Here is a 109,696-nt window from a genome sequence, read left to right as displayed (position 1 = left end):
AAGGATACATTTTGGAGGGAACAATATCAGGCAATCACAGTCCTGCCTTTTGGAGGAAACCAATAAGACAGAGGATCCAAATACAGCAGCTTAAATGAACCAATAGTAGCTGTACCCTCTGGAACCAAAAGGCAGTTACTTTACCCTAATGCAAATACAGACAACAATAATACAGATATAAAATCCTTTGACTCAATACACAACAGTTTGGTTGTCAGTTATTTCCTGTTCCAGTACTGCCACCATTGATGATGGCATTTGTAGTAAATATCACATCACCTGGTGCAATTGTCTTTTCTCTGTGATACTGGTGTAACATGGGAGCCTCCTGGCCATCAATCTATTGTGTTTGTTTGTTTTTTCTGGAAGTCATATTAACGGGACAATTTATCAGTTAGGTCAAAGAGCAAATTCTAGACCTGTTCCCATGATCTTCTCAGCCTGGGTCTCACATAATTTGAAATTAGCATGCAAAACATTCCAAGATATTTTATTGCCTGAGACTAAGCAGTGAGTGGTGCCCATCACATGTCCAAGTATTTACATTTTGGTACCTCAGACAGAAAATCCCACTTACAATAAATATCTTGCTGTCCTATCATTGCACACAAAATCAGTGGCCTGAGGTAAGTCGGAGGTAACTCTGTTAGGGTAATTCTAAGTCATAATAGTCAACTATCTTCCAGCTATATCAGCCTATAGCAAGAAGCTCCTGTGCATGTACAGGATTAATCTCAGATTGGCTTTTGGCATGTACTGCATCCACTCAACAGTGATGCAGGGGCTGAATCCTGCATGCACTTGCAGCGTGTACATAACTGCCTCACCATGCTCTGATGATGCAAAATGGCTGAAAACTGTGGCTAGAAGTGTTGCGACTCACCGACACCACTCCCTAATGTGCATTAATTTAGAGCCACTTGCAACTGTCAGCATATGCTAGGAGAAAAAATGGCTGTCGAATGAATGGCTTCAGTGTGCAATGAATTTATCAGGACCTATGCTGTAGTCAAATGGCAAGAATCCAATTTGTGAATCTGTAGTTATGGATGACTACAGCACATGGGGGGAAAGCAGGGAAGATACAGGCAACATGGACTGTCACCTTTCATTACAGTCTTTTGAAAGCTGACAGCAAGTGCAGAATTTCTGCACTAATCACAGGACACTGGTCACTTCGGCACATTTTATCTCATAATTTATTTAATAAAATGTATATACTCCTTGACTGTAAAACCACCTTTAAACATCACACTAGAAGTTGAGAATTGGGGTGGGTATTAAACAGCCATGGCTTTGAGACTAGCAAATGCAGTATGTGCCATTTTACCCAGCCATGTAGTTTATAACACAACATTCCTTCTCACAAAAGATTATCTGCCAGATCCAGTCCAGGAAACTCACACACTCTATCCTCATCTAATGCAAATTCTCCTTGTAGCTCCTATGTCATTTATTATTGACATTAGCATAGTGTTTTTATTGCCTAGCAACAGCAGATGGTTTACACAACACCAGCTTGCTATATATTTATAGATATGTAATGATGATACATACCATAACTGCTGCAGGTAGCTGTGCTAAATTAAGAGTTTCAATTTGCCTTGTTTCAATCTTATGCTGTGTAACCTTATTTATTGTCAGTGTTTGACTCACAATATGATCACTGGTTATCACCAACAAACTATATTACAGAGGAAGGGCCATCCATCTGAAGAACTTGGTATCTTGCTAGAATCCTGAGAATCTGAACTGGTAGTTTAAAAACGCTTTCAATACAATTTCGTTAAGAAACAGGCTGATGATATGAGTGGAATTCAGTTGATGCCTTGTACATATGGAGACCTTCACTTAACTGCAGAGGAGGTAGGGGTCCCCCAACTCCCTGGAGTTCATTTGGGAGTGAGCAACTGGGGATTTCATGTGGAATCAGCAACCTTCCCCTTCCCTCTTTACTGCTTCTGCTCTCAAATACCTTTGTCACATGACACCCTCAACCCCTTTTGTTAGAAGACACTTCTGCTGGATAAAAACCCCTTCAGTCAGTGCAAGGGCACAGACTGGATTCTACCCTAGGAACCCATAATGCTAAATAGGATGGTAACCACACAACCAATCACCTGATTTTCCACTGGCTGCTGCTGTGAGCTTGTGATCTCCATGGCGTGGGGCGGCGGGTTTTGAGAAAAAGCCTTGCCTGTGAATGTTGGATGGGTGCCTGCCTGCTGTAGAGCCAAGAGGCTGAAGTACAGCAATAATACTTTATAGCAGTTGCAACAGGCAGTTCTTCTGTCTAGTCTAGGTGCTCGGTAAGGGTTGCTGGGAGTGACTGAGAAAGAGTGCCACCACCTCAGTGTGGTTCTATTCCACATAACCTAGCTTCCCTTCCCCCTCCTTTGGTGGTCCCCTAATTGTCCACATATGAAGAGTTAATGGTTGGGAATAAAATATAATCACTCAAACAGTCTTTATCCATCTAGCAGCCTTGATTATTGTTTGTTCGGCTCCACATGCACTAGCTCTGATACAATGATGTTGACAAATGGGGTCAGCATTATTTGGCCACCAAGGACAGTAGGTGGCGTGGTGTGCTTGGCATTCACCAACAAAGCTGGCTGTGATCCATGGGTGTGGCCAGGATTTATTTTAGGGGGTGACAGGCTTTATTTGTGGGGGCAGAACTGAGTTACCTGTGACACAACTGGTCAGTTAGCTAAGTATTTTTATTTATTTACTTGATTTAGGGGACCATTTTTTTTGGCCAGTAGTAACCTCATTTTTCCTCTGTGCAGCAGACACTGCCAAAAACTGATGAATCAATGTCTTTGCTAAACCAGTACAGTTTCCCTTGTGTACCAAAGGGTACACAATTGGAACTGGAATTGGGTACACAATCTAGTAATTGGAATTCCACTTTGACTTGGATGGGAAGGTCTGCCACCTCTTCTGCTGGCATAACAATACAGCACCAAAGGGGGCAATAATGGTGTGTGTGCTGGATTCTTCCTAAACTCATGCCCTTTCCTATGACACCTTTATTCTGTCCACTCTTGTGCCATACAGAATTCAGTGGTATACAAGGATTGTGTCAGTGCTAAACTCTGTCCACACAAAGATAACTGGTTGAAATTATTCTCATTGTTTATTTGTTACATTTATAACCTACTTTTCCTCCAAGGAGCTTTGGGTGGTGTTTCTGGTTCTCCGGCCCATCATATAATCCTACAACAGCCCTGTGACGAATGTTAGGCTGAGAGACTGTGACTGGTCCAAGGTCACCCAGTGAGCTTCATGACCGAGTGGGGATTTGAACCCTGGTCTCCCATGGCCTAGTATAGCACTCTAACTCACACTTTCTCACTCTAGTGGTGAGAAACTTTCTGGGTTAGTTTGGAATTGGGTTCAGCTAACGAAAATGTTACTCCATAAAGTCAGAAAATAGATTGGTTATTTGCAAGCCCAGTTCCGTGCCCCTTTTAGACCTTGTTGTGGTTTCAATGAAGATTATTGGCTTCAAATACCTTTCCCAGCTTCCCATGAAATCCCTCCAACCTCTGTTGTCTTTCAGTGTAAAGGCAGGATATAAAGGTAACAGGTGGGATTGATCTTTTAGGGATATCCAAATGTCACCACTTTAACATGAAATATAATGTCACATATTTAAAGGTAAGGTACCCCTGACGTACCTGATGACTCCAGAAGCGGCTTAGTCATGCTGGCCACATGCCCCGGAAGCTGTACGCCGGCTCCCTCAGCCAATAAAGCGAGATGAGTGCCGCAAACCCAGAGTCGGTCACGACTGGACCTAATGGTCAGGGGTCCCTTTACCTTTACCCCTGACGTTAGCTCTAGTCGTGGACGACTCTGGGGTTGTGCGCTCATCTCGTTCTATAGGCCAAGGGAGCCGGTGTTTGTCTGCAGACAGCTTCCAGGTCATGTGGCCAGCATGACTAAGTTGCTTCTGGTGAACCAGAGCAGCGCACGGAAACACTGTTTACCTTCCCGCTGGAGCAGTACCTATTAATCTACTTGCACTTTGACGTGCTTTCGACCTGCTAGGTTGGCAGGAGCTGCGACCAAACAAAGGGAGCTCACGCCATCATGGGGATTCGAACTGCCAACCTTCCGATTGGCAAGCCATAGGCTCTGTGTTTTAGACCACAGTGCCACCCACGTCCTAATGTCATATATTTACTGTATGTTAACAGGGAAATACTGCTGAGTTGCTTATAAAAATCCATATTGACTTTCCCCAGAAATGTCTGTAAACATGAATACAGGTCTGTACACACAAATATTAATTAAATCAGCCTCTGAAAGTTTTACCACACACTTGAAGCAAAACAGCACACTGTTCATAAAGTGTTTGCTAAGTCTACTGTGCAAACAAGCAGAAGACATTTCTAATTCTTCCTGTGTCTCCAGGCCACAAATAATCTATGCTGGCCTTTTAAATGCATAAACAGAATTGATTTCTATTTTTTAATGTGCTTTCCTGGACACAACCATTGTGAAGTGCTGGTACTGGAAGTAACATAGCGGGAAGAAATCTTTTGAGTGTGGTGCTTTCAAATAATTGCCTATGCTGAGTTGTAAAATTAGGCCTGGAAGTGCTACCTAACACATTATAGCACCAACAAGACTCATCCTTTGGATTTACAAAGGCTCTTATTTACACATACATAAATTTGAGAATCTGCCCTATTCTCTAGGCCAGATCCATTGGCTAGGTTTCACTGAGTAACTGAGCACAAGTTATAATGACTTTTTCATCTCTCTCAGATGACTGAAATAATACATTAGAGGCCTACAGCTGAGTGGAGCCTGCAGGCTGTTTGCCCCCTTTCACACACCAACCCACCCACACCCTGGCACCCCTGTCATATATAAGCCAGGTCCTAGTTTCTGTCTTTTTATAAATTATAAATTATTATTATTATTATTATTATTATTATTATTAAACTTGCCAAATAATTGGTTGCAATTAAATGCCAGCAACTCCTTTTCTAAATAAACTTCTGCCTCACTTTATTTTTGTTTCAGTTGCCTCCTTGGTCTATGCCTACTGTACACTCTGGTTTTGTTGTACAAATATCTCCCTGAGGAAGAAAAAATATTTTGTTCTGCAAATACTGGCTTCATTGACTGCTAGTCCATGAATGAGTTCATTTCCAATGAGTTCATTTCTGAGAAATGGCTCCACCTTCCCTGCTAGTACTGCCAAGTACTTTAGTGCCACGTTCTTCATGTTTCTTACTCTCCCTATCCTCAAGCTGAATTATTTGCACTTATTCAGAGATTTGTCCATTTGTTATCCCACAAAAGAATTTAGAAGAGTTTGGATTTGATATCCCGCCTTTCACTCCTTTTAAGGAGTCTCAAAGCAGCTAACAATCTCCTTTCCCTTCCTCCCCCACAACAAACACTCTGTGAGGTGAGTGGGGCTGAGAGACTTCAGAGAAGTGTGACTAGCCTAAAGTCACCCAGCAGCTGCATGTGGAGGAGCGGAGATGCGAACCCGGTTCCCCAGATTACGAGACTACCGCTCTTAACCACTACACCACACTGGCTCTCTCTTACATAAATTTAAGTGTACTGAACAGAAAAGTGACTTCATAAAAAATGGCTCTTAATCTACGGCATTTATGTTCTCCACAGTCACTCACCCATGTACAGTGGTACCTCAGGTTAAGTACTTAATTCGTTCCGGAGGTCCGTTCTTAACCTGAAACTGTTCTTAATCTGAAGCACCACTTTAGCTAATGGGGCCTCCTGCTGCCGCCACGCCGCCAGAGCACAATTTTTGTTCTCATCCTGAAGCAAAGTTCTTAACCTGAAGCACTATTTCTGGGTTAGCGGAGTCTGTAACCTGAAGTGTATGTAACCTGAGGTACCACTGTAGTTTGCTGCAGAAACAACACCATTTCAACACCTCACACCAGGGGTGGGAAAATACAGCCTTTCAGTTTTTCTAATGCATCCCAGACCATGTCCCCTCTCCCTAGGGGATAGCCTGTTACCAAACTCACTGTCCTTGAGTGTCCTGTTGCAAACCCAGCTGCTGTGGTCACCTGTGCAACTTTAAAAGCACAGCTGTCACCTTCATGGCCCACATACACTGCTCTTGATGCTCTCTGTGGCTTCCTCTTCCTACTATGAGTTCACGGCCAACGCACATCTGGTATCAAAAGTGCTTGGCAATCATCACCAGCACCCACCAAGCACCAGAAGTGCCCAGGTGTTATTACCCAGCCGCTGTCAGATTTGAATGTTCTTCCTACTTCATCCTTCTGAAACTGTTTGAACTGGAAGAAAAATCACAGAATGGTGAGGATGCTATTCCGTAAATCAAACCCATGGATACAATAGGCAATCTTGTTGCCAGGGACTCCACACCTAGTCATTATCTTAGAGTTCCAGGATTATTGTATCTTAACAGAACCAGACTGTACATGTTTACTTTGAAACAGTGCTGAATAATGGAGGGAAATGCATGTGAACCCACATCCTCATGACTCCCAATTTTTGCTAATGGTGAATCCACATTTTTTTAAATAAAATGTCAGAGATTTTCTTACCTATCCTTCCCCCTAGAAGAAAATGAAAGTTTGCATTCCCTGCCACCATTATATTCTCTGCTATTTTTTGTGGGGGGTGACTATTATGCCACAGAACACTCGGTCTCATACATTGTGGAGGATGCAGAATGATGGCCAATGAAACCAAAAATGAAAACTTGTAGGGAAAAGAGAGCTGTGCCATTGCACTGAGCCCCATGCAAAACAAAGTTGCCAGTTTAACAAGAGTGCCTTCCAGATTTAGTCTGCTGCTACTGCTGAATATTTCAGGTTTGTTAACATACAAAAACCATGTTCAGCTGTGCTCAGAGACTCTGAAAGTCACGCTGCTTATTTTGATCCCTTTAATCCGATTTGGGGTTCTAATTAACTGTGCTAATGACTCCCTTGGGAATATAAAACTAGAGGAAATTCCTTTCAGTTGCTCTTGCCACTAGTGTTTATTTGCTTTTTGAAGGAGGTGACTATGAACCAGGAACTAATATGCAGTTTAGAAATGCATTTTACTTCCTGGAACCTGTTCTCATTTTGCAAATTCATGGCTTTAAAAGGAGAATTCTGATCTAATCTGATCAGAGACTGCTGTAGAGTAGCTTTAAGCAGCTTTAAGTGTGTGATAGAGAGAAAGTGCATTTCTAGTTAAAGAGAGCACAAACGGGTGTATTTTGCTGCCCCTTTCTTTGGAAAATGTCTAGTTTCACAGGGGAAAATGATACAAATGATACCTGAAGCCTCCTACTCTACTTTTGCCAATGATTGTCTTGGAGGAAAAGTTTTACTGTTTCTATGTACTATAGTACTATTGAAAACTGCCATAAAAGGCCCCGGGGAGGGGAGTTTTTAAGTATCAGAGGAATGCTGCTGTGCTGATTGACAATAGATGAATAAATGCTTAAACTGCCATGAGTATTTTTAGCATCCTCATTTTTTCTGCCTACTTTTGGTTCTCCCCCCCCCTCCACATTCCTAAAAACTTTGCATAAAAATGTATGTACGGTTAAGTATACAAATCTGACAATCTGAATCTCCCCCCACCCGGGCCTTTTTGGCTCCCTTCTGTTACATAGAAAATGTTGATGTTTTCTTTTCTATGTTCAACAATCTGTAATCATCTTCAGTAACTTTTCTTGACGGCCTTAAGAACTGATTCTCCACCCGCTTCATATTCTTTTCCACTTTGCATGGACTAGCTCATCTAAATAAATAAATAAATAAATAAACCCCACCCATCTGGCTAGGTTTCCCCAGCCAGTCTGGATGGCTTCCAACATCCCTAAACTGTTATATAGTTAGATAGTGGTGTTAGACAGAAACATGAGAGATCCCAATCAATTTCTACTTCAAACAACAGACAGTATGTATGAAGAAATAAAGGCTCATCTAGGAATGCTATTCCTGTTTATAGTTGTGGATACTTTTAGGTCAATTATTGGTGTAAAAATTGTGTTTCACTTAACTCAGCTGTCAGAGAGAAGGATTATAAAACAGAGCACAGAACCTTTATACACACATACACCCCCACACACATATATACATACACACGCAATACTTTTCCATCTCACAACTTGCACATTCAAATATGAAACCTTGAATAGCATTTGGCTTTCCTTTAATTATTAATCACCACGCTTTATGGTAAGGGTAATGGATTCTGGATCATTCAAGCAACCTGGATGTAAATGGTTAGCTGCTTGCGTCTGAGTGTTCCTTGACACTATTTTTAGTTTGCAAGAATGATGTTCTCAGAGATTCCTCAGAGAATAGCTCAGGAATATAAAATAAAATTTATGTACTGAGATGAAAGCCAATGCTTGTACTTTATATGAAGCTGTTAAATGTCAGAGAATTAAAGAACCTTTAAAAATACAAATAGTACAACACCACTGGCAACTTAACAGCACTAGGTTTAGTTCTGTAGTTCATAACTTTCTTACTTTTCAAGGCCTCCTGCTTGTCTCTCTCTCTCTCTCTGTGTGCACCTATTCTCACACCCATGCACCTCCTTAACACACTAAATTATACAAATCTTTCCTTGTCTTGATAGTTGGTGCCTGAAGCTAATGTGGTGGATTCCTCTTTTATTGAAGTTCCTCCAGATTCCTGGAGTTCCTTCTTTGGGGCTCTTAAACCATGTTAGGGTCCAATATGACCTTTGTAAACAATGCCTGAAAAGCTTTCTTTGTTTAGTTACGACTAATTCACATGACCTTTTCAAATACATTTATGCTAACCTATGCTGACTCTTCAGTAGATTTGCACATATCAATATAGTCGTGTATAATATTCACAGCATGTCCAGAGAGCAAGTCAACTGATTGGGGTGTGTGTGTGTGTTGAAAAGTGAATTCCCGCAGCATGTATTGAATCCCAAAGTGACTATGTATTGAATAAGATGTGTGCAAATCTACTGGGGAAAAGCGAATGTGTCTTCTGAAGAGAAGGTGATAAATTATAAGGGGATGTAGCCACATGGATACATTGAAAGCAACGATCTGTTTTATTTATCTTTTACCGTGTATTCATATAAGGATCTGTGTAGATTTAATTACAGAATTGGTGCTGGAATAAGGAAGAAAACATGAACAAGGTGTCAGACAAGTTTAGAGTGTAGAAATTTGTAGCTTTTAAATTTATGGTTTTTTGGCGGACTTCCCCTCCATGCAATAAATCTGCTATGAAAGGACTAACTGTGCCTAGAGAAGAAGGCAGAAGATGCCTCACTCACGTGCTTTCTAGATCTAATATTAAGGCAGGCTAGAATTTGAACTTGTCTACATTTTAACATTTATTTGTCACAAAACTTTATTTGTTATTCTCTTAATAAATATACTATATACCACTTGAGATTGCTGCAGCAAGGCAAAACAGATGCACACATAATGAATCTAGCTCTCTGGGAAATATAATTGCTAAGTAAACAGTGTAATGTTCTACTCCTCCCTTTAAAGCCTCCCTCAATGGAACTTCTTCTCTCATCAGGCAAGATCCCAAAATGATGTGATCAAGTAGACTGGCCAAAAGAACAGGCATAAACAATTTGTCATATGTCCATTCTCTGAATAGTTGTAAGGTTTTATAAGGGAGGAAATTAGAGGGCGTATTCACACAGTCCTAAATTACAGAATCAATACAGTGCACATGGGAATGGCTGCTTCAGGCTACAAGAGGTCACACATATGTGGAAAATATGGGTTTACAAACATGCTGCATCATTGTGACTTAATGAAACAGGCTTGGGGTTAATAGAAACATCTGCTACAACCCACTGTACTACAGTTTAGTGCAGGGATGAGGGAACCTGCAGCCCTCCAGGTATAGTTGGATTACAACTCCCATAATTCCTGATTACTGACCATGCTAATTGGGATGGGTGGGAAGGCCACAACTTCCCCCACCCCTGATACAGTGTCAAATAAGGAATCATAACCAGGTAGGCACATATGTTTTGCTGAAGCTTTGTAGATTAAATAATGCTGCCAGAATTTTCCAATGAGGGTTAAGACACAGGAATCACAGAAAGTTGAAGACAACCGAGCATTGATTGAAGAAGGAAATTTCTGGAGTGGAAAATTGGCCAGCTAGTCTCTAAAAGCCTGTCCTGAGTATCAGTCCAGAGCTTCACACCCTTTAGTGCCCTTTGGCATCACTCAAAGCTGACACACAAGACCACTAATCCCCCTGAACCTCAGCTACTGATGCTGGGCTTCAATATCAATTAGGTGTGACTTAGAACTTTATAGCCCTCATAGGTTTTTCTCATACGAGGCAGAGCTCTACATCCAAGGGGAGCCTACATGCATGGAAGAGACTCTTCTACAGATGTAACCAGTGTTTTTTCTTTTAAAAAATGTTTAGGGGTACTCTCATTTTGACTCAAGAAAATCATCATTTTATAGTTCAAATCGGGGAAAATAAATACAGTAAATGGGGAAAAAATACAAAGATGTTTAGGGGTATGTATCCCCCTGCTTCCGCCAAGGAAAAAAGCAGAGGATGTAATCACAACACATGGAGAACAGGGACACAATTGTGGGGATGAGGCAAGTGAGGGTGGCTCTGTTTTCCTGCTTGGTGCAATTATTAGTGTCATGAGAGCTACATGTCGGGAAAGGGCTGTTGTCCTGGGAAGAGAGTTACCTGGCCAAGGCTTAGATTTTAGGCTCTTCTGTCCAGCTTCTGCAGGGCTGGGGATCTGGTTTAGCTATCTGCCCTTGGAGATGGACTGAATGACTTTCCTGAATAGAATTTACCAGTTCATTTATTATAAGAAAGTTGGAATAGGAAAGAACCATCTCAGGGTAGCATTTAAATCACTACAAACAATCTAAACAATAAATAACAGAAAAAATAAAGCAGGGAAAAAACAGTAGAGGCAGAAAAACAGCACCACACACACACACACAGAGAGAGAGAGAGAGAGAGAGAGAGAGAGAGAGAGAGAGAGAGAGGGTTTTTTTTAAAAAAGACTTGGAGAAAATAAAAAGACCAGAAAGATCAGGTGCCAGGTAAGCCTCCCTGGGGAATGAGTTTCATAAACAGGACTTCATAGTGGAGTGAGCCCTCAACTCTTGCCATCTGTCTAAATTCAGTAGGTGGAGAGACCCAGAAAAGCCAGTCCTTTTGTGTACCAGACTACACAGCACTTTAAGATAAGCATCACTTGTCTGAATTGTGCTAGGAAACATACCAGTAAAACAGTTTCAGATGTTCTCTAAAGTTGGTTTCATTTAGCTGAAGTCTAAACCCCTGAGGCATCTTCAAAAGCAGGCCCATATTATTGTGGTCAGGCATTCTCTGTTCAGAAAGGATTGTAGCTGGTGCAATGGCCTTAGCTGATGGAAGGTGCTACATGCCGCAAAGGCCTCATGGACCACAATTACAAGCTGGATCCATCAGTAAACCCAGTGATTTTATAATTAATTGAAACATGAATTAATTGGTTTTAAATAATTGAAACATTTAATTTAATTTAATTGACACATTAAATATTAGTTTTAAACAAATAGGAATGCTGCCATTTAATTTGATCCTAAACCTTTAATGAAATTTTAAAATACTACAACATATCATTAAATATTAGCATTGGGACTGTTTTAAGAAACGGTCCATTTTTCTTAGTCACATATATAGAAAAAACAAGTAAGTTTACACCTCTTCTGAAGCATAGAATGAAGTGGGGGGCATGGCAAGAGGTTTAGAGATCTTTTAACTGCCATTGCAAAACCCAAAATATATTTTTTGAGTTTGCAGTAAGAGTTGTTGTCCAACACAAAGATTGCTGCAACATAGCACTGCCCAAAAACATCATAAATATATTGTGTGATAATATTATGAATAGCTTTTAGGTCTCATAAATAAGACATTCCAGCTATTTTAGTGAGTAGAGTAAGAAACAAGGAGAGTGGTTCTGGACTACGTCTTACTGCCAAAGAGAAAGGGGGAGAAAAGGCTTTCAGAAGAGACGAATCTTGCATAAGCACAACCTGGCTTGCAGACTTGTCCCTCGCTCTCATCCATTCCACTAATAGCAGCCCAGCTACATTAGGACACCTGCCAGGAAGCGGTAAAAAAACCTGTCGATAAACCTGTGCATAGAATTGCTACCTAAAAGCCTTACTCCAATATAAGTGTACTTTAGAGTTGCAACCTTAATTTTTTAAAATGTTGCTTTATTGTTTATGGTTCATTGCGTTACATCATCAATATGTGTATGACATTTAGCTCAGCTTCTCCTTTCTATCAGGGTCGCATGAAGCAATGTTGGATCAGTGTCTGGAGACTGTAATGGGCTGGATGATTTGAATTTTAAACGTTATTGTACTCTTTAAAGTGCAAGTAGATAAATAGGTACCGCTCCGGCGGGAAGGTAAACGGCGTTTCCGTGCGCTGCTCTGGTTCGCCAGAAGCGGCTTAGTCATGCTGGCCACATGACCCAGAAGCTGTACGCCGGCTCCCTCGGCCAGTAAAGCGAGATGAGCGCTGCGACCCCAGAGTCGGCCACGACTGGACCTAATGGTCAGGGGTCCCTTTACCTTTACTCTTTAAAGTATTGTTGTCTTGTCTTTTTGTAAACCGTTTTGAGGATTTAAAAAAAATAATCAAGTGGTCTATAAATTTTGTGAAACAAATAATAAACAATAATTTATTTGTTTCATAAAATTTATATACACAGCTTGACTGTAAAGCAAACAAAGCCTCCTCCAAGACAGGAGAATCAAGGCGCCTGTCTCGGAATAAAACCATTTTATCACGGCGGGCAGCCCCTCACACGCCCCGCCACGCGGGGGGAAAGCTTCGCCCCCGGACGCCGCGAAAGCCACGTCAGCCAAAGCCGAGCTCGCCGCCAAGAAGAAGCTCCGGGCTCCTGCAGCGAAGCCACGGCCGCCGAGCCGCCCGCCCTCCTGGCTTGGCCCGCTTTCTGATTGGCGGCGTCGCGCAGGCGGCGCTGCCCTTCAAGGCCTGCGGAGAGGGCGCTTCCGTTCGCGAGGGGCCGCGAGGCCGGGAAGGAGGCCGCGCCGCTGTTTTGCCTCAGCCGCTGCTGCTGCTGCTGCTGCTGCTGGCGCGGCCGCTCCTCGCCCTCCCCCTTCAGCCCCGAGCTGCCTCGGAAACACGCCGTTGAGATATACAGTATAGATAAATATATTTCCCCCACCACACGCAGTGCCTCCCCCCGCCCGCCCCCGGGAAATAGGTGAAACAAACTCGGAAAAGGGGCGGAAAGGAGGTAACGAGAATCTACTGGCTTCGAAAGAGCGGGGTCGGGGGGGGTCTCCGCCGCCATTGCCCCTCCCTCCGTGGATGGCGCCTCCCCGTCACGCAGCTCCCGTCTTCGGGGGAGGAGGCGGCTGCGGGCAGCGTGGGCGTGTGGTGCCCGCCATGGCGGGCTCTTCTGCGGCTACAAATACCGAGGCGGCCTTTGGGGGGTGGGATTTGGGGCGATGGGTCGGGAAGCAGCCTCGGGCGCCAAGGTTGCTCCCGCTTCTCCCTTCCGCCGCGGCTCTCCCTCCTTCTGATGGTGGCTGCGCCCGCCTGTGGGGAGCCCCGAGAAGCGGGCGCCAGAGGCATCTGTGTGTGGCGCTTGTCCTGCGTGTCCGCCTTGGCAGAGGCGGCCTTGAAGGTTCTGCCCCGGGGAGGGCGCCGCCAAGAACGGAGCTCTTCCTTCTCCAAGGAATTCTAGCGGGGGGGGGGGGTTGGTGTTCCGCAATGATGGCGCTGGGCACGTTCTGCTTGCCCGTGGGGAGGAAACGCGTGTCCCCCCCCCCCCGAAACGCACAGCAGCAGCCCCGCCACACATTCGTGCCGCCTTCTGCAGCTTCTTGAGTACAGATGGTTCAAGTGAGCCAAGGCTTACTGTCCGGGATGTGGGTGCCAGAGAAAATGGGCAGCATATCTGCGCCCTGCGCTGAGCCGGCGCGAGAAAGGACTTGCGCACCGCGTGGGAGGAAGCCGGCGGGTTCGCCTCCGCTCGGCAAAGTCCGCCCGTGGCAGTTTCGCAGGAGCCTTTCAGTCGATCCTTTTTTAAAATTCAGGACACGTGGCCTCACTGTAAAACAATGCCAACCTCTGCGGGGCTTGCTCCCAAGTAAATACAAGGGGACCCCCCCATGCTAAAATGTCCGTCCAACTCCTCTAGGATATACAGGGGAGAGGGGGGAGCTGGACGGACATTTTATCGTGCGTGTTTTCGTCTTGTCTTTTGCTCAGGCGCCCCCCCCCCGCAGATTCTAAAAGCGCAACTCCTATCCAGGGCAGCAGGGCTTTAAGGGGACAGGAGTAAACGCACCACATTTGGAAAAAGCAGGCTTGCTATTCGAAGATTTCCCTTGAAACGCGGGGCCAGGCAGGAGGAGTTGCCGGGCCCCCTGCCTAGTGCTGGCGCGCGGAGAAGAAGCGCTGAGCCTCCTAACTTCGCAGCAGCCCTTCCGAGCAGGAGAGGGGCGCTCCTGGCCCGAATCCGGAAGGGGAGATTCCCATCGGGGAGCCGCCTGCAGCGGGGAGGCTGGGAGGCGCCCGGCCCTCGGCGGGGAAAGGGGAGGGCGGAAGGGTGGTGAGACACAGTTTTAGGCCCGCCTCTTTCATTGAGGAAATTTAAATTCTTTGTGGTTTTCCCCTCTTAACCAGCTTGCCCTATTCATTTATTTCCGAGGGCAGATGTAGAGAAGGATCGGGGAAATCGGGCAAGACAGGAAATTTACGTGAAAATTCTTTTAGCGGTTTTTTGCGGGGGAGTGGGGGAGTTTATTTCGGTTTTTAATATATATATATATATATTTAACCTATTCTCGATGCTTTTAAACTGAGATATACACGAAGCAGGGCGGCAAGGACAAACAACAACAACAACCTCCCAAACCAACCTTCCTATTTTTCCGAGCGTTTCTTGTAATTTTTGTGGGGAGAAGCGTGTCTTAAATAATTTCTATATTTATAAAACGAGAGTATCCCCCCATAAAGCTCTAAAATGTCGTCATTTGCAAAAGGTAGGAATTGCTTAGTTTTCCTTTAAAGCTGCATGATGCCCGGGGTTGTGTGTGTTTTTAAATAAAACAGCTATTTTTCACAAGCAAAGGCTGCCGAAATGCAGTGGGGATGGGTGGTAAAAGGAGGGGGGCTTGAAAGGAGTATCATTGGGTTAATTAAGCATATCTTCTAGTTGTTGCTCGGGTGACAGCGGAGCACTGCCGCTTTCTCTCAGCTGATTCTTTTAGCTTGGGTGAGAGAGTATGTAGGCTTTCTTTTTCTCTTCTTTCAATACATAACACTGCAAAACCGGACTGAAGCGTCTTGTAGCCGCTGCCTCTGAATCTGGCAATTGCAGGTGGGGTCTGTAACTGGGTCCGTCCAGATTTGTTGCCTGGCCTTTCTGTCGACAGCAGTCAGTGGTCTTTAAACCTTTATCTACATGTCTTGTGGTTTGGTGTAATAGTTTCTGGTGAATTATAGCGTGAGATTTTTCTGGTAAGGTATGGCTGTCTCATTCCACGGGTTCTGTGTAAGTGGTTTGATTCTGGGAGACTTCTATTGCGAAATTTGGAAAAGTCCATAAGAAGACGTTTCAGGAAGCCTGATGACTGATACATTTATTTTCTTTGAAAAAAAGGATTATTGCAACAGTGTGAATTATTTTAAATTAAAAGTTTGTATGCCAGAAGAACTTTATAATTACCTACTTGGAGAAAACAGATCAGATTTTCAGTCCTTATGTGTAAATTGTGCAGAACATAGTACTTTGAACTGAGAGAATATATAAAAAGTCAAGTATTGATTTTTTTGGGGTGGATACTGTAGAATATATAGTATACGAGTGCAGTATGATTAGGTCTTGCTTGTAGGCAGACTAATAAGAGAGCTAAGAGCAAGGTTGATTGAACCTGAAAGTCATCTACCTACAGCCAGTCAACCCTGTGCAACAAGGGACGATGAAATGTTCTCCTTATGTGTGCTATTGCACTTTTAAGGCCCAATACTGGAGGAGGCCATTTTGGGTATAAAAGGGGGAGGTTGCTTATGTTTCTCAAAGTGTCAGTTTTATTAGGTTAAAGGTAAATTTAATTGCCTTATTGGAATCGAAACAGTTGTATTTTTAGCAGACATTTAAACACTTCAAAATGTCCCCTTCTATGCTTACAACCTGACATGGTATTTCCCAGCCTGCTGGAGATTTCTGTCACTATGAGTAGAAGCTAAGGAGTTTACGCACAACAGCTTCCTATTTTCTTTTGCTCAAATGGTTTGTAACTGTATGCTTGTGTGAAATTGCTTCATGGAACGTCAGATTTTATTACCTTAAATGCAGAATGGGTGTAGTAGAATACATAAAATGCTGTGAGCTAATTTTAAGAAGGCTAAAATGTAGACTAAATAGACTAAGTGTTGGCAAAAGAAAATGAGCTTGATCTGTAGGGAACAGTGTGCACTGTTCTCCCATTATATTTGATATTTTAAAAAGATAATTGCTATTTAACATTAAATTACTACAGCATATTGTTTACAGATGAGGTAACAGGCAATGGCCTACACATGACACTTGTGCTGTGTGGCTTAATTCTTTAGCCAGTAAAGTATTCTTAAAACCTGTGTGTTACTGGCTGCATAAATATATCTTGTATGACATGTATTAAAAATCCCTCCTTGGGGCTACTTTGCTCTATGGTAATACCTGTTAACATTTCTGTAAACTAGTTTTTAAAAAGAAACTGTAACCAAGACTTCTTTCTGTGCTGTGAGTTTGTATAGCGTATTCTATTCAGGCAAGCCAGGTTTGGTCCAAACCTTTGCTGAAACTATACTTAAGGTATTAAATATCCATCTATGATAACATACTATTTTTCTTGTTTTTTGTTTTGTTTTTAGGACTACTGTTTTATTTCAAGTTTCATACTTACGGATTATTTTAAGCATTTAGGCCAAGTAATTTGATGGACCGTTAGCTATTAAAACTCAGCTGCACACTTGGATTTAATATTTATTCAGGCAGATAATTGGTAGATGGGTGGAAAAGAATTTAGGATTTTACCCTTATTTGTATGATAAAATACCATCAATTCCAAGGGAGAAAGAATGACTGAACTAAATAGCATAGCAAACACTACATGATGCCAGAACTGTTGTCCTAAATCCTAAGAAGTGTGCAGGTATGGTTTTCATTGCAACATATAAAACATTTGGTATGGTGCTTTAAAAGATCAGTCTCCATAAAACACGGAGCGAATATCCAATGCATACCTTGTCCCAAAGAGGTCCCATTGAATTCAGTGGAAATTGTCTTGAAATAAAAATCAATAGGAATGGAATACCTTTTTGATTTCAGTGAAGTAGAGCTAAGTGCATGTTTAACCCGCCCACTGAAATGAGAGAGACTTGGGCTGGATCTTGCCTAGTTTTCCTCTAAATTCAATATTCACAGCCAGATGATAACACTTAATTTTTACATGAGCAATTTATTTGGACAGATTATTGGGCCTTAGCTCACATAAGCATGATTTCCAACTGTTTAACCAAACCCTTCTTACTGAATGTGACCCTAATATAAATTTGGGACATGTGTTAATAAGAGTATTGCTAGAAAAAGAGAGAGACCACCTTTCTTCTTGCACTTAACATTTAAATGGCACTTGCCTAACGATCACACTCATCACATTGTTAGTCAACAACTGTCTCTGAATTGTTTAAGAAGGCATGTAATTCCTTCTTAAACAATTCAGTTTCCTGCTTGGCAGGGGGTTGGACTCGATGGCCCTTGTGGTCTCTTCCAACTCTATGATTCTATTCTATGATACTATGATTAATTGGTGATGTGTTAGCCCGGGCATTTGGGTGTCCCCTAGTTTGTCTTTTATTTCTTGTGTTAATATGGGTTTGTTATTTTTGTAGAAGTCTGTTAGGTGGTATAAGCCTTTGATTTGCCAGGTTTCGAGTAGTAAAATCAGCTGCAACTGGGCACTTGACAACCTTCGAATACCTCCTAACAACAAAGGGACACAACAAAGGGATGGTATCCGCAGTATACAAAATACTACTCCAAAATCCCACAAACCCCCTATATGTAATACAAAAACAATGGGAGAATGACATAGGCTATGAGATTAACCCCACCTAATGGACCAGAATGTGGTCTAAACCTTTCAAATCCATATCAGCGAAAAGAAAAGAACTCAATCTGAAACTCACAGGTGGTACCTAACACCACGGAAACTAATGCTAATACAGTGGTACCTCAGATTACATACACTTCAGGTTACAGACTCCGCTAACCCAGAAATAGTGCTTCAGGTTAAGAACTTTGCTTCAGGATGAGAACAGGAATCGTGTTCCGGCGGCGCAGCAGCAGCAGGAGGCCCCATTAGCTAAAGTGGTGCTTCAGGTTAAGAACAGTTTCAGGTTAAGAATGGACCTCCAGAAGGAATTAAGTACTTAACCTGAGGTACCACTGTAAGCTCAGGAACCTCACCAAAATGCTGGAGAGGATGCACCTCCACAGGCACGTACCTCCACATGTGGTGGGAATGTCCATAAATCCAACTCTTCTGGACATCAATCATACAAGAAATATGCAAAATAACTAAGCAAATATTAGAAGTCACTCCAGAACTGGCCCAACTAAACATCTTCCAAAACAATTATGCTCACTCAACACAAAAACTACTTTGGAAAATCCTGGTGAATGATTTCACCAAGAGATGGATGGTGGAGTGCAACCCTGTTACTGTTTCTGGACTCTCAGCAGCTTTTGATTCCATCAGCCATGCTTTGACAAAATGGGACTTTGACTTCCTGTTTCTGCAAATGGCAAAAAGGAGTGCTAGTCCGATCATCTGACGGACTCGAGCCCCGTGGAGATACAGGGGGAAGCACCAAGGCGAGGTGCACCCCCTTAAAAGTCTTGAGAGGGTTCTCAAGGTGTTGAGGGGTCCAGCAGTCTGCAAAAGGGTTCTCCTGCGACCCTCAAACCCCTGTTCTGAGAGGAACGGGGGGGACGGACACCGGTGATTGAACCTGCGGACATGGCAGTATTGCAACTCTGTGGGAGCGAAGCCTCAAACCCCCCTGCAGCAGAGATCTTCCGAAAACTACATTTAAGCTGACGGAAACATAAAGAAGATTAATTATTGGATCTAACTAGGCTGAATTTGGCACTAGATAGAGGAATAAAAAGAAAGTCAGATTTCCAGCCTGTCATCTACACTTTTTTACATTCCAGTGAAACTGGTAGGAAAGGTCATTTGGGGGCTAGAGCAGAGGACAGCTGCATATTCCTGCATTGTACGGGGTTGGACTAGATCTTCGGGGTCTCTTCCAACTCTGATTCTATGAAATCACATTTTGTATACAGAAAACACAATATATTTTGTTTTATCTGCTTATCCCAGGGAGGCAGTAGATACCTTAACCAGGTATTTGGAGGCAGTTGTAGGATAAGGGCAAACGACTTGGAGTTAGTGGGAAACCTCTGATGTGATGAAGGTTTGCAGTCAGTTTTGGACCAGGCTTCCTTCAACACTGCCCCCCGGTATGAAGTTTGGGGTATTCTTTGGTCTATTGTCACCTATGGAAGCACAGGTGACCTCTATATAGGAGGTCTGCCTTTGACAACAGTTTGGTAACTGGTGCAGAATTAACCCCCACCCCAAATACTTGTGGGGGCCTGGTGGTTTGATCAGATCACACCAATTTTGCATTAGCTGCATTGTTTTCCCATTTATTTCCAAGTTCAATTTGGTATTGATTCTGACATGTAAACCTCAGAATGGTATATAATCTGATGATATGAAGGACTGTGTGTATGTATGCCCAAGAATGTGACCAAATGCTACGATTGGCCTTTAAAGCCCTGGTCAAGGTCTGTTAAGGTTGATCTGGTTGGTGGGCTTTTGCAATGATGATGCCATGCTTGTTTAATTTCCGCCCCGGGAACTAATACCTAGTTCTCTCGCTTGCAGCCTTTAAATTAACACTTTCTATGTTCATTTAATTTTTCATGATAATTTTTCAAATATGATTATTTACACTCCAAACTATGTGCACATAATTGTATTGTACCAAAAAATTTTGGAATGTCAGTCTCTCTCCTTGTCTTCTGCTATAGTACATTACAGTGGTACCTCAGGTTAAGTACTTAATTCGTTCCGGAGGTCCGTTCTTAACCTGAAAGTGTTCTTAACCTGAAGCGCCAGTTTAGCTAATGGGGCCTCCCGCTGCCGCCGCGCCGCCAGAGCACGATTTCTGTTCTTATCCTGAAGCAAAGTTCTTAACCTGAAGCACTATTTCTGGGTTAGCGGAGTCTGTAACCTGAAGCGTATGTAACCTGAGGTACCACTGTAATTGCAACACTTTCCTCCCTGAAAAACAAAAGTGGCTATTGTATGCTTAACAGAGGAATTAGAAAGTGCCACATACCTTCTGATATAATGAAAGCCATTAAGCATGTTAGAGCTATTTCTACATAAAACAAAAGTGCTCTGGGCAATTATTGCAACACCTAGAAATGCCTTTCTGTTGAGTCAGGAGTGTTGTAAAATGAAAAGCAAAGTTTACATGTTGAAACAGACATTTTCATCTGGATGATTTTGAACTTTGTTCACAATTTCTATTACAAAAGAAGATGTGTGTTTCAGAATCTCACTTATATTTGTCACTTCAATTTTTTCCCCTAGAGCTACATTCCCAAATTAATCTTGTGTTTTTTCCTGAGACTACCAATATGTTCAAGGCATTTATGCATTAAAAAGGGGAGTTTGTTCTAAAAATTACCAAAGCAATATAAGGCGAATCAGCACTCTAAGGCTTCATACTAGATGCTGACTTTGTTCTCTGCATGTGTGAAATAAGTGGCTTTAAGAAACAAAGTAAATACAGATGAGAGGGATAGAGCAATTCACTTTTTGTGTTGCTTAGTAATGGCTGAATACCTGGATAAGGGGATGTTTTTAAGGGAGGGAGATAATAACAGACACATTACGGGAGGCTAACTGTCATGGAGCATGACAGTTCATGAGCAGGTTTCTATTTTTATATGACATATTTTGTATTGCTAGGCAAATCTGCAATGCTTGGGTATTGAACAGCCTGATGCCCTTGCTTGCAAGATTGCTATTAGTTCTTAGATTTTTATTGATGGCCACATTGTCTGTTATTTCAGTACATACACAAATGGAAGTGCATCCTCTTCCTTTGGTCCATTGATTAATAAAATGGAAGCATGGTGTGACTTTTAATTCTGTAGAAAAGAAATCTGAAACAATACAAAACTGCTTTCTAATGCATTCTTAGTTACCTACACTTTACCACACAAGCGTTTTGTTCCCATCTCTCTACCTCTCTCTGTTTTTTATAAAGATTTTAGCAAAGCGATGTCTCAGGCCGGTACTTCCCAATTCCAGGAAGCGATTAGACAAGAACTGGAATATTCCATGAAAGTGGAACTGGACAAGATACTTGGTACTGCACCACAGAATGAACTAGAGGTAGGGACTTCAATTATTTAAATGTGCATGAGGGAAGTGCTTTTGGTATGACTTCTAAAAATTTAGAAGAATATTTGAAATATGGGCAGATGAACATTTTCATGTTAAATTGGTTTAAGTTGCTTTGGGTTGCCTTAGGCAAGATAAAATGACTAACAAATTGAATAAATAATAAATAAATGAAAGAAGTTATAGACCGACATCTTTGGACCTGCTAATCATGTAAAATTCAGGCCTGTTGAGAAACTCTCTTGTTCTTTGGTATGTAGGTCCACAGGACTGTAGTAAAGTACAGTTTTATTTAGAATACAGTCTCTAGTATATTGCTTTTCATTTTGTTGAAACTAATGGTGTCTTAAGACCGGATCAGCTGATACATTTGCCCAAACTGTGTGATGACAGAGTGTGCTTTTCCTGCCCAGCCACTTGGGACATTTCCCTCACTCTGACATTGCAGACATCTGTGCTTGGATATTATGAGACATCAGTAGGACATTGTTGGATGTTACACAGTGGAAAATCCCAAGATGACTACAAGCTCTACATGTATAACTTGCATAACTGGGTGGATGGGCAACAAGTAGCAGATGAGAACCAGTGTAAGTGCAGACCGATGCCTTTGGGGACAAATTTCCCAGCTTCACATGCACAGGATCTAATTAGCTGTAACTACCCTGTGAAGCTCACTGAAGTGAAAACAAAGCAAATTCCAGATTTGAAATTAGATAAGGGACTGGAAATTAAAACAGCAAGTATTAGAATATTAAACAAATCAGAGATGCAGTTAATTTAGTATATTATGTGTAGTTCAGGTAGTTGGTTGTATTTTCAAAAAGGATGATGTACAGCTAGTAAAGGCCATCTAAAATAAATATGGAATTAGAGAGCTTTTCTTGCCAGGAAAGGCTAAGGTGGCTGGGACTTAATAGTTTAGAGAAAATACTCCTAAGAGAAGTTACATCTTTGAACTTAGTAAAAAAACACTTTTTAAAAAAAAAAATTAAGAAATCTTTGCAACACCTTTGTAACATAACCTAGAAGTGCATTCAAACCATAATACAGTGAACAAATTTGCCCTTGCTTTTATTTAAAAATTATAAACTGCTTGACTCTTAAGAAAAAAACACAAAGTGGTTTGATGTCTTGTGAGCTGCCTCCCTCCTGCCATGAGGTGGTGAAAGTGACTTTTTCTCCCTTGAAAACTACCCAGAGCTAAAGGGGAAAGTTGGAAGAGTGACACTCATTTCCTCTTTTAAATTACATGTGCTTTTCAGGGCTCAGAATTATTCTGCTGGATCCAACTTTACCCAGTTATATTGGGAAAACAAAGTATTTGTGCGCTTTCTGTCTCTCTTGGGGAGGGGAGAGAAGTAACCAGATGTGGCGATGCCCATGGCACTTGCTCAAAAATGCATGTCTGTTCATGGGTGTATAAAGATTGTTGACCACTCTCATAACTAAGTAAAATTAAAAAACATTAACAAAAAGTGAAATGGAACAAAAACCCCTTGACCACCAACCTAAAAGGAAAACTGAGTTGGGTCTGCTATAACCATCATTGGGGGGAGGGTCCCACAATTAAGGCACTCCCATCAAAAAGGAGTGGTGTGACATTTATGAAAGATTAGAAGTGAGAATGAAGCATTTGTTTCTTGACAAAACTAATAGTTGGCATGGAATTCCCTAAAAGATGTGGCGGGTACTAGGTGAGATAGCTTTAAAGAAGTAATAGACAAGTATATTAATGTTAGGTTTATCAACAGCTATTGGAATCTGGTTATACCTCTGAGTCTCAAAGTTTCTTGAAAGTTTGATGGAAGAGAACCCACCAGTCTCTTTTCCATTATAGGGTCTGTTTAATTTAATGGGAATTGTAAAGAAACTCGGATTCACTGTGGCTTGCATTGGAGTTAATAGACACTTGTGCTCTTGGCCAATACTACTTTAAAAAAACTTGCCCTCTCATGTCTTCTTTCAGCACACCAAGAAAGATCTAGAAGGGTTTAAAAAGCTCTTTCACAGATTCTTACAAGAAAAGGGACCTTCTGTGGACTGGGGAAAGATCCAGAGGCCTCCAGAAGATTCTGTAAGTTGCAGCATTATGTGAATAACCCCACTGCAGTGGATTTTGTTTGTTTTGTGACTCCACACCCTTTGCTTGCTGAATGGGCTGTAAAACCTTCCAGTAACCAAGTTTCCACCAACCAGTGTTCTTCCTCTACATGCTACATTGAAGTCAATAAATCGCAAGACACACCAGCAGCTCACTATCTTCAAGATGTGAGGTGGTCTCCATCACTTAAGAGATCTTAGCCAATATTGGCAACTGACCCCTGGGTGGTGGAGATTGTTTCCAAAGCTTTCCTCCTCCTCCGCTGACAGCGCCTCTCCCAACTGCGGCTCCTGTGCCTGCCCTTGCGAGAGGCGGGCGGCGGCGGTGGGACCAGCAGCGAGAAAGGGCTCCTTTCGGGCCGCTCGTCCCGCCACCGCTGCCCGCGGGGGCTTTTTCAGCATTAAAAATGTGCTGAAAAAGTTGGCTTATACTCGAGTATATACGGTAATTATCTTTGCATTGCTTCTTTATGTTCTTAGCATCATTGCAGTCTGTGTTTTTAGTTGCCTTCGTCTTCTTATGAGCATGATGAAAGTATTAATAGATTATTACAATGGTTATGTATGACCTTTCAAATCCATGAAAACACTTTTCACTGTGTAGCATTGCTTCCAAAGATTCCCTTTACTTTCTTCCTCTAATACAGTATAGCAAAAATGAAATTTTATGGGTGTCTCTTTGGGACACAAAATATTTTAAAGTCTTCAGTTTCTGCAGTCATCTGTTTGCAGTGAATTTTCTATCTTTAACTTGGTTGGTGGCGCTGTGGGTTAAACCACAGAGCCTAGGACTTGCCGATCAGAAGGTCGGCGGTTCGAATCCCCGCGACGGGGTGAGCTCCCATTGCTCGGTCCCAGCTCCTGCCAACCTAGCAGTTCGAAAGCACGTCAAAGTGCAAGTAGATAAATAGGTACCGCTCCAGCGGGAAGGTAAACGGCGTTTCTGTGTGCTGCTCTGGTTCGCTAGAAACGGCTTAGTCATGATGGTCACATGACCCGGAAGCTGCACGCCGGCTCCCCCAGAGTCGTCCATGACTGGACCTAACGGTCAGGGGTCTCTTTACCTTTATGTTGTACGTCAAAGGTACTGTTATAATGAAATTTTGTGCCTTAGATGTGACTTTAAATAAAAACAAACATGTGCAATTGAATAATGTCTGCATATCTCTAATCTCAATGTTAACTTTTTAAAAAACAACAACTTTGTTTTGAATCTTTATTCTGGCAGTGGGAAAGATAGATCTCAACCTCATTCGAATAGTATGGACCATGAAGTCATATGCAACTATGGCTTATTTTCAGCCTGAAACTACTTTATCAGACATGTAATTTTAAAAGCTGTGATCTGCTTCACTGAGCTTTACCAGTTATAATTCATTTTGAGATAGTCACAATCATGTGCATTACAAGCCAAAATGGTGTGTCACTTGAAACCTAGAGAGTATTTGAAACGCGGTTTGGTTCTTGTGTTGCTCTGAATGCTTCATAGTGACCTTATTTATCTGTTTGGATTCATAGCCTCCCCTTCACCATAATTCAGTAAAATGATTTTAATAAAAATTAAAAGAACAGTTAAAGCCAGCAATGCTACTACAAACCCAAAATTTAAAAAAAGAAACATAGGTGTTAAAAGATTAGAAAAGGGAAGGTCACACAAATGGAAAAACATGAAAGTTTGCAGTGAAAAATCAAGCTATACTTAACAAGAAATGGTTATTGGTTGCTTTTATTGAAGCCTGGGGCCAGGAAAGGTACTTTGTGATTGAATTGCTATGGGGTAGGGTGAAAATTTCATCTAGTATCGAACGTTATTGTTAACAAACTCTTTAAAGCTTGTCTTTAAAGTTCTACTATAAAGTTTTCAATAACAGAATTGGCTAATCTGAAGTAGCTACAGTGAGTAAAATTATGAAACCCTAAAAAATTAACATGCTTATGATACAGACAGGCAACACTCTTACACGTCTGTTAGTGTATCTGAATAATAATTAACACACATAGTAGCCAAGAAACTAGTAGAAATTGAAAATGACACACTTGAAAAACAACTTATCTTTGTGGAGTGGAAGTTCCCAGCTTAAAATGCAATGGATTTTTAACTTTAACTAGGATGGCATACTGCTAGCAAAGCTAAAATGCGTTTAGAAGTATCTTTAGTTTAGAGCCTCCTCCTGATTTAATACTTCTAAAGAATTTCAGATCTGAACAGTAACTTAAAACTCTGTTGTATTATTTTTTAAACATACAAGACACTTCAACCATGTAAATAACATGAATAATTCTTAAAATCCATTGTTTTCATTTCAGATACAACCGTATGAGAAGATAAAAGCAAGGGGGTTGCCTGATATTGTTGCTTCAGTCTTAAACAAGCTGGTTGTAGTGAAACTGAATGGTGGTTTGGGCACCAGTATGGGGTGTAAAGGCCCCAAAAGTCTTATTGGTGTGCGAAATGAGAATACCTTCTTGGATCTCACAGTTCAGCAGATTGAGGTAACTTGTTTTTGTTTTCTCTTCGTTAATAAATCTTTATAGTAGGGGCCTTTAGGTTGCTGCTGAATTATCTCTGACTCCCATCATCCCAGACAGTTGACCATGCTGTCTGGGGCTGATGGGAGCTGGAGCTACCTCTGTTTTATAGAAAATGTGAGTTGTGCAGGCACTATAATTTTGCATTGTTCAGAAATATTTAATTGTTACTACAATCTCATAAGTAACTAAGATTGTCACTCTAAATCTTTATAAGAAAAGCCCGTGGGCAGAGCATGTGGAAGCTTCCATTAAAGTTTGAAGCAAAACTTACTCTCCTTTTTTAATATTGGTCTGCGTATAGTACAGTAAGCATGCTAGTTATATAGGGTTACTTCCCTGGGACAAATGGTTTATGAAATATTGGTACTCTATCTTGAAAATTTCCCTCCAAATGTCCAACCAAAATTGATAAGCCTGCTTTGAAAGTGAAAGGCTAGTTTTTTCTTTGTTTTGATGATACGCCTTTTCCAAAGCAATGGTCATTGTATTTTGTTAACTTTCTCGTTCATTGTTGATCAGGGAAAGCAACAAGGATTTATACTAGTGCTTAAGTTTAATCATCCCCTCTGAAGGAGGGTGGTGAGGAGGGCAGCTGCTGAAAATGATTTGTGGAATTTTGTGGAAATTTGAAGTTTCATATACTTATTTTTTTAAAATACTTTTCAGGTTTATACATTTCACTGATTTTACAATCATGTTGACGTTTCAAAACTTGACTTCCTTTCCCTTCTTTCTGTGGTTCCTTAAATTTATTTTTAATATCTTCTGCATATCCTAATCTACTTAATTTGCTCATTTATTCATCTTCTTTAAATATATACTCTTTTGAAACTGCAGGTTATTACAATAATCCTGTCAATGTTCTTATCTGTTTACAATTTATCTGTAAATATTCAATAAACCATTTCCATTCTTTTATAAAAAGTTTCTTATCTTGAATTCTTATTTTTCTGGTAAGTTTCGCCATTTCTGCATATTCCGTAAGTTTTTGTATTTATTCTTCCTTTGCTGGGACTTCTGCTTCTTTCCATTTTAGGGCAAGTAACATTCTTGCCACTGTAGTCGCCTGCATGAATAAGTTTCTATACAATTTAGATAGTTCCGTCCCTATTATTCCCAAGAGAAAAGCTTCTTTTTTTTTACGAACATTTTAAACACCCTTTTCATTTCATTATATATCATTTCTCAGTAAGCCTTAACCTTACTACAAAACCACCACAAATGATAAAAAGAACCTTCTTTCTATTTACATTTCCAACACTTATTTGATTTAGATTTGTACATTTAAATCAGTTTACTCGGTGTTAGATACCATAGATACATCATTTTCATATAATTTTCTCTTAAACCATAACATGCTGTAATTTTTATATCCGTATTCCACAATCGTTCCCATGCTTCCATGTCTATATTATGACCAATATCTATTGCCCAATGTATCATTGAAGATTTTACTTGCTCGTCCTTTGTCTCCTATTCCAATAATATTTTACACATTATAGACAGCACTTTTATATTATATTCCAACAGATCTCTCTCCAGTTGGGATATTTGTTCCCCAAATCCTCGTATCCTGTTTTTCTTAAATACTTCATTCAAATGATGATATTGTATCCATGTTGTTAATTCCTTAAGTTATTCCTTAAATTATTTTAATTGATACCCTCTTGTTTTAATAAATTTCTATAAGTTGTCCAGGGATGTGGGTGGCGCTGTGGGTTAAACTACAGAGCCTAGGACTTGCTGATCAGAAGGTCAGCGGTTCGAATCCCCGTGATGGGGTGAGCTCCCATTGCTCGGTCCCTGCTCCTGCCAACCTAGCAGTTTGAAAGCACGTCCAAGTGCAAGTAGATAAATAGGTACCACTCCGGCGGGAAGGTAAACGGTGTTTCCGTGCGCTGCTTCTGGTTCGCCAGAAACGGCTTAGTCCTGCTGGCCACATGATCCGGAAGCTGTACGCCGGCTCCCTTGGCCAATAAAGCAAGATGAGCACCGCAACCCCAGAGTTGGCCACGACTGGATCTAATGGTCAGGGGTCCCTTTACCTTTATAAGTTGTCCACCCTTCTATCATATTTTTTTTCTTTGCCTCTATAGCTTCCAACAGTGAGAGTCAAAGTGGTGTTTTAACTCTAATAAATTATTATATTTTTCCCATACTCTATACATATTTTCCCCATACTCTATACACATTTTTCCTAATTATATGATTTGTAAATCCTTTATGAACTTTCACCTCTTCATACCATAAATAAGCGTGCCAACCAAAAATATTGTCATGACCTAAGTCTAGAATATGTGAATTCTCTAATGTCATCCATTCCTTCAGTCAACAAAGACAGGATTCCTCATAGTATAGTCTCATATCCGGCAGGGAAAACCTCTTTCTTTTGCATCTATCAATATTTTATATTTTATTATAGGTTTTTTCTCCCTTGCCAAATATATTCAGAAATATCCTTTGGCCATGTGTTTCAATCTGTCTTGCCAATCACCAGAATCGACTGAAACAGAAATAGCATTCTTGGTAATACATTCATCTTTATAGTCGACAGTCTTCTTAATAGTGAAAGATTAATTCTATTCCAAATTTGAAAAAAGTATTTTAATATCTTCCCAGGTTTTTAAATAATTATCTTTATACAAATTTATATTATTTGCTGTTAATCATACACCTAAATACTTTACCTTTTTTCAGTCTTTAAACCAGATACATCTTGTAATTTGTTTTTACTCTCATCATTCATATTTTTAACCCAAGAGTTTGTTTTTATCTTTATGAAGGATTTCATATCATGATGAGGTTTTGGGTTTGTATTGATTATGTCATGTATGACATTAGTCTAAAAAAACTTTTGGAGTAGAGATATTCTCCTGCCATTATTCATCACTTAGCAGATGCATTTTTTCAAAAGGCATTTGAGATGTTTTGCTATTGACTCTATATGTACTCTGTTCTCTGTTAATTTCAGACTTGGAACATGTTCAGAAATAGGTGGGACACTTGATGTTAGCAAAAAGGAAACGAAGCATATTTTCAATAAGATAATATCAAAGAGCGCAGCTGTTGTACTTGGTGGCCACTGTAAATGAAACTGCAAGTTTTTTGTGACAAACAAGTTTCATGAAGGCTTAGAAAGCTTCAGTATGTGAATGAGAATTCTGGCACACAGTTTTGCCACTTGTGGTCACAGCAGCTACATGAAGTTGTGTAGCTTATACTTTCAAAATATTTTTGTTTCAAACTATACCAGTAATGAAAGGACTAAAACAGTGTAAAGATTGGCAAAGGACCTTAGCGAGATTTATTTGGCAGGGAAAAAGATCACGAATAAAAATGAAAATACTGGTAGATAAAAAAGAAAGAGGGGGTTTTTCTTTACCAGATTTGAGTTTATATTACGAAGAGGCTTGTTTAACGTGGGTGAAAGACTGGATAAAGCTAGAGAATACTGATATCTTGGATTTAGAGGGCTTCGATAACAGGTGCGGGTGGCACTCGTACCTGTGGTACGAAAAGGTGAAAGTTCATAGAGGCTTCCTAAATCATATAATTAGAGGACCATTATTTCAAGTATGGGAAAGAAATAAGAACCTGCTGGAAAAGAAAACCTTATGGTGGATCTCACCCATAGATGTCTTAACTGTCAAAAAAACTAACATGGAGGGGAAAAAAGCTACCTATGAAGAACTTATCAATAAAACTGATCAGGGCATAAAACTCAAGCCCTATGAGGAGGTAAAGAATGTACTCACGGGGTGGCTGCATTATCAAGTGAATGATCTGTTAAAAGATGATAAAAAGAAACTGGGATTTGAAGATAAAAAATCTAAATTTAATGTGGAAGTCATAGAAGGTAAAAACAAAACATTATCTAGGATGTATGACCTCTTACTGGATTGGTATACAAAAGACGAAGAGGTGAAGGAGGCCATGATAAAATGGGCCATAGATATTGGTTACAACATTGACTTTGTAAAGTGGCAAGAACTGTGGAATGTAAATATGAAATTCACGGCGTGTACGGCACTAAGGGAGAACCTCTGGAAGATGATTTATAGGTGGTATCTTACACCAGTGAAATTGGCAAGATTTATAAACTGAAGATTAAGAAATGCTGGAAATGTGGAGAGGGGGATGGTGAGTTCTATCATATGTGGTGGACATGCAGTAAAGTAAAAGGCGTTTGGGAATTGACTTACAACGAACTTAAAAAAATATTTAAGTATACTTTTCCCAAAAAGCCTGAAGCTTTCCTGCTAGGAATAGTTGGCAAGGAAATCAAAAAAGAGGATAAAAATCTGTTTCTATATGCCACAACGGCCGCTAGAACTATGTTAGCCCAAAGCTGGAAAATGGAATTAATACCTACTATAAATGACTGGCAGACCAAGATGATAAATTATGCTGAACTAGCTAGAATAACAGGAAGACTAAGAGACCAGGATGACCAGAAGTTTCATGAAAATTGGAACAAATATCTGACGTATATAAGAGATAAGTATAGAACTTCGATGACTCTGGCAGGGTTAGAACAACTCTAACAGTGTTTGGTAAATATGTAAAGGAGATAAAACACGTAACTTTAGAAATTATCTGATACTTACCAATGAAGTGAAGGGAAGTCCGAGGCTCGGCGGAGCCCAAAATAACTGTGTACTATATATATGATTCTTGTAACAGCTATGTTATATGCAACTTATGTAATCTAGACTGTATATATGTATAATCAATGGAAAACCAATAAAAATTTATATGAAAAAAACAACAACAAAAAACAAAATATAAGCAAGCTTGCAGAAACTCATCCTTCTCTACAAATCAGTTCAAAATAGGTTTTGAGTTGAGCTTTCATGTATTATGTTGTAGAATGAGAACTGCTAAGAATTTTTTTTTTGGGGGGGGGACCACCAGATTAATTGAGAAGGCATAGTAGAGTGGCAGAAATGCAGGAAATAGTCTGGGTGCTATCGTGTCCTTTTTGTGGTATGTGACCTTCCGGGTGTCTTTTACTTGCTTTGTTTTTAAGAAACCCAATCATCATAACTTCTCGTGCCTAAAACTACTTACCCAAAAGGTATAAAAACAGCAACATTAATTAAAAGACAGTGAAACTGAGATTCCATTCTTCATTGCAATCACAATATGTTTCTGAGTAGTTACAGTGAAACATTTGAGGAGGGCAGCAGGGAGGGTCAGTGAAGTGCCCAATGGGGATCTAATTCAGAGCAAAATAGATAGTAGCTGACTGAGAAGGTCCTCAGAAGTAGATTGAAGTTGTTGGGCTCATTCACATTAGAGGAGGTGATTCCTGAGAAATCTTTGAGTCTAGGGCTTTTTTTTAGTCTAAAGTCATTGAAGATTATAAAGAACCAGCATGATACGGTCTGGTGTGCTGGCCTAAGCAGAAACCTGATCTCATTACAGTCATACCTCAGGATAAATATGCTTCAGGTTGAGCGCTTTTGGGTTGCGCTCCGTGGCGACCTGGAAGTAATGGAGTGCGTTACTTCTGGGTTTCGCCACTTGCGCATGCGCAGACGGTCAAAATGACGTCATGCGCGGAAGTGGCGAACCGTGCACATGCGCTGTCGCGTCTTACGTTCTGTTCAGGATGCAAACAGGGCTCCGGAACAGATCCCGTTCGCATCCCGAGGTACCACTGTATTTCAAATATTTATAACTTGCCCTTTAACAAAGCTCTTAGAGTTGACTAAAATACAAAATGCAAGTCCTAAAAAAAATGAAGCAATCTTAGTCTTTGGAGCAGCAATAAAAAACTAGAAACATATAAAACTGCTTTTTACCACGTCAGACCATTGGTCCATCTCATTCAATATTGTCTACACTGACTGGGTTTCAGATAAGCGACTCTCCTAGTCCTACCTAGAGATATTGGAACTTGAACCTGGCACCTTCTGCATGCATAGCAGAGGTTCTGTCACTGAGTTGTGGCCCAAACTGAACATACCGTGCCTTTTTTTCCTATGGGGACTCAAGGCATATAAAAATAAGAACTGCTAAAAACATAGAAAAAGCTCATAAAAAAAACTGTTAAACATGGATAGAAGTAAAACAGTAAACACATATAAAATCTACTGAAACTAAAACTATACCAGTAATTACAATAAAAACATCATGGCACCAGCCTGTTCAACAAAAACTGTCAGTTCCCCAAAGCAGTCTTCACCTGCCAGCAGAAGGCGAACCATGAGGGAGCCAATCTAGCTTCTCCAGGGAGGGAGTTCCAGAGTCTGGGAGCAGCCACTGAGAAGGACCTCTCCTGTGTGCCCACCAAGCATGCCTGTGCGGGTGCTGGGACCATCAGAAGGGCCTCTCCAAGATCTCAAAACCTGGACAGATTTGTATGAGGGAATACAGTATTTCAGATAGCCTGGCCCTAAGATAGATAATAACCAGCCCTTTGGATTGTGCTCAGAAACAGTCTAACCCCCCCCCCCATAACAATACAATACTGAAATCACACTAAAATATTGACATAGTTACTAGTTAGACAGATGCCTAGCAAAAATTAATAAGCAGCCCATCAAATACTACCAAATGTCTGGAAGAAGACTCTTAAATTGATGCTGAAAAGATGATACGGTCTGTGCCAGGTGGCCCTTATTATATTAATTTCTAGTATTTATGGAGGAGGGGACTAGGATATACCCAGGGCTGGAAGTCAAGGGAACTAAGTTCTGGTACCTCTCAGTTGGGCGCCATTGCCATTATAAGAGCAGAAGGGAGGCATTTATGGTGAGTTCCAGCATCTCTTTTTCTAGAAAAATAGCAATGGCTATACCTTCCCATGCGCTATAACTATTATATCTACTTTACTGCTTATGTAAATAATGAAACTGTGTGACACATAACTGCTTTTTAGATTGATTTCAGCTGTATTGAAATTGTGTGTGGCGGTGGATTGATGTGAAAGTATTTAGCTGGTTAGAGTTACAACATTCTCAATGCTAGCTTAAGCATTTTATAAGCTCCTGCAGAAACTTTGTTTTTATTTCTACCATTTGCATGGAAAGCTGGGGAGACTTTACATTTATTGAAAATAAGATTTAAAAGGTGGATATTTCAGTTTCCTTTGAAAGGTATTTATTTCTCTGTCTCAAGCTGGGCAACAAACTGTGGCTGTTATGTGTCACAGTTTTCCCTATAGTTATTCTCTTGGGTGGTGACATCGGCATTGTGTGTGTGTGTGTGTGTTTTAAGCAGTTCAGTAGGAATCTATTCTGCTAATTTCTTCTGACTTCTGTCCATTGGAACTAAGAATGTATTCTTTGATCATGGTCCTTGAGTAAAGGATGACACAGAGAGTTATTTTAAGATGGCAAAATTAATATAATAATGAGTAGTCCTTTCCAAATGTTTTTATTCATTTACAGCATCTAAATAAAACCTACAATACAGATGTTCCTCTGGTTCTAATGAACTCATTCAACACTGATGAAGACACAAAAAAAATATTGCAAAAGTACAGCCACAGCCGTGTGAAAATCTACACTTTCAATCAAAGCAGGTATTGACAGCACTTGGTTTTAGGTCATAAAAGCTACATGACTAGATGCAAGAAAGGCATATTCTGTATATCCATTATATCTTAACCCCTCCCAATTTACTTCCATTTGGGCTATTTGAAACAACTGTTTGAGGTCATTCTCTTCCCTTGCCTCTTCCCCTGTATTCTTGCAATGTTGTGGGAACTCGCATCACTTTTCACTATGTAGCTTGACCATCCCTCTACAGTGTTCGAGGCATTTTTAAGCAGCCCTTGCCCCTAGGTCACTACAAACATATCTCAGCCATTAGGCTTGCAATCTAAAAATGCAAAAAGAAAAAAAAAGAATTGGAAGAGAGGAGGAAATAAGCTAACTCAGATACAACTTCTTGGTTAAAAGTTCTTCTAATGACCAGCTGGGGTGAAAGAATTAGATGAGAGGAGGAGCAAAAAGAGTATTTTGGCATTTTGTTTTTTAGGGGTTTTTGTTGGTGGGGGATATTAATTTTGTATATTGATTTTATATGTTCATGTGGAAATTGTTTTAATTTGGTTGTGTGATTTTTTATTTATTGTTTATTCCTACTTTTGTCATGTTTGTAATTATATTTTCCTGCATATTGTAAGCTGCATTGAGCATGGTTTAAACTATGGAAAGGCGGCATACAAATGAAATTATGTATGTATGTCTACAGCTGTGCTGACAGAATTGGGGTTTAGACCCCGTTTTGGCACAGAAACCGCTTTGGTGACCTCTGTCGGGAGAGAGACAGAGGAAATGTGTCCCTGTTAATTCTCCTCAACCTCTCAGTGGCTTTTGATGCCATCGACTATGGTACCCTTCTGGAGCAACTGTATGAGTAAGAGGTGGGTGGTTTCTGGTGGTTCCAGTCCTACTTGGATTGTTGTTCCCAGAGGGTGTCACTTGGGGAGTGCTTTTCAGCCATGTGGAGTTCTGCAGGGCTCAATCCTATCCCCTATGCTGCTCAACATCTACATGAAATCGCTGGGTGGGGTTATCCAGAAGTTGGGAGTATGTTGTCAGCAATATGCTGATGACACTCAGCTCTACTTCTCCTTTACATCTGCAGGTGAGGCAATGGAAGTGCTGGACTGGTGTCTTGCCTTGATAATGGACTGGATGAGAGCCAACAAACTGAAGCTCAATCCAGATAAGACTGAGACCCTGTTAGTGGGTGGTTCCCTAGAACATCCTCTGAAGGAGCAGGTTCATAGCTTGGGGGTACTCCTGGATTCTTTGCTGTCACTTGGGGCTCAAGTGTTCTCAGTGGTGTGGAGTGCCTTCAATCAGCTTCCGCTGGTGACCCAGCTATGCCCCTGTCTGGACAGGGATAGCCTAACTACTGTTGTCTATGCTCTGGTAACCTCAGGGTAGGTTACTGTGATGTGTTATACATAGGGCTACCTCTGAAGTTTGCTGAATGTTTCAGAAGCTGAACGCCAAAAACCCAGAAGTGAATGCTTCTGTTTTTGAATGCGCCTTGGAAGTCGAACAACTTCCGAGGCGCATTTCTCAATTTTCCACATTGAGCTTGCTGACAGCCCTTTGATCCTCGGTTTTTGAATGTTTCGGAAGTCGAATGGACTTCTAGAACGGATTATGTTTGAAAACTGAGGTTCCACTGTGTGTGTGTGTGTGTGTGTGTGTGTGTGTGTGTGTGTGTGTGTAATTGCACTACATTCCTTCTTTCTTCTGCTGTAGCCTGACATAGTGGCTGCTGCAAAGTGGCTGCTGATGGAGATGCCTGGCTTCTCAGCAGAGCTGGCAGTGGCCCTTCTATCCTCTGCTACCCCAAGTTCCCTTGTAGGTCATAAATATTTTGTAAAACTGTCCATTATCTCCCTTCCATACTTCAACTGCTCTCCAGCCCATGTTGGTGTCTTAAAGGGTATTTTCTTTTACAGGTACCCACGGATTAATAAAGAGTCTTTACTACCAGTAGCAAAAGATGTGTCCTATTCAGGAGAGAATACAGAGGCATGGTATCCCCCAGGCCATGGGGACATCTATGCAAGTTTCTATAATTCTGGATTGCTAGATAATTTTATTGGTGAGGGAAAAGAGTATATTTTTGTGTCCAACATAGATAACCTTGGTGCCACTGTTGATCTCTACATCCTTAACCACCTCATGAATTCACCAAATGGAAAACGGTGTGAATTTGTTATGGAGGTCACCAATAAAACGAGGGCAGATGTTAAGGTAAATACAAATACTTATTTCAGAACTGTGTCTTTGTCATTGTAAATCATATACCAAGGCCTGAAATGATTGGAGAATGTAATAATTGATATAACAAACTGGACCCATAGAAGTGTTACTTCCCCACTAGCCGATGAAATCCTGAATCTGATCCCAAGATTTGTAGTGCGTTGCAGAATGAAAGCAGATAGTATTCTGACGGGGGATAGACTCTAACTTTTTTCTATTTATGACTTGCCTATTTTAATTTCTTTTTAGAATTTGTCTCCTTTGGCTGTGTCAAGACACTAACAATTTCAAAACAATTAAAATGCAAGCAAAATCAAGATCCATTATTTATACTTTGTTATAGGTTACCTTAAACTATGACTTCATTGAACCATCTTTCTGTAAACAAAGTCACAATAGAAAAACCACTATTAAATGGCTGTTTTAATAAACAAGTAGAAAACTCTTGGTATGTCCAACTGTGTAATAGGTGGCATGGAACTGGTGAAAACATTCTAGCTGAATGCTGCCAAGATCACTTGTCTAATTTAAGCTAGAAACCAAAGGCAAGCAGGTCACAGTTAGTTTTAGCAAGGTAAATTTGCTTTTTTATGTTTGCTTGTGCCCACATAAAATTCCATTTCACTTATATTTGCTCTGTTTTTCCAGGGTGGTACGCTCACACAATATGAGAACAAACTGCGACTAGTGGAAATAGCTCAGGTGCCAAAACCACATGTAGATGAATTCAAGTCTGTTTCAAAATTCAAAATATTCAACACAAACAACCTATGGATTTCACTCTCTGCAATTAAACGGCTACAGGAGCAGAATGCTATTGATATGGAAATTATTGTCAATCCAAAGGTAAGAATCTGAAAAGGTCAGAAACTGAAGGGACAAAATTGAAAAGAGAGGGTAAAAATGCCAATCTTGAAAACTTTGTGTCAAGTTTAGGAAATATTGGAAGCCTGATCCAAAATATATCCTTTTGGATTAAGTAGTGGGAGAAGTATTTCAGAAAGTATTTATACTTCTCTTTATCACTTCTTCAGAAGTTTTGGATATAAAAAGCTTTGGATATTACAGGAATATATCCAAATTAAATTGGAAAATGTAATGTAATTATTATGTATCAATTTTGGTTTTAAGGATCAAGAACTGGCAATTAATGTAAATAAATAAATGGACTAATATTTTTATTGTGACTTATTTGTATTGTATTGTTATGTGTAAACTTTGTTGTTTATTTTGTTGTTCCTTCAGCTTGTAAACCACCTTGTGCCCAGCAGTATAGAAAGACAGTACACAAATTAAAAGGGATTGTGATTTTTATTACCAGCCAAGTCCTTAAAGGTCCTCCCTTTCACGTCAGGCTACTTAGGGGACCAAATAAACCTTAACAAGAGGTATTAGGATGAAGTGCTAGGGATCTCTTCCTCCCCTTACTTATACTTCTTGTGGTTTGAAAATGTGGTGCACTCGGACAAAACGTACATCTTTGAGCTATAGTTTGGATGGAGCAACTATTATTTACATATCTTTAGGAGCCAGGTGAAAGCTTCTCCCAGGACTTTGGCTAATTAAACAGCCTGGCCTTTTAAACTGGGGGGTATTGTTTTTGTTTGTTGCTGTGGGGGGGGTATGTGTTTTTGTGTTTTATATTGTAAACCACTCTGTGATATTTAAAGAAATAACAGAAATTTAAATCATCATCATCATTGTTACCAATTCAGTTAACGTTCTTGAACAGTTACTTAACTGATGAAGCTTTTTCTTCCAGACATTAGACGGTGGTTTAAATGTTATTCAGCTGGAGACTGCTGTTGGTGCTGCCATTAAAAGTTTTGAGAATTCACTGGGAATAAATGTACCCCGTAGCAGGTTTCTGCCTGTCAAGACCACGTCTGATCTTCTACTTGTGATGTCCAATCTATATAGCCTTAATGCTGGATCTTTAACAATGAGTGAGAAAAGGGAATTCCCTACTGTGCCCCTGGTCAAACTGGGAAGCTCTTTCACCAAGGTAAGCACAGCTCTTAAATGAGAGGAACAAGAAAAATGTTAATTGCAGATGATGGGTAAACAGTTTTATCAAGCTCCTTCACATGGCTGACTAGAAGCCAATCTAGTTGCGTTCCTGAATGCTGCCCTAAGAATAAATTGAATGAACTGGAAATTTGGAGTGAGGTGCCGTCACGATGCTAATGACAATCAATTCTACTCTGTTTCACTGGAGTCAGGTTAACCAGTAGACTTACTGAATTAGTGTTTGGGTTCAGTAACGGATTGGATGAGACGCAGAAACCTGGAGTTCAGTCTAAATAAGACAGATTCCATTGGTAGGTGGGTCAGCAAGATGGTTTCTGGATAGGGCTTCAATCCCCCGCAAAGGACTAATTCTAGATCCGTCATCATCACTAGAAGTCCAAGTGGCATTGGTGGCATGCAGTGCCTTCCACCAGCTAAGAATGAAGCACAGCTGAGATTCCTCCCAGAGAGAGCCCGGGACAATTTTCCATGCTCTGATCACTTCTAGAATGGGTTGCTAGTATTTGTTTTATAGAGAACTGCCTTTTGAATATTTCCCAGCAATTCCAATTTATTGCAAAACACAGCTGCTAAGTTACTAATTGTGACCAGCTGTATAGAGTATATCTTATCAGTATTTAAATAGGCACAGTTTTGCATGTCTGTTTTCAGGTACAATTGAAAGTGTTAGGTATTACTTATAAAGCACTCAATGGCTTGGCGGGTGGCTACCCGAACAACTAGTATCTACCATTGCTTGCTTGAACCCTTCTATCTCCCCTGGTGAGCCCACTGCTACCAATAGGTCCTTTAATCTCAGATGAAGAGAGGACCTTCTTGATGGTGGTGACTTGCATTTGTGTGTGGCATATCCTCTTCACATACATGCTTATCTGATGCCTAATTGGATGGTTTTTTAGTGCCAGGAGAAGACTTTTTATTTGCCTAGGGCTAGGCATTCTAGCTTGTAGAATAGCTCCTTTTAATTGTTTATAGCTTGGCAGTAAAACATTGACCATCTTTGCATGTAATGGTGGACCAAGCTGTGTGGTTTTATTTTATTTTTAAATTATTTTCATTTTTCAATTTAACAATAATAATAATCAATTACATTCCTACCTGTTTTGACTTCCTTCTTCCCCTTCCTTGGTTTCTTGTAAAAACATTTTCAAAACTGCATCTCCTCCTCCTTAATTCCTTTTGTTTCTCTCTATATTTCTTCCAAAGTCACCTTTTAATTGCTTGATTTTAAATTAATCCTGCTGGTGTGCTTGTTTACAATATTTTTTAAGATGATCCACATATCTCCCTTATTCTTTCTTCTTGATTTCTTACTCTTCCCGTAAATTTTGCCATTCTTTATTTAACTTTGCTTGCCATTCTTCCTTTGTTGGGACAGTGTCCTCTTTCCATCTCTGTGCAAAGAGCATCCTAGTGGCTGTGGTTGCATACATAAGCCATTTTGTTTGGTCTTTCAGTATATCCTGCCCTAGTATCCCTAAAAGAAAGGCTTCTGGTTTTTTAATAGAAGTTACCTTCAACATTTTTTCCAATTCATTATAAATAATTTCCCAGAAGTCTTATGCTATCTTACAAGACCACCATCTATGATAGAATGTGCCCTTTTCCTATTTACATTTCCAGCATGTGTCTAATTTTGACTTCTACATTCTTGCTGATTTACTGGGTGTTAAGTACTATCTGTACATCATTTTCATATAATTTTCTTTCAATGTATAACATGCTGTAAATTTCAAATCCATATTTCATAACCTTTCCCATGCTTCCATTTCTGTATTATAACTAAAATCCCTTGCCCAGTGTATCATCACTGGTTTCACCTGTTCGTCTTTTGTTTCCCACCCCAAAAGAAGCTTATATATCTTAGATAATAGGAAACAAAGAAAATGTGTTAAGTCTCTTTCTAATTGAGAGGTTTGATTTAAAAAGCCATTCTTTTTATCTAAGCTGTGTGGTTTGTTTTAGCCAGATCTGCCTTCTCTAGATGGCGTGCCGTAGAGTAGCTCTGTGTTATCTGATGTCTTTACCACTGTTGCTGGCAGAGTAGCTCAAATTGGGAATACTAGGCTCAGTTTACTTCAGCAGAACTAGATGTACTTAAATGAAAGTGGCACAGTTCAATTGGTTTGTGGATTTGTTTGAAAATCTTGAAACTGGAATATCTCGACCCTTACTAGAAAATCCCTTGGGCAACAGGTGATATTCTTGACTTCCTTCACATCAGCATTTGACCAGAAAACCTACTATGGTAGGTATTCAAGGGCAAATTGAAGCAGGTTGATGTGCCTTGTTTTCACATTATTTTTAAACTGCTTTTGTTGTCAGAACTCTTATAAATATTCTCCTATGACAATGGCATATTTGATAGTGGATGCTTACACAATCTCATTTGTTCAGTTCAGTTTTCCATTGTTAACCCAGATCCAAGTCAGGTGTGTTGATCCATCAAATTGGCATGAGCAAGCTCCCATTTGCTCTATCCTGGGTGTGAACATTGCAACCCGAGGTCCTTCAAGTAATCATCTCTTAAAGCTATGAGTAGCCTACCTTTATTTCCAGAGGGATAACAATGATGCCTGCCAGAAACCTTTAAACTTAGATGAATTTAGAAAGGGACTGCTGCCCCCATGACTGCAATTCCCTGTCCATTAATCACTTGCATTTTGCATGAAACTATAGGAAAATAATAATTGTCTTTAGTTAAAGGGGTGAGGAAAAAAAGAAAGTTATAAAATTCCATGATAAACAACTAAATAAGCATAGTTCTAGGTAGGCCATGTAGTTGTTTATATTTCAAATAATTCCCAGACAAATCTTTCATGATGACACATATATGGGGACCTGGGGCATCATTCTTTAATGTCTGCTTTTTGAAAAGGTTCAAGATTACCTGAAGAGGTTTGAAAGTATACCAGATATGCTAGAACTGGATCATCTGACTGTTTCAGGCGATGTCACATTTGGCAAAAATGTTGCATTAAAGGTAGGTCATACAATTTTCTGTATACAAATTGCCTTTGTGTTTTGATAACATGTAGAAATCGTTGATCTGTCAACCTCCCTTAAGATTAAATATACAAATATTCATCTCTTCATTAGATGTAGAACATGTAATATGTGAAAGAAAGTATATATTTGCCTTCGAGAAATTTATTGAAAACCATTTGTTTCCCAGTGTGTGTACCCAAAATAAGAATCACACTACATCTGAAAATATAGTGATAAATCTCTGTAAGAGAAATGACATGTAGCATCTCTAATGGCCAAACTCAACCAGGGACCACTCATTTAATTAGAAATAGTGTGGATGGCTTTTTAAAAGTTGTAAAAGTGGCCTGATCTGGACTGGGACTCTGGCATGGGGGGCTTTGACCATATGCCCCAGCTGTGGTCTCATTTCAGATTGTGTCTCTCATGCCTGCTATTGGCACTGGAAGAAAAGCTCCCATTGGTGGTAACAGAAGCTTTTCTTCCTATGTACAGTGGTACCTCGGGTTAAGTACTTAATTTGTTCTGGAGGTCCGTACTTTACCTGAAACTGTTCTTAACCTGAAGCACCACTTTAGCTAATGGGGTCTCCTGCTACCGCACCGCTGGAGCCCGATTTCTGTTCTTATCCTGAAGCAAAGTTCTTAACCTGAAGCACTATTTCTAGGTTAGCGGAGTGTGTAACCTGAAGCGTATGTAACCTGAAGCGTATGTAACCCGAGGTACCACTGTAGATGGAGTGCCCTGTGCTTTCTATCTGGACTGGAACCACAGCTAGGGGCAAAAGTGTCCCATGCCAGGAACCGAATATTTAGTTTTTTAAAAGTTTTTGATTGCTAATTGCAAGGTGTCACATATACTGCCTTGAAACATGGACATTTCATTAGGTTGCCATTGCTTAATAGTCTTGATACCTTCTCAGTTTGACCTCAGGTGAACTGACCTGAGTTAACACTGTGAGCTTTTAATCAGTTTTGATTTCAAACATTAATTGTGCATTATTTGAAGCCTTTCCTTGTCAGTCCTGAACTTGCTGCCAACTTCCAAGTTCTAGCATATTTTACATCTCTGTTTATGTGTTTCTGTTTGTGATCTGCAGTCATTCATAATTGTTATCTCCCAAAGTCTTCTTCAAATAAAAAGGCACAAGTACTTTAGGCATTCCTCCAAGCCTTTGATTTTTGTTAACACTACCTATATCCACATAGTGGGAAGTAAAGTCCCATTGACTGAGACTTCTCAGTAAAAGGGATAGGTTTGAACTCGAAGTTTCCTTTCTGTACCTTTTTGAGGTGTGCCCAGAGCTGTACACAGGATTCTAAATATTGATATATCTCAGATTAATATGGTGGAAAGCGTCTCCTCCTCCCGGAGGGGAGGGGTTGTGAGCGGGAAACGATTCCCGCGTCATGCAGGGGGCGCTCTGCCCCCTGCTTCAACTCCAGGGGCTGGAGCGCCACGCCCTTCCCCGGTTGGGCACCCAATAGGGAAGCTCGGCAGGGGCGTGGCTTGCCGTTCAAATGCGGCCGCGCCAGTCATCCCCGCCATTGCACACACATTTTCTTTGAGTCACCCACCCTCCACTCCCTTTAGATTAGCTATGCGGGGATTGGGTCCTCGAATCGCAATTTATCCTTATTTGCTGTTTGGAGTGACAAAATAGAAATACCTTCGGTACCGCTTTCCTGGTCTTCAAAAGAAATGGGCCCTGAAATTATTTGTATGCAGTTATTAAATATGACTAAGTTGCATAATGTATGTAAACTAAGTTTTACAAATTTCTGTAGCTAAATATTTACGATGTATTTATTTTATACCAGCCATACAAGTTTGGCATGAATCACTGTATGAAATGTATTAGAATTAATTCAAAACAGTTACCCAAAGCTGAGTTAAGAAAATCTAATTAAAGAGTTCAAGTCCAAGCAGCACACTCTTCCTGAATAAAAAAAAAGTAAAGGAAGCCCATCTCCCGCTATACTGAACTTTAAGCAAAGAGCAGGAGGAGTGGAGACAAAAAGTTATGCGTTAACTAAATGCTGGCACCCTGTTAAAGCAGTTTTCTGAGTGAAAGACTTTGAGCTATTGACTTTTGCTGGTTATATTCGGGGTGCACTGATATTCTTCTTCTGTGGCACCAGTGGATTATAAAATAAATAAGAATCTCTGATGCTGGAGCTGCCTGGATGAGCACCAGTTTGCAACTTTGGATACATTGAATTCAGATTTTGAAACATTCTGAGTTGGAACTGGATACTTTGAAACTGTTGCAGTCAAGGCACTGTAAGAAACACTGTTTTGCTTTAAGTTTTACTCTGCTAAAAATAATACATGTGGAGGCGATAGACATGGATTTAAATTTATAAGTTTAACTTGGATTTGATCTTTTCCCTGAAGACGTATTAAGCTCCCTCTAGAGGATTTTGGACTTACAGCAGTGACTTTGTTTTACTTTCCCTTTCCCGGCCTCTGATTGACCATTGTATCTGGGACTCTGCTTTCTCATGGGAACAACTTGGATTGACCTTGGATTACAGATAACTTTGGAATGAGTGGCGCAAGGAGAAGAGGAAGGACTAAACAAACAACTCTAACTTTATCTGCAGCCTCACAGCGTAGATCTTCTGTGCCGGCCTTGCCTTCCACTTTGCCTCCAGACATAGAGGCGGCCTCCCTAATACAGGCAGGGGAGGGTGAGACAGAGGAGCTGCACCTGGGAGATATGGCTTCAGGGACAAGTAGCTCTGTCTTGGAGAAAATTTTGGAGAAACTGGAGGCTCTGGACAAGAAGGCTGATTTGCATACAGCTAAAATTGAACAGAACACAGAAAGCTTGAATAAGCTGACTGGACAAGTTGCACAGAATGCCCAGTCTATTGGAGAATTAAAGGAGGCTGTAGGTGAAAATCGTAAACTGGCTGAAGATACTAGTCAAAGATTGGAAGAACTTGAGAAAGAAGTAAGACCACTCAGCAAACAAGTTGGAGAACATCAGATTTACTTTTTGATGACAGAACTGCGAAACAGGGAGACCAACTTGAGGATACGGTCAATACCAGAGGTGGAAGAAGATAATTTTACTGAATTTCTAACTAAGGAATTTGCCAAGTTTTGGAAGTTAGAGGAAAAAGACTTTAAAATTGTATCTGCTTTCAGGCTTGGCAGAGTCAGAAGGACAGAGAAGCCCAGAGATTGTTTGATAACACTGAGATCAAAGGAGGAAAGGGACAAGATTTTGGGCCTGCACTACGAAAAGTCACTAGACATTTTGGGCAAGAGAATTGAAATCTACAAGGACATTCCTAAGCAGTTGCTGGACCTTAGATCTAACTACACGGAATTGGCAAGACTGTTGAGAAGCAACGCAATTATCTTCAGGTGGGAGTTTCCACAAGGATTATCCTTTACCTACAGAGGGAGAAAGATCAAAATCAAAACAGTGGAAGATAAAGACAAGTTTTTGGGAGCACACGGAGAAGACCTCCACAAAGGACTTGGATTGCCAACGCCAGAACTTCCAGGGGAGCCCGCCCCCTCGGATCCTCAAGGACCGGAGAACAAGGTACCACCCCAGAAAGAATAACCAGATCTATCCAGGATGTCTCTGCAGCTTTTGAGTTGGAACATAAATGGCTGTAACAGTCCCGAAAAAAGGTCTAAAATTTTTCATATTCTAAAAAAGGAACAATTGGACATTATATGCTTACAAGAAACACATGTGATTAGGCTCCATAGAAAGGTGTTAATAAATAAAAGGCTTGGTCAAGAATTTATATCATCGGATACAGTTAAAAAGAGAGGTGTAGTGATCTATGCAAAAGAAAGCCTTTCACCAAAATTTCTCTTTAAAGATGAAAGTGGAAGAATCCTCGCAATAGAAGTACAATATCAAGGAGAAAAAATTTTGATATTAGGAATTTATGCTCCAAATGAAGGAAAATCGGATTTTTATAAGAAGTTGCACGAGATCATGCTGGATTATCTGGATTACAACAACGTCATCATGATGGGGGACATGAACGGGGTCGTATCAACAAATATGGATAAGTCACAGAACCAGAACATTACTAAAGAGGGAAGACTACCTAAGACCTTTTTTGAAATGACTGACAATATGGACTGGGTTGACATCTGGAGAGTTAGAAACCCCCTGGGAAGAGAAGGAACATTCTTTTCTGAAGCTCAACTGACTTGGACACGAATCGACCAAATATGGATAACTAGAAGTCTGGCACCTAAGGTGAGGAAGGTGGAAATCTGCCCCAAAACATGCTCCGACCATAACGCCTTGAGAATGGATATGACATTGATCCCAATCGGCTCCTTTAGATGGAAGATGAATGATGGCCTGTTTAGAGATCAAAGAATTGTAAAGAAGGCCCAAAAAACCTTAAAGGACTATTTTGAGATTAATTTGAACACTACGGTGGAAAAAAGAACTATCTGGGATGCAAGTAAAGCTGTGATGAGAGGGTTCTTGATTCAACAGAATTCCTTAAAGAAAAGACTGCAAAATGAAAAGAAAGATAAAATTCTGGAAAGTATCAAAGAGTTGGAGAAGAAGTTAAGATCTAACCCGAAGTCCCAACCGATTCTGAGAGAAATTAAACTTTATCAGGCGCAATATTCCAAGCTGATAAATCAGGAAATAGAATGGAAGATTAAAATAATGAAACAAAAAACTTTTGAATCGGCAAATAAATGTGGGAAACTGCTAGCTTGGCAGTTGAAAAGGAGACAAAGATTAAATACAGTAACAAACTTAGAGGTTGAAGGAAGGAACATTCAGAACCCGGGAGAGATTAGAAAGTGCTTCCAGAGGTATTTTAAAAAGTTATATACTCAAGGGCCACAAGATGAAATAGAGATTACACAATTTTTGGAGAGAAATGGATTAGCAAAGCTGTCAGAAGAAAATAGAACAATTTTAAATGGCAAAATAACACGACAAGAGATTGAACAGGCCATCCTGAGTCTGAAACAGGGCAAATCACCAGGGCCAGATGGACTGACCTCTAACTACTACAAGACATTGAAGGATTATTTGATACAACCCTTGTTGGAGGTCAGTAATGAAATAATGGAGGGGAAGAAGGCGCCTGAATCGTGGAAAGAAGCATTTATCACATTGATTCCAAAGTCAGAAACTGAAAAGACACAACTCAAGAATTACCGTCCCATCTCCCTTTTAAATGTGGATTACAAAATATTTGCAGATGTTTTGGCACGAAGATTTAAGAAAGTTTTAAGTGAGATAATCCATAAAGACCAGGCAGGCTTTCTCCCGGGCAGACATATGTTTACTAACACAAGGAACATCATAGACATATTGGAACTTTTACAAACAAACATAAACACTAAAGCAGTTTTAATTTTTATAGACGCGGAGAAAGCCTTTGACAACATTTCTTGGAAATTTATGAAGGGGAATTTAAAAGAAATGGGAGTGGGACGGGGGTTTGAGAACGGGATTGAGGCAATATATTCAGAACAAAAGGCTAAACTGATAGTTAACAATGTGGTTACAGAAGAGTTTAAAATTGAAAAAGGTACACGACAAGGCTGCCCGATTTCCCCATTACTGTTTATTTCGGTTCTGGAAGTGCTCCTGAATATGATTAGGGGGGACCGGTTGGTGGAAGGGATTCAGGTCGGAGCGAAACAATATAAACTTAAAGCTTTTGCAGATGACCTAGTTCTGACATTACAGGAGCCGGAGTCTAGTTTGAAAAGAGTACTACAACTGATTCAAAACTTTGGTCGAGTGGCAGGATTTAAGTTAAATAAGCAAAAAACTAAAGTTTTGGGGAAAAACGTGACAGATATTGAGTTGGAACAGCTTCAGAAAGAGACAGAACTAAATGTGGTTAAAAAAGTTAAATACCTAGGGGTAAATATAACAGCAAAAAATCTGAGTTTATTTAAAGATAATTATGAAAAATGTTGGTCAGAGATTAAGAGAGACTTGGATAGTTGGTCAAGACTAAAACTTTCTTTGTTAGGCCGAATAGCTGCCATCAAGATGAATGTATTGCCAAAAATGTTATTTTTGTTTCAGACACTGCAGATTGTAGACAAGACAGAGTGCTTCCGGAAGTGGCAGAAAGATATTTCTAAATTTGTCTGGCAGGGCAAAAAGCCCAGAATCAAATTTAAAATATTAACAGATGCGAAAGAAAGAGGGGGCTTTGCCCTGCCAGATTTAAAGTTGTATTATGAAGCTGCAGCTTTCTGCTGGTTAAAAGATTGGTTACTTCTTGAAGATACGGATGTTTTGGATTTGGAAGGTTTTAATAATGCGTTTGGATGGCATGCATATTTATGGTATGATAAAGCTAAGATAAATAAGGCCTTCAAGAACCATATTGTCAGAAAATCAGTCTTTAATGTCTGGACAAAATATAAAGACTTACTGGAGAATAAAACTCCGAGGTGGCTGTCACCCCTGGAGGCTAAGGCTCGGAAAAGAGCCAATATGGAGGCCAACTGGCCAAAATATTGGGAGATAATAGAAAAGGATGGTGACAACTGGAAATTGCAGAGTTTAGAAAAGATGAGAGACAAAGTGCGAGACTGGTTACACTATGCTCAGATTAAAGAAGTGTTTAAAAATGACAAAAAGCTAGGATTCCAAGTGGAAAAGTCAAAGTTAGAAACTGAACTGTTAGAACCTAAGACTAAGGTACTTTCAAGAATGTATAACTTGCTGCTGAAATGGAACACACATGACGAAATGGTAAAATCAACAATGATAAAATGGGCGCAGGATATTGGGTATAATATTATGTTTGAAGATTGGGAAAGGTTGTGGACCTCTGGGCTGAACTTCACTGCATGTAATGCGTTGAAGGAAAATGTGATGAAAATGATGTATAGATGGTACATGACCCCTGTTAAACTGGCTAAAATATACCATTCGTCTGATAGCAAATGTTGGAAATGTAAGGAAAATGAAGGAACATTTTTTCACCTCTGGTGGACCTGCCCTAGAGTGAAGGCCTTTTGGGAGAAGATATATAATGAATTAAAAAAGGTGTTTAAATACACCTTCACTAAGAAATCAGAGGCCTTTCTCCTGGGTATTGTCGGCCAGAGTGTGTTAAAAGAGGACAGAACATTCTTTTTGTACGCAACAACAGCAGCAAGAATATTAATTGCCAAGAATTGGAAAACTCAGGAGCTACCCACTGTGGAAGAATGGCAGATGCAACTGATGGACTATATGCAATTAGCCGAGATGACCGGCAGAATTCGAGACCAGGGAGAAGAAAGGATGGAAGAAGACTGGAGGAAATTTAAGATTTATTTACAAAAATATTGTAATTTGGCTGAGTGCTGAATTGGATGCCAGTGCAGACAATTGTCTACCATTAAATTAGATTTAAGGTTGAATTATATGTCAAACCAAATTAAGATTACTAATTAAGATGAATTAAATGATAATTTGTTTGAAACTAATTTAATAATGATGTAAGTGTATGCGGGAGGTGTGGGGGAGTCCCATGTAACAATTGAGAGATGTTAAATGGACAATGATAAGTGCTTATCTAATATATGCTCTATTTGAAAACTTTAATAAATATATTATAAAAAAAAAAAAAAAAAAGTATCTGATTTTTTTTTCTTTTTCTTTTATTATGTAGGGAACCGTCATCATCATTGCAAACCATGGTGACAGGATAGATATCCCACCAGGAGCTGTATTGGAGAACAAGATAGTCTCTGGGAATCTTCGGATCCTTGATCACTGATCCAATAAGTGAACTAATAGAGATGTTGGTAATATTTCCTAGTTTCACAAGTGGAAGAACCCATAGGCATTAGATTTGTACACAGAAGGTCTCTATACTTAGCTATCCACTCACTGTACCAACAGTATTATTTCTAAGTAATTTTTCTGTACTTTCTTAACTGAAAGAATATTTAAGATGCAGATCTTTAAATGAATCTATAATTCAGCTAATATAATCTAAAGTGCAATATTGTTTGTCTTAAGAAAAGGCAGACATCTCTTGTGTAAGATGTTTTAAGATGCTGATGTTCAATGAGTTTTGAATGGCTTGTAACTGAAAAAGCTGTGAAATACGCTGTTAACTATTAAGTGCAACCACCTTATAAAGCATAAATGGCACCCATGATAAAACACTTAGATGATTTATTAATATGGCACATAAGCTGTTTAAAATGTCTAGTACTTAACTGTTAACATTGTCTTCCTTCCTACAGTTAATACCTTCGAGCTATAGTACCATCACAGCAACGATAGCATTGCTCAGTTACCTCACTTTTATCCTTCTCTAAAGCTGGAGTTATTGCTCTCTGTTTACCCAAAGAAGAGACACCTTAGAATGTTACTCCTTTACTGTCACCCCTCATCTTCTAGCTTCTCTTACTTTTTAGCTCTTACTTCTTAAGAAATCCTAAATGTACTTCTAAATATGGGAAAATATCACCACCTCAGTGTACTTTATGTTCTTAGAATTAAATCATGTTTTGCTTGTTACAAATGTGGAAACAAATTCCACATCTGGAAGGTACGGAAATAAATAACATCAAGCCCCCTGTCTGAATTTTCTTTTTGTTGTTAACAAAATCTGGCATTGTGCTTATCCTATTCTTAAAGAAGTTGCTCTCTTAAACAGCTCATTTTTACAACTTTATTTGATTGACAACGACTTCTGCTAATGTTAACAGATAGGCATGCCTGTCTGAAGAAATCACAGGCACACAAACATGGTAGACTATCATTGTACATAATCATCACAAGAGTAGGCACTCGCTGGGTTTAGGTAAAAATGCTGTGAGGTGAAATACACAGGCACTTCATTACTTAAGAGAGGCAGGTACCAGCCTGAAAGGTAGCATTAGAAAAAGTATTCATAAATTAGTCATGCCTCAGCTCCTGCTGCACTTAAATGTGTAGTCAGAACTACACTTAACATTTTAAATAGAGTGGGCAGGTGGGAAAGGAAGTAAATAAACTACATGGAAGTTGGCAAATTAGAAGTCCATGGAAGGGGTTCTTAAAAGAAGTGTTCAAAAAATTAACACACTCCCCCCCCCCCCATAGTTTGACAAGCTTACTGGCTATGATAAGCTATCTTATTAACATGCCCTTATACTCAGAATAAGTTCCAGGGCTTTCCTTTCAAGAGCTGGGAAACATTTAAAATGTCATCTTCTGGTGGGAGTATGAAGATCATTTATGGAAATACTTTGGAACAGGATGCACCAAATCTATGCAGATAAGACTTTATAGAAACATCTGTAAAAAAATAATTTAACAGTAAAGTTTTATACTGAAAACATTTTCTATAATTCAACAGCAAGAATTTTCAAACTACCATCATTAAATAAAGGTGAGACAACATGTGAATTTCATTGCACTAGAGGAAATGCAAAGCATCTTTTTAATATAAAGATTTACAGAGCACTCTCTAGAAAACTACAGCTGTGTTACAGCTATATATTCTTTTGGATTTGGTCCAAAGAAACCTGAGCCTCGTTCCAGAAAGAATGAAGAAATTGCAGAGAGAACTGATCACTTTTCTTGCAAAAGAACTATCAAAGTCATTCCCATAGTTGGTTTTCACCACATCACAAGGGAGCTCCCTCTTCTATGTTCCAATAATTCATCTTCTACAAAGAAGAAACCATCCCATGCCAAGAGGCAATTCTGCTCTGCTGGACTATCACCTCTTCTGTTCCCAGATTTCAGCCATGTTCAAGTCTAGGGTTTGAAGCCCTTTCAAAGCTTGGAGATTTCCAGTGTAAAAAGCTACATCTGCTGTAACCAATCTGAAACGGAAATAAACACATTGAGGAGACAAAAGGGCTGGATCTATAGGCAAGAATTTTAGATCTTGTTTCAAGCTAAGTGTTGTGCACTTGAGCTTGTGTGCTGAGCCTGATCTATTTTGCTTTGTACTGTATTTGTGTTGCATTTCAACACAAATACATGGTGGCCCACAAGTAGGTATACTGCTTTAAAATCCATTTTCTTTGTACTGGACTCAAGTTTGCCGTCAGCATTCACAATAATCCTTTTATCTGACTCCACTATTATTTTTAACTGCCAGCCTGAAATTTAACTGCAACTTTGTTGTAGGTCATCTATGTGTACCCAAATAATCTGTTGTGATGAATTTCATTGATTCAACTGTATATCTACTTTTGGGCCACCCTGTATAGTTAATACAGTTAGAAAATATCACCATCTACTATTAGTGTATGGTAGTAGTAAAACTGCTTTTAATTCCTGAAGAGCTGTGATGTTCAAAATCACAAAATACTATGTTTTGTGTTTAATAATATAACTTCTATAAGATAACTACATCAAATATGCATCCATTAAATTCCATATTCTCTTGCTAGAATTCTCTTTCTCAAAACGTTTATTGTATTCTGGATCTCAACACTTGTGTTCTTTTCCATAGTGTTAGGTCCTTTTCTGTGCACAGCCATCCAGTGGTATCAATCAAATGCTTAAAGGAGATAGACTGTATTTAGCAGCCTTGCCCTTGAACTCCTATATAAAAAACCTTGTGTAACATACCCATTTTGAGGTCCTCCGTCATTGACTACATTTAAGTGGGCCAATTGCCTCTTCAAGTGAAGTTTGTAGCTTGCATTAATTCTTAAAAACAACATCTAGAGAACAATATAGAAGATGTTCCTTTTTAGAATATATAGTAAGAAGGTGAAAGGTTTTGTTCTCTTGAGGAGTGACTATGAAGAATACAGAAGACTCAACTTATGCCGGGGTTATGTTCTGGGGCTAGCGCGTAAAGCCAAAATTGTGTATAGTCAAAACACACAGGGTTCAGTGGTGGGTAGGATTGCCAAACTCTTCTTTTCCCATATGTCTGCCCCCTTATTTTTATTTTATTGCCAAGCATATGTGTGCAAGTTAAATGCACTTAGGTTGTGAGTTGTACTCAGTTTCATGTACATACCGAACTTCGCCTTTATGAGCCACTGTGCACTTCCGCCAGCACAGAAAATAATGAGCACTTCATAAATAATGGTTCCAGCATTTTTGTGGTTGTTTTCTTTAAAAAAACAACCCCCTAGTTCTCCATACTTTCCCCTGGAACTGAAGGAATGGGTTTCCCAAACCCTAGTTTGGGGTTTCCCGGCCAACGCACCAAGGCACAGGGAGGAGGGGTACTCTCCCCCCCCCATGGGGTTTGGGAAACCCATTCCTTCAGTTCCAGGGGAAAGTATGGCATATTTTTTCATGATGCCATCTCACATAACAACTCTGCATGAACGGTCTGCGCCAAAGGTTAATAATATACAGTGGTGGTGTGAAGCTACTTATAGATGCTACAGTCCCACTTGGGGTGTGGCCATGGAGATATGGGTGTCAGTAGCTTTCACGTAGGGGCCATAATATTTAAACAAGTACCAAGAAATGGTTTACTTATTTTCTGATTCATGGGAATCTCCTTGCCCAAGCACACACAAACTTACAAGTAAAATTAATGAGACAATATCTGCAATTAAATAGTATGTGTTACTTGTTTTAAATAAAAAGAGTCCATTACTTCTCCCATCCTGCCATACTAGACCCGGTGGGTTTAGCAACCTCTAGCACTTGAGAGCAGGAATATACTTGCCTCTCAGGAACTTCTAACTAGCCCATTTCCAGAAGCAACCTCAGTCACTATTCCCACAGATGGCAGCAGACTACCCTGGGTCGCTGGCAAGCCAATACCACTGGGCACTGCTTGCAACTGGAACTCTCTTCCATCTTTGTGTGGATCCTGTAAATTTCTGATGGGTATTGGTAAGAGGGCCCAAGTATGGGGGTTAACAAACAATAGGGAAATGGCTGGTGCCTGTTTTAAAAAACACGGGACTAGCGCATAAAGAGCCCCAGTAGCAGAGTTTAAATCTGGCATCAAGCAGATTAAAGAAGCACAGGATTGGGCTATTAAACCTTTTGATTCCATTCCTGCTGCTTGAGTCAACTGGTCCCCTTCTAACCCACCCCATACAGTGAAATAGATCACACTCTGAAGTTAGTTTAAAAATGCCTTACTTAATCAAGTCACAGACATGTAGCAACATTTAAGAAATGAAGATACTTGTTTTTGGGATGATAAATACAGCAAAGGCAGCCTCAGACACACGAGGCAGAGAGCTATGCGGAGGCATGTCTGCCTCCATGGTGTGCAGCATGAGAAAGAGGGAGAGAAGAACATCTTTCCCATCACTGATCCTACTCTATACTCACTAGCACTGTTAGGGTTGACTGCAGATCTCCCACAATTTCTTCCTTCTCTAACCTGGCAAAAAACCCAGAATGTGGTCGCTTCTGGGAACGAGTTAGTTACAAGTTCCTAAGAACATTCCTGCCTTTGAATGCTAGGGGGAACCAACCCACCTGGTTCAGCATGACAACACAGAAATACCTAGTGGACCATTTCGCCAAGGCTATTAAAAGACTCCATAATTAAAGGCTTTACTTGCAGCCACATTTCAAATGAGGTAAAGCTATTCCAATACTGATCTCTATTTTTGAGATATTTACTATTTATGTGTTACATAAAATAAGGAATAATTTACATATGCATAGCATTTTAAGCCAAGATCTTAAATAACATGAGATGTGATCCTCCTTGTATGAGTAATCAGCAAATGTAGACTTCATTTGCAGTTGCCTCTTCAACTATTGGGAGCATTTGTGACACTCCTACAGCAGAAATAAACACACCACTCAAAACGGTTCACCTGTGTTTGCTCCTCAGGAAGAAGGTCATATATTGCTTCATGCATCTTTGCCATCTGTTTACAAATATTCCTGAAGCAGGTGGAAGGAACAGGTGCTTTCACCTCATACTGTTAACAAAGACAGGGAATGTGTCACTAAAGTTGTTTTCTGGCTGCTATTTTAAAAAACACTGGAAATAAATTCGTGGGTTGCCAGTTCATTTCTGGGCCCAATCTAAGGAGGTGCTTATGTTAGCATTTTAAGCCCAAATGATCCAGGCCCCAAGTATCTGAAGGGCCACCCCCTTCCCTGCAGACCCTCTCAGGTGTTCAGATCAGTAGGGGGTGCCTGCTTGGTAGTTCTGCTGTCCACAGAACTTGGGGTGGTGGCCCAGGAGAAGGCATTCTCTGTGGTAGGCCCTAGTTTGTAGAACTCTCTCCTCAAAGCTGTGTCTGGCAACTTCAACATATATTTTCAATGAATGCTGAAGGCACGCATCTTCACCTTGGCCTTTGACACCTGATAAATATCTTCTTAAGAGTTTCACCCTAAATCACCCTATTTTTGTGATTCTGGAGCCAGGTTCACCACAAGTAGATTGCTTTAAACTATTTTTAACATTGTATTTTAAATTAATGTATCCAAGCCTGAGACCCTAGTCTCATCAGGAGTAATAATCTTTCTGCTGACTGGTTCAGTTTCTCATCATCAACTATGATGTGCTATAAAGATGATTTGTAATGTGCTAAAATTCTGATCAGATAACTACCATAAAATATCTTCTTTCCCAGCTGTTAAGAAAAACTGCCCCAAAGAACAGTATGTAAGTTTTCTGCAAATGCAAATACGATGCACAATAGAGCTATGCACAATATAGTTACTTTATGTACCTACAATATAGCTCAGCATGCAATGGGAGGGGCTGTTTGCATGGGGAACTCCCATGGACACCTCTGCACACACAGAGTCTGGGTTTGGAGTGGAACTGGATTCTTTGTTTAAGAATGTGATACTTCATGTATAAGGGAGGCACACCTGACCTTGCCTTATGAGTCTGGGGTCCATATCTGGACATTTATTATTTTATTTGCCATTGAACTACTAATGTAACAAGTTAGCAAAATACTGCACAAGGGACGCCTTGGAGCAATTATCTGATAAAACTTAGAGGTATCTTCTATAATTCTCTGCTACGAATAACAATACTAAAAATAAGACATTTCAAACCAGAAAATTATTAGAAAAATTCCTTGCTAACGTTGTCAAAATACCTAAGCATACGGAACTGCTAAGAAACAATAAGCACCTGAGCAAGAAAAGCATTGTCCATGTACCCACTGAGTATTCTGTATGAGCTGAAGAACTTAAACCTTTGTTAAGATGCATGATTCTATCCGCAAATATTTACCTTGGAGAGCAGCTTGTCAAATAAGCTATCCATTATGGCTACGAGCTTTGCTGAAATTTCAGCTATGTGGTCATGATAATCCTGAAAAGAATATAATATTTATTATTTATATTTATGCAAGAGTCTGTCCTAAAGAGCCTATCCAGAAGGCATGAAGAAAAACAAAGATGACTACAATGCATTTGCCACTGCTGCTACATTTTTAATCAGTAATACTTACTTGGAAGGCGGCCACAAATGCCTGCAGACCAATTAGTCTAGTCTACATTTGTCCTCACTACCAACACCTGCAGCAGTTGGGAGTTTTGGGAAAAGTCAAGAGATTTCCCTGACTTGTGCAACAGTATGAAGGTGAGGAAAAGCAATTCCCCCCCCCCTTCTGAATGGAAGAAATTACATCTCTCTCAAGCCCATTACAGTTTCTTATCTTATCCAAATCTCCATGCAAATGAAACAAGACTTTGTTTTCCTCAATCCTTCTAGATCAGTGGTTCACAATTAGCTAATTACTGAGGACCCCCTATTTTTCTAAAGCCAAGCCACAGACCCCTACTTAGGAAAATTTTGATAACTCTGTGGTAGTTACCTGTGCAAAGCAATTATTTGAGGAAAATGTGGGGTAGCCTAGGGGATTTTAGCTTTACTAAAGGATTTTAGGTAAAATTTGTGATATTACCAAAAACTGCCTATCACCAGACAGCAGGAAAAACGTGTCCCCACTCCAACTGAATTTTTAAAAAGCAACTGTGTCCCTAACTTAAAAAGCAAGTGTTCTATATGCAGAAGGCTTTTTATATGAGAGAGTATTCAAACATGCTATTCCTTACTTCTAATCTGAAATGGTACATCTTAGCAAAATTTTGCAGCATATGGTTCTGCTAACTAAGGGAACTTGCACCTTCAAGACATAGGTGAAGGCTTGGCCTGGGCTTGATAAGTATTGGGGAAAACTGAGTGGAAAACAGCTGGAATGTTGGTAGTAGTAGTAGTAGTAGTAATTTATTACTGTTATTTAGTCCTCCTGTGCTCAACTTTCATCCCTGGCTCAAAGAGATTAACGAGTTAAGTACAGTACTTACTTGGTAATCTTGCTAATTACCCAATAGGAACAATCAACTTTTTAATTTATTAGGATTCTGCCAAACATCTGTTTCCTCCCCCCACCCAAATATAGCTACATAGCTTCCCACAGAAAACAAGAAAACAACATCCACACAGGCTGCCTTTTGCACTAAATGGGCCTGGGTGATGTACTGCCATTGCCCAAGACTGGTATGAGGCACAGACTGTGATGGCCGCTTCACTCAGCGGTATATCACAAGGGAAACCACCACTGCTCTTGGCTCCCTCCAGCTGGCGCTGGTAGCAGAGGGACTCAGGAGCTGCAGCAGTTTCACCAGCTGCCACTGAGTGAAGCCACCATCCCACTCTGCCCTCGCACTGACAAAGGGAGAAACAAGTTGCATTGGCGAGGCACAAGACAGCTTCTTCCTCCCTCCACTTCTTTAAACTGCTCGGCGGAGGAGCACGCGGCTGGCCTTGCTTCAGCCAAGCAGTTTTACGTAGCCTCTGATTTGCCCCGGGCTCACAGGAGCTGGTGGCAGGGTGGGGGCTCAATGAAACTGCTCCACTGAAGGGTGCACGGTTGCCGCTCCCCTCAGCCGTGCAGTTAATGGAGCTTCCAGCCCCCCTCTGGCTCATTCAGCTGGGGGGCGAGGGGCCTCTTTCACCCCCAGCTGAGCATTTCAGCAAAGCCCCAATGCTCCTTGGATCAAACATAAGCCCGAGAGGCATCGGAACTTGCTCACTGTGTAGGGGTGGGCCATGTATTTCAGCTGCTTCTTACTTCGCTAAGGTGGGAAGAAGCAGCCAAGATAAATTCCAGACATAGTAATATATTAGCATATTTAAGGTAAAGGTAAAGGGACCCCTGACCATTAGATCCAGTCGTGACCAACTCTGGGGTCGCAGCACTCATCTCGCTTTATTGGCCGAGGGAGCCGGCGTACAGCTTCCGGCTCATGTGGCCAGCATGACTAAGCCACTTCTGGCGAACCAGAACAGTGCATGGAGCATCAGAGCGGTACCTATTTATCTACTTGCACTTTGACGTGCTTTCAAACTGCTAGGTTGGCAGGAGCAGGGACCGAGCAACAGGAGCTCACCCTGTCACGGGGATTTGAACCGCCAACCTTCTGATCGGCAAGTCCTAGGCTCTGTTAGCTACTGATATATCACAATGTATATTTCAATTTCATTGTTCTGCATCGGACAATGACAATAAAGATACGTATATCGTAATGTTGAAAAGAAAGGATTGCCCAGCCGTAGCACTAAACTAAATCATCAGAGGTTGAGCTGCTGTAGTAATCACAGTGGCAATTTGCTTAGCTATTTCCCCTGTTGGACTTCCAAGATGAGACATGAATCCCAAACTCATAAGGCAAGATTAGCTGAAAACCATACTACAAGCAGTGGGAGAGTCCTCTAAACTTGATAGTTGTTGAAAGCAATTAGTTCTTTTCAGTGAAAAAGTAGAGAGCAAGGGCGGAGGAGTCACTTACATTTTTTAAAAATGATAAGAATGTGAGCTGTTTGCACTCTCTTCCCCCCTCCGCTCCAGTCACAAGAGCCCTATGAAACTGTGTCAGAGGTTTTTGCCCAATCCCAGTTTACTTGCCATCCCCCAACTCCTACCAGCAAGCAGAGCCTGGATGACCCCTGGAAGGCTTTCACTGTGCAGTTAACAAGATAAGCAAGTCCCTGAGTGTGTTCCGCAGACCCCCAGGGGTCCCTGGGCCCCTAATTGGGAACCACTGTTCTAGATGCTTAAAAGACAGTTTTTTCTCTCATGTACAATGGAGTATGGAAGATGGGAGTTTAGAGAAAGGAAGCAAGAGCAGGTGGGACTGCAGCACAAAGGGAATCTGTTGGAAGTTGCTGGAATTGGTATTATGGATGTGAACTTATTCAGTAGAAAAGGAAAAGGTTTATGAGATCCTATAGCATCTATTCCCAGCACTGTCAATGAACAAAGGCAGATGAGCAAATAGACATTCACATTGCACTGAGGTTATTACTATGCAACCATAGTAATGCACACTTCTAGGTTGGAACCACCAAAATGACGGCCCATGCAGGGAATGTAAAATGCATGCAGGTTTTTCTTTCTTACCTAATAACAACAACAATAGTAACAAGGTATTTCAATCCAGAAAATTATTAGAAAAATACCTTGGTAATGTGGTCAAAATGCCTAAGCATGCTGAACTGTTTGGGTTGCAGGCGAGCTTCAAAGTGAGCTCTGATAACAGGAATGTAGTGCACTATGAGCTGTAGGCAGCGTGATGAGAGGGCTGTGAAGACAGAGAAGAAAACAGAACAAAACAACACAGAAGAGCTATTACTATACTATGAGATCTTTTCCTATGCAAACTGCAATAAAGAAAATATGCACAGCATTCTGCATGAGGAAATACTACTTTTTTTTTAGAAATTCACCAACAGCATGTTCCTAAGGCTTACTGTGCCAGTACACAAAAGTTAATCAGAAGGCAGCTCTTTTTCATGAACTGAATTTTAAAATATCTATTACATGCTAGCTCCTTCACATACTGCCCATAAAAGAATTTGCAATACAACCACATTACAACCACAAAAATATGTTCTCGAAGTTTCTTTAGAAAATTGAAAAGGGAATTTACATGACCATAGAAAGTTTAAGCCAAATTCATACCTAAATTTTTTGTAGTTATTGTTTTCAAGCCAACCACTTGCAGGGCACCTGCTCCAAGCACCAGCTGACAACTTCTTGAGTTGAAATACTGAGAAAGAGAGGAAGGTAAACAGTAACACAGTGGCTGATGGGAATTGGGAGTCATGTTGTAGTTATCTTATGATCTTATAGACAAATTCATGGAAGATAAGGCTACAAGTTATGATAGCTGTACACCATCTCAGCATCCGAGGCAGCATGTCTCCAAACACCAGTTGCTGGGGGGAAAGAGTGGGAGAGGAGAGGGCATGGTGAAAAACAGGTTGCTGCTTTAGTCTGACCCAGCTGGACTACGTACCCCAGAGCCTCTGGAGAGGGTTCTAGGAGTGGGGAGGAGAGACGTGAGCTTGAAAAGCCTCTTTCCATGAACTGCCTCCTGTTGTTCTAACAGTCTTAGTGCAGATTCTGTACCGTACAGGGTGGGTGGGTGGGGACTAGATGAACTCTGGGATCCCTTCCAACATTTATGATTCTCGCTTCCTTATGGAAAGCTAAGACAACAATTACCAAGTTCTTAGTTTTTCTGAGACATGCAGTGCCACAGTACTTATTTTATTCCAGCTAGATACTTGCAGAAATCAGCACCTTAGTGCTAAAAAAGAAACAAACAACTCTTCCAAGAAACTGAAAATACTGGCCTTTATCAGCAGCACTAAGTCAAATGGTCTTTCAAAGCACAAGGCAAGGCCTTTGAATTTGTTCAGTTATAGATTAAGTTATTCTTTGCTTTACTAATTTGTGATTTAATCTCAGTGTCTGAAGCTGATTCAGCTGGCTGTGAGCTAGGAGGAGCACAAAAATTAATGATGACATTCAACAGGACGGAGGGAAGGCATATGGCTTAAATATCAAAGTCAACACTGGGAGTTGCTTTGCATCCCACAAGGTGAAAAAATGAACAGAAAGCTCTCTTACAAACTTTTGTGTGCATAAAAAAGAGTTCAAAGTCCTACACAAGTTTTCTGATGTTAACAGTTAAGCTATTTCCCCCCACATTTTCTTTGACCATACCTATTTATTTTCATAAAGCCATTTCATAAAAATATATTTTAAAAAGCAAGGTACATCCCCTGCATTTTAGGAAAGATCTGAGGGAGCTGTACCTTTAGTAAATCAGACAGACGAGTAAGCATGTCAGTAGCTATTGAGGGGATGCTATCCACACATTGGCAGTATTCAAGGATGATTCTAATTAACAACAACACTGTCCTGCAAGACAAAGAATCAAACATACACACTCAGACCATATGACAGACTGCAAGTCATCAAAACATCTTTAAAAACACACTTCAACCTTTTCCTTCTCATCTTTTGCTATTAGCCAACACCATTGCCTGCCAATTTCTACTGTGGCTCCTGAATTTTACTTTCCAGGTGAGTTCAGCTCATATGCCATTGAATTAAATGGGGAAATCCTCACTGGCTTCAGTAGAGCTAGCTTACGGTCAGTGAAAGAGATGGTGCGTTTAGGGAAAGTCACAAATACCAACTGCCAATGTGTTTTTGACGGAGTAGGAGGGTGCAATTTTCTGCAGCAAAATGGTAAAAGATCCGAAGTTATTTCAACGAAGTATACTGCTGTGACTACACAGACACACACACACACACACACACACACGGAGTGCTCAGCAATTCTAAGAAGCCAACAGCAACCTATCCAAAATAGACAAAAGCACCCCTCTATGACCTCTAGAACCATCCTGCCAAATTTGGTTAAGATATCTTAAGTGATGACTGAATGCATGTGTTTAGATAGACAAACAAAATTTCAAAATATACAGTAGATTGGTGGAGTGGTTAGAGTGTTGGACTAGGAACTGGGAGAGCAGGGTTCAAGTCCTCACTCGGACATTAATTCCATTGATTGATCTTGGGCCAGTCACAGTCTCTTAGCATAACCTACCTTACAGAGTAAGGGGGTGTACCATATACACCACCTTGCGCAACTTGGGAGGAAGAGCGGGACATAAATATAACAATATAAAAAGGGAATCCAGCATTAACAGTACAATCTTCAGCTAAAACATAAAAATACTAATGCATACCAGTTTCTCTTGTTTTATATTCTAGAGGCTCAACCCAGAAAAAACACAGGCATCAAAGTTAATGAACCACTTTCATTTGTTGATCAATTCACTTTTAGAGAAATCATATAAATTTACTTCTTCTTCTTTTAAATATTCCTACTCTTACTTAATTATTGCTATCCCAACTGTACATTGGGGTCAGAGCAGCAACATCAATTAGATGAAAAACTTTTTTTAAAAAATCTTATTTTTGAATCTTTCTTTTTACTAGCATTTCCTAAACATTAAGTTCAGAGCACACAGCAGAGACTTAAAACAGAAATACTGGTGTCGTATGTACCATATAATATCTCTGGCTACTGATTTTAGAGGAACCCAAATTATCACCTGATAAGATCAAAAGAAAGAAAACAAACATTTGACTGAAATTTGCTGAGGATTTTAAAAAGGGAATTATATGCAGGAGACTTACTCAGGAGTTTTCCTCAACTTTCACAAAAACTAATAAATATTTTAATATTCAAAAGTGAACTTGCCATGATGGGGAACACACATGTCTTACCCAACTACAGCATATTTTTGTCCATCAACAACAAGGAAGTCACTTGGCTTTCTTTCTTCAGGTGCTAAAACAAGTGAATAAAAAAGGAGGGGGGGGATCTAAAATTAAAAACAACACAAATAACACTGCAACTGTCTCTTTAAAAAAAGGGCCAGGGATAAAAATTACCCTGTACTTTACTCCTCCATTTCCACTTTATAACACTGGCATGCAGTCCGTGAACTGGAGGGACTAGCTTAGTCCTCTGGGAGCATGCTCAGGTGCAGAGGGAAGCAGGTTCTTCAACAGAGTCCCTCTATGTACTTTACAATGCACAGGCGCAAGGCATGCTCTTAGTTAGGAAGTATGGACAGGGGCTCGGCTGAAGAACCCGCTTCCCTCCATGTCTGAGCATGCACCGCCCACGCAACTTGTAGCACACAGGATTCTCTCACAAACATTGGGGGGTCCATGTTGCCTTCAGGCGCCTGCTGCTCTCAACTATCCACACCAGCAAAAACTGGGAATTTGGGGGGGGGGGATCCTTAACTTCCAGCCACTTCTGTTGGACTGAATTCCCAGCGACCCCTTTCTTCCTACTCAGGAGGGTGAAACAGCCAAGTTTGAGGGGATATGTAGCTAAGAAGAGTCAGGGAGGGAGGACACAGCAGCCTTGGATGGCGGAGAAGGTTGTAGGGAAGCCAAAAAAGTGGGTGGGAGAGAGAGTGCGCACAGGGAAAACCAAATCCTGCTCAGACAGCTTATTCTGGTTCAGAACTTCGGACTGGCACTTTGCTTCCATTTGGATCGAAGTGGAACCTTGCTTTGGTTTGTTTTCTGAAGCTTCGAATGTCTTCTCCACTGATAAAGCACAGAAAAAGAAGAAACAGAAGGAAGTGGTAGTGTTGGTAAAGGGAATTCCTGTCCCGTGGGCGGGCAGGCAGTGCTTTTCTGACCAATGAGCATGCTGCACGTGGGCTGACATGTGAGCTCCAGTCTCTTTGCCGTATGAAGGTTTGTTTTGTTTTGGGCCGCTCCAGCTGCTGGCATTAAGAGAGCCAGGATAGATTCTAGGGTGGAAGAATCCCCTTCCTTGTCCTGAACCTTGCCCTGAGATGGGAGGGAAGGAGCAAGAGGCTGCAGTCAGCGGTCGAGTGCAGGAGTGGGTGGCTGGGACATGGGTGGCAGCCCTGAGGAGACAGCCCTGGAAGGTATGACAAACCTTCCCAACTCCCACCCTCTGGCCTTTGCCTTTTCTCTTCTTTTAATTTGGTTGAACATCCTCAGTTTCCTACTGTGCTTCAAAGTAAATTAACCCTTTAAAAATGGTCTAGTGCTCCAGAAACATAAAATTTGCCTGTCGACATTTTGCAGCATCATGTCCACATGGAAATTACTAAAGTAACAAGGAGCCAAGAAACTCACCTCCTGTTTTTTTTTCTGGTAAAGCAATTCTGCCATCTGATATAGAATCCACAAGATCCTGAAACTCTGCCGGAACATCAGCTTGCTTCCAGCGCTCGTTATCTAGCAGGAGGCTATTTATACACATAAAGGAAGGCGGAGTTCAAAAATTAGAACACATTGCCTTGAAGAGCTAGGTGTCCGTACTGATTTCAAATTTCTTACCAGGATGAAATCATGAAATAGTCAATTGATTCAAATACTAGTCAGTGGCAGGCATACTAAAGAAAGCTGTACTGGCAAAAGCCTTATGGAAATAAATGAGAATGAAAATTCATGAGGCAGTCTGACCATCAAGAGATTTCATTCCAACTCATACATCCAGTCAGCCACATGTGTGGCCATCAGTAAAATGTGGAAAGGCATTTGTGTGAAGTGAGTTCCCATACAGTTTGGACAACTTCAACTAAACCACCTCTGTTAACCGTAACACCAAAACTGGGTAACTTTATGGGAAGCAGCTCCTCACTTTTCACATGATGCAATGTGCAGAAAGTTGTTACTGCTTATGTGTACATTGGGCCTCAGATTAAACTACTGGGTTGTTTTTTTTCTTTGACTGTTTATTATTGCATTTATATCCCACCTCTAAGGAGCTCAAGGTGGTGCCCATGACTCAGTTATTCTCACAATAACCCTGTGGGACAGGTTAGGCTGAGTGTTGGTGACTGGTCCAAGGTCACCCTGTGAGCTTCATGAAAGGGGATTTGAACCCTGGTTCCTCAGATCAGATGACACACTTTAGCCAAACAATTTAGCCACCTGACTTTGCTCTGAGCTAAGTGAACAATGCCATATATTTCAGGGAAAAACCTGGTACCAAATATAGGCTGGAATGGGAAGGAGTTATAAGCAGCAGAAATGGCACTGTCTCAGAAACTGAGGTCAGGGTGGGCTAAACTACCCAACCCTGAGGCAGACGGCTCTTATGGAGCACATTTCCCCCACCTTTTGCCCTTTCATTACGAAAGGTGGTGCTAGTGGGAAGCTTCAGGAGCTGTTGCATTAAGGAGCCTTGAAGCACACATGCACATAATCACAGAAAGATACCTGAGTTTGGTCTTTCTTTCCTCATGGAATCTGTTTACAAATCTGTTAGCTTGACTCTGAAGTGCACCACGCAATGACATACTCTTCCTACCACAGATTTGTTCTGTATCCAAGATGAAAGTTTCCATCAGTCGCGAAAGAGCAACAAACTCTGTAGAATTCAATTTCTCCAGGAACCCATCCTAAATGAAAAAGGTGATGTAACAGCATCATAACTATTTTCATCGTTATCCTACCCCATTATAAAGGCTGAAAAGGCTATGCAGTAAGGAAAGCGTCATCAGCATGGACTATCTGATATCATTACGTCATCAGGTGATTGACAGGTGAGTGACCTGAACTGCCAACAGTTCCTCACCCTGGGCTATTGTATGAATATCATCTCAAATATAAAGCAAAGCCCTTTCCAACTTTTAGGCTATTTTTAGACATCAGTCCTGTTGACTTTGTTGAGTCCAGGTGTAAGGACATGATTACATTAATGACCCTAGCTGGAATTCTTCTGGGACACAGGTATATGCATGGAACTTACTTTTGCTCTGGCCATTAGGAACTTGACAGAACGATCATGGCAAATATCAGAGGCACTGTAAAGTAGGTCCTGGATATTGTTTGCCAATCTACCTAGTTCCAGTTCTGAGAGCTTTATGTCCTCACCAATCCTGAAAGAAATAGAAGGAAGACTTTGTTGACGCATAATTTTCAGCTGAAACAATCCAGTGCCCCAGCCTCAAAAAACTGGAGCAGAATTGACTTTTCAACTGTCCAATAGATAGCAGCAGCAAGTGAAGTGACAAATAATGTATACCAGAAGACCAAAACTAAACAAAAAACCAAGCAATTGATGGCCAATTACTGATCATTTAAGTCTTTTACACCGTGTTTACATTATTTACACACCATTCCACTAGAACACATTTTTGTTTAACTTAGTATACACTAACCTGAGTCTTTCCAACATGCAATTTCCAGAGAGGGAAGTATATTGGCAGCTTCTAGCTGCCACCCGCCATGAACCACCATTGGCAGGACTGGCAGCAATAGCTGCAGATATGTTCTATGCTTATGATAATATTTTATTCTCTTGTTATTTATGCCATTTTAAATGTGCATTTTATATTTTATTTCCTTTAGCAATGTTTTCTTTTTAAATGTGTAAGATGTCTGTTTTGCTTTACTTGCTGTGTTAAATGGGCATCCCGTAGTTTATCTCCTTTGTAATGTTTTTTTCTGACATCTTTAAGATAATATTTTAGTTTCCTGTTAATCATGTTGCTTTGAATGTATACTTTATATTTGACTTTCTTCAGTAATGTTTTATTCTGGATTGTTTTATTTAATACTTAAATGTGCTGTAAACTGCGTTGAGGTTTTTCCCTAAAAATATGAGGCTGTATAGAAATGAAATGGGGAAAAATATTAAAGATCTGCCTTTTTACTTGTTGAGTGGCCACAAGTGTTCTCCAACTAAGGCTGGTCCAAGATGTTACCAAATATCAAGACAGGGAAAGGCTGTGGATGGCTGGTAACCTCACTGTTGTGGTGTCTATGCCTTGCTCTCTGTATAATAGCTACTCTCAAACACAGGAAATTCTATGTCCATATGGTGCATCAGTGAAGCCAAAAAGGAGGACTGAAACCCATTCCTAACTCATATGGGTGTAAGGTCAGGGAACACAGCTAGGGCTCTTAAACAGGGCAAACATAGACCAGAGAAAAGTAAAGGTAAGAAAAGAAGAAAGAATCTACAAAGCTCTTCAGGTGTAATTAACTGCAACTAAAAACAAAGGGCTTCAAAATTTGGAATACTTATATTAGATCTGAAATGAAAATGGGAGGGACAATCTATTATCATACCATAGAGCGCAGTCATAAATTTATATCATCAAATTCAAAAGAGAAACCAAGTTAATGGCTGAGGCTGAATGAGCGGACTTCCATTCACACACCATGACTTCCCCTTCTTCTCTTCTCCCCTGCAGCCGTCCCGCTTCTAACATCTTCTCTGCAGTGTCCCCATAACACCCTGTTGGGTACAACCTACAGAATGCTATGAAACTGAAGGTGTTAGACTCAAGGGTTGAGAAGCCAACATGGGCAGAATATGCATTAAACGTGAAACTGAGTTTTAGGCTCACATTTTTTAGAGCTTCTGGGAAAGTTTACTTTCAATTTCAAATTTAAAAGCAGTGAATTTGTGCTAATTTTGTTAATTTGTTTAGCTGCAGTGGGGACTGAATCCTGTTTTTTTTTTTTTTTTTACTACCTACATGATGTCAATTCCACCTGGTGTAATACTGGACGAAGTCTGTTCTTTGCTAGATGAGGAGTCAGTGGTACATTCTGGCTCAGATACAGAGTCACTGCTGCTGGGTTCACTGTCTGGGGAAAGGTTTCTCTGAGAGGCAGAATAAGCTGCTGCAGATGGGAGGTCTCCTTCACTGAAGGCATCACTTATAAACATGCCCTCATGCGCCAGATACACCAGTTCTGCGTCTATGGTACTGTCCTTTGCAGAGTTCTTCTGAGCAGAAGTATCACCCAGTTCCTTGCTCCTCTGGTTCTTGTCTAGAACCAAGAGAACCACTCTTCTGATAACATTTAGTGTTGCCTAAGATAAAACAAGTGCTGGTTAAAAAAATTGAGACAGTGCTGAATTCCTTGAAGAGTACATCTTTTAGAAAGAATGTTTCTATTTTAAATACTGCAAAATCTGAACACAATAGAATGATTCATATCCACTATGTTTACATCATTTATGCTGCCCCATAACATCTTCTGTCACTTGCTAAATGCAATAATCATGGTGGTTCATATGAATTCTGCAAAAAGTGACTGGCAGAATTTTAAAACTAAGGCCAATAAATTTATGCCATTTACGCCATTAGGCCATTTCCCCAAATATTTTTTTAAAAGGATAAAACATGAAACATTAATAATGATAGTGTTATCTTTCAGGGCTTGATCTAAGGTACGGTATCAATTTCAGAGGCAGAAGTTCTAGAATTATCAGCATGTACAGAGATTTAATTGATGAAGAAATTCACAATATTTTCCCACCCCATAATGCTGAATCTAGTTTTGTTACACTGTAGAGCTAGGGATGGAAGGAAACAGTGATTTCTGCACCACTCTGTTCCTCACAATCAGCACCGTTTCTTGTTCCACTGCAGTTTAGCTTCTCCTAAAATCTACATTATTCATCTCGCTATCTGCTATGTCTGAAACTAGTGTAGTTAATTGTGTAATTAACACCAATAAATTTCAATGGAAGGGAGACATAAAAAAATGTAGAAAATAATGCAATCATGTAATATTTGCACAGTAAAAAGATTGTGAATACTGCTTATACAGTCATACCTCGGGTTACAGCCGCTTCAGGTTGCGTTTTTTCGGGTTGCGGACTGCCGAAACCCGGAAGTACCGGAACTGGTTACTTCCAGGTTTCGGCGGTCACGCATACGCAGAAGTGCTAAATCGTGCTTTGCGCATGCGAGGAAGCGCCAAATTGCAACCCGCGTGTGTGCAGACGTGGGTTGCGAACGCTGCGGGTTGTGAACGTGCATCCCGCACGGATCACGTTCACAACCTGAGCGTCCACTGTATTTGCTGGTATGATTTCCATTCCTGACCTCAGAGGAACATGTGAATTGTGGTAATTTCCACTTCCATTTCCAGCTGTACAAATAGATTATAATGCCATACAAGGCTACAATTCATTCAGAAGTGTATTGTAAATCTAACAAATGAGGGTAAAAATTAACATTCAGCTGAAGCGATACCTCTGGGTAACTTATAGGCAGGAGCATTACGGCTTGATCTCTCAATTTAAAATGTGATTCTCATAAGAGGCCCCAGAATGTCAGCGATTCAGCTTTGAAGAACAATTAACCTGCCAAAGGGATTATGCTCTGAGCAAGGGGCAGTGAAGTATTGCCTGAGATGCAGCTTGCCTGCTTTTGGAGAACGGCGGAGGACTCTCCAGTGCCTTTCATGAAAACTCACTCAGCTGATGCAAGAGACTCAAGTCCAAATGTATCAAAATTCAATTGGTTTAATAACAATATAAAGTCTATGAAGTACACTTCTTACCTTAATTCTCTTGAGAAATAAAATAAAATTAGAAAATATATCTTTGAGTAGATCAAACCACTGTGGAAAATTCATCATCCTCATTTGATCTGCAAGTCTATGAAGAATACCATAAAACAATAATTACAATTTCATTTAAACTCAGTTTAACTCTCATCCTGTAAGGTGGCCTTGGGTACATCCTTGCCAGTTCTGTCTTCAGCTTCTCAGGCTCAGCTTCCTATCTCTAAAAATGTATATTAAGGTCTACCTCACAGTGCTATTATTATGGTGAATGATACAAAGACTAACAGTACACCTCAGGGGGGGGAAATGCATAATAAAAATGATGAAGAAGATCAACATTAAATTATGTTTACATAATTTCTGTAGCAAAATTTGTATTCTGAGGTTTCAGAAACTGAAGACTTTCAGGAACTTTGCAGATAATTCTGTAGTACATGTAAAGGTAAGGGGACCCCTGACCATTAGGTCGAGTCGCGGATGACTCTGGGGTTGTGGCGCTCATCTCACTTTACTGGCCAAGGGAGCCGGCGTACAGCTTCCGGGTCATGTGGCCAGCATGACTAAGCCGCTTCTGGCGAACCAGAGCAGCGCACGGAAACGCCGTTTACCTTCCCGCCAGAGCGGTACCTATTGATCTACTTGCACTTGGACATGCTTTCGAACTGCTAGGTTGGCAGGAGCAGGGACCGAGCAACGGGAGCTCACCCCGTGGTGGGGATTAAATCATGGTTTATCCTGATGAGAATAAGCAGCAGGTGGTCTCAGCTCCCACACTTCACCCTCCCCTCTCCTCCAGGAGGAGATTTAAAGCTTTCACTTCTTATTTTTGATTAAGTGGAGTTTATCATTACATCTGAACCCTAAACAGCAGCTAATCTTAACTATGGTTTGTTGAAACAAGCCAGTTTCACACCTTGTTGCTTGAGTTCACTTCTTTCAATAAACCATTCTTAAGATTGACCAGTTAGCTGGACTTTGAAGAAATGGCATACTGTGGTTAATCAAACACAAAAATGAAAGTTGCCAATTTTTCCTAGGGCCTTACAGCTGTGCCAGAAGAGGAGCAGGTAGGAGGCAGCATGTAATCCAAGCCTTATTGCAAATCATTTCCACCATGATAAAATTTGATTTATCATTATGTCCAGCACAGCTAATAGTGTCAGAACAGAGAATGGTTGGTTAAGACTTAAAACTTGTTCCTTTAAAAATGGAACATGTCAATTTGTTTTAATTCCTATGAAAGCAATAATTATAGCTCTCAAGGAGAAAAAGTAACTAAGGTTAGGCTGCAACACAACACACAAACCTCGCAGTAAGACCATTAACTCAATGGATCTTACTTCTGAGCTGACATTCACAGGATTGTGCATTTATTGTGGTTTTTTCCTGCCAAGGGAAAATGCTAAAATTTAATCAGTTTTTCTAGTATTGCCAAAACATACTTCTAGAATGATAAACAATTACATGACACAATGTTTTTAAACCTGTAATTGAAAAAAGAAGGAAATCCTGACAAGTAAATGGACAGTTAAACAATTAGTCTTTCAACAGAATTATAGCCGAAATCCTCTGAGTTTTTGAGATTAATCAAGTGGAATACATTTTCAAAACTGAATTGCCCTCTAGCTACAAATTAGAAACCGGAGCAGCTTTTTCTTTTCCCAGCAAAAAAGGATCAATGAGAGTAGATTGCAAATATGTGTTTAAAATATTAGCACTGGCCTTTTTAGTGTCATACAACATTCTTTGCTTTGGAAGAATTTGCCTGCCTGATCTCCTAGTTATGCCTGAGGTTTTGATGCTTAAACTGCAATTCTATACTCACTTATTTTGAAGTATGCCCCATTAGATACACTTGAACTTACTTCTGAGTAGATATGCAAAGGATTCTAGTTTTACCCGATCTTGTTGTTTTTTCCTGAGTCAAACTTGCCATAACACTTTATCTAAGGATCAAGGTCAGTCCCACGGTTACTTGTTTTGTAGTGGAAAATTCCCCTGGCCAGTTTAGAGTGGAAAATTCCCTGGCCAATTGTAACAATTTCAAAGTTCCTCTAGGTGGACACAGTAACAGTCCAAACTTGTAACAATCAAGTAACTTTTCCAACTTTCAGAAATCCCCCCTTTAACGGAAAAAGCAAGTTTCAGGTCCGGAGAAACCCTTCAGAGTCAAAGTATCTCTCTTACAGAGTTAGCTGTCAAAAAGTTGCATTATCCTTAAACAGTGCGATTCACAGTACGGCAGTTCTATTGTCCCTTGGCAGTCCGTTCCCAGGCATTAAGTGGTGGTCTTTGTTCCCTTTCTCTCTTTTTTTTTTTTGCAGGCAAAAAGTACTTCCCCTTCTCCCTCCCTCTCCTGCACCTCAGGGAGGGAGTTCTCTTTTATTGATGTTAGGATTTGAGTCTTTTTCAACGCGATTTTCAGGGTCTTAGCTAAGACAGTCTTTGCTTTGATCTGTTTACAAGAAACGGAAGGCAGACTTCCTGTTTGCACCTTCCCGCTTCAGTACCAAATTTAGTATTTTTTCTTTAATCCCCAGTCTTTAAACCTGACCTACTCACGGGTAGTTGTTTAATAGCCGAATTGTCACAGGAAAAAGGTCAGCGCTCTCTGGCAACAGCTGTGCGGCTTCACTCCACGGAAGAAGCGATTGACTCTCAGCACCGCGCCAAACACCCCGTTACGCTCCGGAGCTCGTTACCGGGCTCCTTTGCCAATCGGGGGGGCGCTGAAGGTGCCCGCCGAGTCCCACGATCACAGGCTTCACCCGCCTGTGGTTTCAAAGGGGTCCCCGCTTCGCAGTAGTGGCAAGATCCGATTTCCGCGGAGCTACGTCCCTCAGAACTAGAGGGATTCCGCCATTGCCGATGGCTCCGCCTCCGGAAGTCTGCAGCAGCGTAGAGCATCAGCATCTGGCCCTCCTGCCCCACCAGGGGAAGTTCCTGCTCAAGTTGGGCTTAAAGGAATGGCATCTGAAGAGGGATTAGCTTCAGCATTAGGAAAAAATTTTGAATCTTTGGAAAAACTAAGTAAACAAGTTGCTGAAGCAACAACTAAAATTGATCAAAACACTTTAAGCATCAATAACTTGGGGCAGAAGGTGAACTCAAATATAGAATCTATTGAGAAACTGCTGCAGGAATCTACTTCGAACCGAAAGACAGCTGAAGAAGCCAAGGAAAAAGTATTGGCTGTAGAGGAAAAGATACCACCGATATGTAGGCAGCTTGAGGATCACAAGTCATTGCTGTCTATGATTGAATTAAAAGAAAAACAGACAAATCTAAGGATCAGGGCTGTACCTGAACTTGAGAAAGATAGTTTGAGTGACTTTCTTACGCAGGAATTTGCAGACTTTTGGAACTTAGATTCAGACAAGCTAGACTTCAAGATAGTAAGTGCTTTTAGACTTGGAAGAGGGGGGAGAGGGGGGAGAAAGAACAGGGTGAGAGACTGTTTGATTACCCTCCGATCAAAAGAGGAGAGAGACAGAATACTGAGTCTGCACTTCCAGAAGACCTTGGAAATAAACGAATCAAGAGTGGAGATATTTAAGGACATCCTGAAACACCTTTTGGACCTCAGGTCCAACTACGGAGATCTGGTGGCCCTGTTAAGAGGAAACAGAACTATTTTTAGGTGGGAATTTCCCCAAGGCCTATATTTTACCTTTAAAGGGAAAAAGTTTAAAATAAGATCAGTGGAAGATAAAGAAAATTTTTTGAGAGAACATGGAGAAGACCTGCAAAAAGAAGCTGAAGAAGGTGTGAGGAGGTCAGGGAAATAAGCAAACGAAATTCAAGATATGAAAAAAAAAGGATTTGTTTTTTTAACTTTTTTTATTTACTTTTTCTGTATTTTGTATTTTCTTTTTTCTATGTATTTTTGTATTTTTTGTATCTTTCTTTTTTCCCTTGTTTTCTTTTTATTCTGTAAATTTCTGCTTTTTGTAAAACTCTAATAAATATTTTATAAAAAAAAAGATATGCAAAGGATTGAAGACCTATGTATGTGTACTCAGAGGTAAGTGCCGTGGAATTCAGTGAATATTATTCCAGGTAAGACTGTATAGCAGTGGTTCCCAGTCAGGGGTCCAGGGACCTCTGGGGTCCACATAATGCACCCAGGGGGTCTGTGGCACCATCCCCTGCCAGGGCATTCACTTGGAGGGGGGAGAGGGGGAGAGGGGGAGAGAGGAGGAGTGCAAAGGCCTTGTTCCACAGGGAGGGTTTACATTTTTAAAAATATAAGGGATTCCTTCCCCATGCTCTCTAATTTTTAGCTGAAAAGAACTAACACCCCAACACTGGACACATTTCTGGAGGCCACTGACATAGAATTGATACCAGAAGTAAAACATTACATCACTGAGCACCTGTGTGATTTAGCAACTAGCTTCAGAGATTACTTCCCTGCACCAAATCCTGAAAACTCATGGATAAGGAATCCTTTTGATTCTCTCTCTGCGGAAGAGCAAGATGCACTTGACGTGACTTGTGATGAATCACTGGAATCATTTTTCAAAGAATGTAGACTGGACCAATTTTGGGTTTTTGCTGATTATAAGAAGTTAGGTGTAAAAGCTTTGAAATGTCTAATTCCCTTTTGTTCCACATATCTTTGTGAACAAACATTTCCAACATTTTGTTATATGAAGAACAAGCACAGAATTGGCTTGATGTTGAACCAGGTTTGAGAATAAAAGTAGGAAAAATTGAACCAGATGTGGAAGGGATTGTTCGAAACGAGAAGAGGCATGATTTTCCCCATCACATTTAGGTTTAGCGTGTTTCAGGGTACTGCCATCGAAAGGGGGGAGGAGGGCAGAAGATTACATGGAGCCTCCAGCATCGAAGAGCAGTAGCACTTCGTAAGGGAGTGGAGAGAGGAGAGGGGGGAAGGAGGGGGGAAGCGAGGCAAAAGCTCACAGAGAGGTGAGCCCAAGCACCTCTCTCAGCCAGGCTGGTAGCGAAACAATCATGCTACCGTCGCCCAGTTTGCGCAGAGGCATCAAACGTAAGGAGGGGAGGCAGAGATTTGGAGGGGTGTCTAAGTTCTTATGCTTGGGGGGGGGGACCAGAAAAAGCTACTCCCAGAACCTGCAAGCGACTGAGACAGACATGAACTTTGGACTTTTGAACTGTACATAGTTTGAACTCAATAAAACCTGTAAAAGACAAGTTGGAGTCCTGGCTGTTTACTTGCAAGCAACCACCTACAGACCTGACAGCATGTTTTTAACATTTTGTTGGGAACTGCCCAGAGTGGCTGGGGCAACCTAGCCAGATAGGTTGCAAGTAAGTAAGTAAGTTCATTATTATTTATGTTTAGTAGCTGCTAGACATGTCATAATTTGTTCACTTGTACTATATGTTTATAAAATTAAATCTGCCTTCCCTCCAACTAAATCTTTGTCTTTTTTGCATGGTAATATCACAAATTTTATAGTCTCTTATTTAGTATACCTAAAATCCTTTCCTTATTAGGCGCTACCCCACATTTTCTTTTTAAAAAATCATCTGTACAGGAAACTACCATGGAGTTATCAACATTTTCAAAAGTATGGGGTCCATGGCTTGGCTTTTGAAAAACTAGCTAATTGGGAACCACTGATGTATAGGATTGCAGCCTTAACATAAGTTTTTCAAAATTCATTCTCTCTCTCTCTATGATGACCAGAGGAAAAGAGATAAAGCTTTGCACCTTTAATGCCATGTAGGAGAGAGAATTTCAGAAAGTGTATCTTGCATGACCTGCCATTTTCACCTCTGCTATTTGCACATGATCAACACATGCACTCTTTCAAAGTTATAGGAATTATGCTAAAAGCACAGTTGCCAAAAAGAAGTAAAAAGCATGTGGACAAAATTGGTAGGCAATTCACAGATAGAGAAGCAAATGGTAAATCTAGTTCATAGCAACTCAAAGCTTTATACTTTATACTTACTTAACAACCACGTCTGTGTCTATTTCTTCTATTTGTGACACTGTATTAACCACGCACTGCAAAGATATAAGAAAAATATGTCTTAGAATTAAATTTGGAGAGAAAGCTTTCTACCACTGAATCAGACATTTCCTGATTATCCTAATATTCAGAGCTGAAATAATAAAAACTTCACAATGGAAAATGAAATTGGACCACACATGCATTAGGCAAGTCTGCTCACAGATCACCTTATTCAGCTTTATTTTCCTCCTGCTGATTATTGCGATGCGTGAAGAATGATGCAGGAAACTGAAGTCCAGGTTTAAGGACTGAAGCCCAGGCCACTGAAAATGTTCACTCAATCCCGCCTATGGTTTCCAAAGACCTTTTTAAAACATTTGATAAGTTGTCCTGAATGCCATTTTTGTACCCTTCAAACATTATTCTGAGTGCCTATTCATACATTACTATGAGAGCACTGTATGTTACACATTCACATTTTAAGTGTAATTCATGTGTGTCACATTCATTTTAAGTGTATGTGTATAAATCTTACGTGTGCAGTAAAAAAGGAAAGATAATGACACCCTGAAATGCACCAAGTATTGCCTACAGCAGGGGTAGGCAACCTAAGGCCCGTGGGCCGGATGTGGCCCAATCGCCTTCTCAATCTGGCCCGCAGATGGTCCGGAAACCAGCGTGTTTTTACATGAGTAGAATGTGTGCTTTTATTTAAAATGCATCTCTGGGTTATTTGGGGGGCAGAGGAATTCGTTCATTCCCCGCCCCCCCCAAATAGTCCAGCCCACCACATGGTCTGAGGGACAGTGGACCGGCCCCCTGCTGAAAAAGGTTGCTGACCCCTTGCCAATGGCCTTTCAAAGCTTCTCCTTCTTTGCTTCATTTCTAGTTTATGCTAAGCCTGAAAAGACTGTCCAAAATAAGCCAGTGTGTTTAGAACCCAAAGAATATAAAATCTTTTCAATACTTAAGATGATGTCTCTTTTCCCAAAACAGCACAGAAAATTCAAGGAGGATTGGGCAGAGCTAAACTAAAGAGGAGAGCAATAAATGGCAGGTGCAGGAAGCCCAATCCAGACTGGTATAGTTGCAACGGTGGTATTTTAGAGCAGCCTTCCTCACCTTGAGTCCCCCAAAGCTGTTGGACGACAGCTCCCATCATCCCCAGTCAGAAGGCCAATGGTCAGCGATTATGGTACTCCATTATTTACAGCTTATAAAAAAATACATCTATTTTTAAAATCTAGATTATTGTTTCAAACAACAATCAATAAGCAAAACATATGATAAATCAACAAAGTATATCCATTCTTTGGGCTTTGTATAACTCATGATAGAGAAAGAAAACCGGTTTAGATACCTGGAAATATCAGAAGACCTGAAAAGTACATACATAAAACCAGTGCTTTTTTTCTGGGGGGACGAATACCCCTAAACATTTTGTGAAACTATGTACTTTTTTCCATTTCCTGTATTTACTTTTCCCAATTTGAACTATAAAATGGTGATTTTCTTGAGTCAAAATGAGAGTATCCCTAAATATTTTTTTAGAAAAAAAGCACTGCACAAAACATTTAACTAAAATATATATGAAAGGTAAAAATCCCACCTGTTTAATTATATTTTTTGCCGTTACAATAATTTCATCTCCATATATTTCAAAAAAATTCAATTTCCTTTGTTTTAGAAGTCCAAACACTAAAGATACAAGCCTTTCCTATTTAGAAAAAAAAAACAAGAATAAAGATCACATGTGAAAGAAAGGTAATCAGAACTCAAATGGCAAATTAGAACCTAACTAGTGCAGATAAATTAACATGCTAAATAGCAAATCTGGTGAAAAGTACAATAGGAGTTAGTCTCTGTACTATTAAGGTCAAGGTTTGATTCTGGCCCGCCAGAAATTATTGGCTGCTGTAGAAGCCATGTGCTACAGACGTATACTTTGCGTTCATCCCCACATACTATACACAGAAGCTAGTTCTGCTAAGGAAAATACAGGGTGCGTATTTGTGGAGGAGTGGACAAGTGGTATGCATTATGACATGAGCTGAGAAATAAAAAAGAATTGAATGGAAAATGCCAGAATTAATGCTTTCAAATCACTGAGAGGATTCAAGATGTGTTGGTGAAAACTCATTTTGTAGAAGAAAAGTGAATGGAATAGGCATTGACAGCAGTGTATTCTGTTCTATGTCCCGAGAGGCAATTAGACCGCAAAAAGCCTTCTAAATGGGGAGTACTGTACCTCTTCCAGAATCTGACATTCTTCTTCCAGAGGTCTATTTAAGTCACTGTGAGCATAGGTAGAAAACTCTGCAATCATCATTTTATCTATGAGTTTTTCTAATTCACATAGCTGTGATCCAAGATGCCTATTCAAGAAAAAAATGTGTGAAAAAGTTAAAATAATTATGAGAGGGAGCCTGAAAGTGCCATTATCTCAATATCAGGGAAATATGGGGATGTATAACTATCATCTGGTTAATTTCTACACAATAAATAACACTATAAAGGACACTGAATACAGTTTATTTATGTTATGTCTTCCTTTGCAGCAAAAGAAAAAAACACACTTTTAAATTCCACTGTGACATTAATGTCAGACATCTCCATGAAAGGAGAACAATTTGCTATAAAATATGCATTCTAATTACAGACTTCATGAGTAGCCAAAGACTCCTGAGAACTCAGCAGTCATGGGAGATGTTGACAGGTCCTCTTAGGGATCAGTAACTGGCTAAAAAACAGGAAATGGAGGGCAAGAGCAAACTGACTTCTAACAGTGGAGGTATGCCTGCAGTAATGCTTCCCCAAAGATATTTATTGAGGTGAGAGCTATCTATTTTTTTCAATAAAGAGATGGGAGTCAGAAGGGGCAGTGAGAAGACCAAGTTTGTAGAATGCAAGGAGATCTAAACGGATTTCTAAAATCTGGGCAAACAGAAAACAAAAAGGTAAATAAGTAGCAATGCATGGAGAACAAATCTAAAGGAGTACAATGGTTAGTCCAGCAAGAGAGCATCACGGGAATAAAGAAGCTGAGCTCCATTCAATGACTATTAGAAAAGCATTTCACACCCTGACACAAATCTAAGGGAAAGAAACATCTAGAGCACTAGATTGATTTCTATTCGACGTATCTCAAAAAGGATGACTATCTTCACTCTAAGAAAGGCTTAGAAACAGGGTTTCTCCAACACCTGAACCCTGGATGAGCTTATGAAGTTGTCATTGACCCAATGTAAATGAATAAAGTGAGGAAAAGCACCTACAATTTTTTTAGCAGCAAAGCAGCACGGTCTGAGAATACGGTTGTACAGTGGTACCTCGCAAGACGAATGCCTCGCAAGACGAAAAACTCGCAAGACGAAAGAGTTTTTCGTTTTTTGAGTTGCTTCGCAAAATGAACTTCCCTATGGGCTTGCTTCGCAAGACGAAACGTCTTGCGAGTTTGTTTCCTTTTTCTTAAAACCGCTTGAAGAGGTGCAGTTGCGACTTGACCGTGCTTCGCAAGACAAAAAACTCACAAGACGGAAAGACTCGCAGAACGAATTAATTTTGTCTTGCGAGGTACCACTGTACTGTGGAATCATCTTGTTAAATACAGAGGTTCCTCACTGGCAAGGGACGTTCACTCTGCGCATGACATGCCCTTTTCTGCAAGCTTCTTTTCCACCCCTAATTCATTTTGAGCCATAGGTCTTCACTCCTTGCACAGCTCCATCAAGCCCAGGAGTCATTATCGACCACTTTGGGAAACCCTGGACTAAAATATAAAGGGCCTTTTAGTCTAGAAAGCAAGATTTTTTTGAGGGGGGGAATGTGACAGTGCTTTATTAAATTATGGATGGTGTGGAGGAAAATAGACAAAGACAACTTTCCACCTACTCTCATAATACCAGGTGACCTGTACTCACCGATTGATCTTGACTGGCCTATCTTGACTGACAGAGAGGAAGGGCAGCCTGAAGACCCTTTACCTTTGCATTTATGTGGTGTACAACTATTAATGTAAATAAGAATTCACACTATATCAAGGATACTTTTAGGGCCTTTTAAAAAAACTGACTAATTACATTCTCACTGGACACTAATATACTGTAATATAATTAACAATATAGTAAATTAGTACAACTCAATACCATATATAAAGATACCAGTTATAGGTGGTATGCAGCCAAGCTTTACTCACTTAGTCGTAGCCATTAATTTCAACAGCTCTACTCTGAGTTAAATTTAGCTGAATACCAACTTAGATCTGCATGAACTAGATATCCCTTGAAACTGATCATAATAATTTTATATGTGATTATGAATTTCTACTGGAATGTCAAATGTCACCTACCGGAAACTGTGAATGCCCTGGAGCTCCTGCTGTAGCACCTCTTGTGTTGTTGCTATCAAGTCTAACGCTCCAACAAATTCAGAAGTAGACAGTAATAGTTGTACAGTAGGTTGTGTTTGGTGCACTGTTGCCATTAACTTCAGTTTATTATATGCTTTTATACAGTTATTTCTAGTCAATGATAATCTTAAAACTTTAAGAGATCCTTCACACATTACTTTATCAATTTGGCCTATTTTATCTCGAAGCATTTTTACAGCCTGGGAGGTTTTCCTGAGGTAGTCTTGCAGCTCATGCTGGGAGGTCATGGCATGAAAAAATGCTTCTGAGCGGAGAGAGATTTGATGAGCGATATTTACTTCCACAATATCCAGATAGTGGCTCAGCTTAAGGGAAGAAAGAGAAATCAATATTGTAACATTTGTGCTCTTAATCTACCACAATCAGTGTCACAATACCAGACATTTAACTCAAGTAAAATGGGCACGCTGCCTTTACAAATCACACATGCACATACCCAGGAACACAGCCCATATTTAATTAACACTGGATTTAAAACTAAACGAAGAAAAACAAGAAAAAAAGTATAGAGCATGACACTGGAGGTGTATTTCAATCTTCCTGAATGTTTAAGAACAGGCTTGAACGCTGCCATTCTTCAAGGAGGAAAGTTTCAAAATGAGACTTCAGCATGAACTGGCTAAGTTGGAATTAATTTGCAGATTTGATACTTTCAGATCAATAATGACTGGAAGTGTCTTGTGCACCACAATATTATCTTCCATTAAAAGTTCATATACCCTATTTAACTTGCTTTTGCCGATTCATTACAAGTTTGAGTAATGAATACCCACTCTGGGTCTTTTATTCCTGTTAAGATATTGTAGAATCATAGAATTGTAGAGTTGGAAGGGACCCCAAGGATCATCTAGTCTGATGCCCTGCAATGTAGGAATCCTAACTAAAGCATCCAGGACAGACCTCTGCTTAAAAACCTTCAAGGAAGGAGAATCTACCACCTTCCCAGGGAGTCCATTCTACAGTTGAACAGCTCAGTTCATTTACCGTATTTTTCGTCCCATAGGACGCTCCGTCCCATAGGATGCACCTACTTTTTTGGGGGGGAAATAAAGGGGGAAAAATTTCCTTTATTTCCCCCCCAAAACCAAGTCGGGGAACAGTGGGATGGTGGCGCTGCGCCTCCCCGCTGTCCCCCGAGCTTGTGGGGCTGGCCGATGTCTGCCCGGCGCGAGGGGCGCTCTGCTTCAGGGCGCCCCACGCACCGGGCGGCAGGCTGCGGACACCTGTGTGAAGCACGGAGCGTCCTCCGGAGGGCGCCCCGTGCTCCGCGCTGCAGGCTACCGCCTGCAAGCCTTGCGCGCCCGGGGGAACTCCCCCCGGGCGTGCAAGGCTTGCGGATAGCTTCCTGGAGCCTGGAGAGCGAGAGGTGTCGGTGTGCACCGACGCCTCTCGCTCTCCAGGCTTCAGCGAAAGCCTGCATTCGCCCCATAGGACACACACACATTTCCCCTTCATTTTTGGAGGGGGGGAAGTGCGTCCTATAGGGCGAAAAATACGGTAAATATCATGCTCACTTACACTCTAAATTGTAATGTGGCATTCTTAATTCTTTGCACTGCTTTCTGGTCTCACTATGTAATAAGAACTTCTCACTGTCACCCATCATTCTTTGGGCTGCACCCAATTATATCTCTGATGTGCATCAGACTATTTCCCACGGCAAAACTGGTGTGGGTTTTCTACTGCTGAACAAAGACTGCTTCCCCATTTTTGCTCCTTTATTGACACAAAGTTGTTCCCACTCAATTGTTCATTTTTGCCTCCTACCTATGCTTCATGTAGGCTTTCAAATTTAAATGTATTTTCAGGTGTCTGACATGTTAATCCACCTCAATGTGTGTTCAGTGCCTTTTTAGAAAGCAACAATCTTTTTTCCCGAACACCTCCTTTTTTTTACTGGAGGCAGGAAGAGTCTTCAGAATCTACGACTATCCAATCAGCACTCTGCCCAGCTGGCTTCTCTTTGAAACAGAAAGAATCTGGGCTCAATTAGCGCTGATAGTCAACTGATATAGCGGTTAGGGTGACAAACAAGGATTATGGAGACTTTGTTCAAATTTTCACTCTGACATCAGACTCGCTGACTAACCTACTTCATAAGGCTGTTGTGAAGATAAATGGGAGGAAGGCAGAATCACAAATCCCACCTTGAGCCATTTTGAGGAAAGACAGGATAGAGATGGAATAAACATAAATAAATAATAAATTGTGCATCCATCCTAAATGGGGTAACGGCAGATTAAGAGCCTTTGATATCAGAAATGATATCAGTATCAAGCAAGGATAACCCACACTTCAAATGTTGATAAAGTGGCTTGCCTTAAATGCTTATGCCACAATCCATTTTTAGGGTTTAATGTTCTTAACCTTCCAACAGAAACAACCAACAGTCCTTTATAATATCTATATATTATAGAGTGGCTGGGGCAACCCAGTCAGATGGGCAGGCTACAAACAAACAAACATTTTATTCTGAAAGTGCTCAACCAGAATTACACAAGCCAAGAAAATATGCACCGTTAGCATCTTAATAAAGAAACTTCCATCGCACTGATCAAATACCTGCTATGGAAACAGTTTATTCAGTGCTTTTTTTCTAGAAAAATAGGTGCCGGTATGCACCATGAAGTTGTTACAGTAAATGTCAGTGTTTTTTAACAACAACAAAAAGAGGTGCTGGTTCTATGTCCCCTTGAGTACCCCCTGGGGGAGAAAAGCACGGAGTTTATTTACCTTTTCTTGAAGCAACTTTGAGGAAGCCGCATCACGATTTCCTTTGCCTCCAGTAGTATTAAAATGAGACCAAGGTAATACTGCATTAAATGTTAGGGGATCTTCCAAGGCAAAATCTGGTTTTAAAAAAATCTGAAAAAAGAAGTCAATCACATCTCATTACCACACACCACTAATGTTCCCACCTTTACCTGTATAGTGCAGACCCCCATTTCTCAACCTTGTGGACTAAGGAGGAAAGAAGGGGAGATCACACAAATCTGAAATTTGCTGTAGTACACTATTGCATTGGGCCTATGTATGTGTGAAATATGTACGGATTATTGTAGCAAAGGACAAGAATAAAATAAAATGTGACTATAGTGTTAGTGTGAATAGTTAATCTTCAGAATCTAGCAAAAGAAACAACTTCAAAAAGAGGAAGATTGCTGAAAACAACTGGAATTGATGCATTTTGATAAGCTGCCTAAATTCTGCATACATTGTCACATATAAGAGTAGGATAAGCTATGCTAAAATATGTATCTCTATTCTGTACACCGCCCTGAGACCTGCGAGTATAGAGCAGTATATAAATTCAATAAATAATACATACAGCCCAAATAAATTAATAAGCAAAAGACACAAGCAAAGCATTTCTTCTTACAGCTATGAAAATCTCCATCATACCTTAGGTACTTGCTCCAGATCTGTCCTGGATTTATCTAAAAATAAAATGCCGCAACAAATAGAAGATTCAAATTACATATTTTCACAGTAAACTCCACTTGCTCATTCATTTTCAATTTTATGAAACATACAGGCCCTTATTAAACTTTGGAATGTTTCTGGATTTGGTTTCAGATTGAATATACACAAGTAAGAAAAATCTGAACTCAGTCATTTTAGATAAATAGAAGAAAATATTATTAAAGCAAATATAGATTGTAGATTGTAGATTGAAGAACCATCTCAGCAGGCGGTGGGGAGGCAGTTATTCACCTCTTTCACTCTCTAGCCATTGGAGAGTTGAAAAGACAGGGTGCATGAGAGAGGTGTATAAAATTATGCATGGCATAGAGAAAGTGAATACAGAAATGTTTCTCTCTCTCTCTCTCTCTCATAAATACTAGAATTTGGGGGCATTAAATGAAGCTGAATTTTCGAAGATTCAGGGCAGACAATTTGAAATATTTCAGTCAGCTAGATGTCGTATTTTATTTACCAAGGTATTGGGTGAAATTAGAAATTCTAATTGCTGTCTTCACTGTAATTTATCTTTGCTTGCTTTATGGTGAAGCTGTTGTTTTATTAGCCCTGTTTTTCTATACTCTGTCATTTCTGTATATTGTTATCTTTTTCCTGCATATTTTATGACTACCTTACTTCATTGTTCCCCGCTCAGGGACTCAAATTATCCAATGAAGAGTGAAATTTGGGACGTATGGCAGCCCTAGTAAATTAAAGAGAATGACTACGCAGCTACAAGAAAACCTGTAACCTACCATGAGTATGTAACAGTGTCCTATCAAAAGTATCTTTAGGAGGACAAATGGTCTTGCATCTCTCATGAATCTTTTCTCTCTACAAAAGGTGAAGAAAATTCCGGGTTTGAAACATTTTTTCCCCACAGCACATTATTTAAGTTTCCTATGCAAAATGAAAATTGACTGACAAATTAAATCTATTATAATGCAATGGTGTAATTCAGGACTGCATTCCTATTAATAAAATATATTAAAGATTAAAATATATATATCAAGGCCAATTTTTCTTATACCTTTAACTAAAGCTGACAAGCTATGCACACATACCTGGGAATAACGCCTACAATAGCTCTTACTTCTGAGTAGCCATGCATAGGACTGGGCTAGCCTCTGAAGTAGACTTCCCCAACCTTAGGTCCACATATGCTGTTGGACTGCAACCCCCATTATCTCCATGGCTGGTGGGACATATCGTCCCAAAGCACCTGAGGGCCTAAGGCTTCTTTGTAAGGTTTAGCACTAAAGTACTCTTCAGGCCTTTATCCTGAACATGCAAGGGGGGTGGGGAGTGCAGGGGACTGGTGTCCGTGTGTCCCACAACTTTTGTGTGTACAGCAGCACCAACCCTCCACTCTCCATCTTAGTGTGCTTAGCATGAAGGGGTCTTCTATGCAAACCCAACTGGACAGACTTAGAAGCCTCCCCATGATCAGCAACTCTGGATTATTGGTTTCCTACTGCAAGGAAGCTTCCAATTTCATTCAGTCAAATGCATCTTGAAGTCCTCTTCAGACCTTGCTGCTCAAACTGAGAAGGGCTAGGTAGAGTGTGTGCAGACACATTCAGAGTAGAGTAACTGTTCCAAGCTTTTAGCCCTTGTGCACAGGGAGCTTGTACTTCTTTCATCACACTGCTTAAAAATAGGAAAAACTGTTTAAATGAACAAGTCGTGTTTCTTCTCCCAGCATATGGAATCTTTTTTAAAATGTTCATATAATACTGTGCGTGTGCAACAAATGTAAAAATTTCCATTAAGTGTGGGCCACTTCAGATGTAACAGGAAACCATAGTTTTGTGTAGCTAAACTATGGTTTGCTTGTACATCCTCATGGTTTTCTATGAGGCTAACAAAACAGGATCTGAAACACTAGCTCAAAGCTGGCTTTGGCTGACAAGCTAGCATTAACTTTTAAAAAATGGTTTAGCATGAACTGTGCTCATCCTCTGCCTGCCTGGTCTGGCAGCAGATTCCTTTCCTGCTCACCTCCTCACTATCAGCCCCTCACCAAGCAGGCCATTTAGGTCCTAAACCAGCTTGCAAGAAGAAAAATAAACAGTGAAAGAACTTAAAGAGACAAATACATTTTTATCATCTTCTGTGAGGTAGCAAATTAAACTGCACAGAATACGCAAAAAAAGTCAGTCAGCATTCCATGGCCACTGAGCAGACTCAATCCTCATTAGGCTGTTTTGAGGCACTATGGGCTTTCTTTCTTTCTTTCTTTCTTTCTTTCTTTCTTTCTTTCTAGCTTTGGGTTCCCCCCAACTCTCCTTTTTCTGCCCTTATTTGCTACAAAAGCAACAGCACTCACAGCCTGAACATCAGAAATAGACAGGTCTATCATAGGATTTCTCTTTTACCTGAACAATTTCCTGTTGGTATGTTACAAAAAGTTCCTTGCTGATCTGTGGGAGGTAGAGCGAAGGCACAACTTCAATGTCCACAAAATCCTGTCCCCATGTTTTTGTAAAGAAATCAGATTCCCTTTTTGTTAACCGAGGATCATTTAGTGCTGCTGGGAGATTTACTTTGGAATGATAAATAGTCCATCTATGTTGATCAGCAACTAAAGATGGACTGTCACATAAACTATTAGGATCACCTGAAAGACAAAACAGTAACTTGAAAGAGGCCTGCATTTTTTCCAGCAATGACAAGATAAAATCTGCAGCATAATTTAAGAATTAACTATACAAATAAATATCTTAAGGAGATATTACACTCTAATTATGTACTGCAGGACTGCTCTCCACCTTTGTGTTTAGACTGAAATATATCCATCTTATCTTAATATTGCTTTTAGCATTCAGGGTAGAACAGAAAACTCTGAACTCTCCAATGTTGGCAGTGAGGTAGCAGATTCAAATCTCTATGCAGCAGGTAATTTCAGATATCAGAGAAATGAAGCGTATTAACAATTGTTATATTTGTACATTTTGCAAAGCCTCACAATGACAGACATACAAATCTTCTACACATTGAAACAGTCATCATGTAATTTACTATTGTTTGCTCCTTTCAAAGGTACAAAAAAAAATTAAAATAGCAGAACCTAAGAGTATAATTAAGAGAAGAATTAGAAGGCAATGCAGCATTTCAAGAGTTACATAACCCTGAAATTGATTTTAATTGTTTTTGCTATAAAAAAAAATCTTATTGAAATTATTACTCATCCAGCATGTTCTTTTCATTCAAGCTCACATAGGCTATCAAGTTTAATGCAAATATCCAAAATTTAAACATTTACTGTTTTTTTATGTTTGTAGTAATATGCAACTGTGCAATAAACAAACTAATGTCAATTCACTATTTAAGGATTGTATCTGTCTAAGTCACACTCAGAAGAGATCCCCTGAAATCACTAGAATGTGTATGTTTAACAGCATAAACTTTACCATGCCTAGCCTGGTAATGACAGGTGTCTCTCCACTTACGTGTGTTCAACTCATGCATACACGCAGAGCTGGGAAATAATTAAATAAATCTATTTAAACTGCAAAAATGTGTGAAAGGGGAGGCCTGTGGAGAGTTGGAGTTTGAGAAAAGAGGTTTGGAGGGAGCGATTGTGCTGGTGTTTGACTTTTTAGATGGTGTTCCCCACTATACATGATTTCATGTGTACTTGTGGTACCTGGGAACATAACCCTCATTTAAGTGGGGACACGCGTGTATCAAACACAGATCTCAGTTTCCATGAGATATGGTGTGTGTATGGGGAGAGGGAGAGGGAGAGAGAGGGTTAAGGGTAAGGGTCTAGACCTACTAACTTTGAGATCCTACCTGGCACCTTCATTATACATCTTTAGGTGCCAGGAAAAAATGTTTCTCTTCAACCAGCCCTTTGGTTGATTAACATTCTATGTCCTTTTAAATGTGTTTGTGAGAGGGGGGTTATTGGTGTGTTTTGGTTTTGTTCTTGTTTCTTTATTTTGTTTCTATGCTGTATGTATGAATGTCTGTATTAAATTTGTATACAAATTTAATACATACATACTGTAATGTGGCACTCAACAGCTTTTCAATGGGGTAACGTGGCACTCAGCTTGGAAAAAAGTTAAGCCAATTTTGTTAGAGACACTTACCTGTTGGTTCCTTGGGACATACATCTGGCAGCGACTGCACTGGTCGAAAGCGTTTGGCAGAATCCACTTCCCTTTTAATGAAAGTATCACTGCTCTTTGATGGAGGCACTGGTGAAGACCGGTGGCTTGAGGCCATTGCATATAGTCACCACTGGTTAAGTACTGAATTAAAAAGAGATAACATGTATTCATAAACATCTTTTTAGATATAATGGCAGGCTGATGGCAATTATAATATGACAACCCAGTTATACAAACTGATAGTTAAGGTAAAAAAGGAGATAAAATGGTTTAGAAAAATGTAATGAGACAACACCATACAGTCTTCTTTATGTTTAATGAATACAGTGGTACCTCGGTTTTCAAACATAATCCATTCCAGAAGACCGTTCAAGTTCTGAAACATTCGAAAACCGAAAACTCAATAGCCGACAGCTAGGCCTCAAGATCTTGCACTCAGCAGAAGCCGCGTTTCTGTTCAACTTCTAAGGCATGTTCAAAAACCGAAGCATTTACTTCCAGGTTTATGGCATTCGAAAACTGAAATGTTTATCAACGGAGACATTCAAAAACCCACATACCACTGTATTTGGAAGAATAGTGTGGTATTTTCAAGTGATTTACTTGCAGTATTTATCCACTGGGTGTCACTGGTGACCTTAAGTAGACTCTCTTTTAGAAATATACGTAATTGTTATGCATTATGTGTGGTATATTAATAACTATTATCAAATATGGGACTATCAGTCCATTAAAATACATACAAATAAGACTAGAGCAGTTTTTAGATAAGTTATGGAAAACAAATGGCCAAGATCAAATCAAATATGCCTGATACCTATTACTTCAATTTTACAATGGTCATAACAGCCCACTGGTTAACAAATGATACCCATGGGGCTTTTTTCTTTCTAGGAAAAGTTTTGAGTACATGCTAACAATAAACTCATGACTTAATGCCACTGAAGTCAATGGACTATTTGTTTTCTTATACTGATGATTTCACATTCTTGTGCAACTATATCTACCAGTACAGTAAGAAAAGAGATCAAGGATATAAACCTTCATAAACCCTTTTTCTTCAACTAGTCTTCATCTAGTTCACTGAATGCAACCAGGTTCTACCTTCCTGTAGAATTTTCTAAGATGCAAATGCTGATTAATTGAACATAAATCATCAGTTTGTGATTACTGCACACAGATACCAACATGCTAGGGAAGAGACAGGTGGGATAAGCAGGCTTTGTAAGATATTCTGGAAAAAGTATAATGCTTTTGCTTTCAACTTCCTCGTCGTCATCTTCCTCCTCTCCCTTCTACCATGCACAATCACCTTATTCCCTGCCAAAGGTGAAAAGCTTAATTTCAGTAACAAAAGAGAAACATAACAGGAAGAGTAAATGTTTCTAGTTGAAGTCATCTCACTAGACCAATAAACCAGTCCTAAATCAGCAGCAACATGATGCCACACTAAATTATTCACAGCTAACAGCTATTTGAGTATAGTCATAAATTTAGCATCAGTTGGTTAGAGCCTGGTGCTGAGAACACCAAGGTTGCGGGTCTGATCCCTATAAAGGACAGCGGAATATTCCTGCATTGCAGGGAATTGGACTAGATCCTCTGGGTCCCTTCAAGCTCTTCAATTCTATGATTCTATGATCTTATAAATAACTAACCTCGGCAAGCCACTGTACACACCAGTCTATTCACACAACAACAAAAAGAACAAAATGTCACAATTCCTAATTGCTCTAGTAAAATAGTATCAAAAGGGAAAATATCAAAGTGTGCTCCATAATTAGCAATTACGTGGTGAAAATCATTCCCGTTACATCTTAGACCTGTGCAGGACATTCAAACTAACTGTTTGTGAAGAATGGCCCCAGCTTATTAGCTAAGATGCTTCCTCATATTGCAATGTTAAGTTTTCTAATTTAGATAACAACAGCATCCTTCTGAATTTAGTGAATATTTTTTTTCAAATATGCAGCAATGCACAAGCCTTCCAATTCAAATCTCATCACAAAGTAAAAGTGAAATGAACACAAAACAAAACCTCACAAGAAAATCTGAAGTATCACCAACAGAAAATACTTTAATTGCACTCCTACATTAGACTGCAATTGTATCCTGTAGTCATACCTCAGGTTGCGTCCGCTTCAGGTTACGTGTTTTCGTGTTGTGTCCCGCAGCAACCCGGAAGTACAGGAACGGGTTACTTCTGGGTTTCGCCACTTGCGCCTGCACAGAAGCGCTAAATCACGCCATGCGCCTGCACAGACACAGCGCTTCAACTTGCGTCAGTTCCGTGTTACGGACAGGTCTCCGGAATGGATCCCGTCCATAACACGAGGTTCCACTGTACTTCTACTTAGATGCAGAAACCATAGCTTACATTCATGGGCATAGCCTGGATTTTTGTTGGGGGGGGGCAGGCTTTCGTTAGGGGGGCAGATTTGTATTGGTTTTTATTGATTTGGGGAGGGAACTGCCCCCCCTGCCCCCCTTTGGCTACGTCCATGCTTAAGGTAGGCATTGATATGGCTCCAGAAACTAAAATATGAACCTGGATTAATCACAGCTCATACAATAAACTTTGTTGAACATTTATTTTTATTATATCTCCACCTGTCATTACATTTTCACTGGCAAGGTTAACATACAAATGTTCCAGTTTTAACATTTGGAAGATCTTTTTAAAAACTCACATTTCAGTGCCTGAAAATGATTCATGTTGATATTACTTCTCTCACTGATGTAATAAAAGTAGTCTGTCAAATTTTAGATCAATTAAATTAACCTAATACTGATCTAAGCTATGTCTTAATGAAACACATTGCAGTTATTGCAAGCAAAGCATCTGGAATCCATAGGCAAATATACATAAATAATCCCAAATAAATTCCCTGAAATTCAGGGACTCCTTGCTTATTCCAAAGCACACAGTTTCAGTAAATGCAATGATTGCCCTTGTCCAAGTCAAGAAAGCAAGTAAGAGCTGTCTGCACATCCAAACTTCCAAAGAGCTCTGAGCTGAAGCCAAAGTGTTTTACCCTGAAAGTTCCCCATACTGCTTAATTTAAGCTGTTTATAAAGTATATATGAACAGTATACAAGTTAAGACACAAGTTCCTAAATTTAACCTGCAGGATTACTCGTTTCTTTCTTTCTTTGTTTGTTTGTTTGTTTGAATTCATTGCAGGGTCTGGTCAAATAGGTAGAATAGAAGCTAAATCAAACTAAATAATAATAATTGCTTTTGGCTGGGTCAGAAGGTCTTCTTGACTCAGATCTCTCAATCCATCAATGATCATAGTCAATGAATGTTGATAAACTGGAAAGTTGTGGAAGGCTGGAATATGTATTTCACTGAGATGGGGGGGTAGCAAATGTGAAATAGTAACCTCTGGATAAATAAGCCCTTCATTGGTCTGCAACTTTTCCAACTTGGCAAAATGGAATGATTAAAGCTGCAATCCTACACACGCTTAGCTGGCAGCCGTGAGCTCACTGGGATTGTGCTGAGAGGAAACCTAAGTCCCAGAGTTAAGGTGCAGGTAGCCCCACACCCAAATGGGGAAATAGTAGGCTGAAACGCGGCATACTATATTAGTTTTGCAAAAACATGTTCCTTATTCACTTCCAAATAAGCTAGGAACCTTTTCTGACCTTCAGTACTTAGCAGTTAAGACCCTAGCTACACATATTATTTAGGATTACAGCTCATAACAGGTCAATAAAAGTATTACTAGCACAATCATATGCACGCTTACTTGGAAGTAAGTGCAGAAACTGAGAAAAGTCAGGGAGAGGGACAATCCTGTCCCATCAAAATGCCATCCAGCATGGCACACTGAAGGTTTTGATTGCTTTCTCAATAAATCATATTTTGTGCAGGTGAGAGCCACCACAAATGAAAGAAAGTACTCAAGTCTTTGCTACATTTCTGACCCAGATACAGTGGTACCTCAGGTTAAGTACTTAATTCGTTCCGGAGGTCTGTACTTAACCTGAAACTGTTCTTACCTGAAGCACCACTTTAGCTAATGGGGCCTCCCGCTGCTGCCGCGCCACAGGAGCACAATTTCTGTTCTCATCCTGAAGCAAAGTTCTTAACCCGAGGTAATATTTCTGGGTTAGTAGAGTCTGTAACCTGAAGCGTATGTAACCTGAGGTACCACTGTACTGTAATAGCAAACTCAGGAGGTGAGTACCAAGAGGACTGTAACCAAAAAGGGTGACTAGGAAACAAGACAAATGTGTCCTCATGCTGGATAGAACCCCAAATATTGGAGAAATATATACACATTGCCCTCTCCAAAACTGGCAGGGTGTTAGGAAACAGAAAAAAAAAATGCTTGAGAGACTAGATCAGGCCCCTGAACTGGTGGTTAGCCACCCCTGTTAAAACTTTAAACATATAGGCTTGGACTCTAGTTGATGTTCAAAATGGATTCATTCAGATTTTTAATTTAATTTAATTTTCTGGGAGGAGTTATCTGGATTTGGCAGATAGAATAGAGCAGGGGTCAGCAAACTTTTTCAGCAGGGTGCTGGTCCACTGTCCCTCAGACCTTGTGGGGGGCCAGGCTATATTTTTTGGGGAGGGAAATGAATGAATTCCTATGCCTCACAAATAACCCAGAGAGGCATTTTAAATAAAAGCACACATTCTACTCATGTAAAAACACTCCAATTCCTGGACCGTCTACGGACCGGATTGAGAAGGCGATTGGGCCACATCCGGCCCCCGGGCCTTAGTTTGCCTACCCATAGAATAGACTTAGAGGGTTCTAGTAACCCCCATTTCACTGCAGTGAAAATAATGGATCACAGAAAATAATGTAAACTCAATCCAAGGTTAAATTTATATGTAACCACTTATATAACTTTGATTGTCCAACACAAGAGGTGCTCATCTTGGTGCACGCATGCATATATATATATATATATATATATATATATATATATATATATGGGGGGGGGGTGCCTTGATGTCAAGAGCAGAGTAAAATCCCACTGTATTGCTAACTAACCTTTTGTTCATACAGGATATATCAAATTTAGTAGTCTCTAATAGTATCAACAAGATGTTAGCAATTTCACTCGTCCAATGCTGCATTATGTGATTGGTATAATTCACATGCCTGCCTGAGCAGACTGTGGGAATGGAAAACAGCCTTATCTCTCTTCCACTGTATGTACTTTGTAATGTACCTCTGCTTTTACTTCATTATAAATAGTAGATTAGACCACGATGTTTCACGCTTCTTGCTGTGTTATGCTAGATGATCAGTGTGCATCAATCAAGCTGGTTTATGTCGCTAAGCACACTGGATGAGCGGGGAGATGCCTCTTCCAGCGTTGTGCATACCGGAGGATGCTTGGAGTTCTGGAGGTTAGCAGGCACCCCTAGGCGTTTTCCAACACATTGCACTCTGAAACTATTCTACAAATGATTTAGTATAACAATATTAAGTTTGAGGAAAAGTCCAAGAAAGTCCCAGTAATGAGACCTCCTATCTCTTCCAGTTCCATCAGTTTAAAAAAACCTTTGAGACTGTAACACACACAGCTATTTTCAAGTCCTAAACAAAAGATTAAACACGTTTAAGAAAAACAGAATAAACATTCAAATAAACTCACTGATTTCAAATGTTGATAAAAAGAGGTGAACGGACAGAAGACACCAGGTGACTTTTTTGGTACAGAGTAAGGGAACTCATTTATAAACATGAATGTGGCCCAACTCAGAACTTTTTAGTTTGAGGATAGGATGGTTACTCCAGTGTATGTATATTAATGAAATGCACTATACACACATACGTCTGACATTAAGACAAGATGCTTCCTCGGGTATCATTTGAAGTTATGTTGTAAACCCATGAATACATGACACATTCTTATTCTTATTATAATTATATATGCCAGAATGGAAGCATATAATGCTGGGAAAACATAACAAAAACAATGTAGGAAGGTATCTCGATCCAGACTGTCAAAGGAAAAGCTCAATGGTGGCACTTTCCAAGTACCAGCTATCAGGTGCATTTAATATGCTAAGCACATATTAGCATGGAAGGACAGATGGAGGCAGCTGTGAAGGCAAAGTGTATATATAACCCTTCAAAATAAATCACATATACACCTTTCATCTGAGGATCACAGGGCAGTTTTCAATATAAAAAAACACAAAAAGTAGTAGTAGTACATAGTAGTAATGCCTTGCCAATCTGGCTGGGTAACATAGTAATAAACAAAACCCTTCCACTAGTCTGTCCCAGCTGGATCTTCTTATATGTTTCTTTTCCTATTTGTCTTTTTCAGAGTTTAGAAGCAATGGACCAAAATAATTTAATATTAAACAAGCCTAGCAGTGAATCACTTTTATTTCCAAATAGTATTCTCATTGATTTTGCCATCAGCATTTTTGTCTCATTTCTCATTCTGCCGCTGAAATATACCTTAAGATCAGAAGAATCATAATACATGAATAGTACTTTATCTTGGATATAACCTAGGACATGGGTAGGCAAACTAAGTCCCGGGGGTCAGATCCGGCCCAATCGCCTTCTAAATCCGGCCCATAGACGGTCCAGGAATCAGCATGTTTTTACATGAGTAGAATGTGTCCTTTTATTTAAATGCATTTCTGGGTTATCTGTGGGGCATAGGTATTCGTTCATATACAGTGATACCTCAGGTTAAGTACTTAATTCATTCCGGAGGTCCGTTCTTAACCTGAAACCATTCTTAACCTGAAGCACCACTTTAGCTAATGGGGTCTTCTGCCGCCGCCGCACGATTTCTGTTCTCATCCTGAAGCAAAGTTCTTAACCCAAGGTAATATTTCTGGGTTAGCGGAGTCTGTAACCTGAAGCATATGTAACCCGAGGTACCACTGTATTTTTTTCAAAATATAGTCCAACCCCCCACAAGGTCTGAGGGACAGTGGACCGGCCTCCTGCTGAAAAAGTTTGCTGACCCCTGAGGTAGAGTATGCAGCAGCTTTGGAAGGATCTCTCCATGTCTTGTCTTTTTATCAGATATTTTCCTGTTCAAAATGCAAGATGCCACTCTCTAAATGGATTCATGTCACAAATTTGAAACCACTTGTCTTTTTTTAAAAAAAGCTTTGATGGGGTAAATTGGTGCCTAAGGTTGGGTAGGACTTCACTGGCCATTCCTTGCCTATTAGTCTTACTGGTGGAAAGCTAGCCTTTTAATATTATTTTAATAGCTTACAAGTCCTCAAGAGGGTCAGCAACTTGTACACTTTATTGGGACAAAAGTGGGTTTTTTAAAACCACACTAAAAGAAGTCTATGTTACTAACAACTTTTTCGTATGAATGGCTGCTATTAACGTATAAGTGTGTCTGTTTGTTCTCAATTTCATTCCTTTCGACCTCAATGTGTGTAACTCCACTCCACCCTGCCACCTTCCACATATCTGGCTGTCTGTCTATAAAATTATTCATGATAACACTTTGTGCATCTGATAAAATGGACCGATGATGCTGGTCAGTCTAGAGAAGAACCAGCAGTTCGTGGAACCTACTTGCCCTCTGTGGGGTTCGCAGGATACAACCTTCCGTCGAAAGAAAGGGCAAGGGAGATAAATTGTGGGCGGATAGGATTGCCTGCAAACAGCGCCCTATGGCTTAAAAGGGGTGGAAGGTATTTGTGTAAGAAGAATTAAAGCAGTGGGTGATATCCTCTGGAAAGGGAACTATGGGGTCACAGCTCACGCCAATTTGGGGAGGGTGGGGAAAAGGGAGAGGAAAGGGGTTATGACAAAGCATGGCAGACCCTCAAAGTGTCCCTATTTTCCAGGGATGTCCCTGATTTAGAGAAGCCGTCCCAGTTTCTGATTTGATCCTGGAAAGTCCCCCTTTTCCTTAGGACGTCCCTATTTTCATTGGAGAAATGTTGGAGGCTATGGAGTTATTGACCTCCAAGCCATCTGAAGGCAATTCTGTATAGGGAAGTTTTTTTAATGTTTAATTTTTTAATGATGTTTTTATATATGTTGGAAGCTGCCCAGAGTGGCTGGGGCAGCCCAGTAAGATGTGTGGAGTATAAAGAGTAAAATTACCATTGTGGAATGGGACGTCCCTATTTTCATCCGAGAACTGTTGGAGGGTATGGCATAGGCACCGGCTCCCTGGGCGCCCGAGCACCCACCCAATTCCCCCCGAAGGGGCCGCCGGGCACCCACAACCGCCGGGCCAAAGCGGCACTTCTGCGACGAAGGCAGCCTGAGCCCACAAATAAGGTGCGGGAGGAGGAGGGAGGGAGGAAGGAAGGAAGAGGAGAGTATCTCCTGCGAAGCGCGCTACGGAAGACATGTGCGGGATACTGACGGCCGGAGGGTGGCCTGCTCCCTTGGGCTGCCGGTGGGACCCCAGCACCCGCTTTCTCTCTCTCGCCTACGCCTTTCCTGCTGCTGCTGCTGCTGCTGCTTTCGAGGGAGCAGGAGCGCAGTTCCGGGATCCAGCCCATTCGGGGCCTGGAATTCATGGCGGGGCCGACGAGGAGGCCTCCTCCGCCCGCCCGCCCGCCTCCCCGGCCCCTCCGTACCTGCGGGAAGAAGCTGGCAAGGCGGCGCCGCGGCCTAGCGCCTCCCAAGCGACACGTCGCCACCATGGAGCGGCTCTCCGGGCTGCCGGCTGGGCCCAGGGCGGGCGGCGCGCTCGGCGGCGATGCGGCAGCGGGCAGAGCGGGCCCGGCAAGCGCCGCCTCTCCCGCAGCCCCGGCCAGGAGGAGGAGGAGCCGCCGCAGCTGCCGGGGCCAGAGGCGCCCGCGGAGCCGCCGCCTCTTCCGCCCCCTTCTCGGCCCAGCCGGGCAAAAGGCCTGCTGCGCCGGGCGGCCCCGGAGGGAGATTTCGCGGCAAGCGCATCGCCACCCGCTTCCCTCCCTGTCAGCAAAATACAGCCGCCGTATATGACATAATAACCAACATTTTACCTCAGAAATCAGCTGCCTTCGGGGTCAGCGCCGGTTTCTTTCCAAATATTTATACGTCTCGCCCTTGGCATATAAAAGTGCGCCCAGGCTGCTCATAGCAAAACCTTCAAATCGGAAGCAAAAACAGAAAACGGCGAAGAGGGGGAAACCGCCTCAGCAAAACAAACCCGCAGCTGCAGGAGCGCCACAAAACCGCAGCCTGCAAGTTCCTCTCCCGAATACCACTTCGGGCGGAGCCATGTTTCTGCAGCAAGACGAGCCCGCTCAGCCTCCCGGCCGAGAGAGAGCCTTGCCGGGGACCCAGGCGGAGAAGGCGCAGACCACGGGGCGGCATCCTGAATCGCAGCTTGCGAGAGACGGGAACGTCCAAATAAGAATAACAGCTTAACTGGGATAAGGAACAAATCAATGGGACTTGCTCTGGATGGGACGTTTCCACTCCCAGCTCCCTTCCTCCCCCCATTGCATCCTCCCTTCTCTGCCTCCCTCTCACACCTGCAAACATTTTCATAAAGCGTAGCATCTCCCTTTCCCATTTTCTGTTTTAGAGAAAGGCAAAGCTTTTGTGCATTTACATTAATGAATTTTTAAAGTATTTTGAAATAAAAATTATAAGTAACTGTTCTCTTATCATAAATATTACATGGTTTTATTCCAGTTTGCGTACCTTCAAAAAACTACTCCATGTTTCAAGATGTGATATCATTTTATTGTCTTATCTACTTATGTAATAAACAGAAATTATCAGGGTAGTTTACAATAAAAGGACCCAAAAAGTTGTCTGTGGACAAACACCGGCTCCCTCGGCCTGAAGCGAGATGAGCACCGCACCCCCGAGTCACCTTGGGCTGGAATTAACGGTCCAGGTGTCCTTTACCTGCTCTGCCTCTGCAGTGGGAGGCAGTAGGGCTTCTGAAAAGTTACTGGAAAATACAGGAAGGGAGAGCATTCTTGTATTTCGGTCCACAGGTATCTGGTTGGCCACTGTTAGAACAGAATGCTTGATCCAGCAGGTTCATCTTAAATGATTGAAAGCCTGGTTCTTGCCGCACCAAGTACTAAAAATATAATGAAGTAGGTGCCAGGCCAGTCTCTCGGGGAATAAAGTTCCATAGATGCAACACTACTACAGAGAAGACCCTTGTGGAATAAATAAGGAAGAGATAGTAAAAATTACAGTGCCTGCCTTAAGGCACCAAGGTTCTGCGAACAAAGGTTCTCAAACAGCCCTTCGGAGAACTTTATCTACAACCTGAGTTGTTTATGTCTTTACAACCTGAGTTGTTTATGTCTTTCAACTTGAGTTGCTGGAGAAACTGCAAATGAGATAAAGTAGATGTTGGATTTGACAAGCTAGAATACTCCCTAAGAGGCTCTTTCCTTGCTAGTGTTACAATTAAGTAAAGAATATGTTAAAAGTAGATTGTTAGCCTTGAAAGAGGGATAGATTTATAGTTTAGAGGTGACTCGAGATAAGGAGAAATAGCAGGTGATAGTTTAAGAACTATTTTACATGCTCAAACGCTTCATGAATATTATAGAACACACCCCTGTTGGAGAAACGGCTAATTTGAATGGACATGGGATGTATGTTATTGGTGGGGGTACATGTTAGAGGGACATACGATGTAGGCAGATTGGGAAGCCTGTAAACTGCAATTTCTTAACCAATAGGAATTGTAGGAGGGATATTTGAATGGTTTTAGGTTATAAATTATGTGTGATGTAAGCTGAAAGACGCACTGCTCCTTTATAGCATGAGCCGAGGGGTTGCCCATGCAGTACTATTACAACAATAAATCTGGTTATGCCTGATCGTGGTGTAGACTCCTTTTTTACACAGAGTAAATTGACACCCTCTGGGTAAAGATCCCTTGGGACAGAATTTGTCCAACAACCCTCTTCTATGTTGCCCTACTGGCTCCCAGGAATGGCCAGGACCCAGAATGGGCAAAGACTCATCCTGCTTGCTACATTATTCTTAGTTTTCATAGAGGACATTAAAAGAGCAGGAGGGGTAGATGAGAGTTTCTTCCAGATTAAGGGAACTATTGTTGAGAGATCCTTGCTTGAAGGTCCCCCAAATTGTGGACCACCAATGTAGAGCAGGCAGCCCTTTTGAACCTGGAAGAGGGTTGGTAAAACTCATTACAGTGGTACCTCGGGTTACATACGCTTCAGGTTACAGACTCTGCTAACCCAGAAATAGTACCTTGGGTTAAGAACTTTGCTTCAGGATGAGAACAGAAATCATGCAGCGGGAGGCCCCATTAGCTAAAGTGGTACCCCAGATTAAGAACAGTTTCAGGTTAAGAATGGACCTCCAGAACGAATTACGGTAAGTACTTAACCCAAGGTACCACTGTACACTGTATAAGTGACCTTAAGTATAAGCAGGTCATAGATTATAGCCATTTCAATCTGGTTGAAGACCCTGTTCTGGCACTGCTGGAAAGACTTTGGTTGTTTAGGTTGATGACTGGTATTGGGAGATGGATAGGAAGAGTGTGACCCTGTTTTGCTATTATCAACATCCTGAAGAAGCTATTTAAATAAAACTCAGTTGCACATTATATTTTACTAAAATTGTCATTTTCTCCATGAATTGGGGACATGGTCTGTCAGCTCTTGAAAATGAAAGGCTGTGTTTCGGCCTTTATGAAGTGAACTAAAACCAGCTCAGTAACAATGGAAGGGGTGGGGGTGGGGGGGTCATACAGGACTATAGTCACTCATTGTCACAGATCACTCTGTTCAAATCACACCATCTTTGTGAATTTTCTCAAAGATTTTGTGCATTGGCAACGGAACAATTATCAGCTGAAATAATACTAAACTGTGATCTGGCATCTTCCACACCATTAATCATTTGGTTGGTCTGGAGTTGCTCCCAACCCTCACTAGTAGAGCAGAATTTTTAAAAGGCTTTGGAAGGTGGATAAATTATACCTTTTTACCAATACGTAAACATTAATAAAATCAGTTCAGTAACAGCACTGTCATAATGATGTCTACAGTGGTACCTTGGTTTGCAACCGTTTTGGATTACAACCGTTTTGGATTACAACCGTTTTGGATTACAATCACACCAAACCCGGAAGTGTGTGTCCCTTTTTTTGGATTACAACCCCTTTTTTATTATAATCCTTTTTTTGGGGGGGAGGCCCCATTGGCGAAAGCACGCCTTGGGTTACAATCTGTTTTGGTTTACAACCGGGCCTCTGGAACGGATTATGTTTGTAAACCAAGGTACCGCTGTACTTAAAAGTCCCATTAAATTCAAGGATCTTACACAAGGTGATCCTAAGTGAGATTAGGAATACAGCCTAAAATACTAAATTATTTTGAGAAAGTTCCCTTATTAAGGACTATTTAAGGAAAAGCTATGGAGTGTTTGTTTGTTAACAATAAATAAATAAATAAATAAATGGCTGTATATTAAAGAGTATATTTAGATATGCAAATAAACACTCTTCTAAATTCAGGTCCAGGCCATTGTATATGCTGAGTAGTCTTGTAAACTTGGCTCCACCTCCCACTAATTGTGAAATAGTGGCTAATGTTATGAATTGCTTCTGAATGTGCTGAGGCTGCCTACATTGCTGTTCTGTTCTCACTTACCAGCTGGCATGCCACAAACAATTTTCTTGATGAAACAGATGGCAGCAAATAAATCCATCAAAGGCCAATCAGTAAGAACGCGACTCAAGTGTGAAATAGTCGTCAGATTATTACCTTGCAAAACTGGGCTCTTGGTATGGACATATCTCTCACCCAGGTGAACTCTGAATCAAAATTCCTTATTTCAAAGATATGTCTGTGACATACCGGTAAATAACATGCACTGAATTATCAGTTAATAAAGGCTACTGCCCTATGTGCACATATGTGAGGAAGTAAGCTGCAGTGAAATATAATAAAATAAGCTTATTTCCAAATAGGTAAATAGATGACTACAGAAGTCAGGATTAATGGCCCTAGTGTAACAGTGGCCTTTTAAAGTAGTTTTTTTGTCAATCATTTCGCCAAGCGATGCTGTGGTTCTCTTTATAATTTGAATCCAAGGTCCTGTATTCAGTTCTACATGTTATTCAAAAAGTTCTAGGAAGAGTAGTTTACTGTCCGTAGACCTTGCTTTAATTTCCAGGTTTAATTTTTTAGAACTTAAATCTTTCACTTTTATACTTACAGAAAGATAAAATATGCAGGCTGTATTTTACTGATTTTTGTAAGAATGAAAGTGCTAGCACTTTCCAGTCTTGGAGTCAATTTCTGCTGTGAAAATACATTGGGAAAGGATGTTATCCAACAAAATCTCCCTCTGATTTCATGCATTAATCAAGAAAGGAAAGCAGGAGCATGATATTTGTACGTCCCTCACCTTTGAGTTATAGCAGTCATTTTGTTCTAAATGACACTGGCATAGATATTGATATTTTGTCTTGAGGACAAATTGGTGGACCCATGGCATTTCATTGTAGTGGAACCTCGACATACGTACGGTTCCAGTTACGACCTTCAGTAGGTGCTTCGACTTATGCACTTTCCTCTAGATATGAACAGAGGCCTTGCCAGCAGCCCGGAGCTCACCTGGCCGGCTGCGGGGCAGTGCTGGGGCCTCCGCCGCCAGGGAGAGGGCCCCCATCCCACCCCCAAAGCTGTGGAAGAGGCGCCGCCTGCAAGAGGCACAGCAGGGCGCACTGCAGCCCCAAACCCCACCGGGGAACTAACCTGAGGAAGTCCAGAGAAGAACCTGGCCTGGCAAGAAAAAAAAGTGACCCTGGCCAAAGTGAATCAGCTCTTTACTGACCCTTGCCCCACCCCCAGCTTGTAGCCAGGTAAGCCCACCCACCCTCAGTGCATATAAGGGAACATAATGTTGATTTTTTTTCAAATATCTTAAACACAATACAGCTTAACAATATTATTCTCCTTAAAATCTATATCTTATCCGAGTTAACTTTCCTCCACCCCTCTTCTGGCTTCTCTGTATTGCTCTTACTTAAGCGTGTTTACTATATATACATTCTATAAATGTCTATAATTTCTTATTAAGTTTTTGTATTATACTTTAAAGATACAATCCTTATTATATTACAGCATTACATCTTATGGTCTAACCAAATGTTTACAATAAACGTTATGAGTTTTATTTCAGTCCTGTGAGTGTCTTTATTTATGTACAGTTTTCTCTTAGTATACTATAAATTTGGACCATTCTTTTTGGAATTTCTCATCGTCCTGCTGTCGGATTCTTCCAGTTAGGTTTGCTATTTCCGCATACTCCAATACTTTCTGTCGCCATTCTTCAATTGTCAGAATATCCTGTTGTTTCTATCTCTGTGCGAGGAGTAGTCTTCCTGCTGTTGTGGCATACAAATGTTTTATTGTGTTTTTACTATTCTGTTGGGAGCTGCCCAGAGTGGCTGGGGAAGCCCAGACAGATGAGCAGATGACCAAACCCAAAGAGTACTAAAAAATGGTTCCTTGAAAATGAGTGATAGGTGGGGTGCCTCAAGATTCTGTCCTGGACCCATTGTTGTTCAATGTCTTTATAAATGACTTGCATTAAGAAATTGAGGGGGTGCTAATCAAATTTGGAAGTGACACCAAACTAGGAGTTGTAGCTAATGTCACAGAGAACAGATTCAGAATTCAAAATGACCTTAACAGATTGGAGAACTAGGTCCAAGCTAACAAAATCAATTTCAGTAAGGACAAATGTAAGGCTCTGTACTTAGGCAGGAAGAACCAGGTTGGCAGTTGAATCACAACTATAGGATGGGGGACATTGGCTTACTAGCAGAACATGTGAAAAGGATCTTGTGGTCTTGGTGGACCACAAGCTTAACATGAGTCAACAGTGTGATGCAGCAGCAAAAAAAGCTAATGTGATTCTAGGCTGCATCAACAGTAGTGTAACTGTACACTATAGTATACTATCAAGGGAAGTCATAGTACCACTCTCTTCTGCCTTGGTCAGACCACACCTGGTATACTGTGTCCAGTTCTGGGCACTACCATTTAAGAAGGGTGTTGACAAGCTGGAATGTGTGCAGAGGAGGGCAACCAAGATGATAATAATAATAATAATAATAATAATACCTTTATTGTCAATGTACAACCTGTGTACAATGAAATTAACCAAGCCTAACCAAGCCTCCCTCCCCCCCAAACACTCAATCTCATTGTACTCTGTGTGCTTATCACACAACACACTACCTCGCAAGTCAGTTGCGCTATGTTATTTTCCATTCAGCAGCCTAACAGCCCACAGACAGAAGCTATTTTTTAGCCTGTTGGTATAACTGATTATACTTCTATATCTCCTGCCCGAGGGTCGAAGATTAAAGAGGTGCTGGCCAGGGGGTGAGTCATCCCTGAGAATTTTTCTCACTCTCCTAAGGCAACGATCCCTTGAGATGTCATCTAGTGGACTCAAGGGACAGCCCATGATATCTTGTGCTGTATTCACCACCCTCTGTAGAGACTTTCTGTCCGTGGCTGTCAAGCCAGCATACCACACTGTGATACAATATGAAAGGACACTTTCTGTTGTGGACCAGTAAAAGGAGTTCATCAATTGTTGTTTAACATTATTCTTTCGCAAGACCCTGAGGAAATGGAGTCTCTGTTGGGCCTTTCTGACCACCTGAGTTGTGTTGATTTTCCAAGTGAGGTCCTCACTAAAGTAAATTCCCAGGAATTTAAAGGAGGAGACTCTCTCCACACAGCCCCCCCCCCCGATATGCAATGGGGCAGGTGCCCCTCTCTTCCTCCAGAAGTCCAACACCATCTCCTTTGTCTGGAAATCAGACCTTATGAGGAACAGTTGAAGGAGCTAGGTATGTTTAGCCTGGAAAAGAGACTGAGAAGAGATATGATAGCCATCTTCAAATATCTCAAGGGCTCTCACATGGAGGAGGGAGCATGCTTGTTTTCTTCTGCTCTGGATGGTAGGACTCAAACCAATGACTCCAAGTTACAAGAAAGAAGATTCTGACTAAACATCCAGGAAAAATAGCTGTTTCGCAGTGGAACAGTCTGCCTTGGGTGGTTGTGGACTCTCCTTCCTTGTAGGTTTTTAAGCAGAGGTTGAATGGCTATCTGTCATGGATGTTTTAGTTGAGATTTTTGCATTGCAAGGGGTTGGACTAGATGACCCTTGGGGTCCCTTCCAACTCTAAAATTCTATGATTCGATTGATTAGCACTTTTTTCCTTGCTTGAAAACAAATTGGTAGGCAATATTTTTTAAAAAGAAAGAAAAAAAACTTCAGTTGAAACATATCAGATTACTATTATTTAAATTTCTGCAGTTTCACACTGATTTTTTTATATCTCCCTCAGAATATCCTTAGGTCACACAATGTTGGACTATGGACCATTGATTATCAGGTTTCTCTTGGGAGATCACAATGGAACAAAATACATTTTTGTTGTCTTAGGGACCTGATATGAAGCACTCTAAAGCATGGATTTTAGATTCTGTTAGCATCTAGAGTTGCAGCAGCAGCAGAAATTGACTAGTACACAAGGGTCCAAAAAGAGCTTGTGGATGTAATCTCAGAGCCTTTCTCTATAATCCTTTATAATTCTTGGATAACTGGTGAGGTCCCTGCCGACTGGAGGTGGACATACGTTGTCCCCATCTTTAAAAAGGGGGGAGGGGAAAAAATAAAACCCAGGTAACTACCAACCAGTGAGCTTGAAATCGATTCCAGGAAAGGTCCCAGAAAGGAGAATTCAACAGTCGTCTGTGAGCACTTAGTAAAGGATGCGATTACCAAGACCCAGCCTGGGTTTCTCAAAAACAAGTCATGCCAGAGGACTCTCTCTCTCTCTCTCTCTCTCTCTCTCTCTCTCTCTCTCTCTCTCTCTCTCTCTCTCGGATGGAGTTACAAGCTTGGTGGATCTGGGAAACGCCATGGACCTAGTATTGTAAGGCTTGATTTTGACAAAGTCCCCCATGATATTTTGTGAGGAAGCTGGTAAAATGTTGGTTGAATGAAGTAACTGTTAGGTGGATTTGTAGCTGGTTGACTGACAGAACCCAAAGAGTACTCATAAATGGTTCTTCATCATTCTGGGGAAAAGTGACAAGTGGGGTGACACAGGGCTCTGTCCTGGGCCCCAGGGGCATAGCCAGAATTTTTGTTACAGGGGGCAGGCCAATTGTTGAGTGGGGGGAGCGCAACCTCAGTTTATGTATTTTACTGATTTTTATTGGTGGGGGGCAGCTGCCCCTCTCTGCTCCCCCTTGGCTATGCCCATGCTGGGTCTGTTGTTGTTCAACATCTTTATAAATTATTTAAATGAAGGAATTGAGGGGATGCTCATCCAATTTGCAAATGACACCAAACTGGGAGGGCTGGCTAATGCTGCAGAAGGCAGAATCATGATTCAAATGACCTTAGCAGATTGAAGACCTGGGCGCAAGCTTAACAAAATGAATTTCAGCAGAGGCAAATGTAAGGCTCTGTACTTAGGCTGGAAGAACCAGATTGGCAGCTGAATCATGCTCCAAGGCTGTTGACTGGACCTCTCCTTGTGCAAACACAAGGGCATCAGGCTGGCTTAGGGAGTTGCAGAGCAAGTCATAAGATACACACAAGTATTTTCTCCAGAAGTGCCCCCACATTAAGGGGGGTCCAACACGCGACGTGTCATGCCCAGTGGGACATGCTGCGGGGAGGAAGTCAAGCAAAGCAGCGCTATTCTCCTCCTCCTCCTCTCCACCCGATGCCATGTGGGGAGAAGGAGGCAGAGCATGGTGCTGCTTTGCGCTCCCCCTCATCTTCCCCGCAGCATGCGCCGGAGGGCGGGATGCGCAGAGGGTGATCTTTGCCCTCGCTGGTCCCAGTCCTCTCCTGGCTCCTGGGTGGGAGCTGGAGCACAAAGAGGGCACCTTGCGGTGGCAGGGAATGCCAGCCCCTTCAATATTGATTCAAATATTGAGGGGGTGGAGCCCCAAGCACCCCCAATAGCCAGCGTCAGTGCTCCAGAACACTTCCCAGCACCTGCCACCTGAGCAGGGGTGGAGGAAGGGGGGTGCGGTAGGTATGGGCCGCCCCGAGTGTCTCCACTGAGGGGGGGTGACAAAATGTCGGATGGCACTCACCGCGGGGCCTGAGACGCATGGCTTGAGCGTGTGCAGGCTCCGCTCTGCCCAAACAGTCCCCCCACTGCCTCCGCCCACCTGTGGGGTGGCTGAGTGGGAGGAGGAAGGCAGACCCCCAAGGCCCCACGGTGCCCCCCCCATGGGTGCCCCAGTGGCTTCCTCTGCCATTGCAAGGCCAACCCTGCTAATAAATTAAAACTAATGTTGTTTCCTTTACAATGTTTTAACTGTGAATTATTTTATACCAACAAAAAGAAGAAAAGCTTCTGGCCATTGAAACATGTGATTAATTGTTGTAACACACCCACATTCCCACTTATTACAGGTGACCACAAGGTGCAGGGCTTTTTTATGCCAGCAGTTTTATGGAAGGCCCCATCCATGAATCATTCTCACTTCAGGGCATTTTAATCAGTTTACCGGATGAGATTTCCTTCTCCCGAGTTTCTTCAGCAAACAGCCTTTTCTAATACAGTATTTGGTTTTATTTATTTATTTATTCATTTATTTTTTAACTCTGTGCTTTTTTGACTTTTTGCGTTATTTTAATTGTACCTTATCCACTGTTAGCTGCTTTCTTCTTGTTGTTGTGTAACAATAAAAGCATGATTTATTTATTTTTAATCATGGTATGTTGTCTGAAATCTGACAGCTGAATTTAGACTAAGCACAGGTGCAGGTAACTTTACTGATTTATTTACATGTCTAGCTGATCCACAGGTGGATTTCTCCTGGTGCAAGAGGTAGAGGGTGGAATCTGGACTGTTTTCAATGGGGCAGTGCTCTGTTGATTTACGATTCTTGAAAACAATGCACACTGGACATGCTCAAAGATCATTCCTTCTTCAAGTTCTCTAATACCAGGACTGAAACCTGGAACTGAGAACAGATTTGAGCACTGGTTTAATTGCATTTTCACTATCTGCCTCTTTACAGTGCTGTAAAACATGTCTGTGTGGGGATTGTATATATTCCTTCAGGTTCCCCCGTTTCCCTAGCTAAGAAAGCATATTCATCCCTTAAGCACTCCTTGTTTATAGTGCACTATTAAGAAACCGTCATAGGACAAAAGCAATTGTCTGCAGTAACTTTCCATTATTGCAGCAGATGGCAGCCCAACACCATATTTGAAAATGAATGCAGAATGCCTCTTTTCTGCAGCATTGTTGCTTGTTTTCTACAGCAGCACTGGCTACAGAAGGATCTGCTTTGCAATCAGGACTACAGTCCATGCAATCAATAAGGCCATATTGTCAAAAGGTGCAGAAATGCTTAAAAATTGTGACAAGCAGCTTTTTACCCCAAACTTACCCAAGCTCAGCAACATTCAGTGATGAGCGAGAAGTGAGATGGGTGGGTAGAGCAATACTTGATTAACGGTTCAGCAACAGAAGAGTCTAAAAAGTCTGTGATTCAGCGTACAAGCATAATAATATTTTCTTGTACCAACCAATTATCTAAAGAAGCAAATAATCATGAAAAATTACCCCTAGATGGGACCTCTCTGTATACTCCCTCACCCACAAATCCCTGGTGGTATTCTACCTATTTTTGTGTTTGTTGGCTTCTTCAGCTGGAAAGTTGGGATTTGTAAAAAGCCCCTGCCTCCTTATTCTTAGCTTAACTCATTACATTTGCCTAATTTTTATTCTCTGGCTAGTTTTCCCCTCAACGTCTGTTGCAAACAGCTAAGCCAGGGGTCAGCAACCTGCGGCTCTGGAGCTGCGTGTGGCTCTTTTACACCTTTGCCGCGGCTCCGGGGCGGATACTAGCGAGGGGAGGAGGCGCATTGTGTGCCCCGACACTCCCCACTGTTTTAAATGTCGCAATGGTTTTGCGGCTCCCAGGTTTTTTTCCTTCGGTCCAAGTGGCTCTTTTTGTCTTAAAGGTTGCAGACCCCTGAGCTAAGCAGACTGTTAAGCCTGTGCACCAGGCTCCTGTGAGTGGAAAATTAAATTAGAAACATTGTTAGAATATTCCACACTTTTTTGTTCATAGGTAGCTTTCAAATTAGGTTTGACTGTAGCCCATGCTGGTGTAGAACTATTGATTACGGTACTTGTCACCCCAGTCTAGGTTTCTGTGGCTGAGGTTTAATATAATCGTTCAGTTAGGGTGGCGAGATACAAGAGGACAGAGCTTTTGTGCTTTTGTCTGCGATAGACAGTTAGTTCTTTGCTTGTCCTAAATCAAGCTGCCAATCAATTTCATTGATGAACAAGAGTTCCAGTACTGTGAGAACACTGCCCCCCACAGATGTTAAAAGTGTGGGTTAACTAGTCTAGGATAACCCACAAACTTAAGTTGAAGGGGTTAAAACCATAGAGTAAGCTGTCCTGCCATACTTAGCCTAGGTCTCTCCCCCTCACCTTGGGATGAAGGTAATCAAGCCTATTGGTACACCTCAGTCTGTGTACCGAGAGGTTTTGAGCTGGTTGCTGCAGCTCAGACTGCATGGCTCTTACAAGCCATTCTCCTGTTCCCATACCAAGAATTTAGGAAATTTCATCACTGTAACCTACCCAAGTTTATTGCCTATGCAGCATTTTCTGAATGCTATATGGAAAAGCATGTGAACTTGACCTTTGGAGAGTTTGTAAATAAACCATAGTAAACTTACCAAATGTGTGGTCTTTTTCTATGCTAGGGGAAGTAGGAAAATTTGGAAGGGCATATTATAAAGATCTAACAGTCATGATCATTGCAGATGATAACAGCAGTCACAAAATTAAAAGACACCTGCTTCTTGGGAGAAAAGCAATGACAAACGTAAACAGCATCTTAAAAAGCAGAGACATCACCTTGCCAACAAAGGTCTGTAAGTTAAAGCTTTGGTTTTCCCAGTAGTGATATATGGAAGTGAGAGCTGGACCATAAAGAAGGCTGATTGCCAAAGAATGGATGCTTTTGAATTACGGTGCTGGAGGAGACTCTTGAGAATCCCATGGACTGCAAGAAGAGCAAACCTCTCCATTCTGAAGGAAATCAGCCCTGAGTGCTCACTGGAAGAACAGATCCTGAAGCTGAGGCTCCAAGACTTTGGCCACCTCATGAGAAGAGAAGACTCCCTGGAGAAGACCCTGATGTTGGGAAAGATGGAGGGCCCAAGGAGAAGGGGACGACAGAGGACGAGATGGTTGGACAGGGTTCTCGAAGCTACTAACATGAGTTTGACCAAACTGCGGGAGGCAGTGGAAGACAAGAGTGCCTGGCGTGCTCTGGTCCATGAGTTAACGAAGAGTTGGAAACGACTAAACAACAACAAAGAGCCTATATTTTCATGCTTTATTTTGCTGCATATTTTGTGAATTTAAATCTCTGCTGGGTTTCTCTCACCAAATCTGCCCCAAACTTGGATCTTGGCAACAAGGGAATTCTCCTATATTTATACATATTTGTCCTTCATTGTAATTTGCATTGCTAATATCCTGTTTAAGAGAAACTCCAGCCATGGGTATTTGCATAGTAACATCTTGGTGATGCAGTATTTGACAACATTCTTAGTATGAATGGCAATATTATACCTTTAAGATATGTCTCAGGTGCAACCAATTAACTTTGTGTGCTAGGATAACTGAGATACAGTAGGATTTGGCATTAAAATCAGGGCACCAGGAACTATTTTTTTCAGTGAGGTTTGTATGATCATAAGACTGATAAGAAACAATTATTTATGTGTTTTATTATTTCAAGTGATTAAATTATGGCTATAGTAGCTTTTGGAGTATTTTGATATAACTTTTACTGTACTCATGGAATTATTTATATCAGCATAGTCTTATGGTTTAAAAATATTTATAGATGGTATATTGAACTGATATTATTGTTTTGTGCGTTTGTGTGTTTTGTGTATACAGCAAATGGTATATACACTGATGAAGGGTGCATTTGGAAACCTATTCAGTCTGGTTTTTGCTCATTAGCACTTGATGCTGAGTACACTACTAATTGAATTTTCAAACTGGCCTTTTCATGCATGTTTTTGCTTAGCTTTAATAGCATAAATGGGACGTGGGTGGCGCTGTGGGTTAAACCACAGAGCCTAGGACTTGCCGATCAGAAGGTCGGCGGTTCGAATCCCTGTGACGGGGTGAGCTCCCGTTGCTTGGTGCCAGTTCCTGCCAACCTAGCAGTTTGAAAGCACGTCAAAGTGCAAGTAGATAAATAGGTACCACTCTGGCAGGAAGGTAAACCACTTTTCCGTGTGCTGCTCTGGTTCACCAGAAGTGGCTTAGTCATGCTGGCCACATGACCCGGAAGCTGTACGCCGGCTCCCTCGGCCAATAAAGCGAGATGAGCGCTGCAACCCCAGAGTCGGCCACGACTGGACCTAATGGTCAGGGGTAGCTTTACCTTTTAATAGCATAAATGGATCATGTGCCTTCTGCTCATTTTTTATTAGGCCTTTCCATATGAGCCCTTTACAAATGCTTAGACTTTCAACTGACCCCAGTCTCTAAATCAGTGTTTCCTAAACTTGGGTTTCCAGCTGTTTTTGGACTACAATCCCCATAATCTCTGACCACTGGTCCTACTAACTAGGGATAATTGGAGTTGTGGTCCAAAAACAGCTGGAGATCCAAGTTTAGGAAACACTAATTTGGATAATATTTAATCACAAATGAAGACGTACCAGTGTGGAACATGACTCTGCTTGGTTGTGTAGACTTCTCTGAAGAGGATTCTGCCTGCTTTTCACAAAGTAAGTTAACACCTCTTTTTAAAGGCTGTTTTTCTTCTAAAAACATTTCAATATGCATGTTTCATTGTTTTGATGGCAAATTGCATTAACTATAAAAGGAGAAGCAGGGTGTATGATTTCACACTTTGTGGTGCAAGATATATTCATTTCATTAATAGCTCAACCCCTGAATTGCTATATCATCCAGATCCACCTGTGGCAAATATATTTGAGCTACATTCAGCCAGGATTGTTATTAAGTTATCTGGTTGCCATTGGTAACTAGAATGTGTGCCCAGCTGATGGGTACCGTATTTTTCTCTCTATAGGACACACCTAGTTTTAGAGGGGGAGAACAAGAAAAAAAACCTCTCTCCCTCTCTGCGCAGTGCCCCTTCAGCGAAGCGGCAGGAGAAATGCAGCCCCTTCCATTTCTCCTCCCGCTTCGCTTAAGGGGTGCTGCGCAGAGAGGGAAAGCTGCACAGTGCCTCTCCAGCGAAGCAAAGCCAGGAGAGCAACAGGGATCGGTGCACACTGACCCTTCTCACTCTCCAGGCTTCAGCGAAAGAAACACGAAGCCTTCGGAGCGCAGCGGGAGTGCTCCTGCTGTGCTTTGGACGCTTTGCGTTGCTTTCGCTGAAGCCATGGAGCCTGCATTTGCTCCATAAGACGCACACACATTTCCCCTGAATTTTTGGAGAGGGAAAAGTGTCTCATCATTCACAGCACACTCCCTAGCCCTTTAGTTGGTAAAAAATCTAGTACTAATTGGACTTAGAAGAATAGAGTAGCTGGGGAACCCAGCCAGATGAGTGGGTATAAATAAATAATAAATTATTATTATTATTATTATTATTATTCCTGTTTTATTTTGCAAAGAGCTCTCCGCGGGCATCATTTTTGCCTTGATTACTCAGCCAGTTTTTAAGACAATTTAGTGGTACTGCATTCTTG

The 109,696-nt window shown here is 40.8% G+C and overlaps 2 protein-coding genes across 10 annotated transcripts; one reads left to right on the top strand and one right to left on the bottom strand.

Annotated features, from left to right (window-relative positions):
• The first annotated feature begins 12,886 nt into the window (after window positions 1-12,886).
• Window positions 12,887-49,511, top strand: UGP2 (UDP-glucose pyrophosphorylase 2). 4 transcript variants are annotated; one of them, XM_083606583.1, is made up of 10 exons: window positions 12,887-13,302; window positions 21,414-21,541; window positions 23,520-23,627; window positions 25,961-26,146; window positions 33,583-33,716; window positions 35,622-35,919; window positions 36,577-36,774; window positions 37,691-37,933; window positions 40,838-40,942; window positions 48,591-49,511. In XM_083606583.1, exons 2-10 carry the CDS (start codon window positions 21,428-21,430, stop codon window positions 48,696-48,698), a joined length of 1,494 nt encoding a protein of 497 aa, XP_083462709.1. In that variant the 5' UTR covers window positions 12,887-13,302; window positions 21,414-21,427; the 3' UTR covers window positions 48,699-49,511. The 4 variants fall into 4 exon arrangements, with proteins under 4 accessions (XP_083462709.1, XP_083462708.1, XP_083462710.1 ...); XM_083606582.1 differs by having other exon boundaries at window positions 13,084-15,058; XM_083606584.1 differs by lacking the exon at window positions 12,887-13,302 and adding an exon at window positions 15,293-15,396.
• Window positions 49,512-49,590: 79 nt separating this feature from the next.
• VPS54 (VPS54 subunit of GARP complex) lies at window positions 49,591-95,244 on the bottom strand. Of its 6 annotated transcripts, none has more exons than XM_083606428.1 (23): window positions 94,942-95,244; window positions 85,971-86,132; window positions 84,249-84,490; window positions 82,626-82,704; window positions 81,811-81,845; window positions 81,142-81,273; window positions 78,328-78,713; window positions 76,228-76,354; window positions 75,589-75,696; window positions 73,977-74,032; window positions 68,023-68,119; window positions 66,201-66,541; window positions 64,463-64,592; window positions 63,931-64,112; window positions 62,842-62,954; window positions 61,438-61,501; window positions 59,952-60,057; window positions 58,810-58,897; window positions 58,308-58,429; window positions 55,074-55,154; window positions 53,686-53,793; window positions 51,503-51,597; window positions 49,591-50,745 (listed from the first exon to the last, which is right to left on the bottom strand). In XM_083606428.1, exons 2-23 carry the CDS (start codon window positions 86,104-86,106, stop codon window positions 50,640-50,642), a joined length of 2,934 nt encoding a protein of 977 aa, XP_083462554.1. In that variant the 5' UTR covers window positions 86,107-86,132; window positions 94,942-95,244; the 3' UTR covers window positions 49,591-50,639. The 6 variants fall into 6 exon arrangements, with proteins under 6 accessions (XP_083462554.1, XP_083462553.1, XP_083462555.1 ...); XM_083606427.1 differs by lacking the exon at window positions 94,942-95,244 and adding an exon at window positions 94,555-94,743; XM_083606429.1 differs by lacking the exon at window positions 94,942-95,244 and adding an exon at window positions 94,585-94,674 and having other exon boundaries at window positions 85,971-86,135.
• Window positions 95,245-109,696: the final 14,452 nt, after the last annotated feature.

Source organism: Podarcis filfolensis (assembly GCF_964270895.1).
Source record: "Podarcis filfolensis genome assembly, chromosome: 3".
NCBI lineage: Eukaryota > Metazoa > Chordata > Lepidosauria > Squamata > Lacertidae > Podarcis > Podarcis filfolensis.
This window is presented reverse-complemented; position numbering and strand designations above follow the sequence as displayed.

Coding starts and splice junctions, on each gene's coding strand:
- UGP2 (XM_083606582.1), top strand. Junction 33,717..35,621: donor TACACTTTCAATCAAAGCAG/GTATTGACAGCA, acceptor TTTCTTTTACAG/GTACCCACGGATTAATAAAG. Junction 40,943..48,590: donor GCAAAAATGTTGCATTAAAG/GTAGGTCATACA, acceptor TTTATTATGTAG/GGAACCGTCATCATCATTGC.
- VPS54 (XM_083606428.1), bottom strand. CDS start 86,106: ATGGCCTCAAGCCACCGGTCTTCACCAGTGCCTCCATCAAAGAGCAGT. Junction 60,058..61,437: donor CAAAAATATGCTGTAGTTGG/GTAAGACATGTG, acceptor TTTGTCTTGCAG/GACAGTGTTGTTGTTAATTA. Junction 55,155..58,307: donor ATTTTGACCACATTACCAAG/GTATTTTTCTAA, acceptor TATTCTTTTCAG/GATTATCATGACCACATAGC.